Source organism: Elgaria multicarinata, chromosome 10 (assembly GCF_023053635.1).
Source record: "Elgaria multicarinata webbii isolate HBS135686 ecotype San Diego chromosome 10, rElgMul1.1.pri, whole genome shotgun sequence".
Classification (NCBI taxonomy): Eukaryota; Metazoa; Chordata; class Lepidosauria; order Squamata; family Anguidae; genus Elgaria; species Elgaria multicarinata.
The window spans coordinates 54,367,649-54,511,827 of record NC_086180.1 but is presented as its reverse complement, the minus strand read 5'-3'; the positions used below and the strand labels follow the sequence as shown (position 1 = coordinate 54,511,827).

Genomic DNA, 144,179 nt, shown 5'->3' with positions numbered 1-144,179 from the left:
TGAGGGTTAGACTACTGCTGCCAATGTTTCCACTGGCAGGGCATTCTGGTGGTGGGGTGGAAGCAGCTTGGATCCACTGGATCTAACACTCTTTCTTTCCCCTAAGAAGCCACTAAATCAGGGCCCTCAGCTACATCAACCTGGAGCTGGTAACTAATTCCCACACATACACACACACACATACACACACACCTTGGTTTCAATGTTGGAGGGAGAAATTCCAGATGATGATGATGATGATGATGACGACGACAATCCAGTCCTTGCAGCAAACAACATTCCATACCACTGCACTACACTCTAAAATCTGAAATGATATCCGGATTGAATGTTTTCTGTCAGTACCAAATAAAATTATTCCTTCATTGCCTGGCCTATATGCTAGCAGCATATAATCAGACCGTTAAACACACCTCAAAGGCCAAAACACTGCTGGGCATTAACATAGCCAGCCAGTGTAGCATATTGGTGTCCAAAGTATTTGGCCAATTCACTCAATGGCTTCCAGGAATGCACGGGGCAACCAGCTGGTTTGCAAGCTAGCTGTGATTATGTGGAGGCTGGAATCGGATGAAATGGCAGCTCGTCATGTGGCTGGCAGCACAGGCATTGCTGGGCAGCTCAAAGAATCGGGGGCCTGGGCCCATAGGAGAGAAATCTGCATTTCACAGGAGGTACAGCCAGTCAATTAGTTTTTATCCAGATCATCTCAAATTAAATTCTTCCATAAATTTGCACTCTGACCTAGAGCATCCCAAAAGGAAAAAGTTTTTTCTATGCTTAATTGTAAAGCAGGGGAAAATATTGTGGGGGTGGGTTGGGGAGTGTAGCATCTTCTGGCAGGCCTACCCAGTCGAATGTTAAGATGTCTGGCTGTTATTTTAATAATGTATCAGTTTTATATGTTTTTAATCAGTTTTATGTATTTTATAATATTTTTGTATTCAGTGTTGTTCCCTGCCTCAATCCAGAGAGAGGTGGGTAAGAATTATTATTATTATTATTATTATTATTATTATTATTATTATTATTATTAGAGAAATTTAACACTTCCCTTCCCAGTGCAATCCCTCTTGAAAATTGTCCCCTGCATTAAGCTAAGCGGGGGAGCCCTTCCATTTGCACCAGGGCTCAGGGAAATAGATTTGGGGCCAGGGTCCCACAGACCCAGGGCTAGTAACACCCTGTTGCCTGTTGTCATCCATTCCTATGGCCAATCAGCTTTTTAACACAGGATCTCACTTACCATCTATATCTTCTCTCACTCTGAAGCCCTGTTGCATTAATGCCCTTTCAATGTGACCCAGAATATTCATTCATTCACTCACTCACTCGCTCACACACGCACAGAGTCATCTTAATGTCACTCCCACAACTAATCAAAGGCGATCTCTATGAATGGCACGTATTACTCTATGCATTGCTGCATTTGCTTGGTAACATTTCCCAATGGATTTTTTTCATGCGGTTTGCTAGAGGCCATTTTTCATAGTGTAACATTAGTGCTCCTGCTATGCATGGTCAGCAAGAATTTGATACAAGCATTCCTCTACCAGCTCTACTCATATTCTCTTTATTATCAACTGTCCATAGTCAGAGCTTACCTCATTTGTCCTTTTCCTTTTGTTCTGTTTTGAATAGAACAACACTGAATGTGATCCCACTGCAGGGCTCCACTGATGTCCTGGTGGGGAAGGAGCAGCACATGACTGTGAGCACCAGCCACTCCTCACGGATGGCCTTCATTATCGGGCCCATGTGATCTGGATATTTGGGGGGGGGGGGGATGGGGCAGGACACACCAAGACCTCCATCACTGATGCAGGTTACCCAGGCTTTACCTAATTCGTTACAGACCTATAATCATTGTAACTGTTATTTGAATGAATGAAGACACATGACTATTGGCCATTAACCCAGATCTTTTACTACTCTGCCTGGCAAAGGGCCCCAGGTTCTCAAGCCAAAGTGTTCCTTTCAATTGGAGGTGCTGATGACAAGCCTTATAACTGTGAAACATATATGCTACTGAATAATCCCAAAGAATGGCTTTTTCCCAGTGAATTCTGGGGACTGTATTCTGATGAAGGGGTGACATTTTTTAGAGTTTGCTAGCCCCCACCCCCCGGAACAAAAATTCCCAGAAAGAATGATTGACTGTTAAATAGGATGGCCACTTACGCATCACCAAGAGAGGGCATCAGTCTGCATGGCATTTGCAGATGGATTGGTGCAAACTGAGAAACAGCTGGTATTTTTAAATTGGACTGCAATTGAGGGAAGACTTTGGCCAGTTGTCCTGCATGTCTGATTAGTCTGCTGTCCAGGTGCTAACTGTTGATAGGCACCTTCAAAGGCCATGGTCTCCTTCCTTATGTTTTTTTGACCAGATTTGGGCCAGACAGGCCATCCAATAGAGGATGTCTTCAAAATAGAAGACAGTCCTTTGGTAGCCTTGCAAACAGAGGACTCTCCTCTGTAAAGTAGGATATCTGGCCACTCTGGTCTAAGTCTGTATTGTGTATATGCCTATGATGTTTTCCCTACATAGATTATGCTAGGATTCATTGCTGTGCTCCTGGAAGTCCAAGAGACAGAAGAAATCAGATGTGCATTTCACAATCTTCTTCTGGTGAAAATATTGTGATATTTTCTTTCAGATTCCACCTGGAGGCCGTAAATCCTGCCTTCATAACATCAATGAATGACCACAAAAAAACAAAAAAAAAGTTGTAAAGCAAATTGCTTGCTTCTATTACATAGAAGGGAAAGATTTAAAAAAATCTGATTCTTTGCATCTGCAAAACAAGGTCAGTATTGTGAGAACAATCACCCTGTCTCCAAATCTGATTGCTCAGTACAGTACAAGCAATTTTATCAGCAATTTATAGGGGGAAAGTGAGAGCTTATGGCTTGAGTAGTGGAATTCATTATACAATACACAAATTTTTCATGTCTGATTGTATATACAAGATGCATGGTTTGCACTGCAGCTGTATGTGCAGATTGAAAACACCCAGCCAAAACAGATTGCTGAAGATAGATGTCAAAATTTGTTTATCTTTCATCTTCCTTGTTTTCTCACAGATGCCTGCATCTGGCCAAATAGCCTAGGAACACTTAGCAATGGTTCAAAGATGCACGGGAGGTTCTACAATTCATATCCAATGAAATTACTCTTGAAATCCTACTTTTATTGAGTCATACAATTAAGGGTACATTTCCAAGCTTGGGGGGGGGGGGGAGTATTTGTATTTTGTAATGTGAGAATAGCTGTGACAACAGGGCTTTTGATTTTTTTCATCTTGATAAAGCAACTGTGTTTCCATGTCTCTTTACATATGTATGCACCTGTGTGTTCAGAAATGATATATAAATCTCCTCAGATATTGATGACAAACCACTGTGCTTTTGGACTTCATTTGTACAAGGTGACAACACTGGCCTACATTTCAAGATTGTTGTAAGGATTGTAAGGAGCTAATATATGTGACACATTTTGAACAATTATTCTTTGTTAGTCCCTGTAGCAAAGTGAAAGCCATTAGTCAATGAATTACACTATGTTCAGTTCATCTGGAGTAGGGAAAAGGCAAATATTTTGAGGGATCTGGTATAGCCATTTGTGGAGGCAAGTAATTGTTTCATGGTATAAATTTGAAAGCTAAAGGGATTACCTATTAATTTAACGAGTCATGCAATAAAACTGCTTTAGGAATCAACTTGGTTCACACATAATGGCAATTCCAGGGATGTTTAAACAGTGGTTTGCCAAGGCCAAGCAGCAGTGAGAAAATGAGTATGCTGCCTCCCATGTGCTTCTGCTTGCAAGTAACAACCCAGGAAAGCCCCATTCTTCGGTTGTTATCTTGACAGCCAAACCCAGAAACTCAGGATTGTTTAAGGATTAAAAAATCCAGAGTTAACCCAAACAATAAACCATGAGTTGTTAAATGAAAGTGGCAAGCTTTCAGTTAACAACCCATGATTTAAACAACCCATGATTTAAACAACCCATGATTGTCATTACATGCAAACATGTTTAGAGCACTAGTATGTATGCTGCATTTGGAAAAGCACATAGGGGTGGGGGATGATCCAGATATATTTCATCTATTTAATATCAGATAAACATACATGCATCACTAATTCTGTGATTGAAGCAATCACTTTGAATATAGAGCTGCCATGTCATACTGGGGCAAAATGAAACTTTGAAGCAGGATGTATATGGCTTTTGGTACCCAAAACTGATTTCTGAACAAAGGGTTAGGGTACACTAGTAACTTTCCAAGCAAAAAGAGCCAAGTGAAAGGTGGCAACTATGCAGTGGAGGTTGGGGACCCTAATTTCGATGGGGCTATGAATCCATTCTGGGTTTCAGTCAGAATGAGCCAGAATTCTAAAGGAGCTATCCAAGGTGCTGAACCCTGCCCACAAAGCAGGTCCAGCATCTTGGATATCTCCTTTAGAGTTCTGGCTGGTTTTGACCAAAACCCAGAATGGATTCACAACCACCACCCTCTACTGTCAGGGGATAGGACTGGCATGTATCTCATATATCATGTATGAATCCCGGAGGGTGGGTGTGTATGTTTAAATTGCAAACTGGGTAGTATCCAGTGGTGTCATTCCGCAAACTCATATAGCATTTGCAGAGCACCACTGAATCTTTCTGTTGCACAACCAGTTGTGCATGACGCTTACGCAACTCATTGCACAAGGGATTGTGCAAGTGTAATGCACAGCCACTTGTGCAAATGTACATTTAGTATGATTCTCCTCTTGAGAGTAGTTCAGAATCTAACACAATGTAATTTGCACTAACAGAATTTCCCAAAGTTGGATACTACCCAGTGATGCAGATATTGGATGGCTAACCAGATGCCACTGAGAGGTTCACAAGAGAAAGTATGAGGATTATAGTTAGATCCTATTTCTTTCCCCCAAATGTACATTATGGTGATAAAAAAATAAATTGCTGATACAAAAATAGCACGTATAAAGGTACATCTATGATGGGATTCTTATTAATTGTCAATAGTCATGATACACACTATGAAATAAAAGCTATAGATTTCCAGAAATCCACCATACATTAAGGGAGGGGGACCCCTGTGTGAAGCTGCAGTTAGAAGTAGAAAATAATGGCCAATCTTCTTACCTTTGTAATGGAAATTGATGGAAAGTAGTCTTACAGGGGATAATTAGATTGATGTTACCGTTTTCATTTTAAATGGGCTAGACAGTTGGTTTGCAAAAAAAGAGAAAAGATTGTAATTGTATGAAAACTCATGACAAGCTGGCATTGAAAGACACTATTTTAAGCAGGAAAAACTAAAAGGAAGAAATGGAATAGTTTAATAAATTGTAAATTATGTTGTATGTAAAATTTACTCTGAAGTGGGTTTGGTGTTAGTATCTGCCCCTCCCCCTTGCTACAATCTCAGGACAAAATTCTTCCTACCCTTTTGTGAGCTTAACAATAGGCGTTTTAATCCAGAGTTTACGAAGGCAAAAGGAGAGGTTTAAAACGATATTAATCACACAAAGATATCTGGTTTTGTAGCAATAGATTGCATTCAACTGAATTGGATGCAACTAAGGAAAAATCCTGAAGAGTTTATTCTATATATTCTTTAAGAATTCTATGTACTACCACAGCAATGCTTGAGTATCGCACTGTTGAACTAACCACTTTTGGTACCCACTTTTACTTTATTGCATTTTGGATCATAAATTATTTGTACAATAATAAAATGGCACAACTGTTATTCAGTATTAGGAAAGGAGAACATAACTTCCCTGCATTGTTGTTGTCTTCAGAACAATATATTGTTGCAATGTATTCTATCAGTATTCAGGTGTCCTCCATTTTTCATCTGTAAAATGGAGCCAGAGTGTTTGTTTCTTAAGGAAAACTGGGGTTCTGTGGTAGTGGACCAGATTTTCCTCAACAAGAAGTTTTATAGTCTTAAAAGGGGGGTAGACAAATTCCTGGAGGTGAAGGCTATCAATGGCTACTAGTCTTGATGTCTATATGCTACCTCCAGTATCAGAGGTACTATGCTTGTATACATCAGTTGCTGGGGAACATGGGTGGGAGAGTGCTGTTGCACTCATGTCCTGCTTATGGATTTCCCATGGGCATCTGGTTCACCACTGGGTGAACAGAATGCTGGTCTAGATGAAACTTTGGTCTGATGCAGCATGACTCTTCCTATGTTCTTAATCCAATGCCTGGGAGCCTTGTAGTTGAAAGTGGGGGTATATATATTTTAAAAATAAATCATGGTGCAACCCAAACTTGGAGGCTTCTGTGTATTCAATGCCCTACTGAGGGACTGCCAACTGGGCAAGAGGAGGGATTGAGATCATTTTCACCTCTCCATTCTCCATGTTTTGCTTTTTTCTCTAGACAGGCCTCTGAGCCCATCAAGAAAGAGTGCACTGGTGAGAGCAAGACTGGGGCTGGAGAGGCCATAGGATTCTTCATATCCTGGCTTCTCTTCTTCCCCCACCCCCACTGCCACACCCCTTTCTCAAGGTTTCAAAAGCAGCCTTGGAGAGGTCAGCCAATGCAGATCTTTTCACAGAAGCTCTGAGGGAGTAAAGGGAAGTATCAAATATTGGAGACCCCTTTCTGAGATCATAGCAATGTCTTCAGGCTTGGTGGTGGGACTCAGAAAATTCCTGTGGTCCCTAAGAGCTCTCCTAGAACCATAGGATTGCTCTCTAAATCAAGAAATCAGGGCAAACAAGATTCCCTGAAAGACAGCTTCCCTGCAGTTACCCGTTTTCCCCTGTACTGTGCAGCAACAGCTCAATGCTGAGGCCTGACTAGCATTCCATGTCCACTGAATGTGCACTTCTGGAGACTTCCCCAAATCCTCTGTAATGCACAGGTATTTGTAACAGAATTGACTGAATGAGGTTCATAAGTCCCAGTGAATGGCCTTGGCTAAGTATAGGGTGGCCTATATGTCCTACTTTACAGATGATAGTCCTCTGTTTAAAGGCATTCTCTATTTGAAGGGCTGTCCACTCCAAGTTTGGTTTAAAGAGCCAGTGGGATGTAGTGGCTAAAGTGTTGGACTGGGAGTCGGAAGATCCAAGTTCTAGTCCCCACTTGACCATGGAAACTCAGTGGGTGTCTTGGGTCAGTCATAGACTCTCAGCCCAATCTACCTCACAGGGTTGTTAATGTTGTGAGGATAAAATGGAGAGGACGATTATGTATGCTTCCTTATGTTCCGTGGAAGGAAAAGGTGGGATACAAATGTAATAATAATAATAATAATAATAATAATAATAATAATAACAACAACAACAACAACAACAACAACAACAATACCCTAAGAAGGGAAAGCAGCAGGGGCCTTAATGTTGCAAGCGCCTGGACAGCATACTGAGCTGACACATAGGTCACCTGGTCCCAGCCTTCCCCACTGTGGTGAAATGTACTGTTTTTCTGTCTAAATTAGTTGCATTTATGCATGTCTAATTTGACCCTCAGAGAGTTGGTTGAAGGTGATCTTGGGTTATCCTTAGTCCATATCAAAGCTGAAACTCTATGGATGAATGGTGGGGTACAAATATTATCTATTTATCTATCTATGGGGAGGGGGATCTCCTGTCTCTATAGCTTTGGGTTTATTAGTCAATTCCATTAGATTCCTATTCCTCTAATCTATGAAATCACCAACTTCATTCAGTGCAACTATTCCAAACCTCATCTGTATGGTGATGCCTCCCAATATATAATGGGATACATATGAATGTGATATGAGTGTAATATAAGAATGACTGCAACATAATTTCCATTTGGCAAAGCCAAGCTACACACAATTCCTAATGTACTTTACCTTGACTTTAAAATGTGATACCTGTTTCAGACTGTATATTCAGCAGTATGAGATCTTATGGAACTATATGTATGGTGGCAACTATATTTCTGTGCTGTTGGCAGAGTTAATCTAACTCAATATTCAAGATAATTTGTCATACATAGCTACATATTTATATTAATATATTTCAGATGTCTTCAGCCTTTTCAAAACAGTACATATCTTTATTTATTTATTTATTTTATTTAATTTCTATACTGCCCAGTGGGCAGTTCACTAAAATTAAAACTACAAAATACAGCATAAAATACAATATAAAACATAAAAGCTTAAAACTACAGTATAAAAGTACAATGAGAATAAAATCTAGCAGCAATGCAGAGATTTAAAATACAACAGCAAATTTAAAACAATAGACCTAAAAGACTAAGATGCTAAAATGTTAAAATGCCTGGCAATAAAAAGGGTCTTCACCTGGCACCAGAAAGTGTGCAATGTAGGTGCCAGGTGAGCCTCTCTAGGGAGCTTATTCCACAACTGGGGTGCCATAGCAGAAAAAAGCCCTCCTCCTATTAGCAACTCACTTTACTTCCTTTAGCAGGAGGTCCAGGAGAAGGACTTCAGGAGAATGATCTTAAGGTACATATGGGAGGACGTGATCCTTCAGATAACCCAGCCCCAAGCTATTTAGGGCTTTGAATGTTAATACCAGCACTTTGAACCAGGCCCAGAAATGGACTGGCAGCTAGGGCATTGGAAAAATACATCATAATATGATCACATTGACCACATGACATCATTATCACTGCATTTATATCCCACTGTTTTTCCTCCAAGCTTAAATGATCCTGCTCCTATCCTTGTTCTCCTCACAACAACCCTGTGAGGGAGTTTTGGCTGAGAGTCAGTGACTGGCCCAAAGTCACCCAGTGAACATCATGGCTAAGTGGGGACAAGAACCCAGATTTCCTAAGTCCTAGTTCAATACTCTAACCACTACTCCAAACTGGCTCTGATGTACACACACACACACACCAAAGAGGGAGAGCTTTATTTAATGAGCATTGTTCTAGACATTGTGGGGAATCAGATGTTGCATTCTGTATGCAGGCGTGCACCCACTATTGATAAAATATGTGTGACATGGCTCTCACCTTAGTGCCTTTTTGCAAATCTGTGAGGTATAAGCATCATATTATTCCGAAATGAACCCTGCATGTTCTAAAGTGAGAATACCTGACAACTAGAATATGGAAGGAATGTATAATATGGAAGGAATGTATAATTGACAGACTGGGTCCCAGACCTGAACATCTAGGCCATCTTTAGAAACCATCAAGATGTCTGGATACTCACTCTGAAAGAAGAGCAGGGAATTGTCTGACATACATGATTTTCCAATGAGGCCATAGTTTTCGCTATGGGTCAAGCTTGGAAAAGCGTTACACTTGGATCATCTTGTTTTCTCTCTGGCATATTTATTTTAGCTTGTGTCAAAATGTATATTTAAAAAGGAACTCTAAAATCTGCCTACTTCCCCCTGTCCCTTTTAAATTCATTGTGTTTCAGGAGAAATGTAAAAAGGTACCAATGAAACTTTAATTACTTTTAGTGACTTCCAGTATTGTGAGACAAAACAGCCTAGATATATGAGCTAAATAGCCATGCTGCTGGACAGTGTTGTACTTTGAATTCTGTCCACTTGCCTCACTATTTCTGTAATAATTCTAGATATCAGTCTAGGGAACCATTTATATCAACTGTCTTATTCACTGGTGTTGTGCTTCATCCCCAGCTACCTCCAAAGAATAATATATTTGTTTTGCTTGTTGTTGTTGTTGTTTTATTTTGGGTCTGGGTGGGATACTGCTTTCTTTAAACCTGAAGGAGCTGGCCTTCCACCAAAAAAGCATTAACAAACTAGCCTCTGCTAAGCTGACCTCTGCCAGAAAGGATGCCTGGAAAGGAAGCATGGAACCTGAATTGAAGATCATCAGATTGTTAGCAATAGTAATGCCATTTTATTAGCTGCATGCGCACTCTGTAACCGCTTGCTGACACTTGGGTGGAAAAGTATTGGGTCTGTTGATGTGACAGCACCCCTCCCAGGGAGCAGCCCCCAGACCAGTTCAAGCTAGATAAAATTCCTGTTTAACAAACAACAGAGACACGTACTAGATAAAGTTCCTGTTCGACAAACAGCGGAGACACGTACGCAGTTATGCGAGTTGTTTGTGTATGCAGATAAAAGGACTGTGAAGTTTGTGTTGTGTGTGCTCTCTTCCTGGTGCTGAGCTAGAGAGAGTTACCTGATCGGCCGATTGACTGCAGTAATAAAGTTGTGTTGTACCTGACTTGGGACTCTGTGCGTTCTTAGGAGAATGTGGCTGTCTCCTAGGGAAAGTTCCTGGCTTTTTGGCTAACAAGATGAAGCCTAGATGATGGTTGAGCAATTATATGCATCATCACTTGCCTTTGCACTCTGTGAAGGTTTGAGGCCTACAGAGGCAAGATAATAAAGTCAGGCCTTAGAGGCCCAGAGTTTTCTGTTGAGCCCCTGTGTCCCTGAGAGGAATAATTTCATTTCTCCAGTTAAAGTTCATTCCCTGGTTAAGTTTCATTTCTCCTGTTAAGTTTCATTAATTCAAAATGTGAACAGTACTTTCTGTTTTGGGGAAAGAGGGTATAAAAGCGTTAGAGAGCCAATCAAGAACCAGACCAAAGCCAGGAGACAGACCAGAGACAGAGAAAGGCCAGAGCTTATCGAAGAAGCAGAAAGAAGTAGATTAGGGTAAAATAACTTGCATTATTCTTTGTAGCACTCAGCTCTGTTGACTAAATACCTTTAATTGCAATTTGCTAGTTTTAATTATTAGTAAACTGTTGTTACACCTAAAATATCTGGACTGTTTCTCACCCCACATCTACAGCCTAAACACATTACTGGGAAGGGAAGGTAAAAAGAAGAAAGGTGGGACTCTTAAGGAGGCAGAGAGCCTTTAAAGAGTTGCTCAAGGAGTCAGGTCTTAGAAGGAATCCTGACACACTTATGTCTCTTTCTACCACCATTCCTTGCTTGCATAAACACCACTTCAATGTTATGTCCCAAGGCAACCAGCACCAATTGTTCCTGACCTGGAACATCTAGACCTGCTTGAGGTTCAGATGGGACTGGGAGGTATACCAGAGGGCTTAATGCTCTCTGCCAGCATCACCTGTTAATTCAGTGGACTGATTTCAAATTTGCACTTTGCAATCCAATGAGTTGGAGGGTAAAGTGTGACTAGTGCAAAAGATTGATGACTCAAGATTTTAATTGAAACAAAAGCGATTGGTTTATTGATATACAATGCCTGAAAAATATTGCGATCTTCATATAGAAGATAATATTAGAGACTTCTATTGTTGTGAATGATTATGAATAGGCATAATCAAGAAATCATCAAAACAATATAAATGGTTTAAGAATGGCATAGCAATGGTTTCTGAATGTCATTGACAAAGAAATTTATACATGACAAAGTAATTGATCAAAATAATTCTGAGGGTCTAGATTGTTTTGCCCCCCTTCCTGCCCCTCTATTTTTATTTTTTATTTTAGAAAGCATTTCTAAGTTTCCTAGCCAATTTATATAAAGCCATATTTACCCAGACAGAGTATTGGGGCAAAGGATCCAGATGTCTCCAGCCCAGCTGTTCCAGAGAAAAAGTGGATGGAAGAAGAAGTGGCATCAGTGACAGCAGTAACAGCATCAGCAACATCCTCCACATCCCCAAAATATGTACCCCAAACAACTTTATATTGTGCAAATTCAGATTCAGATCAGGCCACCAAATTAATGTCACCAGCCAATGACACCTTGGTGATGGCAGCAGGGTCCTACTTACATGTTCCTGCTCCTGAACATTTGCTCTCTTTCTGAGTGAGCTGATAGTGCTTCCTTTGACAGTTCTGTCCTTGGCCAAAACTACCAACACTTGATTGAGTGTTTCTAGGAGGAAGCTGGATGTTCTACCTAGACCAGGGCAATATGTGGGAAGACCCAGAAGACCCACTTCGCTGGCTTCTTCCCTCATCAGCATCATTCCAGATACCAGGGAGGGCAATCCAGATACGGGAAGTAGCCACTTCAGCAATCCACCTTATGTGACTTTGAGCTTCTGATGTTACCTCAACCACTTGGAAGGAGCCCCAATGCAGCATCCCCCATATTGGTGGGAGGACTTTAGATGGCAATAATAGATTGCAATAAAACATAATCTGGGATATTGAATCTCTGGAATCCTAAAAAGGAAAGCTTTAAAAAGTTAAGCAGAAGCCCTGATATATTTTGCTGGGCTGTATCATTTCATATTGTAGGTAAGGGATTTATCAGCCCCAGTCCAAAATATTTTGCTGTCTGAGGAAAAAGACAAGATGGCTCCCCTCTCCATTCTACATACAGGAGCTGACTGGACTGGCAATTGAACCTTACTTTAGCACAGGCCATGTCTTCCACCACATCTGAGGGCAGCAAGCTGGTACAGGACAGGCTTTGTGGCACATGGCTCTATCCTCAAAGAGAGGGGAATGTTGGAGGAGGCTGCCCTCACCAATATCTGCCACCTGAGGTGGTTGCCTCACTCTACCTAATGGTAGGGTCAGCCCTGGAATGAATTTTCTGAAACTCCTTCACATAAAATATTCCCTGCATACACAAAACTAGCTGGCCAGTGGAAAGGTAATCTAGAACTTTCTCCCTGGCACATTCAGTTTTTATATGTGTGTGGGATATTTTTAATGGCTGGGAGCATGCCAGCCATTAAACATTAAATATTTTCAAAAAAGTATCCCCAACTGGCTAAAGCATGTAAGTGTGCATTCAAAATGCACATTTTAAATTGTACATTTTTCAAAAAAAAAATAAAAATGCATTTTTCAAATGCAATCACAATTTGGGGTATGTAGGAGCATTTTTTTTAAAAAAAAAAAAACACTTCTGTTCACGTTTGAAATTGCAAACAGAGCAAGTTCTGATTATTTGTGAAGTGAAGTGAAATTCCCATACATCCCTTCTTCCTACTCCTATAAGAACTCCATTTCCCAGCCTGATAGTTTATTCCGTATCTATAAAAAAAACCCTTCCATGCAACTGTAATGTGTCAGCCAGGCCACAGCTGTGCAGGCCTCAGTACAGATCTCTTTTGATCCCCTTCAGTCTTTTCCCAGCCTTCCAATCACTATCAATTAGGTCCATCATTTTCTTTCAGAACTGAAAAGGCAATCTGGTGAAGACTGGAAGAACTCCTTTCAACCTCAGGCAAAATGCTGGCAGGCGATGTGCTTCCTTTCAGAAAATATTATGCATGTTATTGAGTCACTGATTGCAAATTTTAAATGGAGTTTTTGCTAAGAAGCTGTCAGCTCTAGGGCTTTCTGGCAAGTGATAAATTGTGCAGTCCTATATTACTCTACATTATATATGGCTCATGTTGCCTTTCTACTAACTTTTGAATATGCAATTTTTAAATATTGAAGCCAATGGAATACTAGGGAATTGGATAGTGGAGGAGTTTTGTTGTTCTTGATTTTAAATTGGCAATCTCTGTTTTGTTTTGTTTTGTGGATTGTATCTACAATTTTAATTGTATTTATCAATTAGCTTTAATTGTGGTTTTTATCTTATATGAGAGCGTTCCACTTTTAAAGGTGGCCTAAAACTAATTGCAGGCAGGCAGGCAGGCAGGCAGGCAGGAAGGAAGGAAGGAAGGAAGGAAGGAATCCACTCTCATAATAAGCACCATTTGCAACACACTCCAGATAACTACTTTTCAGTTTCTGGCCACAGATAGTTTAACTATTATGCTAAGTAAACTACAGAGTAGGGACCAAGCTAGATAGGGATCACTCTTTCAAATAGCTGCCCCTTACAATTTTGTAAACTTCTTTTCACTTTTTTTTTTTAAAAAGTGTGGGCTAAATGCCAAATAATGAAAATGAATGGGGATGTCTGCTACAGTGAAATAGGGCATAGGTCAAAACTAGGATGACCCAAGATCCAAATACAGTCAAGAAGCTCCTCTTGCAGGACAAGGAGGTGCCTGGAAAGGCCACAGAGCCTGAGTTTCATGAGGACTTCATCTTCAAGCCATCCTAAAAAAACAATCACAAGAAAATACTCTTCCATGGATTCCTCCACCAGAGAGTAGATGGAATTCCCCTAGAGGTGCCACCCTCTCTAGGACTGTACCTTTCTTTTGTCATCCTCCTATGCCAATAACTCCTCTCCTGAACCTCCTGGCATTCCACCTTCACCACAACGCGCACCAAGAGATTTACCAGCATTGTCTGAATGTGTGTAATTTAGGTCCTTAGTGGGTGATGTTTTCTAAGGATTTAGGGCTTGGGCCACACAATCCCGTGCAGCGGTGTTCCTGACTAGTACTGAGATCTTGCTTCAGTATTAGTTTGCAATACCTATTTAGTTGCAATCCTTAATCCTGTACCCTACCTCCTTGTGCACTCTCCATGGTCCTTATATTTTGTCTGTAATTAGAACTCTTTGCTTGATCCTCACAGACACATTATGGATAAGATAAGGGTCTTGGTAGGACTCTAGGACAAGATAAATATTTGAAATACCTGAATTTGTCTATTTCCTGGAGTATAGGTCGTCCACTCCAGCCTCCCCTCATTGGGCAGCAGGTGTCTCCTGGCCTTGAACAAGATTTTTGCAAATGCTGAGAATACAAAATCATAAGAAGTGCCCTGCTGAATCAGACCAGGGGTACATCTAGTCCAGCACTCTGTTCACACAGTGGCCAACCAGCCATTGGCCAGCACCCTCCCACCCATGTTCCCCAGCAACTGGTGCACACAGGCTTACTGCCTCGAATACTGGAGATAGTATGCAACCATCAGGCCTAGTAGCCATCGATAGCCTTCATCTCCAGGAATTTATCCAACCCTCTTTTAAAACCATCCAAATTGGTGGCCATCACTACTATTTACTGTGTAATCTGTACAGCACCATGTACATTGATGGTGCTATATAAATAAATAAATAATAATAATAATAATAATAATAATAATAATAATAACAACAACAACTACATCTTCTGGTAGTGAGTTCCATAATTTAACTATACACTGTGTGAAAAAGTACTTCCTTTTATTTGTCCTGGATCTCCCACCAATCAGCTTCATGGGATGACCCCAGGTTCTAGTATTTTGAGAGGGAGAAAAATGTCTCTCTATCCACATTCTCCATACCATGCATAATTATATACACCTCTATCATGTCTCCCCTTAGCCTCCTTTTTTCCAAGCGAAACAATCCCAGTTTATGTAACCTTCCCTCATAGGGGAGATGCTCCAGCCCCTTAATCATTTTAGTTGCTCCTTTCTGCACTTTTTCCAGCTCTATAATATCCTTTTTTAGGTGTGGTGCCCAGAACTGTACACAGTATTCTAAGTGTGGTCGCACACTTAATCAGCTCAAATCTGGACTGATTAAGGCAACCTTTTAAAGGTGAGAATGAAGAATGTTTCAATTATACATCCCCTTGTCAGAAAATGTGTATTTATCCTAATGCATGACATGTGACACCTGTTTTTCACACTCATTGTTGTTTGCAATGGAGCAAACAAAAGTAAATAAAATACCCCTGTTTAAATTAGGCAGGGGAAACTGCAGAGGTGGGCAGAAATAGATACGGAAAGTATTTTGTATCGGGGTAATTGCTTACCCAAAAATATAGCAGAGTGCGAAATAGCAGCAGCGTAGAGTCTGGAAATGGTTTCAGCTTGAATTTAGGAACAAAAAGAAGCACTCACGGTCTTTGGTCAGTAAGAAGCTTTACTGACACTAAATAAATTACTTACAGAATAAATGGTCATATATACAGTCCTTTCACCAACAGTACAGCAATACAACGTAGCAGTATAACATCAGCAGTCTGATAATGTCAGCAGTAAGTTCCAGCAGTAAGTTCCAGCAGTAAGAAGCCATACAACATGGACTTCTTAAATACACTTTTCTCCTTGGCCCAATTAACCAATAGTCTCTTCATCTTGTACATCTCGTACCGCACGTAGGCCAGGGAAGAATCTGCTTCATACTGGACTTCTCCTGGCAGAGACAATCTGGCCAAGGACATCTTTTTAACTCTTTAGAGTCCTTTTCCTTCTGTGGGTAAAAACCTAACCACAACACCCTTTCATTTTTAACTACAGAAAAAATACAATTTACATTTCATTACATTTCACCTGTAAGAAATCAACTTTACATGTTTACAACAATCCCAACATTGTGTACATTTCTCTGTGTGTTACATTTCCCAGAGACTTATTTATATGTAAGCTTTTCTTTTCTTCTTCTTCCAAGCACTGTTGAAAAACTTTGTGCTTTGGGGCGTTGAACTACTTTGCAATCTTCCAACTTGCAAACTTTCAGCAATTTTTAAAAACTTTCTGCTTCTGGCTTTTTAGGTAATTTCCTTTGGAAACTTTTCTACCTCTACACCAAGGTAACACCTAACTTTCCCCAGAGACTTCAGTTTCAACCCTTCCTGCAGCTTTGGGCTGAGTTTTCTTGAATGTGGTCTTGGGAACTCCCTGCCACCAGTAGACGAACCACTAGCTCCACAATCATGTACTCTTTTGCTTGCCCCTTTGCATACAGACACGTGTGTTTGAAAACACCCCCTTTCAGTTTTCGCTGCCTGAAAACACTTTTCTTGCTCTTGTTCAGACAATTTCAACACATCACTGTAACTCTCAGGTTCAGACTTCACACAACAAACACTGAATTCATCTGAATACTTTAAAGGTGGAATTCCTTTGTTTTTTCTTTGTGAACGACGAGGTACACTGGAAATTTCTTCCTCCCTTTCATTTCCCTCCTCCCTTCCACTTTTGGGAGTGGAAACACTCTTCTCAGAGATGTGAGGGCTCTGAGAAGTTAACCCCTGAGTTACTGTTTTCTCCTGGTTGTTCACGGTTTCTAACAGAACTTGGGAACCTTGAATCCTGTCCCAACCTGCCTCCTGAAAAGTAGCAGACCTAGAAACAACCACCTTCCCATGACTTAGGGAAAAACGCCAAGATTTGGATTGCATGCCAGAATAACCCACAAAACGTAATTTCACAGACTTGGTTTCACCTTTAGATCTTTTGGACTTTGGGATATGCACGTATGCCCAAGACCCCCATGTTCTCAAGTGAGACAAATCTGGCTTTGAACCAAAAAGTAAACAGTAAGGCGAACTGCCTGTAACCCTGCTCCAGGTTCTATTACACAAATAGTTTGCGGTTAAAAATGCTTCTCCCCACAAATCTTGCTCAGCGTTTGCATCAGCCATGAGAGAATCTTTCTTCATTTGAAGTACTCCAATTCTTCTCTCAATTGACCCATTTTGAAAAGGAGTTTGGGGATCTATTAACCTGTGTGTGATTCCTGTTTTCCTAAACCACTCACAGAACCTTCCAGAAACAAACTCACCCCCACGGTCCGACTGCACAGAAATAATGGGCTTGTTAAAGAACTTTTCCGCCCAAGTTTTCCAATCCCTAAAAGTTTCAAAAGCTTCTGATTTTCGCTTTAGTAAATAACACCAACTAAAGCGTGTGTAATCATCCAGAATTACAAGCACGTAACTGGATCCCCCTTGTGTAGGCGTGAATGGCCCTACCAAGTCAATAAACACCAGTTCAAAAGGCTTTTGTGACACCCTGTCACTTTTCCTGCAGATGTTCTGCACCCGGGATTTGGTCTGATGACAGATTGAACAATCCAAGAAATTTTTACAGTTTCGCAAGCTTAACCCTGTACACACTTGAGGCATGTGACTTAACACTTTAAAACTTGCATGACCTAAACGCCTGTGCAACTCATGAACACAATTTTTATGGTCTGGCACGTTACCAGTTTGTGCCACCCTTTCTTTACCTGCACCCATGTAAAACAGTCCATTTTTAACATGTCCCAGTGCCACATTTTGTCCATCCTTAATCACTTGGCACTCATCCTTCTGAAACGTAACAACGTATCCTTCAGACGTTAGAGCACTAACAGAAAGGAGACAAAAATCTAAATCTGGAACATACAGAACCTGTTCACACTCCTTTTGCAGACATGGAACGTAGCAACAGCCAATTCCTTCCACCCTCGACGTTCGTCCATCTGCAAGCGTGATTGACTTCACCTTGCTTGGTTCCAACTTCCGAAACGCCTCTGGATTATTAGAAATTGTTCTGGACGACGCAGAATCAATCAGCCAAACCTCTTGGGCCTCGTTACACCTCACTGTGGCTGAAACAAATGCATTCGAGCATTCCTTCTCCTCTCCAGCCTGTGTAACTCTCTTCTTCCTTTTTTTACAGAAGCGTTTGATATGACCCGGCTGTTTGCAAAAATAACACTTTCTTATTGCAACTGCGGTTCTCTCCACACTGTTGTCTTGGAAACACTTATCTTTCTGCATTCTTTCTCCGCTGCCAAGGGCTGACTGCTTAACCCTTTCCTGGCAGTTTTCCTCCTTCCTGGAAAGACGCCGTTTCTCTTCTTGGAGCAAACGACCCGTCAAATAATGAAGAGTGAGTTCATCAGTCTTCATACTTTCCAGACTGGTTGTCAGAACGTCCCAGCTTTGAGGCAACGACCCCAAAATCAGGTAGCACTTATGCTCTTCCGTAAAAACGATTCCGACCTCCTGCAACTGGACAAATAGAGATCTCACCTGTTGGAGATGATTTGCCAAACTTCCAGCCTCCTCCAACTTTAACCGATACAGCTCTCTGGTGAGGCTCAGCCGTGTGCTTGCCGACGCACGCACATAAATCTGTCTCAGCGCATTCCAGCTGTCTCTTGCCGTCTCATCTCTGTTGATATGGACAATTTGCGAGTCCTCCATACTCAAGACAATGTTTGCTTTGGCCCTTTCATTCTGCTCTTCCCACACTTGTGCTTCTTGAGCAGTCTGACCAACCGGCCTCGGGACACTCACGACGTTCCAACATCTGTCCCGCTTCAAAAACATTTCCATCTTGAATGACCACGTTAAGTAATTTCTCTCATTCAGCCGTTCCACCGGAATACTGGATGCCATCTGAACCTGGGCCATCCTCACCGGCTGGGCTGGAGCGCGACTCACACTGGATACAGACCCGTCTGAGCTCGATGAACTGCCTGAGCTAGACTCCGTCTTTCCCTCCAGCGTTCCTTTGCTCTCAAGCTTTCCAGCAACCAAAAATTATGCCTTCCAGATTTTCTCTGGGCGCATAACCTATCGGGGTAATTGCTTACCCAAAAATATAGCAGAGTGCGAAATAGCAGCAGCGTAGAGTCTGGAAATGGTTTCAGCTTGAATTTAGGAACAAAAAGAAGCACTCACGGTCTTTGGTCAGTAAGAAGCTTTACTGACACTAAATAAATTACTTACAGAATAAATGGTCATATATACAGTCCTTTCACCAACAGTACAGCAATACAACGTAGCAGTATAACATCAGCAGTCTGATAATGTCAGCAGTAAGTTCCAGCAGTAAGTTCCAGCAGTAAGAAGCCATACAACATGGACTTCTTAAATACACTTTTCTCCTTGGCCCAATTAACCAATAGTCTCTTCATCTTGTACATCTCGTACCGCACGTAGGCCAGGGAAGAATCTGCTTCATACTGGACTTCTCCTGGCAGAGACAATCTGGCCAAGGACATCTTTTTAACTCTTTAGAGTCCTTTTCCTTCTGTGGGTAAAAACCTAACCACAACATTTTGTGGGGGAAATATTCGAAGACTTATTACAGTGCTTGATATAGTCAATGGAATGCCTGACCATAGTTAATATCTTCAAAGGCCTAGGATTAGGTAGTACAAGGCTTCTTTCAGACATACTATGTTTTCCTATAATAATCCTATGTACAGCCCTAGCCACTAAACTTTATTAGCTCTTTCAGTCATTAATATATGATTACATTCCCATGATTAATTTATTTATTACATTAGTATTCTGTCCAATAGCTGATGCAGTTCACAACAATTACAATCATAAAATACATTGTAGAAAAATTAAAAGTTTAAAACTACTGTATAAAAGAAAAGAAACCTACAAGCAATTCAGAGATTTAAAATGCAGTAACAGAATTAAAACAACAGAACTATGGCATTGTAGGCCTGAATGACGTGACTGGTTCATCAAGCCATCTGCAGATGACCAGTCATGAATGGGGATGCATAAACCTCATGTTTACTCCCTGCATGGGGCTGGCAAAATCAAGTGTTGTCAAATTTCTGATAGGCTGGGAAGCTGTGTTTGACTTTGTGAGTCAGGAAGTTGTTCGATTCCAGCACTGCAGTCATAAATCATCTCTCTGTGGTGAATAACTGGACCACCCAAAAAAGGTGTGCCCATTTCATTTGCTAAGGAAGGAAAGGAACCTCTTGTGCAAGCACTTGAGTCATTGCTGACTCCTAGAGGGATGCCTGCTTTCACTGACGTTTTCTTGGCAGACGTTGTAGCGGGGTGGTTTGCCATTGCCTTCCCCAGTCGCAGTTACCTTTCCCCCAGCTAGCTGGGTTTGCTTACTACTACATATATATTTTTCAGATAATGAGGTTTCAAGTATTTGTTACAGGTAGGAACAACTTTATTTTAAGAACATAAGGAGAGACATACTGGATCAGAACGAAGGTTCATCTAGTCCAGAATTCTGTTCACAGAGGGGCCAACCAGCTGCCTGTGAAAAGCCCACAAGAAGGATTATGAATGCAAAAGCACCCTCCCACTTATGTTCCCCAGCAGCTGGCGTATATAGCCTTACTGCCTCTGATACTGGAGGTAGTGTATAGCCATCAGGACTAGTGGCCATTGATAGCCTTCTCCTCCATGAAATTGTCCAATCCCCTTTTAAAGCTACCCAAGTTGGTGGCCATCACTACAACTTGTGGAGGTGAATTCCATAGTTTAACTATGTGCTGTGTGAAGAAGTACTTCCTTTTATCTTTTTGGAATCTCCTACCAATCAGCCTTATAGAATGACCCCAGATTCTAGATTTGGCCTATCTTAGTCTTAGCCAAGATAAGATTGCAACTCCTGATCTCCTTGTTCAAGGCATTTTCCATTGTGGTTTTCACAGCAGTTGCTGATTGTTATAACTATATAGGTGAATATGTAGTTCACCTATAGCTTAAAAAGTGCTTCATTCATTTATCACCTCATTTACACTTAAACAAGGCATTTTATTATGCCGGCTGTCTGCCCTTTCTTAACCTGTTCTGTAATTGTAATCGTATAAAAAGGTGCCCTCTTTTGTTTTGTGCAGATGTAGTGGCATTCATGTGAATGAATAGCTTCTTAAGACAGCTCTGCATGAAACACTGAGGCAAAGTGGGACAATTAGGGCACTCAGATTACATATCCCTAGTGGAAACTCGTTACTTCAGTTTCATTTAACAGATCTTTGGGTTGATATCGGTGTATAAAATATCTCCCAAAGGATGCTGTTTCGGCTGCCATCGCTTCCAGTGTTTAGGGAGATTTCTCAGTTCAGCCCAAGCCTTTTTAGTTCTTTTTTGGAGCATTTCTCTAGGTGGCTGTATAGTGAGAGCCTTCCAGGTAGAAGAAAGCTTGATTGTTTCATCCTTATTAAGCAGCTGCATTCCCAGCTGGCTTGTTTATTACAAATGAAAATGATGCCTTTAATTTCCAGTTTTTGCATGATGACCAAGGTCGGCACCAAAAGCAGCTTCCGGATGTCACAAAAGACAAACACTGTCGACTGTCTGGACTCTGGATCATAAAAGACCCGGATGCTGTAATATACCATAATGATACATCTCTAATCAGACTATTCAGCACTACCAACGGTTCTCTTAAAAGTGAATCATAACTTGCTCATTGGAATGCAAATGTAGCTCAGCTTTAGTCAAATCAGCTTTACTGGGAAAACATGTCATTATTTTGGAGATGCACATGACAGCCAGCAGTGGGGCATTAAGTTGAGTAGGGGTGGGGAACCTCAGGCCCAAGGCCCAAATCTGCCCCTCCAGGGTCTCCAGATGCCATGCCCCCTTTTCCCCAGCCACTGATCAATGGGTGCTATCCTAGCTTTTGCACAGTTATTGCCCTAATCTAAAAGGTTGAAATGTCTCTCCTAAAGCAGCTTGAAGCTAGAATGTGCTGGTATTTTGAGTCACTCCTTTTGCCTTCATCCCACCCACCACTGGAGTGCAGTCCTCAAGACCTTCTCTAAAACTGAATTTTGCACTTGGGCTGAAAGGGGCTCAACACTCTTGAACTAGAGTTTGAAGGACTATGTTGTCTCTCCATTGCAACCCACCAGAGATGTATCGGGTGGGATCTGAGAAAGACCTTTCTCAGGGTCTGGGCCCAGGCTCTGGAAATGCTTTCCAGGAAGATCCATCTACCACCCTACCTGCTGGTCTCCTGCTGGCAAGCAAACATCTTCATGTAGAGAAAGGCCTAGGGTGTGCTGAACTGATGATGATCTCTGATCATCTGCTTGTTTGTATATTTTGAATGTCATCTCATTGGGATTTTATTGGAATTGTATGTTTTATTCATGTTAGCCACCTTGGGAAACTTAGTGAAGAAAGGTGGGGTATAAATTTAAATTAAAAAATACATAAAACATGAGAGATTTAAGCACATGTATAAGTTTAAGCTAAATCAATGTGGGTTTAAGGCTGCATACTTGCTTGGAATTAAGCCTCATTTATCTCATTGGGAATTACCTCTGAGTGAACACACAGAAGTACAGGCTGAAAGGCTGGAATCTGAAGCACACTTCAAGCAGACTTAACCCCTCTTAAGTGTGGAACTTATTTATTTATTAATAACATTTACATATCACTTAATATAATAAAGCAGTTTATCTAATATTATGCTTGTGCTGAAAAAACATTTTACTTCATGGCTAAAACTTGCTGTTAGTAGTACTTCTAGACATGATAAAAAAAAGCCTGTTTCACAATAATATAAAGCATTTCAGCATTTCCAAGCCCAATTCAAGGTACTCATTTTGACCTATAAAGCCTTACATAGTTCGGGCCTGCAATACCTCACAAGGTACCAATAATAATAATAATAATAATAATAATAATAATAATAATAATGATTTCTTACCCACCTCTCCATTTGGATTGAGCCAGGGAACATCAATAAGTATAAAATACATAAAACTGAATTAAAAACATAGTATACATTTTTAAAATATCCCCAAAACATCCTACACGAACCTATATATACTATGCTCATCATCACCTACGGCTCTCCTCCAGGTGCCTCCTCTGTGGGAGGCTCAGAAGGTGACATCAAGGAAGAAGGCCTTCTCAATGGTGGCCCCCTGATCTCCCTAGTGAGGCCCACCTGGTGCCAACATTGTTAGCATTTCAGCAGCATATAATGAGGTTTTTAATTGGGTACTGGGATGTCTCATTTTTGTTTCTTAAAACTGTGTGTGTGTTGTCTGCTTATGTCTCTTTAAGATGTAAAATTTTTGTAAACTGCCCAGAAAGCATTGGCTATCGAGCAGTATAAAAATGTAATAAATGAAATGAAATTTACATACGGTCCCATTTACCTCTGCTTTGTGGACTTGAGAGCAACTTAAAACCCAAAGCTTGTTTCCACTTATCATCACACGGGGATTGCATTTCACTTGGGAGATCAGTCAACCCACCCCGTTCCCGACGCCTTTTACCAAGGGAGATATGCGTGACTCATTATTTCAAACTCTTTCCGGCAGAGTTGATTTGTACAAAGCTGGAATTTTTTTTTCAGGTGAGATTTTCATTTGTGTGTCTGTTGTGAATGCACGCCACTTTCTTCTCTGAGCCTTTCTTTTGTATTTCAGTCAACATGTGACAGCTTAGTAATCAGAAGATTCTGAAAAGCTGTTTTCTCTTTCACTCTTTTTCTTTCTATATCTGCATCCTTTATGTTTCCACAGTACCATTTTTATATGGTTTTATATGGTTTCAAATACCCTGTTTTTTTTCAAGAACCCCTTTATAATAACGTCTAGCCTTGGCTATCCAATCATTCTACTGCAGATCACTGATCATTTGAGGCAATGAAACATGCATTTATCTCCCACACACTAGGTGTTTTGTAATCTGTTGAGGTCTAATGTTCCTGACCTGAAAAGAAAAGAAATATGTAGAGGTGTACATCTTTCCCTCTTCAACTAAACACTCTTCAAAGATGTGTGGGGATAGAAGCCTCAGTGGTGATGTTTAACATTAAAACAAAAGCACACTGATGGCCATATTACATGTAAAGTGGGAGATCTGGGATTGGAACTCATGTTTAAATGTTAGGCCAGCAATGTGGAGGGGTCAAATTTGAAGAAAGAATATTTAACTCCTGGCCCCATGTAGTTCCCCCCCATTTAAATCCCACCCTCCCCAAGTTTCCCCCATTTAAATCCCACCCTCCCCAAGTTTTTATTAGTACCATGGGAGTAGGTGGTGGAATACAGACAGAGATGCTATATTTTCCTCTTCTGAGCTGGAGGCAGATTTGCCATGGGATGTGGGGTATATCAATTGTACTTTCCCCAACATCTCTGTCAAATTTGGAATAGAAAAAGAAGAACATACATGACAAAAAGAAACAAAGGAATTCATTAATTATAATTCTTTTTAGTCTATAACCGATATGCTTATGGAACATATATAGTAGGACCTCAATATCTAGTGAAAGAATAAAAATAGAATGTGTACAGCATATAAAAGTGGTTTGTGTAAGTCTCTCTCCCTCTCTCTCTCTCTCTCTGTGTGTGTGTATGTGTGTGCTTTAAAGTTTTAAAATCTGCAAATCTAATCACAAATTTGCAATATCACAGCTGCTCCTTTTCAGGTCCTCTCAGCGCAACCAACTTTTCCCTTTCTCTCTCCATTCTATGCCCTTTTCTTTATTAACCCAAGGATTCTCTACCCCTGCAGAAGTAGGCATTACAATAAGGCCAAGATAGGCTGGTCATATGGGCTCCTGTATCTTTAACAGTTGTATAAAAAAGGTAATTTCAGCAGGTGTCATTTGTACGCATGCAGCACCTGGTGAAATTTCCTCTTCATCACAATAGTAAAAGCAGTTACATCCAAATATACTCCTTCCTGCATGACCTTCACTCAACCAGCTCAGCAGCTCCACCACCCTCAGCCACCTGAGGGCCTCCTACTCCATGAAACAGCCTTGTCCTTTCTCCCTTGTTGCCCCGTATACTTGGAACTGCCTCCCAAATTACTTGAATGATACACACAGCCGCTCTCTCTTCTTTCAAATCTGTCTGCAAGAAAAAACAAACAAAAACAACCACAACCCCTTTCTGTGAAGCCTATGGCTCAACCTTCCAGTTCCCCATGCTACTGTAACTAATTTCTTCTTCTTCTTCTTCTTCTTCTTCTTCTTCTTCTTCTTCTTCTTCTTCTTCTTCTTCTCCTTCTCCTTCTCCTTCTCCTTCTCCTTCTCCTTCTCCTTCTCCTATTGGAGGTTAGCTATCATTACACCTATTTTTGTTCTTGTATGGAAGAAGTTGTCCTTGCCTCCATCTGGCTCCTCTGCTCTCTGTTGTTTTTCTGTGTCTGTTTTTAGATTGTAATCCATGTACCCCATCCCCCTTGGGGTAAGGATCTGTCAAAACAGTTCTTTATAAAGCTCATTGCACATGAGGTGGCCAGTAACACATTGTTGGGGATGAAAAGGCCATGCATTTAAAAAAAACAACACCTTATGTTGAAATAATTACTGTAATTTCAACAGAAATGCAATCCATGTCTGTGGAAAATGGCGACCACCATAACTTTTGTGCCTGCTCCCTCTACTGGCCAGGCGCTAACTGTTGATGGGCAACTGCAAGGTCCCTGCCCTCCCTTCTCACGGTTCCTTATACTAGACCTCAAATAGAGGATGACTTCAAATAGGGCAATGTCCTGTGTACCTCTATAAAGTAGAATACTTGGCCACCCAGCCATATGGATGGCACTATATATGCAAATAAACCAACAAACAACGTAACTGTATCTCACGGGTCTGCCAGTTTTCTCTCCTGTTATTGATTTACTCTCCTGCCCCCCACACATCCCTTGTACTGTGCAGCCCTTTTTCTCTGATTCATTTGAAAAGAAGACCATTATCCTTTTTCAGATCCAGAGGCCAGGCAGAAATGACCGTCCCAGCCCCTCCGCTGAATATTAAAATTTTCCACCACACTAAAGTGCTGCGAGCAGAGAAGATCATATGTGGCAATTGGCAGTTCCATATCGTGGGGGATTTCTCATCTCAAGTAGGTGGGGCAGAAGGCCATTGCCCCCTTCAACACAAATATAGAGACCCCTTTGCTTAGATCCAAACTGCACGTTCCATGCAAAATGTCTGTGCAAATGGCGGCCTGTTTTGGAGTGGAAAAGCTGTTTCCAATGCATGGAACTGGGGGTGCAGAAACTGTGTGGGTGTGTTGGTGGGCCTTAACACTTTGCCTATCTCACCCCACCCCCCACTATGCACACACAGACACAAACTGCAAAGTCCAAAATGCAGATCTCATGGCAGCAGGGTGGGACGGGAGGAGCCACTTGAATGGCAATTTGGGGAAATCCCAGCAGAGAATGGATGGGATGTATATCCTGCACTTTTTCCTCTTGCCAAAAACCCAAGGTGGCTTACATGAACCTCCTCCTCTCACTGTTATCATCACAACAAACCTGTGAGTTAGGGTAGGCTGAGAGTTGGTGACTACATCACACTGATAGCCCCTGCCACCTCTCTGTTCTCAATCACACCCATAAGAGGTGGCTTTTATTATCCTACATAGGCTGTCATGCCACAGTGCCACAATCATTTCCATGTAACATGTAGTTTGGACTTTTACTAATCTATAGCCATTTACCAACTTTATAGGCCTAATCTACACCAAGTAGGATATAGCAGTATGGAAGTAGTATATGGCATGTGTCAATGGGCCCCAACAGTTGTCAATGCACTTCCTACCTTTTATATACCGCTTTCATCGTGCAATATCCTGCTTGGTGTAGATTAGGCCATAGTTTGCCGAATCTTACCATATTCAAGTCCATTCTCCCATTTGATCAGCCCATTTTACTAGCAGGTTGCCTTTTAATTGTGAATCTTTCACCTTGCATTTTTGTTTAAGTATTTCCAGCTCTAAACCATATACCAAACTAGTCTCTATATTCTGCTTGCCATGGGTCTGTTTTGTTAGGTGGATTGGTTCCTCTCTTGACAGTTATTCTTGCTCAGATTATTACGAAAATGAAACCCTGAGCTGAAATGCAGGTCGGTGCCATATCTGCGTGCAGCCACACAGAGAGACAGCTTTGTGCCTGCCACTTAATGCTTACACATCCATCACCAGGTTAAGAAATGCTCCCATTACCGTTGTGACACCTCTGACCTTTTCATATGCGTTTTTCATTTATGCACTCATTTCACAGTTCAGCTGCTCTTTTTTAAAAAAAGAAAAGAAAAGAAAAGAAAGTAGGATATGAAAAAAAGCGTTACACCCAAAGAAGCCCATTTCAAATTTGGCCCATTACAGTATGAGCAGTTATCACTTTCTCCTTCCACATTACATCCCCACTCTTTTCTGGCAGACAGCGAGCAAGTCAGTGTTTAGCCACATGGTTAGGTCCCCAAATATAATGACACTTGGAGGTCAAATGCCACCACATTCAACTTACGGCACTTCACAGTTGTGCATTTTTAAGGGTCTCTCTGAATACGCATAGTTGATTGGCTATATTTAAGGCTGTTTCCCACGAAATTTGACAATTTCAACATCCAGTGAAGTCTCACATGTGTGAATGGATTGTTACAGATTTAACACTGCAAGCTGACCTTTTCCATTTTTAAAAAAACTGTATCTGTTTTTCTTAATAGGTTTTTCATTTTAAAAAAAGTGACGTCGTCTCCCCCAACCCAAGTTAGAGAACACTACACCAAAAAAGAAAGCATAGGGCTAGAAATATTGGCAGGTGTATTAGCTTTAAAATACCTAGGGTATTTTGTAGATAGGTGGGGCAGACGACATGCCATGGCTCATCATGGGTTATTTAACTACAACAAGCCACAGAACGTGCATAACAGACCACAGATTATGTGAGGGTTAAATAACCCTCACATAATCTATGCTCACCAGGTTTGCATAACATGACAATCTGTGAGCAAGAGTTCATATTCAAAATGGTGGCCACATGCACTGCAGCTTACTGTGGGTTAAATAAACAATGGGCTGTCCTGTCATGTGAACAGTGCCACTGTTTTTACACTAAATAGCATACACTTAATAAGATCAGCCCAGAATGAGTTGGACTGTAAATCAAATCATCTAACAAAAGGTTCATCATTTACAAAAGAAATGAATAAGCTCCATTTTGCATAAAAACAATCTGGTTTAGCCAGACCTCTGCATAAGCATATGTGATGTGTTTATGTTTTCACAAACGCAATTTCCCATACAATGCAATGCTTTCCAATGGAGACCATTCACACACTCATCTGCCAGTCAGCAGTTGCTCAGTAATTAAATGCAGAAAAATTGAGTGATGTCCATTAGTTGTGTGAACACCACTTCCTTCACCACTTTATTATTATTGATATTTATTAAAAGCATCTTTATCCTGCTCTTCAGCCAAGGTTCTCAGAGCAGCTTACAAAAATTAGAAATAAGACAGTTCCTGCCCGCAGGCTTATAATAAAAAAGACACTACTAAAAAGGAAAGAGGATTCGGAAGAAGAAGAAGAAGAAGAAGAAGAAGAAGAAGAAGAAGAAGAAGAAGAAGAAACAACTCAGGCACTGAGTTCTTTGTTGCAAATTTCAGCAGGTCATGGAGTTGGATGTAAACACAATTGAGAGGTTGTTGCTTCCTCTTCCTCTGATGGCTTCAGCAAGGGTAGCTGGAGGAGGTATCAAGCATCTGTCTACTTGCATGTCAGGAGCTACCAAGGCAGGGGCTGATTGTTGCTTTGGCTCATGACTATCCTGAGGGTTGTCTATACACTCAGTATAACCCTGTGGTGACTGTGCACTGGCACTGTGTTGTTTATATAACACAGCCACCAACTCACAGCACCACAGGCTTTTTCGATGCAACACGCTTTAAAAGTAGCCAACTTACCATGGCTTTTCCCTTTGCTGTGAGGTCATCACCTTCTTTCCACTGTCTGTCAGTGGTGACCTCGCTTCAGGTTCAGGTCGGAAGCATTCCCAGGGTGGACTGAGGCCCAGGATAGCATACAGTAAGCAGAGAAGATAGGACAGAGCTCAGGGGTTGGGCTTTTTCAGCTGGAAAGCCCGCCCTCTCTCCTGTAATGAAGATTTAGCATTCCCACCACACCGCTGCTGTGATGCTCATTCCCTTGATGGGTATCGAGGGAACAAGCATTATCATCAACACATGGCCCTGGCTGGGAATTAACATGGATGGGCAAGAGGTGATCCAATCGTGTCAGCACCTGGCCCCTAATAAGAGGCAGAAGAGCAGTGCACAAAGGAATGGGGGTGGTGGAATAGGTTGCCTTATCTCCAAATGGCTCTTGGGATAGAAGCCAGAGAGAAGAGACCCACTGGTCCCAACCTTGAACAAGAGAGGACTTGCCCATCTGTCCAGCCAAAGGAGAAAGCAGGAGGCCAGCTGGACGTTGCCCTTCTATGGATCATCTCTTTGCTCTGAATTGACTCAAGAAAACCCTAGCTTGGACTCTGAGCCTTACCTAATGATGAAAGAAGATCTTACCCTGAGGCACATCTGTGTGCCCAGACTTTGGCTAGATATGATAGTTGTATTCTATCGTGTTCATGTGTTTGAGCAATATGGTTTTTGCACTTCTAAAAATAATACTCCAAAACAAACTCCACTGAGCTGTGTTGGGCCAGATCTAGACCAAGCAGAATATAACACTTGGAAAACGTTTTGAAAACTGTATATGGAGTGTGTCCTGGGCCCCAACAGTTGTCACTACTGTTATAACCCATTTTAAATCAGTAGTGTAGATCATGCCTTGATCTGGAAATGAGTATTTTAAACATTGTAGAATTTTCATTGCAAACACAATGTCGTTTTTAATGGACCCAGTTCACACATTCATATGTAAGTTGTACGGTCCTCATTAGTCATCTAGTATACTTGCAAGTATGAATCACACAATGACTGCTTTCTTATTTCACCAGACAAGAAAGCTTTCATGATTTCCATCATCTTAATTTATGCACAATACAGTGCTTGTCTTTAGGGCCAGGTGTAACAAAGAAGATACATTGTCTGCTTACTCATCCATCAAGCAATTATTCTGATATCTCAAATAAACCATGTTTCCTTTCATTTTTCCCCCCTATACCTTCGTTGTTTATAATACAATTCTTCATGCAATTTCAGTTGTTGTCCAGTGACATCATGACTCTCCTTTCTTTTTGATTTTACTAAATTTATCTGGCCTTTCCCTGAGACCTGTTATGAAATGACACTACGAGGACATTTTTTCCACTAGTCATATTTCATTTCCATTGTTAGTTATATCTTTGGCCAACAAGGCTTAGTTTTTGGTCATTCCTATCTTCCCACACAAGGTTTGTTTTGTTTTGTTTTTAAAAGAAAAATCTATCTACCTCATTCATACCATTATTGCCACTTTGAAAACAATGTGGATTGCTTTGCACACGAAAAAGGAGTAGTAATCATAATTCAGTAAATGAAATAATATGGTTGTTATCATGTTATCCACTCAGTCTAATTATTAGGGATGTGCTCCGCTTCTAATCGAACTGGCGAATTAGAAGCGGAGCGGGGTGCTTCGCCTCCCCTTAAAGCGGAGGCGAAGAGGATTGTGGGGCCGCGAAGCGTTGCGAAGAGGATCAAGGTGAAGGCGGCTCCTTCGCCTCGATCCGGAGCTCCGCAAGAAAGGTAAGTGGGGTTTACCAGGCCCTGCCGCTGTCGCCCATGCGGCGACAGCGGCAGGGCCTGGTAACCCCCTCTCCTCTCCCTTACCTGCGTCCGTCCGCGGTTCCTCGGCTTCTTCAATTGAGCCCGCGGCTCAACCAGGAAGTCTAGGCCGCACTTGCGGCCCAGACTTCCTGGTTGAGCCATGGGCTCAATTGAAGAAGCTGAGGGACCGCGGACGGATGCAGGTAAGGCCCCCTCCCCCTTGGTCCCTTACCGGGTTCTGCAGGTAAGGGAAAGGAGGGAGGGGGGCCTTACCTGGCGCCACTCCCCTCCACTGCGGAGCTCCGATTCGGAGCCGGAGCTCCGTGGCAAAGAGGAGTGGACTATGGGCGGAGCGGCGTGGAGCGGGCCTGATCCGAAATTTTTGGATTGGCCCGTGGGGCGGATCAGGGGGTCCGTGCACATCCCTACTAATTATTAAATACTTATTCCCTGTGCCTAAAGTGTAAATTATGGCTACAGTCTCATTCTATTTTTCTGTCTTAAATCTGACCTAATCTATATCCTTTATTGTTTAATAGCTCAATTTGTAAATCTTCCAGCAAGTTTTAAATTGTAACCATAATCCCTTACTTTTCTTTTTATAACATTCCTCTCTGACTGCTTCTTACTTCTATCCATTTTTATGTAGACATTTTAACAGCCTTCTGTTATAGAGCATAGATTTTTGGATATTAATGTCTATAAATTCCATATTAATCCATAATATGGCCCATTTTCACTTTAAGATTGCATTTCCCTTTAATGTCTTCTTCACTGGCTCTTTTACATTTTCATTATTTTTATGTATATATTTATGGAGATGCCTCTCCATAAAAACTTGGGGATCCTTGAAAAGTCTCACTATACCAATGCATAGGTAAACTGCCCTGTTTATCATGAAACGAGTTAGCTTTCTAAAAATGAAGTGATCTCATAGAGCAGAAAAATGCTGAGCTGCTCATTGATTGATGTAGATTCTAAAAATACATTTCCCCCCACTAAATATGTCAAACCTTGAAGGGCTGACAAGAATCAAAGTAGTTATTCAACACACACACACACACACACCATGTTGCTGGGTGAATGTCAATATTTCTGGCATATTTTTGGTCCTCATTAATTTCTTATGAAACTTAGTCACATCATTATAGAGGTTAATGACAAATGCCATTTGAAATTTCAAAAACAAACAAACACCTCTAATAATCTGCATTTCTTCTAAACCAAAGTGTATTAGAATTTTCTGGGGTCCATCTTCTAGGTAATATAGTGGTATCCTTTGCTTATCTGTCAGTCATTGGACCTGTGCAGGTCTGGAGTACTATGACTGTGACAGCTGGCCCTGCCCACTTCCATGTGCCCTGATCATAGTATCTGCATGTACTTCTATGCACATAGGCTCTTCCATTCAGCCATTTTTCTGATCATTTGGCTGAAGAGCCTATTTGCCTATGACTGCATGTGTGGAAGGAGCTAGCGGAAGAACTCTCAGAACCTTTGTCTATTATCTTTGCAAAATCATGGAAGATGGGTGAGGTGCCGGACGACTGGAGGAGGGCTAACGTTGTCCCTATCTTCAAAAAGGGCAAAAAGGAGGAACCTGGGAACTACAGACCAGTCAGTCTGACATCCATCCCTGGGAAAATTCTGGAGCAGATTATAAAGAAGTCAATCTGTAAACACCTTGAAATCAATGCAGTGATTACTAGAAGCCAACATGGATTTCTCAGGAACAAATCCTGTCAGACTAATTTGATCTCATTTTTTGATAGGATAACCTCCCTTGTGGACTGTGGGAATGCTGTGGACATCATATATCTTGACTTCAGCAAAGCTTTTGACAAAGTACCACATGACATTCTGATTAAAAAACTAGCTAAAAGTGGGCTAGATGGAACAACTATTAGGTGGATCCACAGTTGGCTATAGAATCGGACTCAAAGAGGACTTATCAATGGAACCTTCTCAAACTGGGGAGAGGCAACGAGTGGGGTGCTGCAGGGCTCAGTCCTGGGCCCAGTGCTCTTCAACATTTTTATTAATGATTTGGACAAGGAGGTGCAGGGAACGCTGATCAAATTTGCAGATGACACAAAATTGGGAGGGATAGCTAATAGGGGTGTGCACAGACCCCCCGCTCTGCTTCACTTCCAGATCTGCAATTTTCAGATCGGGCTGCTTCGCCCCGCCCCCGCTCCGCCCATGTCCACTCCGCTCGGAGCTCCGGATCCAGATCGGAGCTCCGTTTTCCCCCCCCATAGGGTTGCATTGAAAGCTAAAAAAGTAAACAACTTTTTTTCTGTTCAAGTTAGAAACCTCACGTTTGGCACCATGACACCTCATGGGGGTATACACATGCACGCCAAGTTTCAAGGGAATCCCATCATCCCCTGATTTTTGGGGAATTTATGAAAATCGGGCACCCCATTCACACCCCTTTCCATAGCTCCGTCAATTTGCACGCTAAAAATCTCAAGCTCGCCACCATGAGAGCTTATCCAGGGACACACATGCACGCCCAGACTCAAGGCAGTCCCATCATCCCCTGATTTTTGGCGCGGCTCTAACCTCTAACGCACCACCCATAACCCTAATTCACACCCCTTTCGATAGCTCTGTCAATTTGCATGTTAGAAACCTCAAACTCACCACCATGATAGCTTATCCACGTGTCCACATGGACGCCAAGTTTCAAGGCAATCCCATCATCCCCTGATTTTTGGGGAATTTTTGAAAATCGGGCACCCCATTCAGACCCCTTGGGATAGCTCCGTCAATTTGCATGTTAGAAACCTCAAACTTGGCACCATGATAGCTTATCCATGTGTCCACATGGATGCCCAGACTCAAGGCCATCCCATCATCCCCTGATTTTTGGCGCGGCTTAACTCACCCCAAATTGTCGCATTCTACAACTATGTCAATTTGCACATTAGAAACCTCAAACTCGGCACCATGATAGCTTATCCACGTATCCACATGGACACCAAGTTTCAAGGCAATCCCATCATCCCCTGATTTTTGGGGAATTTATGAAAATCGGGCACCCCATTCACACCCCTTTCCATAGCTCTGTCATTTTGCATGTTAGAAACCTCAAACTTGGCACCTTGAAAGCTAATCCATGTGTCTAATCCTACTGTATGTAGGGAAATGGGACAAGAAGTGTGTGTATGCTTTGCCCAAACAGGATTTGAAATGCTCAATCAGTGGCTGTTGCACTTCACAAACAGTGCACTGCACACACAGCATGCTCACACAATCACACAGTCACACACAGAGTCCAAGTAACAGAGAGAAGAAATAGAGAATATTTTTTTTTTGGTATTTTTTTGTATTTTTTGGTATATAGAAGGAAGGAAGATGAAACACAGTCAGGCTTTAAGAGAGGGGAGGGGGGGGACAACCAACCAACCAAACAAACACACACTCCAAAGTTTAAAAATAAAGTTTATATTAAATCAAAGTAAGGGAAAAACACAGAGCAAACTAAGCTAAAAGTCAGAAAGAAGCAAACAAACACACACACACATGCCAAGCTAAATCCTAATCTATCTCCAAAGTCCAAACACAGCAGCAGCACCTATAACTAACTCCTCTCTCCACGAACGCCAACCCACAAAGAGACACAAAGCAGAAAGCTCTGAGGGTGCCTCTGCCTTAGTCCCCCCCCTCCAACGCTGGGATTGGAGGATGCTTCATGAGGTGATCAATTCTCATCAGGATTGGGAGTTGAATGTGCCTGTCATCGCTTCAAAACAAAAAAACAAAAACAAAACCCAAACCGCCGTTTTACCGCGCTGTCCCTGTTTGTTGACCCGATTTTTAAAAAATTCTAGCACGCGAACCAAAGGACACAGAAAGTTGAGAGTAGTCTCAAAATGACCCTCACCCAGTTATCCCCGATTCTTTTCTGCAATGCAATCCTATGGGCGAAAACCGCCGTTTGATCCACGCTGTCACTGTTTGTTGACCCGATTTTTAAAAATATATAGCACGTGACCCGCACGACGCAGAGAGGTGAGAGTAGTCTCAAAATGACCCCCATCCACGACTGTCTAAGCACAAGAATTTTCAGAACGATAGCTTCAAAAACAACCCAGTTATCTATGGACGAAATGTTTCAAGATGGCGATCGGAGCGCTCCGCGGAAAGAGAAGCGCTCCGAAAATGGTCGCTTCTCTTCGCCTTGCTTCTAGGGGTCCGCGGTCCGCTTCTACTCCGCCTCTGGGCAAGGCGGAGCAGGAGAATTCGCTCCTGCTTCTGCGCTTCTAATAGGAGCGGAGCACATGCGTAATAGCTAATACCCTGGAAGACAGAAACAAACTCCAAAGTGATCTTGATAGGCTGGAGTGCTGGGCTGAAAACAACAGAATGAAATTTAATAGGGATAAATGCCAAGTTCTACATTTAGGGAATAGAAACCAAAGGCACAGTTACAAGATGGGGGACACTTGGCTCAGCAATACTACAAATGAGAAAGATCTTGGAATTGTTGTAGATCACAAGCTGAATATGAGCCAACAGTGCGATATGGCTGCAAGAAAGGCCAATGCTATTTGGGGCTGCATTAATAGAAGTATAGCTTCCAAATCACGTGAGGTACTGGTTCCTCTCTATTCGGCCCTGGTTAGGCCTCATCTAGAGTATTGCGTCCAGTTCTGGGCTCCACAATTCAAGAAGGACGCAGACAAGCTGGAGCGTGTTCAGAAGAGGGCAACCAGGATGATCAGGGGTCTAGAAACAAAGCCCTATGAAGAGAGACTGAAAGAACTGGGCATGTTTAGCCTGGAGAAGAGAAGATTGAGGGGAGACATGATAGCACTCTTCAAATACTTAAAAGGTTGTCACACAGAGGAGGGCCAGGATCTCTTCTCGATCCTCCCAGAGTGCAGGACACGGAATAACGGGCTCAAGTTAAAGGAAGCCAGATTCTGGCTGGACATCAGGAAAAACTTCCTGACTGTTAGAGCAGTGCGACGGTGGAATCAGCTACCTAGGGAGGTTGTGGGCTCTCCCACACTAGAGGCATTCAAGAGGCAGCTGGACAAGCATCTGTCAGGATGCTTTAGGGTGTATTCCTGCATTGAGCAGGGGGTTGGACTCGATGGCCTTGTAGGCCCCTTCCAACTCTGCTATTCTATGGTTCTATGAATCTAAGTCAGTGAGGGCTGACCTTAGTGGTGGGCAAGCAGAGCTGAGGTGGGCACCAAACAGAGCTGAAGGGGTGTCAATATCACACTGCATGAGGCCCCATGAACCTTCTGGATAGCCATGCAAAGATAAGTGTGGGGTGAGGGGCACCAAAAGCATTCCTCGCCTAGGGCACGATTTATCCTAAGTCTGTACCTTAACTCAGTCATACAGAGGAAGTGGGGCCTGCTGCTGTAGTCACAATCCATCCACATCCTGTGCACTTTGGGCCATAGTTTGCAGCTTTTATTTTCTATGGGAGTACAGAAAGGGGAACCAAACAGAGAAATTTATGGTGGTGGATCCCCACCGCCCGGCAACATACAGGATTAATGGAAGTTACTTATTGCAGGTCAGACTATTTGTCCATCTTATCCAATATAGTCTATTGACTCCAACTTTCCCCAACCTGGTGCCCTCCCAATGTTTTGGACTTCAGCTCCCATCCACTGCAGCCAGCATAGACAATGGTTAAGAATCCTGGGAGTTGTAGTCCAAAACATCAGGAGGGTACCAGGTTGGGGAAGACTGACTTACTATGACTGGCAGGATCTCTCCAGGATCTCAGGCACTGGTCTCTCCTAGCATCTGCTCCCTCATCCTTTGAAATGGAAATGCCAGGGGTTGATCCTTCAATCCAAGCTTGTGTTCTACCACAGTCTTATGTCCTTCAGTTATGAACCTGACAGGCAAACTTCCTCTTCCTATTTCTACATTGTTTGCATGTAGAAAGTCATGGCGGATAATTACCTCCCATACCAGAGTCAGTATGCCTCTAAATACCAGTTCTTGGGATCCTGAGCGGGGAGGATGCTGTTGTACTTATGACCTACTTGGGAGCTTCCCACAGGCAGCTGGTTGGCCACTGTGTGAACACAATGCTGGACTAAATGGACCCTTGGTCTGATCCAGCATGGATCTTTTTATATTCTTCAGGTTCCAGTTTTAATCCTTGAATCATTCTGAATGTCATGTGCCCATAGGACTCTAGGTGAGCAGAATGTAGGTCTGGGTCTACTAATATATACTGTGGGCTTGCAGTAGATCAGCAAGGATGTCTAACTCCCAATTTTTTAACACTGGCAACATTATTACTCCCCTTGTTCCTTTCCCAAATTATACTATTGAAATGAAAAAGGTTGGGGGAACCAGGAGTGGATATTTGTGTGGGCTCAAAGTTCTTTAATTCTAAGTGCATTGTGTTTTGCATCAGCTCTTGTTGGTGGATCTCAGAATTCTGGAGGAGGAGGAGGAGGAGGAGGAGGAGGAGGAGGAGGAGGAGGAGGAGGAGGAGAAGGAGAAGGAGAAGAAGAAGAAGAAGAAGAAGAAGAAGAAGAAGAAGAAGAAGAAGAAGAAGAAGAAATCTGTCTGCCCCGCTATGTATTATTTTTTCTATTTCATATTTTCTAATACCACAATTTCCTCCTTGGTAATCATGTAGTTGATAATTCATCTTTATTTACATTATTATGAGGAGGACACCACTGAATATTACATTTACATATGTTAGCTTATTAGAATGCTCTATGGAGCTTGCACCTTTAACCTTACTCATGTATTTCGACGCTATCATTAATTTATCCTCATGATGCATTTGGGAGACTGCTGCTTTTAAATGAAGCACCTTGCAAGGTGAAGATGTACTAGTTTTACATTTTGATTACGTTGCTTCACTGCAGTATAGTCATGGGGAGAAAAGTCATTGCTTACTATCCCTTTTCACATGTAAATGTACTTGGGCAAAGTCTATTTTTTTATATATTCCTATTTTCTACAAACAGTGTGTGTGTGTGTGTGTGTGTGCGCGCGCGCATGCACACACGTACATGCACACTTACTCATCCACCCACTCCACATAATTCTACAGGACAATTTTACATATCATTTTTAATAACAGTATGAATGGGATCTTTCTGACACTAGCACTTAAGCTTTCACCATGAAGGAGTGTGTCGTAGCGGCCCTCCCTTTTATACTTCAGCTGCTCATCCCTGTGTGAACCAAGATGCAGTCAAGTGCAAGTGAACAGGTGAGATAAATAAAAGAAGGGTTCTCCCAAATCCATCCTGCTAGGGGAAAAGGGAAGTTGAACAACCTTTTTTCTGTTCCGTACATATTTTATAAGTGGGCAAAGCTAATTTTGCTGGCACCACAGCCTCTGATACGAACTAGCTGATATATACACACACTTCTGTATCCAATCTTAGAGTAGACCCATTAAAATGAATGGGGCTTATGTTTGATTAACATTGGATAGAAACCACTGTACCCAACTTCTAGGGTTGTTTGAAGGCGATATTCACAGACTACATACAATTGATGTCAGAGAATGCTTTTTTGCCTAGCATCTTAAACAGAAATAGTTTACTTCAGCAGTCAAGTTCTTCGTGTTGCACAGAAGTGAACAAAAATAATTTATGCACCATTGCATTAGAAGTGTGGGCAGTACAGAAGAGAACTACTTTACTGATGGAATAAAATACTGTTGTTTGAGAGCATGGTTGGAATGCAATGTACTAAGCAAAATATTTAATTATCACCCCAAAGTCACTGATACCTTCGGAAAATATTAGATTGGACTCACATATTAGAATGTAAGCCTATGCGGCAGGGTTTTGCTATTTTATTGTTTTACTCTGCACAGCACCATGTACACTGATGGTGCTATATAAATAAATAAATAAATAATCTGGCAGCTTTTCTTCATCATCTATTGACACACACACAGTCTCTGTATTGAAATCATTTTCATGTTGTTTTAATTCATATTCTTCACTGTAAACTATAAATGTACTCAAATATATTTGGACCTATAAATATTACTAGTCTGGGATCGCTGGCTTGCACTGTCCCTATTATGATGCTTTTTTCCCTTCTAGCAGCTGTCCCTCCATTCTGCCTCTGGCAAGGAACTCCAGGCCTCATAGTTCTTGAGATAACATGTCACAGAGGTTGATCAACTTTCTCTATCTCTCAAACCATACTTTTAGTTTAACTGCACAAGCAGCATGCTCTCTCTGCTCTGGAGAAGAAACTCTAGCGAAAAAGCCCAAAACTCACTGCTCAAAATGTTGCTGGTTCAGCTCCAACACTGATTCCCCTTGGCTACAGCAAAACTCATTAGATCTGGACAATAGGCACATTGATGCATGGAAATAAGTTTCAATAAATATCTTCAAGCATGATCTACCATTTAGGATCCATTTTGTCCATAACAATGGGGCTGCAGCCCTGGATCTCCAGGTCCCAATAGAGTGTACCCTCTCCCATCCCACATTCTTCAGCCCTACATCCAGTTAAGGCATATAGATGGCAGGGAGTCCAGAAGAAATCTTTGTAGAAGAAAGATTCTACACATCACATAGGCCTAAATCTTCAACGACTTAAAAAAAAAAAAAGAAATTAAGAGGTTGCTGATGACAATTTGCAAAAGACACTTAAAAACAACCAAGTTTACCCCAGCCATCTGTTATGTGAAAAAATCAAGATAAATTAGAAATTACTATTCTAAAAGCACTTGGTAGGTTCTGTATTTTAATTTTGAACACCAGGCTGGCCGTATTTTTCAAAGGAGCTATAAAAATTGAAAAACACACTGTAATGCTATATATCCCTAAGAATTGAGATATCACCATGGAATTTGAAATGCACATTTACAATACAATTTTCTGTTTGAAGTTCCATCACCTGCTTGACCTTGCTCCACACCCTTTGTTCAGGGAAGGGGAAAGCAAAAGGTGCCCCAATGTGAAGTTTGCCTTGATGAGATATCAGAATGAAAGTTGCTGTGCAAGTTCATTCCAAGTTTGAATACCATGTTGAATACCTTGAGCACTGAGATAAAACTTGGCATTCATATTTATGATATAATTACAGCATAATTAAACAAAATCTCTACCGTAAGATTTTTTAAGTGGGGATAAAATAAATGCAAACTGCACTGTAAACAAGATCTCCTTCTCGAAGGCAACTATTGGAATGAAAGTTGTTGGGCCCATTCCGGACACCATGCTCCATAACAAGTTCAAAGACCAATTCAACCCTGCAACCATTTTCTATGAAATTATTTATTGTAAAGTGAAACTACTCAAACACTGTGATTTATTACTAATGTCATGTTAAGGAAAAGTTCAGCAAGGGAATATTCTTATTCTGCCATTGGACTACTATGAGATAAATTATGTGTACTTAACCAGGAATGGCAGGGAGGTGATGAAAGAGGAGGTGAATTCCCTTGCCTTGGGTGAATCTGGTTCAGGGTATATGGCACCATAGTAAAAAATAATAATGTTTCACACTCACGAACATTTTATTAGATTTAGCCTATGCCTTATTACACAAATTGCAGTTAGTTACATCAAAATCCTACAACATTTCTTGTTGTAATTTTTACACAAGTTACTGTACTTCTTGAAAGCAGTGTGTTCCTCTTAAGGCTATGGACCGGTATATAAATGTAATAAACAAATAAGTCACTTCTCATGCACCCACTGATCCTGGTTCTTCCGTTTATATATTGATTAATTCAGCTCAAGAAGGCAGCCTGGTTCAGACTCCTAGGTTGGTTCCCTGGAATGGGAAAAATAATAATGTTCCACTCCCCCCACCCCTAATGGAGCTTGGAGGATCTGATTTCGGTAGGGCTGTGAATCCATTCTGGCTTTCAATCAGAACCAGAGCTAGAACTCTCCAGGGTGCTGAACCTATGTTGGGGCTGGGGTTCAACACCTTGGATCATTCCTTTAGAGTTCTGCCTGGTTCTGCCTGGAACCAGAATGGATTCACAGCCCCACCGAAATCGGAGCCACCAGCCTCCACTGGTCGCCCCACTTGCGGAAGAAACACGTAGCAGCCGGCTTCCCATCCCAGTACTGAGCAGGTCCCACCCCACCCTCTGCCCTCCTTTCCTTTAAAGATGTCAGCTGTTCACAACGTGCCAACGGCTTCTCTTCCTTTTGCTGGCTGGGCTTGACGTCAGCGCGGGTTCCCCGAGTTGCTGCCGTTGCTTGTGGTTGGCGGGTTGGGTTGGCTGGGCTGAGGCAGAGCGAGGCTGTTGCCGCACGCACCAGCCGCCGCCTTTTCCTCATGGGCTGCTGCTGCTGCTGCCGCTGCCCGGTCCGGAAGGTGCAGTTTCTGACACGCCGCTGCGCCACGCAGCCCAACGGGTAGTGCGGTTAGCAAACGGCAGAGGGCCGAGGAACGGGACTCGCGTCCTGCTCCGGAAGCATCGTGTGGTTGAAACGCAACCTTCGGGAGAAGACTTGGGAAAGGAGCCTGGATGGAGCTGAGGCGCTATGGGGAAAGGAGTATGGGTCAAAGAGGTCTCCTAATGGGGGCGGGGGGGGGGTGCAAGAGGGAGTTCCCCGCTATAAGTGCGCATTGAGACGGAGCCTATCTTGAGGAGACAGCCCCGTTCTCGAAAAGAGTCGTCCGGCGCAAAGCGAGAGAGAAAGAAGAAGAAGAAGACGAAGAAAGAAAGAAACCTGTGGGGCGGAAAAGGCGGGAGAAGTGGAGGGGCGCTCCAGAAACCAGGCTCTTGGGAAGAACTGTGTGAGGCGCAGAGCGCGCGCGCGAGGAGCTTCTGTGTGGGCTCCGGGTGAGGCGCAGTGACTATTAGTCCTTGGACATGGTGCACTGAGAAGAAAACCGCCAAGCCGCTCAAGTCGGGGGCGCCGAGGAGAGCGCCTATTCGGCAAGGGGGCCCGAAAGCGAGCGGGTGGCTCTGGCAAACCAGCCCGCCACCAGCTGCCGCCGGAGTCCGAAGGCACTTGAGGAGCGCTGCGCGAGGCGGCGGCGGCGGCGGCAACAGCTGCTGCTGTCCCGTCCCGTTTGTGCGCCGCGCTGAGGCAAAGTGGCCTGGGGGCGCCGTCGGCAGCTGCCGCAGCAGCCATGGCCTTGAAGGACGGCGGCGGCGGCGGCGGCGGCGGCGGCAGCACGGCCACTATCCTGCCCATTAGCGACATGGTCTCTTCCTGCGCTTCGCCGGCTGTGGCGGCGGCGGGAGGCTGCGCTTTCCCCGAGGTGGTGGAGCTGAACGTGGGCGGGCAGGTGTACGTGACCAAGCACTCGACGCTGCTGAGTGTGCCGGACAGCACCTTGGCGCACATGTTCTCGCCCCGCCGGAGCGCCCCGCGGGAGCTGCCCAGGGACAGCCGGGCGCGCTTTTTCATCGACCGCGACGGCTTCCTCTTCAGGTACGTGCTGGATTACCTGCGAGACAAGCAGCTGGCCCTGCCCGAGCACTTCCCGGAGAAGGAGCGCCTGCTGCGCGAGGCCGAGTACTTCCAGCTCTCCGAGCTGGTCAAGCTGCTCTCGCCCAAGGTCGCCAAGCAGAGCTCGCTCAACGACGAGGGCTGCCAGAGCGACCTGGAGGACGGCAACTCGCCGGGCAGCGGCGAGCTTCTCCTGCCCCACCAGCGCGCCGGCGAGAAGCGCGCCGGCTTCATCACCGTCGGCTACCGGGGCTCCTACACAACGGTGCGGGATAACCAAACCGACGCCAAGTTCCGCCGCGTGGCCCGCATCATGGTGTGCGGCCGGATCGCCCTGGCCAAGGAGATCTTCGGCGAGACGCTCAACGAGAGCCGCGACCCGGACCGGCCTCCCGAGAAATACACGTCTCGCTTCTACCTGAAGTTCACTTACCTGGAGCAGGCCTTCGACCGCCTCTCCGAAGCCGGCTTTCACATGGCGGCTTGCAACTCCACCGGCACCGCAGCCTTCATTAACCAGTACAGGGAGGACAAGATCTGGAGCAGCTACACGGAGTATATCTTCTACAGTAAGTCCCCCAGCTCTACTGCTCCGCTTTCCTAGCTTTCCCGGGAAGGGTACGGGCCAGGGCTCGCGGTAATTTGAACTCTTTTCCAGCAACGACTTGAAAATAATTCAGAAGAAAGTATCTCTAAATATATGCAACTTCCCGAGGTGTGTGTGTGTGTGTGTGTGTGTGTGTGTGCTGTTAGTCTGTTGCAGCAAAAGCAACGGAGAGACTTGTGCTGCCTTAAAGACTGACTGACCAGTGGTGGCTGGTGGCTCCAATTTCGGTGGGGCTGTGAATCCATTCTGGGACCTGCCAGACCTCTAAAGGAGCTATCCAAGGTCCTGAACCTAATTTGGGTTTATGGTTCAGCACCTTGGATGGTTCCTTTAGAGATCTGCCCGGTTCAGCACCTTGAATAGTTCCTTTAGAGGTTTGATTGGTTCAGCACCTTGGATAGTTCCATTAGCGTTCTGGTGTATTGTGGATACAGTTTATGAAAGCTTAAACATATGCAACATGCCTTTCCTTCACTACTAAGCTTCCATCTGGAATTACTACAAAGGCTTCTTCTAGATAAAGGATATAAGATGGTAAGAGCCTTGCTACCCTCCATCTAGTCCAGTATTTTGTTTCATACCATGACCACCCAGATGCCTCTGTGAATCCTGTAAATCAGAGTGTGACACCTAGGCAAGTTTGACCCCAGCAGTATGTAATTTAGTAGCAGTAACTGTAGTAGTAGTCTGTGAGGTAGATTATAATTAAAAGTGGTGGCTAGCCCAAGTTCACCCAGTGTGCTTCATGGCTAGCAACAATTTGAACCTTGGTCTCTGGAGTTATAGAGCTAGGTAACTCTTCTTTATGTTACTTCTTCAAAAATTTACTTAGAGCACAATACTATGCATGTTTAGACAGAAGAAAAGCCCTACAATTCCCAGCACTTCTGTCTTAACATGTATAACATTGTGCCTGTAGTCGCTTTTAGAATTCTGCATTAATGGGTCCAGGGCTGCAGGCACTTCTGTGTATAAATGACTCACTGTAAATGGATATGTATCTCTTAAAATCCATTTATGCTCTTGCACACTGCAGAGGAAGAGAAATTTGGCAATCTTCCAATAAGTTATAATTTACCTACCTATTGCCACTATGCCAAATATGCCAATTGACTCCTTTTAAAATGTAACTGTGTGGGGCAAAAAAAGAAGAGTCATCCATTTCTAATGTGTAGTCTCTTCAATGTTCAAACAAAACACAACTCTTGCCAAACATTCAACATTGTTTTTAAACAAATTCCTAGGAAACACATTCTAGGAAAATGCATGAGATTTATTTAGAATTTATATTTTTTGGGATCTGGATGATGAGATACTTGTGGGAGAGGAATTTTGACTTTTTCTGGGATTATTTTCTTCCCAGTTCAATTTTCCTCCTTCTCATATGCTAGTCTCGTAGGGCTGATTCACACATGTGTGTTCATCACTTGTCCTCTCACCAGTCTTCATGACTAATTTTGTGAACCAAAGTTGTGAACTTCCATTGAAATGTATTGTTTGATTTGTCATTCAGTGATATGACAGTTCTGTCTGTGGTCATGTAAGCCATTACTTGGTCAAGGAGTGTGTGAATATGCATATGTGAACTGGCACTCAACTTGTGTATCTTGTGTACCAAGAACTTTCTTGACTTGGTGCAGGTGTTATTGTTTGTTGTTTTGTTTCTGCACCAAGAACTTGAATCAAGAGAAATAAGTAGGAACTTACTGTGATGGCATAAAGGCCCTAACCACTATTTTGATTTCCTTAGTGTGTGATTGTGAAACTGGAGAACAGATGCTGATACTGATGTCTTTAATATTTTTCTGTGTGAAAAATTTGGGGCTTTCTCCCCATCAAAACCATTGGAAGCACTAGCAACCACTGCTCCTGCTTGTAACTCTCCTGTTTAAGGTGTAGAGAGTGATGCTGTTTGATTTTGGGGGTTTCACAGGTTTTGTTGAATTGAAGGTTTGCACAAGATTAAAGCAGGCAAAGCTACAAGGAAAGCTTTTAAATATTTTATCACTATATTTTCTTCCATTCCCATTAACTACAAAGTAAACAGATTCCATCTGGATACATTTCAGTGGAGACAGAACAACAAGAAGAGTCTCAGTTTCCCAATGACTATTGAAAAGAACTATTTAAAAAAAAAGAAGGGTGAAAGGCTTCATAGTAGGTGACGTTCCCTAAATAACTTTATTTTAAGTTAAGTGTACATAAATGTACAGATTTCACATCATGCATAAATGGAAAAAAAATAAAATGTAGATGTGTTGCTAGACAGCATCCTTAAATCTCACAAAGTACATGCTGTGTTGGATAATAAGTAAAAAAGTGATTTGGACTAACAAAAACACAGCTGGGTTCAAAATGGGAACATCATCAGTTGTTTTCCCCAAGATTCAGAATGCATTAAAACTTTTTAAAATGTGTTTGGAAAGGTTTGAGTTAAACCCATTATGAGAGAGTAATGTTATTTTTTACTCCCAACCTTCCCCGATCTTCCATTAACCTTCCCCTTTGGAGTTGCTGTCCGCAAGTAACTAACCAAAATACAGGGGTGTGTATGTGTATATGTGCTGGTACTTCTACAATTGGAGGGAAGGGATGGTGGAGAAAATTGGAGCACTTTAGTACAATAGTTATTTGACTGGGATGTGGCTGCAATTTCCTGATTTAAAAATCCAACTTAATGTAAAGGAAAATATAATGGAAAATTTATGGATTTTCACAAACTGACATGTTCAGCAGCAATTGAATACAACTTGTGCACCTGTCGGACTCATGGACTCTTGAAACTGCTTACCAGTGGCTATAGCCATTACCACATGCAGAGTAAATCTTTTATATGCCACTGCACTTTTATGGTGATATTGAAAAGACTTTGTGTTGGGTATTGTGGTCACTGAGAGCCAAAACAGGCATCACTTTAAATGTGCGTCTAGCAGCTATCTATTATTATTATTATTATTATTATTATTATTATCATCATCATCATCATCATCATCATCATCACTCTACAGTAGGTGCATGGGGCCTGATCTGGATCTTAACTTCCCTGTCCCCCCACACTAGGACCCCAATCCTGATGGGGCTGCACCTACTCTAGAGTAAAAATTGGGGGGGAAAGACATTAAAGTAATGTCTGTTTTGCCCTGAGACATACAGTAACTTAAGCCTTAAGCCTGGGTGGGCATGTGAATTAACTCTGAGGGCCAAACTAGATGTGAAGTTGATTGCTTGAATGTGATTAACATACAACAAAAGATGGGATTAACTTTTTATTTTGTAAATAGTAGCCTTGGTGAAGGGCTGCAGGAAGTCAGGGATTTTAATCCTTTTCTCCTGTGTTCCTGATGAAAACACACACACACACACCCAGCTGCTGTTGGCAATGGTAGGGAAGCCTCCATTGGCTTGAGCACCCATACTGCTGCTTGAAGCAGGGGCAAACTTTTTTTGACGAAACAAAAAAGGGATGCGCAAATAACCCTCTGCTACTTTGACCGTAAAGGTAATCTCACCCCAAACATTTTAAAATGGTTCTCAAATATTATTTCAGTTTTCAGGGGCTGTTTTTGCCCAGCACTCACCCCACAATACCAGTGAGAATAGTTGGGCTGAAAATGTGAGCCTCACATGAGAAACTTGCTATGCTTTGACTGAATAGGTGATGTTTGCTGTAGCAAACTTTGCTGCAGCAAGATAACCACAATCTTTCTAAAAACAGAAGTACAAGAAACTTGTTTGTTCGTTTGTTTTATTTCCCAGGGGACAATTTTGTCTATTTTAAGCCGGTCAGTATCCAAAACATACCCATGTGTTACTTTTTAAGGCAGGGATTTTGAATTTCTTTCAGTCCAAGCCACATTGTAGTGGTGGGTGTGGCTGAAAACAAAAGTGGGTCTTACCAGTATATATTAATTTATACCTCTTACTGCCAGTAACAAAGGCTGAGTGACAGCTTCCAAGAGCGGCCTATTCCCTATCAAAACACTCTTAAGTTCTCAGAGAACCAGCAGCTTCAAGAACGCAACAGGGAGTAAGCAAGCTAGATCCCATGGGAACTACTTACAGAGATAAGATTGCAGAGACATCTGACATTCTCAAACTATTCCTAATAAATCTACCTACTAGTACAAGGCCAGCCTTGTACCTATACCTGACACTCTCCCAGCATGGTGAAAGGGACTCAGCTGGCTCTGGAAGGAGAGGCTGCTCCAAGTACTGGCTGAGTAAGGCACCTCCTTCACATGCCTCCCATCAGGGATGCCTCTCATGGCTGCTCCTCCCAGCTCTGGCTGAGTCCAAGACTTTGTGCAGTACAGGTGAGGCCAGCATAAGCCATGGGAACCACAATGATAGAACAGGGTTCCCCAGAAATCTAGATTAGTGTGACAGGCCTGTGAGAGGAGCTTAGTAGATGGAAACAAGCCATTAAATGTTACTGGCTAACCATTCTGTTCAAGAATTATATAGTTTTATGTTGAAATTGTAGTTGTGTGTCTAGGCTATAGTACAAAACATCTTTTCCTGATGATTAAAAAAAAATCTTTTAGAGCGATTGAAGTCATTAAAACTTTAACAATATTTTACATAGTTTTAAGAGATATTTGGTTGTGGTACCATATATATGTTTTCAATAAAACATTTGGCCGTCCATTTGAGTTTTTAAAAATCTGGGGATAGTGTCATCTATATTCCATTGCAGAGGGGTGTGTGTCCATATATCTGATTTAATCTCTTGGGGTGGTTCTAAATTTTGTCCACAGACCTTTGTCGATATAGCAGGAGGGCCTAAAATGCATGATATTGATTTCCAATACAATGAGAAACTAATTAAAAATATACTCTATTTTCAGATAAGGGTAATTTGACTTTTGGTCCAAAATCTATTCACCACTTTCTTTTGTGTTTCTCCACTAAACGAATATTTTTTGTGAACCGCCCAGGGAGCTTCAGCTATTGGGGTAGAGGGGTATAAAAATGCAATAAATAAATAAATAAATACAGATGTATAAGCTCCTTGCACCAGGGACTTGGCCAGTTTACTTACATTATTCTGTGACGTACAAATATATTAATCATAGAGAGGAGGACTCCTTTGAAAGAATAGAATAATGTAAATATATTAATATTTCTTTGTACCTTGGTAGTTTCACTAAGAATTTACACTGTGTTGCAGCCATTAATAATTTTGGCAGTAGTCCATTATTTCCTTTTATGCTCATAGTTGTGTGCATTTTAGATTTCTTCCCTTTACTTACAAAAACCAGCTTCCATTCTCTGTGAAGTTAGTTTGTATCCTCAGGAATGGTCTTATTTATGATCCTCCCAAGGGCTGCAAAATTCATTAGTCACCAAACCAGTAGAAATCTTTGACAGCATGACAGTGAATTATTGAAGTTTTGCTTAATTCCAGCTTCCTTCTAGAAGACTGAGAATATTTTGTCACTCTGTTTTAAGATGTAATGATATATTCAGGTTGAAACAAATGGTCTGCTAAGCAAACATATAAATATGCACCATGTACACTGTTTACCAAGTAATCTGGTTCATATGAATTCATAAGGAAGATGAATTATTATGAAGAATTGAATTGATCAGTCTGGTCAGTAAAGAAAATTTTGATAAAGCAAACCAAAAAAGGATTCCATACATCATGTAAAATCATTTTGCTTTTATTCCACAAAGAACTAACCTGACAAAAGTTTCTATTTAATATGATCCTAGTCCTTGTAGAAATTATGTATAAATATTACTATAAAAAGAAAAAAAATGCCAATGAGCCAGCTAAAATTAAGCACCTTTAGGCCCCCTTGATTTCAAATGTTGATCAATCATAATGAAATCAATGTAATTGGTTAGATTCTGTCCAATATTTATTTATTTATTTATTTATTACATTTTTATACCGCCCAATAGCCGAAGCTCTCTGGGCGGTTCACAAAAATTAAAACCACAGTAAAACACCCAACAGTTTAAAACACAATTACGAAATACAGTATAAAAAGCGCAACCAGGATAAAACCACACAGCAAAGTTGATATAGGATTAAAATACAGAGTTAAAACAGTAAAATTTAAATTTAAGTTAAAATTAAGTGTTAAAATACTGAGTGAATAAAAAGGTCTTCAGCTGGCGACGAAAGCAGTACAGTGTAGGCGCCAAGCGGACCTCTCTGGGGAGCTCGTTCCACAACCGGGGTGCCACAGCGGAGAAAGCCCTCCTCCTAGTAGCCACCTGCCTCACTTCCTTTGGCAGGGGCTCACGGAGAAGGGCCCCTGTAGATGATCTTAAGGTCCGGGTAGGTACATATGGGAGGAGGCGTTCCTTCAGATAACCTGGCCCCAAACCGTTTAGGGCTTTAAATGTCAATACCAGCACTTTGAATTGGGCCCGGACCTGGACTGGCAGCCAATGAAGTTGTAAAAGGACTGGTGTAATGTGATCTCGCCGGCCAGTCCCTGTTAATAACCTTGCTGCCCTGTTTTGCACCAGTTGAAGTTTCCGGACCGTTTTCAAAGGCAGCCCCACGTATAACGCATTGCAGTAATCCAAACGAGAGGTTATCAGAGCATGGATAACTGTAGCTAAGCTATCTCTGTCCAGATAAGGGCGCAGATATTGTCAAGATATTAATCTTGACAATATATTAGCTACCAGCTCATATTATTTGGTATGAACTGAGCCTGATGGATAACATGAAAACAAGACTGGTCCAGGTTTCTGTGGCTTTGCAGGAAACCATCATTGACATTTTTAAATTTGCCTGGAAACTGTAGCCACTAATGTGGAAGCCGTATTTCTTTCATCTTAACTGTATGGTTGGGTGTGATTGCTTTGATGGGAAAAGACACTCTGCTCATGTTCAGATGCACTCTACTTCAATTTCACATGTTCCAGAGCTGAGCCCTTGCTCAAATTAAGTTCTGAAGGGGGCTTTAAAAAAGATACAGATTACTAATGAGTTAATGTTAAGTACTAGAGATACCACTTAGTTAAATTAAATTAAAATTATTTTCATTTAAAGTTAAAATTCAAATATGTCTTCTTTTTTGCTTCTAGACTACAACATACATTTGAAGCACATTTTCTTTTTTTCTGAAAATAGCTAACGTTCTGCATATTAAAAATGCAAATGGCCATTTAAGCCCTAAGGGGCAAAAAAAATGCTTCAAATCATCAGTTGTTCCTATATTTCACAGCCATTTTAGAAGAAAATCCCTATCATATATTTGGCAAACTCATACCTATTTGTAAGGAAAAGACATTCTGATTTTCAAGAGTTACTGAATTTTTAGTGCAAGCTTATAAGAACAGACCATATGTAAATTATCTATATATGAACTATTATTGCAAACATGGTGCAAATTGAAATAACCACTAATTCTCTAAATTAACATCAGGTGATTTCTCCTTCTTTACAAAGAGGTGCACATACCACCAGATCAGCATTTTACAGAATTGTAAAAAGGGAAAGAGATCTTATGATTTTCAAGAGACCATAGGCATTTTATTTTGTTCCATGCTTATAAAAACTGCTCATACACCATAGATCAGGAAGGTTAGTGGTGATGCTGATTTCTTTATCTGGCAAAGTTTTCATCTCTTTGGAAGGGTGGAGATAATGCATTGACTGAAACTTTTGATCAGCAAAGGAGTGTGTAGTTGTGTGAGCTTGCCTCTTTATCTTGGCTGCTTCCTCAAGGAAGGAACAAACTAAACAGGCTGAGTGTGCGGCAACAGCTCTGTGAGGTGCCTGTACTCTTTCCTGGCCAGTGTTATAAGTATAATTCATGTTGGAGTGAAAAGGATGTCAGAACTACCCTTCTTCGTGCCGCTTACCCCTCTTACAAACAACCTCCCTGACCACACTGTGTGAGAGGAGAGCTGATGTGATGGTGTAAATCATCTAGAGCCCTCCTACATAGTTTGAAATTGATGGCCCTGGAGGTAGGAACCTGCTGCAGATCTTCTTCTAATATCTGCCTGAGATCTAGGGAGCTGTGAGCATTCAGGAGGGGTTTATGAGGGAGATGTGCATGCACGCACGCATGCGCACACACACACACACACACACACCACATCCTAGGCTATGGTTTATCAGTTGCCAATGAAAAACAGACTGGCAATGAATACAAGCATGGGGTGAGTAAGCAGCAACATCTGATTACTGCATTTAAAAATGCCACAGTCCCTTTCTGCTCTTTCCTCTTCTACTACCAGCCTACACTTCCACCCTGTACCTTTGCAAGTGGACAGTGACAAGGAAGAGGAGATATGGTAGCTGTCTCTGTGGGCCACGGAACCAAAGGCAAGCAGTGACTGTTGCTCTTTATGCCAGGACTGTGCTATTCCTCTTCCTCCTGCTGCCCTGTCTCTCTGAGAGGCAAAAGGGAATAGCAGTCTGTCCATCCGTCTGTCCTTCCTTCCTTCCAAGATGCTATAGAGACTGCAGGTGGGACAACAATGATGCAGTTCAAAATGGTGGTGTCTAAGAACATAAGAAGTGCCCTGATGCTGGATCAGACCAAGGGTCCATCTAGTCCAGCACTCTGTTCACACAGTGGCCAGCCAGCCATCAGCCAGGGACCAACAAGCAAGACATGGTGCAACAGCACCCTCCCACCCATGTTCCCCAGCAACTGGTGCACATAGGCTTACTGCCTGTCTAGTCAGTGCAACCATCAATAAAAGTCTATTTCCTCTGATCTGTGTAAAGGTTTCAATTCTAAGTACACATGCTCTGGTATAAGACCCACTTAACTGTGGGACTTGCTTTGAAGTAAACATGCATCTAATTACACCGCACATCTTTTGATTTTTGTGACATACTCTTAACATAAAGTTCTGCCACCTATTCTATATCCTTTACCTAGCCTGCAGGCTTTCAAGATGAAACAACAACAACATCTGGACCTAAGTCATGTAGAATTCTTTTTTTTTTTTTAGTATTGCACTTAATTAAATACACTACTGCCATAAAAGAAGCTAGAGGACTAGAAGATGGTTTTAGCATCATGGTAATGAGCTTTCTAGAATGTTCTGAATAGATCGAATACAATTATTGATGCTGCTGTATAACGACTTCTGAATTTATGCAGTGATAGTTCCTTTATTAGAATGAGAGGTCTTTGCTCAAGAAGAAGCAGATAGAAGCTGCATAATAAACATCATCATACATAGTAATGAAGTTTCATCGTTGGAAAGTCAGCAGCTGATAGTATACTCTAGCACCTTAGAGGATGTTTTGTTCCTTGCATCATGGGGAATACGTTGATAAAAAGCTGCATTGACTTGGTTAGTATGATGGAGATATTTGAAATGTGAAGGCAGTATTGCAACTTGGAGCAGCTGGCAAATGGAGACAGAATTTCCACATGACAGAGGATATATCTGTGTGTGAACACTGATTATGAGTTGGCAAGGCAAGTCCAGAAGTATTTCGATACTTTGTCAAACTTTTCAGAGCTTGATTATTAAAAATTAGTGTCAAATGAGATTGAAGAAGGGAAGGAGTAGTTAGCATTGCACCACACATCCCCCCCTCGACCCTAATCCCGCCACTTCAGGATACTTCCTATAAACTGTTAGGGGTGTGAACAGTTCCTTTTCTCTTTCATCTTCCATTTCCCTTTTCTTCCCCAATGACACCCTAATATTCCATGGCTCATCTGGTTGTAGCCCAGTGGTAGGATGAGGGCTTTGCATGCACAAGGTGCCAGGTTTATTCCCTAGTATTTCCATGTATGGAGGGAAAAGTCATCTGTCTGAAATCCTAGACAGTCACTGGCAGTCATTGTAGACAACATTGAGTTAGATGAACCATGGTCTGATTTGATATAAGGCAGCTTCCTACATCCCTTTGATTTCAATATTCCATAGGTCCTATAAACTCATAGATCCTTGTCAGAGGCCATTTTTAGTTGTTGTTTTTAAAAACTCTTTTAATTTGCAAACTTACATACCTAGGAATGTAAAACTGTAAACTACTACTTTGTTTTTGGAGGTCCCACTTGACCAGCCAAGTTCGGTATTAGAGGGAATGATAATTGGATTTTGGACTGTATGAAATATTATACAAATGCAAACAAGCTTAATTTTTTTAGCTCTTCATTTTCAGTTTTAATTTTATGAAAACTTGTTCACGTAGTGAGAACTCATCTCTCCATAAACACAAATGTTTTAGTGAATTCAATCATTCTAATTGATTTTAATTTATTTGATTGAATTTAGCCTTCATTTTGTAACACTTGAGAAATGTATACAGTAGCTATAATTGGAATCACATCTAGAGATTGAGGTTTATAGGCTGCATCTAGTGAAAAAAAGATTGTAAATAAAAAATATTCCATGGTAGGTATGCAAGTATGTAGGGATAACCACTGATTTGGACATTGCTTAATAATCAACAACATCCTTTATAAAAATTATCATATTTTATTTATTTATTTTATTTTATTTATTACATTTTTATACCGCCCAATAGCCGGAGCTCTCTGGGCGGTTCACAAAAATCATAGCAGCTTAAACAATATAGTAAAAACTAATATGATCATAAAATACAGATTAAAAACAACTTTCAAAACTGAAACAGCAAAGGAAAAATACCATAAGAATCAACATCAGAGATAACAAATAAGAACATGCTCGTCTCCACTCTTCCATTCCAACCACCAACATTTTACTTCCTTTATCATAATTTGTTATTAGGTAAATCCTGCCTATTAAATTTTGTTCCTAAAGCAATCCTCGCTATGGTTTTTCTGATAGCAAACTAAGGGACAATCCATATACTGCATCCCTTAAGGTACTGCATCCCTTAAGCCCTTCGATTTCAATATAGCTTGATTTTTGAAACCTCACCCATATTAAACATTCAGAGCATGAGGGGAAATCACATTTCCTTACCATTGCTTCTCCACCCCCACATTTCTCCCTCATTACTTCCTCTTCTGCCCTGAGGGGAAAGAGGAAGTAAACAAAGACCACAAGACCCATTCAGGGGCCATTTTAAACGTGCTGCTTTTCCTGCACACAGCAGAAGATCGCGGCACATTCCATTTAAAAAATGAAGTCGGATTAAAAGGGGCCTGATTTGTGACAGAAAAACAAGCAGAAGGAGTGGGAGTTGTGCAGGAGGCACGCGGGAGGCAGATGTCATCGTCTAAATTTATTTATTTATTTATTTATTTAAGTATTTTTATGCCGCCATTCAGCCAAAAAAGGCTCTCATGGCGGCTTACAAAAGTATTTCTTCACAGTCCCTGCCCACAGGCTTACAATCTAAAAGACAAATGACACACACACACATCCATAAGTGGGCAGTAGCGAGCATGCGATACAACGTTCATCTGATGAACCTCCCTGTGAACCTAGAAAACTAGTGCATCAGGGAGAGGGCCAAGCTAGAAATTTTCTAAACTGTGTTTTTACATTGACAAGAATTTTCAACATGCCATCTCTCATCTGCAGTCAAATTAGAGAGCACTGTGATGACTGTACCATGTTAGAATTCTGAATATATAAATTGGCTTTTCACTCCAATTCTGTCGAAGAGGTGGATGCATATATTTTCTTCCAGTCTAGGAGAAGACAAGGTCATACCAAATTGAAAAAAATATTCAACTACATTAGGGTGACCATATGACCAGATTTGTCCGGATTCTTGATGGCAAATCCAGGAGGGGGAGGGGAAATCCAGAATTTTTTCCCCCATAAAGCAGCTCTAATGGGAATTAACAAAAATGCTTATAACTCCATCGTTTTTTAAGATAAAGACATGAAACTTGGAACAATGGTAGCTTTTAGGAAGGGCTTTAGTCACACCAAATTTGAAAAAGATCCGTTCATCCATTGATTTTTTAGGAATTTTTTTAAAATTGAGGTTTTAAAATTATTATTTTTAAACTGTCATTTAGCAAACCGTGTTAACAACAACAACAGCTTGCAATGAGTGAAGATACAGTCAGAAAAGATATTTGAGGGAAGGGGAGAATGTAACACACAGAGTATAGCAAAAGCTTCAAAGTACAGCAAAACTTATAAAAGTAGGAGTGAGTGAAGTTAATTTCAGATACATTGAATCTCTCACTTGTTCTTTATTTCAGTGATTTTAACATTAAGATGTTATGTAGAACAGATTTGTCTTAAATGTGTGCTGTAAAATCAGACATGTGACCAAGGCTATGTTCGGGTGGGCACGCCCCCTTGGTGTTGGACACGCCCCCTTGGGGGCTGACCATGTTGTCCTCCTTTTTGGTTTCCAAAATATGGTCACCCTAAACTACATCAATGTCATTCATAGTTGTGTGAAGTAATTCATATAAACCATTATCTTAATTATGAAATATCACTTAGGAAAAATAAAATTCCATCCAAAGGTGGCTTTGGTAAGGGCATATTGGTGAGAACTCATTTTCTGGCTAGAGTATTAGACTATGACTTGGGAGCCCTGCTTAGCTGCCCAGCTCACTGGGTGGCCATAGGTCAATCATTTCCCCTCAATCTAACTTACTTCACAGTAGGAGTGTGCACGGACCCCCCGCTCCGCTTCTCTTCCAGATCCGCGATTTGCGGATCAGGCCGCTTTGCTCCACCCCCACTCCGCCCATTTACGCTCCGCTCCACTGCGGAGCTCCGGATCCGGATCGGAGCTCCGTTTCCCCCCCCATAGGCTTGCATTAAGCTAAAAAAGTATACAACGTTTTTTCTGTGAAAGTTAGAAACCTCAAGTTTGGCACCATGACACCTCATGGAGGTATACACACGCACGCCAAGACTCAAGGCAATCCCATCATCCCCTGATTTTTGGGGAATTTATGAAAATCCAACACCCCATTTGCAGACGTGGACTGTTCACTGACATTTGGACAGATAAAAAAAAGGGAAGTGAGCACACTCACAGATGCCATCTAGACCCACAATCATGCCAAGGTACAAGGCAATCCCATCATCCCCTGTTTTTTGGCGGAGCTTAAACCTGCAGACATCTCAATGGGGCCATTTCAAAGGAAATCCCAACATGCCATGAATTGGGGAGTAGAAATAAACCTATGAATCTTCTTCCACACTTGAAAAATGGATTTGGAACTTCCAAAAGTCTAATTGAGCACAGGAAGGACTTCTCCCCTGAGTCAAAGCCAGACACACACAACCTTCCTGCAAGGTGGGCAGGGTAGGAGGGAGGGAAGGCAGGCAGGCAGCAGACATTTCTGGGGGCATAAGGAATTGAGCCAAGGATAAGCCAGTAATGCATATAAAATGGAATAAATAAATAAATAAATAAATAAATAAATAAACGAAGGAGGGGTGGAATTAAAAGTAGCAGTGTTGCTGAATAAACAAAAAGAAGAACTTTTTTTAAAAGGCTATATCTGTCTTTTACCAGCAATAGGGGGACGTGCCCAGGGGTGGGGGGAGCATCGGCCAATTTAACTGGTCCTGTCTAAGAACCAGTCTTTTAAGAAGCAACGCTGTCAGTTCAACTCATGAAAGCCATTGCTCCACCACAAGAGCTCTAAGGAGTAAAGCTCTCACTTCAACTCATGATAGGCATTGCTCCACCGGGTTACTCTCTTTGGAGGGCTCTGATGGCCCTCCAAGTACAGGAGAGAGTGAGGGCATGTCCACATGGCATGCCCTAGGGGAGCTCATCCCCTTGCACCACATCTTTTCAGTTGTTCCCCAAAGTTAGGGTGGGTAGCAGTGCTCTCTTCTTATTGGCTTAGTATATGATTTCAGGTTGTGTTTGTGCATTTGGTGGGGCTAGTGTTTTAAAAAACACTGGGAAAAGTCCGTTCAGACTAAGAAAGAGAAGTTCCCAGAATCCCAAGTTACCCGTTTTGCCTATCCCCTCCTCCTACTTTGGGATCATGTGATCATGACCGGGAGTTGACTCTGCCCCTCAGCCCTTCAGAAAAGGTATTTTTCCCGCTGTTTTTTTAAAAAATTCTAACACACGAACCGCACCACGCAGAGAGCTGAGAGTAGGCTCAAAATGACCCCCATCCACGACTCTCTAAGCACAAGAATTTTCAGAAAGATAGCTTCAAAAACAACACAGTTATCCCCCTTTCTTTTCCGCAATGCAATCCTATGGGCGAAATGTTTCAAGATGGCGATCGGAGCGGACCGCAGAAACCGGAGCGCTCCGAAAATGGGAGCTTCTCTTTGCCTTGCTTCTAGGGGTCCACGGTCCACTTCTACTCCGCCTCTGGGCAAGGTGGAGCAGGCCAATTCGCTCCTGCTTCTACGCTTCTAATCGGAGCGGAGCACATGCCTACTTCACAGGATTGTTGTGGAGTATTTGTGTGCTGTCTGACCTTCTTGGAGAAAGTTTGGGGTAACAATATAAGGTAATAATAAATAAACTGATATATGTAAAATGTATTGGTAGGGAAGAAAAGATCAGAAGCAGCGGTCAAGCTGTCACTCAGCTAATTTGTCTGCTGTTACTGATCTTCTCATTGAGGAACATCAGGATTTCCCAGAACTGTTTGAAACCCACTGTTTTAAGACAGCAGAAGTGGAAGGGTTGAGTTAGCATCTGTTTGCCTAAGATTGCAAAACAAACAATTACAAAGGTTGGACCAGACATTGTGAGTTATTGATTCTAGTTGTCTCTTGCATTCTTCTTAAGCATGGGACTTTAAGAAGAGTTTCTTATCATAAACCTTTGTGATTATGTATTTAAAATAAACTATATGTTACTGAAAGCAGGATTTCTGAACAGCAACTGCTTTCGTAAAGAAACCTTCCCAAATGAGGCTTTGTGTGAAATTCTCCGAAAACTGCAGTAGCATGATTCATTCTGATGATTAAAAAGCAATTATATTCTATTGTTTCATCTGTGGTCAGTTATCTAAATGAGACATATCCTTAGATAACTGGAGGATGAAACAGAATCTGCCTAAAACTTCTCTTGTGTAGCTCATAACTCTGTCTCTGCTCCCTTACATTTCAATAGGGACTTGCATGGATAGTTTTGGAATGTGCCTGGAAGAGTAAGAAACACAATTAATAGAAGTGGTAAAGCTGCCATGTTGCTACTTTCCAGCCCAGATTGCTCTTTTTAGTCTTTTCTTTTTAAAATAAATAAATAAAAACAAAGGCAGTTTTACACAATGGTCTGCACTAGATGGCAGTATGCCAGTATGTGAGCACTAGGATGGTTTAATAATCTCCTTTCTCAGGAGTAGGGATAAGTAATCTCATTATTTCCCATTGCATACAGGGAATTAAAGAACTGCAGTTTGGACTTCATTATATTGAAACCAAATAACCCGGAAATAAGCTGAAAAAGATATTTCTTGACACCCCCCAGTGCGTTTTGTTTATCGACTAGTCAGATTTCCATTGGAGAATGTAACTCATTTAAGGTAGCACTAGGTCCAAAGCAGGGTTGAGGTACCGTGAATAGTTTCATAGAATCCTTGGTCCCTATTGTCCTGCAACAATTAATGGGCATTAGAGTGATGCATTTCTGATATTTTGCCTTCTCAGCCAATATAAGAATCTTGCTGGATCAGAACAAGTTTCCATCTAGTAGAGATGGATGAATCCATTAATTTTTGATATCTTTCTGATTTAAGTTTATTTCACCCTGAATGTTGAGATTAAATAAAAGATGTTTGCATAAAAATTCATATGCTTTTTTGTGCACATTTCTCCTAATACATGCATTTGATATGCCGTTTTGCCTAATATACATATTTTAAAGCAATTCTCAGACTATAGTGCATTTTCACTGATATACACATTTTTTGTACACTTTCCCCTAATATACACATTTTGTATGCATTTTTTTTTAATTTGGAGAGCTCCGTTGCAAAATTATATAAGTCTGAATTCCAAAGGATAACTAAGTTTCAGTTCGTGTACTGGTTTGAAATTAGATTTTCAAAATTGGTTTAAAATTCACATTAAAGTGCAAACTGAATGAATTTCTCCCCCAGTCCCTACCATCTAGAGTTGCATTGTTTTCCAACAGTGGCCAATCAGATTCTTCTAGGAAGCCCAGAATCAGGACATGAAGATGTCAACCTTCTCCTTGAGCTCTCTTAATATTATGAATCTCTGTTTAGCAAAGCATCCATAGTGTGCAGCTCATACATGCTGCTCCTTGCTTGGCCCCCTACCTGTTCCTTCTTTACTCCCTCACCTTGCCAGCACTTCCCTGGTTTCCCAACCCTCATTCTCTTTATGTACCTGTCTTATCAGCATGGATTACCTTTTGGATTTATCTCAGCTTGCCACTCTGACCTATCGTTAGCTTTTCTCTTGGTCAGATGCCTCAGAATGACCATCTTGCTGAAAAATCCCAACTTTCTCTCCAGTAGGTGGCAGGCAGAATGTATAAATTTGCTCCCCTCTTTTAAGAAGTAATAAAGTCAGTGGCAGAGGTGGTTTACTATGTTGGTGGTATTGCATCTAAACCAGCTTATCTTTACTGAAAGGATTTGGAAGAACATCATGTGCTTTACTTTAAGATTAACAAAAAGTCTTAAATCCTCTCTGCTCTGGAAGTTATTATTCATTAGATGCAGTTCTGAATCTTGAAGGCTACTTACCATAGTGTGTGTAAAAGTATAAACTTAGAATTGATTCAAATATTATAGCCACCACATGGAGGCCAACAGAAATACTTTAGAGTGTGTGTGTGTGTGTGTGTGTGTGTGTGTAAGAGAGAGAGAGAGAGAGAGAGAGAGAGAGAGAGAGAGAGAGAGAGAGAGAGAGAGAGAGAGAGAGAGAGAGAGGTATGTAAGCTGCTCACAAAGTGGATTAACTTGATCATGTGGAGAGTCTCTGCAGAAATGGCTGCCAAAAATGTGTAGTGCTGATGTTTGGACTCTCCATGAGATTATCCTGATTCATATAGTTAACAGCCTGTAAACTATTTCCTGAAGTTCCCATGTAGTTGTTCTAATGGTTGAATCAGCTCTTAGAACTTACTGAAAGGGGGAAACACCAGGAAACTGTTCTCTTGCCACGTTACTGAAGGAGAACAGCTTGAAGGGACTTCCTGAGACACAACCAAGTTTTTATATTCTACTTTACTTGCAAATAGGGGTTTAATTCTTAAATGTTAAGGCTAAAGTAGCCTTCCTAAAAATGAAAATCTGCCTAGGAAGGCTTCTGCGAGGAACAGAAGAATAGTGTGTGTGGTGGTGGTGGGGCTTTTAAAATGTTTACTTCCTATTATCTTCCTTATCACACTCATACACACACATACAGAGGCCAAGCTGCTTTCTCCCCATAGGAGAGAAGATACAGAGTCCTCGTATCCCACACACACCCTTAGCCACAGGCAGCAAAGCAGTTGGGTTATTGCGATTTTTATTTGGAAAATGGCAGAAAGGGAAAGGCCAAGTGTGGTGCTTCAGTTTGAGGGATTAAACAGAAAGGAGGAACAGCTGAGCCTGGCAGTGTTTGGGGAGTGGCCCTTCACAGGAACAGGCAGACCCCAGCTGAAGTCCCATGCAACTGACAGCAATTCCCAATCACCACACTCCCCATAAAAGGTTTGTCAAATCTCAGAAGCAACTATTGTTCTTGGTACCTTGTCTTTGTCACTTGCATAACAGCTCCTTGATCTTGCCTGGACTTATCCTGACCTTGGATAATGTTTTGATGCCTTCTTGATTCCTGTATTGTTGACCTGGCTTTGGACAGATACTTTGGCTTTCGACTACTGACTATTCGTTGACTTTTCCCTCCTGCTTATTGAGTGTAGCACTGGTGATTTATGACACCAAGCAGCCCTCCCAGCCACTTCTGTTCTGTTCCTGATTGCACCCTTCCCAGGTGACTTTTCAGTTAAAAACAATGGCAACATTATGGAAGGCATGGAATTTGGTCTCACATTTATTTTGAACCTTGGATAACTTAACCATTTGTGTTGGCAAAGGACATTACATAGTTCTGGAATGAATCCCTGCTGTCTTGGCAATTAGTGCCCAGGTTTCTCAGATGGCATTTTAAATCCAGTCTCTGCCATAAACTGGAAAATATCCCATATGATCAGTCTTGGCACATACCAGACGCCATCAGTTTAAATTTGAAGGGTTTCTCAGTCTCTGATAAATGTCTCCAGTATGTTTTTTTGCTTGTTCTTGTCTTCTAGTCTGTGGCCTTAGCTAGACCTACCTCTTAGTCAGTGGCGGAAGGGTGAAGACCTCACATTGGTTTTATCAAGAGATTTCCCCCTCTGTTTACACGAGGCGTGCGATGACCTCAGATGGAGAGGCATTGCACCCGCCATTTTTTTTTACATTTAAAGGGCCGCCGCACACGAACGCTCATTCACAAAAGGTAAGTTATTTTTTTAAAAATAATTACTACCCCCGCTCCCCCATCCCAGCCCCAATGGGTGCAGTGCTCCTGAGGAGCGCTGCACCTTATGTGTGGGTCCCGACTCATTGCGAGGAATCTCGTGGAGCCGTGACAAACTGCAGCACCCAGCCACATTTCCGCAGTCTCGGGCTCCGCTCGAGACTGTGGAAAGACCAGGCCTAAAGGGGAGGGCAAGATCCCGAGGCAAGGGAGGGATCAACCCTCCCTGATCCTGGGATCCCCTGTGTGCACAGGGACGATCCCAGGGACCATCGCGGGATTTCGCCCCATCTAGCTATGGCCTGTGTTCCTTTTTAACTCCCTAATTATAAAAGGTTATATTATTCTATAAAGCCCTAAACGACATGAGACCAGGATATCTAGCAGACCGCCTTCCCTTATATACATGTATACCACATTTATAGTCTTCAAAGGAGGACTTGCTGGTCATTCCAAAATGAACAGAATGTTGCTACAAAGAACCTCAAAGGCAGGCCTTCTCTGTAGCAGCACTCATTATCTGGAAAACACTTCCATACTCTGGCCATCCCGCTTTAGAATACTCAGCAGCCTCCAACTTCAGAGGCTGCCAACTGTCAACATAGGATTGTGCCCTAAAACAAAGAACTCCATCACACCTATTTCCCCCTGGTTTGCCTCCACATTTTTTACATCTGTTTCATAAACGCAGCAAGCGCTCCTCCCTTTCATGATTGTCGCTATACATGTAACTCTCTTTTCACTTGTTTGCTCTCCCTCTACTATTGTACCCATCCCACCCCACCCATTGCTTCTTGTCATTGATAGATATTGTGCTCAAATGGCAACCTTCCCCCTTGCTCATTGGAGCTCCTATGGAAATTAATCAAAATGCTTACAGCTCCCTCATTTTTAAAGATAAAAAGATGAAACTTGGGACTGTGAGAGCTCTTAAGTAGGGCCTTATGCATGCCAAGTTTGCATCAAGGTTGGTTCATCCTTTGATTTTTTTAGGAATTTTTAATTCCCCCTTCAAGTCATTATTTCCCATTAATGCGCACACACCTCTCCGATTGTGCATAGGGGTGGTTTAAAGCAGAATCGGAAGTGTGTGTATATTCAATAGAGCTCGTTTATTGCCTATTATTATTATTATTATTTATTTATATAGCACCATCAGTGTACATGGTGCTAGGCTTGATTCCTTACTCATGAGTAAATCCTAGTGATTTCAACTGCATTTACATACAACTTATAGTAAAATCTGATGCACGCTTACCTTTGAGTAAACCCCATTGAACAGAGAGAGACTTACTTCTGAGTAAACAGAAATCACACCTCAGAAGTAAGCATAAGTTTGCAGAGCACTTCTTTCCAGTTTGCTGTTTTAGACTTTTAAAAAGAGCTTCTGAGTGACCACATTATTAAGTCAGTTCTATACCTGTTTACTTAGAAGTAAGTAAATGGGGTTTATTCAAAGGTAAGCATGCATTGGATTTTAGTATGTCTTGGATGTAAATGTTGTTGAAATCAATGGGATTTACTCTTGAATAGGGAATCAAGCCTGGGCAATAAACAAGCTCCATTGAACACACACACACACTTCTCCGATTCTGCCTTAAATCACCCCTGCACAGAATTGGAGAGGGGTGTGTGTGTGTTAATGGGAAAGAATGACTTGACGGGGGGATTAAAAATTCCTAAAAAAATCAAGAGATGAACTGATATGACTCAAACTTGGCATGCCTAAAGCTCTACGTAAGAGCTCTCACGGTCCCAACTTTCATCTCTTTATCTTTAAAAATGAGGGAGCTGCTCGCAAAGAGGGTGGGGTTGGAGCAGCAAAATTATGTTAGACCAGCTCATCACAAACCCGTTCATTCGACACGTGCGTGGAGGAGGAGAACAGTCCTGCACTCCTCTTTTGTCAGCAAGCTCTCCCTTCAAAGCACACTCCCCGAACAAAGGCAATAGCACGATGACAGCACTACACGGGCTAAAGGGTACTTTAATTCCATTTGAGGGAAATAATCCAGACTTTCCCTGCTCTAGGAAAGCACAAAAAATGGAGGGAAGAGGTGGGGTGTCTGCAGAACAGGCATGATGTTATCCGAGTGCCGTGCTGCAAAACTGCAAACCAGGCATGATGAGAGTGAAAGAAAGCAAAACCAGCAAAAGGACAGCAGCAGTAAAAACAGCAGTTAAATCCGTCATAAGACACACATATCCCAAGCAGTAAGGAAACATGGAGTAGCACAGATCATATTCAATCACCACCAAAGGCCAACTTTTAAAAAACATTTTTCTTATCATACTGCAAAAATAAATAATAAGCCATGCAGACTTCCCTTTGAAAAGCAATCTAGGAAGTTGGAAGTGCTACATTTGAGAAAATCCCATCTTGCATGTCAGTATGCTGTGAACAAGCAGCAAGAATTCAGATATTGAATGGTGAGTGTAGGGCTTTGAATTGAGTCTAGAAATCAACAGGTAACCAATCCAGATCAAACAGCATTGCAGTTATTATATGCACTGCCTAAGAACATTTGCTGAAATGTCGTCGATCTTACCCTATTTATATATCCTTACTCCTAAAATTGAGGATACAGCATGGCCTAAATATTTGGCTAAAATCTATTTCATAAATGTACATTTATTTTATAAAATGTTTCTAAACCACTTTCAGAAGAAATGAACATGCATTTTATTTATTCAGAAAACAGGAATCTATTGTGACAACACACAATTTAAATGTTCACCACAAAAATAATATAAGTTGATACATGCTTTATTTTGTCCTTTAATTTGCTGTTCAGTCTTTCTAATTATACTCTACATTCTATTTGTCCTTGTGTTTCTTGCAATCAGTAATGTCCATTTATAAAGAATAGTGAATTTCAAACTAAATGGAGCGACATTTTCAGTACCTGCTGTGAGTTTTCAGAGCACTGGATACCAACTGTGCTTATTAATATTGCATTGTTTATTAGGAAAGTAACTTGGTGATTTTTTTTCTCAGCTAAAGGCCAAGGTTATATCCCACTGAGATAGTAATGGCAAATTTCCTTATATAAAAGTATTGGACTAATTATTTTTTAACTATAGGAAGAAATCCATATGGCTGCATGTAGTACCGATAAGTGCCTTCAAACTGTAAATCATCAAATATTGCACTAACATACTTTTCTTAGAGCATTTCATTATTCCTGAATTTTAGCACTGACAACAGCTATGAGAGCAAAATAATGAATTAAAAATAAAGGCTCCTCAGAATATATGCATAAGTAAATATTGTAATTATTAAACATTGTGTGCCTTGCCCTTATAAGTGTACGGTAAATTGTACATAGGCATATTAATTTGATCAAATTTGTTCATGATCCATTTGGAAATGGGAGTACAAAGAAGTTGTATTGAGGGCAAAAATCATGACTAGGCATGATTTTATTAGATTAGTACCATTCAGTGAATGAGTTAATTTTCCATGTTTTGCCCCCATTTCAGCATGTAATTCTTAATCTTTTCTCCTCAAAAATACATTAATGGCATAATCCTATGCATATTTAGATGGAGAAAAAGTCCTACAACTCCCAGCAGTCCCATGCATGGCTGGCTGGGGAATGCTGGTAATTGTAAGATTCCCCCCCCACACACACACATCTATACATGCATAAGAATACAGCCTAACAAAACTATAAATTGTTGATACATATTGGCCCTGTTCAGATGTATCTTGGGAAGGGTGGTTAGGCTAACCATGGTGCGGGGTGGGTGGGATAGCACTAACCTTGTTGAGTGCTCCTGCCACACGTGCACCTTCTTGAGGATGTGATTTAATAACCCACTCAGTAATCCAATGTGAGCAACTGACAAGGTAATATTGTCTAAGGGAGCAATTCTATGCATATTTACCTAGAAAAAAGTCCTACAACTCCTAATATTGCTGAGCTAGTCCATGCATAGGATTGTACTCTAAGAGTAGGAAAATTCAGTCCTCACCTTTATCTAGTAATATAATTCTTCTAATTTGAGTTTTTCCCCCTGTCCATAATGAAAAAAATTAAACAAATTGCTGTCCTCTTTAAAAGCAAGGTACTTCCATTTGAATAGTTAACATCTAAAAATCAAAAATAAGGATAAAGACATGTTTATAATTGCCTTCCTGAAAAAGTTTCATGATACTATAAAAATATTAAGCATTGACAGCAACACAATAAGTTATCTGCATTATTAGTAAAGTTTCATAAATAACTGAAAAATATATAGAAGAAAATGGTGTCCTGTTTCAAGTTTAGATGATCTTGAGCTACGTCAAGTGACCCTTGGGCTGCTGCTTTCTATCTCCCCTCACTTCTGTATGAGAGGAGGAGAGTCAAAGTTTCAGCTTTTACTTTTGACTAAATCAGAGTCCTCCACTAAATGCAGATCAAACTATGGTAGTTTATCCTGTTTGGTTAACTCCCAGTTCCCCAAGTTTGTATGCAATGCCAGCTCCAGGTTTTTGAAGTCCCTTGGGCAAAGCACTCTCAATGGGATCCCTCCCTCAGTGAGTCTTACCTTCTCACTAGCATTGTCACCAGCTGCTATTACTCTCATCTTTCTCATCATTCTACTGCTTGTTTGCTTGACAGGCAGAGAACAAGTAGGCAGTAGTATCTGCTGCCCCACCTTCTCACCACTGCTGTTGTCTGCATCAGACTGAGAAGCAGGTGAACACCCTGATTGCAAAGGTAAAGAGGAGGAGCAACACTGGGGGGTGCTGCTGCTGCTGCTGGGTGTATGAGCCATTGCCAGGTGCCCCACCATGCCTACCTTTGAAGTCAGTCCTGTTTATATGTAAGGAGAAGCTCATTTTTATCTGCAGTGAAAGAGAAAGCTTTCACATTCCTTCTATTTTGAGCAAAAGCAGAGGTGGTGAATGTATGAGGCTGTAGCTTGCCACAGTTCATTCATGATCATCTGAAACGTTGTCTGAATTGGGCCATTATTTTAAAATACATGCAGTGAATCCAATCCAGGAAGAAAGCACAACTGCAGCATTTAGCCGATCATCATTAAAGTTTCAAAAGTTCTTTATCCCCTCGAGGTTCAGAAAATGCTGTGACTGAGTCCCACAGTTTGATCCCAGTGGGAGGCAGATTGAATAATCAATTTCAGCAATTCCGTATTATTCAAGGGAAAACCTTTTCCCAATACACTTCAGCATTCATTGATGGAAGCTTCTTGTCTGTGTTTTCATATTTCTTGTTTCTATTATATAAAGCACTCCCCCTACCTATATTGTGGCTTATGGTGAACCAGGAATGATCCTCCACATCACATCACCAGGAGATACCTATCTCCTGACAATGCTTCTGAGGCTTTTCCATCTCCCCAGTGTGTAGGGGAGTCTTCCCCAAACTGGTGCCTGCCATTTGTTCTGGACTACAATTCCCATCATTCCCATTTAGCATGGCATTACCACACTGACTGGTGATGATGGGGATTCTAGTCCATCACGTTTAAAAGGGTGGGAAAGGCTATTGAAGGGACTACTGCTAAGTTCCATGGTGTCTGTCGCAACCACTCCAATGGGGGATGATGAGTGCAATGTACGCACATGCATTCTTACATATTGTAAACTGGGGAAATTCTTGACTGACCAAGGCAAAATACTTGGGGAAATGTTCTTTAGGCCACTTTACATAAAGGTATTTGGAGTGGAGGAAACCTCAAAACTGCTCTCTTTCGCTCTCTCGCTCTCTCTGTGTATAATCTTCATTTGTAGTTTTTACTTGTGCTTTTTTCATCTTGCTTATTTAAAACATGTGTATACCTTGTTTTTCCCCTTTAGCTTAAACCAAGAGATTTACAGTTGATCCATTAAAAATAATAAAACTGATCTTTGATATAATGACCACTTTAATAAATATTAACTAGTTTTGTTGGAAGGCCATTCTAAGAAGTAAGCAAAGGGTTTGGGAGTCATCCCTTTTAAGTACCCTGCTGGCAAGTTCTATTACAACACAAATGTCACTTTCTTCACACATTTTGACAACTGGGAGGAAGGGTATGCAACATCCCACATAGGACTGGATTTGGCTCAGGGAAATCTGGTTGCTGATCCCTACCATAAAGAACATAAAAAAGATAAGAAGGTCAATGTAAATAGTTTAACTTGGGTAAAGAAAAAGAAAAGTAAAAAGCATTAGTAACGATATATGCTCAAACACACAAACTTAATACAAGGTTTTCAGAAACATAAGAGACAAAAAAGACATGGACTCAGTGTTTCAAAGTAGGCTTGTCGAATTCTTTTTTTAAATGCTGTGAAATTTAGCTATGTTATATTCATGGCAGAAAAATGGGGAAATATTGTCTTCAGAATTTATTAACAAGATTTATATCCTAGTTTCATGACAACTTTAACAATCAAGATTAAAATAAAATTCACAATCCATCATAAAACAAAGAGAGAGAGAATCTAAAAATTGAAGGTTTCCCTCAGATTATAGCTTATGCTTATTACTGCATGCCAAGATAAGGCTTCGAGCTAAACTTCAAGCATACAGTCGTGTGAAAAAGAAAGTACACCCTCTTGGAATTGTATGATTTTACATATCAGGACATAATAACAATCATCTGTTCCTTAGCAGGTCTAAAAATTAGGTAAATACAACCTCAGATGGACAACAACACATGACATATTACACCGTGTCATGATTTATTTAACAGAAATAAAGCCAAAATGGAGAAGCCATGTGTGAAAAAGTAAGTACACCTTATGATTCAATAGCTTGTAGAACCACCTTTAGCAGCAATAACTTGAAGTAATTGTTTTCTGTATGACTTTATCAGTCTCTCACATCATTGTGGAGGAATTTTGGCCCACTCTTCTTTACAACGTTGCTTCAGTTCATTGAGGTTTGAGGGCATTTGTTTATGCACAGCTCTCTTAAGGTCCCGCCACAGCATTTCAATCGGGTTGAGGTCTGGACTTTGACTGGGCCATTGCAACACCTTGATTCTTTTCTTTTTCAGCCATTCTGTTGTAGATTTGCTGGTGTGTTTGGGATCATTGTCCTGTTGCATGACCCAATTTCGGCCAAGCTTTAGCTGTCGGACAGATGGCCTCACATTTGACTCTAGAATACTTTGGTATACAGAGGAGTTCATGGTCGACTCAATGACTGCAAGGTTCCCAGGTCCTGTGGCTTCAAAACAAGCCCAAATCATCATCCCTCCACCGCCATGCTTGACAGTTGGTATGAGGTGTTTGTGCTGATATGCTGTGTTTGGTCTTCGCCAAACATGGCGCTGTGCATTATGGCCAAACTTCTCCACTTTGGTCTCGTCTGTCCAAAGGACATCGTCCCAAAAGTCTTGTGGTTTGTTCAGATGCAATTTTGCAAACCTAAACTGTGCTGCCACATTCTTTTTAGAGAGAAGAGGCTTTCTCCTGGCAACCCTTCCAACCAAACCATACTTGTTCAGTCTTTTTCTAATTGTACTGTCATGAACTTTAACATTTTACATGCTCACTGAGGCCTGTAGAGTCTGAGATGTAACTCTTGGGTTTTTTGCAATTTCTCTGAGCATTGCACGGTCTGACCTTGGGGTGATTTTGCTGGGACGTCCTCTCCTGGGAAGAATGGCAACAGTCTTGAATGTTTTCCACTTTTGAATCATCTTTCTCACTGTAGAATGATGGACTTTAAATTGTTTGGAAATGGCCTTATAACTCTTCCCAGATTGATGGGCAGCAGCAATTGCTTCTCTAAGATCATTGCTGATGTCTTTCCTCCTTGGCATTGTGTTACCACACATCTGGATGCTCCAGACCAGCAAACTGAAAAAACTTTGGCTTTTATAGAGGTGGTCATACTTGCTGATGATCAATTAATCACAGGCATTTGATTAGCAGCACCTGTCTGCTACTTAGCATCTTAATTCCTATGGAAGCAGTAAGGGTGTACTTACTTTTTCACACATGGCTTCTCCATTTTGGCTTTATTTCTGTTAAATAAATCATGACACGGTGTAATATGTCATGTGTTGTTGTTCATCTGAGGTTGTATTTACCTAATTTTTAGACCTGCTAAGGAACAGATGATTGTTATTATGTCCTGATATGTAAAATCATACAATTCCAAGAGGGTGTACTTTCTTTTTCACACGACTGTATATATATATTGAGAGAGAGAGAGAGAGAAGGTTAATTAAGCTACACTAGATGAATTCTCTATTTAAGCTTGGCGTTTCCTCTTATTTCTGAATTTGCTTGAAGATGCAACGAAGAAACAAAAACTAAAATGGAGTTTTGATAGAAGCTGTTAGCCTGCATATGTCTCCAGAATTAGGACAGCTGCTGTGTGTTAGTAACAAAAAGTCACTTTTTCTACTATCTCGGAAATTTTGCTTGCCTTGGAGCTTTTGGAGCAAAGTGAATTTAAATTATAACTGTAAAGTAATTCTGCAGAAAATTGATAAGGTAGCATATTTCAGAACGTCATGCAGAGTAACTTCAGTTTGCAGCGTGGAAGGAGAAGCATGAGATTTGGATTTCACACATTTTTACAAGATACGTTCCTCAGCTAACTATTAATGGGTACAATAAAATGATGCTGGCACTCAAGTTGAAAGTTTTGAGCAGTTCTGAATTGATCCTCCTCCTTGTATCATAACCTTGCGATGTTGTCAAAGTGGCAATTATGTCCAGGAAATAGAAGCATACTTCCTTTCTTGGCTCAGGAAAATAATATGGCAAAAAACTTTTTCAGATATATACCTATTTCTTTTAGACCAAACTAATCTTCAGCAGCTCACAACTATGCCTCAACACATTAGGCTTCCTAGAAAGAACGTTATAGAAGTAGGGCTTTGCGTAGTAATGATGCAACTCACCCTTTTAGACCTGTCTTTCCATTTAAAGTGACAAGAACTTAAATATCTAAAAGACAATGCAAAAGGCAATGCAAAACTATCTGCCTTCTATGTCCTATGGATGCATCCTAATAGGTCCATCATCACCCTCAATATTGGAATATCCAAAGCTACAATTATTCTCTTTAAGGATGTTAACCAGTACTGGGGGAGGCAGGGTTTTGGCAAATACAGATTTTTGCTGGGCAGCAAGATATGTGTTGATTTGAGGGACAGAGTTTGCAATACTAGTCTTGAAACATAGGCTGAGTTCTGACGACATGCTAATCAACTGGGTTGGGTGGGTAATAGGAACAGAATGAGAAATAACCATTGACTAGCATGTTATCCTAACTCAGCCACATTTTCTTCTCTGTAGTGGCACCCACCATCTTGAAAACCCTCCCTGGTGTGGTTCTGGAGGGGGGAAATGTAACGTCCTTTAAACGCATCCTGAAAACACATCTTTTCTCACAGGCTTTCCCTGAGCTGTAACTGCTGCTGGGTTTACATGGTATTTTAAGTTTTTAAAGCTTTATGTTACATTTTGATTTGATGTATTTTATGGTTTTAATTTTGAACTGACCAGAGAGCCTTGGCTACTGGGCAATATAAAAATGTAATAAATAAATATATTCCTGTAGAGAATGGCTGACCCTTATGGGGAAAAGTAAAGTACTGCATTTGTTCTCCCTGCTCCTGCCACCATTTCAAGTTTTCCCCTTTCAAGTTCCCTTTCTCTCACCCACTCATTTTTACCATCATGAACTTATTACTATTATGAAAGACATTTTGCTAGTTGTAGTACTACCTATTCTACAGCGCTGTTATCGAAACAAGTGAGTAAAACCTTATTTAACATTCAAAGTATAGATTAACATATTTATTATAAAATTTAAATATTATATTATAAATGTTTTAAAAATTACACCCATACAACTTTCCCGTCTCATCTGACTTTAGCCTTTAATTCTTGCATAATAATGCCACTGGTTGATTAGTATCAGGTTGTAAATAAGCATTTGAGATTGATGATTAATAATCCCTTACTCTAAATGGTCTTGCTGTTATGTGTACTTCTTAACCATTACCAGGATATTTTTGGGAAAATATAGAAAATGTTCATTTTTAAAAATAAAAATGATGGTTTTATATATATACCTTTAATATGATATATATACTAGAGAGCTATAATTTTAAAATACTTTAGGATTATTAAAATTGTATACACTATTTTTCTTTTAGATTCACAGAAGAATCATATATTTTCTTCTAATGCACATTTCCATTATAGTTACAGTCAATTTATTATACTCACATTCATTATTTTTAAGGCATATTTATTTATTTTGTTGTTAATGTCTTAAATTGCATAATCCTTGTATGCAGCATAGTGGGAGACTTTCAAAAAAAGAAGGCAGTAGTTGAATGATCTAATATATACAGAGTGCCCAAAGCACACAGCTACAAGATATACATTCAAGGATGGACAGTGATAATTAACCTTTTTTATTCACAGATATGATGGTTATAACAGATGCATCCACCTGCATGGCAAAATGACACGATCATCAATGGCAAACTGCTGGTTGCCTAACAAAACTGTACATGAAAAATACTCCTGATACAATCATATCCACATTTTTATAATAAATAATTTCTAATGCATGATGTACATAAATCGAAACCACAGTCACAGTTTATAGTACAATACAGTGTTTGTGATGACATCAGTATAGTAACCTTGTAAACTTTGTTTATAATATGAGGTTATGTTTATTGTTTTCTTGTTCTTATCAGCATTGTAAACTTTATTAACAGGCCCCCGGTTTGTTTGTCCTGCACCCCGTTTTTAGAGATGTTTATATGGGGAAAAAAGTGCATCTTAGAATCGAAGAAATACGGTATATCCCAACTCATCCATGAGACTTTGGGACAGACTCTCAGCCTTCTGAGTTGTTCTGAAGGTGGTGGGAGAGGGGAATGAGATCATCTCTGAGCTCGTTGGAGAAGAAATGGATTACAAATATAACAAGTAAAATTATGAAATGACTTTGGCTCATTTACTCTGTACAAGATTCTTCTTTAGCCGTCACAACTGCTCACTGGGCAGTGTTTGATTTTCAAAATGCACACAGGGAAGTTGCAATCTACAGATGCAGGCCGTTTCTACACCTGCCTTTTCCCCCAGGATCATCCCTGTGCATCCAAATGACATACAGGGGATCCAGGGAGCAGGTAGGGACAATCCCTCCATTTTCCTGGGATAATCCTTAGGTGTAGAAAGGGTCGCAGAATATTTACTAGTTGAATCACTCTAGAATTGGGTGATCTTGCAGATGAAGGGTATTAAGATTTCTGCTGTCATAGTTAGATCTTAGCTGTAGATGTTTCTGTTTCTGATTGATGATTTTTAATTTTTGAATGCCTTTAATGTGGTTGGAAATAACCTTGACCCTCCTGGTGCAGAAATTCAAATAAAAATAATTTGTTTTCATAAAAACAAGCATGGCACTAAAATGTTCCAAAACTCAAGACAGACCTGCTGCATCCAGTTTCCCTATACAAAATAGCTTCACATGTGATCAGTTTGCTACACCAGCCTAAGCTGTATTTATATGAAGATGAAACTGTGGGGCAGGGGGATCCCACAAATAAAAGACAGATAGAATGAAAGAAACCAGGATAAAATAGGAAATCAACTGTTAAGAATCAATTATTTATAGCTTTCTTTCCTGCAGCTTAAAACCTTCTGGTTGAAAAACTCTGACAGTTTGAGGTAGCTGATAAGACATCAAAGGAAGAGAAATATTAATATCCAACAGCTTTATAGATCTTGAAAATATAATATTGATATTCAGCACCTTATTGTATGCATGGGGGAAGTGAGTGTATATGACTTGTATAAAGCACATATTTGAGCTGTAGTGACTGTCTGGAATGAACTTTGTTCATTTAAAAAAAATACATTATTTGTGGGTTAATGAGTATACAAAATTAATTTTCCTAATGGGAAGTTTGAGTCAGTGTCTGTTGGTAGGAGAGTTGTTTCTTTGTCCAGTTGCTCTGCCTCCTGTGTGCTGTGGAGGTGTGCCAGAAATTTCAAGAGCAGCACTAATGTTGCTCTGCCGATTCCAAGGTGGCTGATAGTGCCTTGGAGATTTCAGTTCATTGCAGCATTTGCCAAAGCTGTGGATGTTGCCTCGAACTGTGGAAGGCAGTGAATCAGCATGCTATTAACAGGTACCTGACAGTGTGTCCACCTGCCTTCCCCTAGACATGAGCCAAGTTCCTGTTTTAAATTGCTCCCACTGTTTCCAGTCTGCTTCTGCACAAGACAAATAATATGTGTAAAAGCAGCAGCAGCATAATTTAAACACATAAGTACATAAGAAAAGCCATGCTGGATTACACCAAAGGCCTGTGTAATTCAGTATTCTGTTCCCACAGTGGTCAACTAGATGCCAATGGGAAGCCCACATGCACAACTGTTTCTGGTATTTCAGAGTATAGTAAATTTTGTATGGTTGGGAATATGTATCATATTGACTGAAAGTGTAGAAAGGAAACTTCCAGGTGTCACAGTTCTGCCCCTCTAGGAGAGAGCTTCATGCTTCCAGTAGTCAGATAACACAAAGTTTTTGGCTAACTAGGTAATATAAAACATTCTGGGAAGTAAATGTACCAATGACTTATTTGCACATAACACTAAAACATGAGCTATTTAACCCATGGTTAACCTGTGAGGCCTTGTCTAGGGTGCCCAAATGGAAAGGAGATCAGGACTCCTGTATCTTTAACAGTTGTATAGAAAAGGGAATTTCAGCAGTTTCATTTGTATTTATGCAGCACCTGGTGAAATTCCCTCTTCATCACTACAGTTAAAGCTGCAAGAGCCCTGCCCTCTTTTGCATCTGGTCATGAAGGCCACAAGCGAAAAACTGCACTTGTCCTTATCAAAAAAACACTGAATGACTGCAACAGAGTTAAGGAAAACAACATAAATTCAACTAGCAGTTACAACTTGATTGCTATGTTGACAAATATGTGTACAAATATATTTATTACATTAAAAGAAATAAAAACAAATCACAAGGAGGCCAAACGCATTTTGACAATTTTGTCTTCCTCAGTGGCCTACATAAACACAATGAAAAGATAAAGAAAAAAAATACAAATAGTGACACAATATCTGCATAACTTTCGTTACCTTATCATAGCTATTTTGACCAAATTAAAATGCTGTGCCCAAATATACTAAATGATGTAGTGATAATGAGACAGAGGCCAGCTGTGAGTATGGCTCAAAGTTAAGAAATGAGATATCAAAACATCTGTGAGAACTTACAATTTAAACCACTGGATATCAAATCAAACATACATCATTTTACTGACCACAATGGCATAAATGAAAGCTTGAGTAAAATGAAAGCTTGACAGATAAAAATACAACGAAAGTTTACAAAATTGCAGGAGTCCAATTTATTTCATCATTTAGTCCATAGGGGGATATTCAGGATATTAATTTATTTATATTATGCCTTTTTCCCAATACTGAGATTCAATGCAGCTTTGCAAATTAAGACATGTACAGTTAAAACAGATAGAGATGAAAAATTTAAAAAATTAAACATGCTACAATATTAAAAAATTAAAAAAACATTTAAAATATTATTTTTAAAAAACAACAACAACCCACCAATATATAAACAACGCATAAACAGAGGTCCAGACTACCCCACAAAGGCCAGCCAGAATAGAAAAGTTTTAGCCTTCCTCCGGAAACACACCAGGGAGGGAGTCAGTCTAGCTTCCCTGGGAAGGGAGTTCCAGAGCCCCGGGGCAGCCACCGAGAAGGCCCTCTCCCGTGTTCCCACCAGGCATGCCTGTGATGGTGGTGAGACTGAAAGAAGTGTCTTCCCTGAAGATGGATGGGCAGGCTCATAAGGGTAAATCCAAAATAATTCTCTCCTCTTTAATTTCTCCCCTCCTTGGGGAGCTACTTTTTCTAGGATCCAAAATTTCAAGTCACTGTCCTTATGGCCATTTTCCACAAAGTGTTTTAGTAGTGGAGCTTGCATTCTGTTGTTTCTTATGCAACTTTTATGTTCACAAATCCTTGTCTTGATCTTTCTGGTAGTCATACTGACATACAAAAGGTTGCAAGGACATTTTATTACATAGATCACCCCTTTTGTACTACAGTGTTGTTGTTGTTTTTTTAAAAAAAGCCTTTTAGAAGCCTTTTAAATATATTTCCTCTGAACTCTATAATTAACAAAACCTTTCAGTTTCACACAATTATTACAGACACTACATTGATTGCATGGGTAGATACCTTTAGTTGCATAAGCAAGGCCACTATCTGTAGTTGGTTGCTGTTGTTGTATGGTGCTGTGAACCAGGGGCAAATCCACACACAGTCTTCGGGGCGCCTGGAGTGCGGCTGCAGTGCGACCCGAAATCGATGCTGTAGACAGTACCTTAACCGTTCCAAGAAGAGGCAGACGAGGAGGAGGCCCCGCATCACCCCTCGCGGGGACGGGGTGAAGAGTTGCCGGGCCCGGCGGCTTCACCGGGGAATCGGCTGCGTCCTTGGCGCCACCCACCTGCCCGCCGGCCTCCTGTTGCAGGCGAAAGAGCCACCTGGGCCCAGCCGCGTCAGAGAGCTCAGCGGAAGAAGAGAGCTCACCCCAACAATTGTCAGTGCACTTCAGTACTGCTATAAAGCAGTAGTGTGGCTCCTGCCTTTTATATACCACTTTTGTAGTGCTATACTCTGCTTGGTGTAGATTAGGCCTTAGGTTATGTGCCCGCTTATAAGTAAATAGTGGCCTTTTAGTGCATCTAGGTATGTCTTCCAACAGATACCAATGCTTCAAAATGGCCTGTTGGAGCAATCCAGTATGTCTATCAAAAGTAAGTGGAGTAAAGGAACGGTTTCCATTTCCCTTTTTACCTTAGACTTTAAGAATGTTTTTCTATCTATTTTTTTAGCCCTGTACATTGCTTGTTCTAAGATCTTCCTGGGATTCTTTTTCATATGCCTTGGATGGAAAATGTCATAGGCTAAGAAGGAGTTAGCGTCAGTTGATTTCCTGGACACTGTGACATCCAGAAAGTGTATTGCATGTTTATCATAAGTCATATCAAATTTTTAGAGTCAGGTCTTTTTTAAACAATGATATTACAAAAAACCCCAAAACACCCGGTTATCATGATTGACAATATGCATCTGTTCAAACAAATCCATATAGAGATTGGCCAATTCAGGGGCAAATTTACAACCCATAGCTGTGCCTGAAGTTGTAACTGCTGGTGCCATTTATGTTGTTTTCCTTAATGCTGGTCATGAAGGCACATGGTCAGCACCTTGCCAGGGCCAGTAAGGTAGTAAGTTGGCTCATCTGCCCCCATAATTTCCTCGCTGCCTTCCTCTGTTGGTCCAGGGCTTCACTCATTTACATCTTCCAAAAATACTGCTTTTGTTTATTATTTAAACTATTTATATATCACTTGATATAAATTTGCTAAGCAGTTTACATAAAGAATAGATAAAATGCAATATTAAAGACAACATAAAAACAATAATTAATACACTAAAACGTGTGGTTTGGGATTGGGCCTGAAGTACAGCAGCTAGTAATCTCTGTGAATCAGCAAGGGCAGAAATCCAAGTTTCCAAGAGTTCTGCTAGGCCTGAGGGATCTAGAGGCTTCATACTTTAGATCCATCAAGTGCAATGTTCAATGTTGCAAAGGCCTCTTCCCATCAACAATATACTAAGTTTCAGCCTCACCTCAATCCATGAGGTTCCTGGATGAAGAAGCCTCAGAATCCCTGACAAATGGGACAAGTGAGGCTGGAATCCAGAACCCAACTCAGAGGCACTGGTAGCAAAGAGCAAGGCTATTTCTCAGTTTAGAGGGGAACTGTGTAGATTGCTGTTGCTCCCATCCTTTAGTTTTACGCTCTCTGCAGGAAGCAATGGCAATGAAATTAGAATCATAGAATAGTAGAGATGGAAGGGGCCTATAAGGCCATTACCCGGGATGCTTACAGCAGCAGAACTGGAGTAATCTGATGAATAGATTTGTTCAGTGTATTTTGGTACATGCACTGTAGATATCTTGGTCATAGAAGGCATGAAATGAATGTGCTCCACCTAAAAAAAATAATCACCATACTGGAAGGCTACCATAGTACACCTTCAGTACTAAAAGTTCAGCAATTGTAATTTCAAAGCATATGAAAAATTCATACCTTTTTTTCTGGTAGAAGTGTTTGATAATTTAACCTTAGATGTCAGTGAGAAACTTCCATTTGACTCATCAGGTGTTACATATACCTAAAATTCCTCAGTTTCAGCAGTATTATATAAATAATTTATGATGACACAAGCACAGGTGCAGAATGTGAATTTTAAATCCACAACAGTGCATTTAATTTGAACATCATGTCTAATTTAAGTCCTTTCCCTGCTGCATATTGTACTAGCTTGCCTCAATACTGAAAAGTGAAAAAAATGATAAATGAGGCAAGGGTAACATATAATTTCACATGACTTCACATTTTGCATGATAATTCTTCTAATTTTAATGCATAAAACATTTTCAAAGTTTTATACTATTGTATAGCATAAAACATTTTAAAGTAACTTGTAATTAACACGGGTAAGTTTCAGGCAAATCAGAATGTAACTCTCTCCCCCCCTTTTTTTTTTGAACAGTTTATACGATGGAAATGATAATTCTATATACACAGTGGCCTGGTTCAGGCAACATGCTAAACCATGCTGCTTAACCCCCTTAACCATTTTGTGGTTAAGCAGCATGGTTTAGCGTGTTGCCTGAACCAGGCCAATGTTTTTTTGGGGGGGGGGGTGTTTCTCCCATTTTCACGATGTATTTTCTGTTTTGTTTGTTGATATTCACAAAAAAGTTAAAATTTTATTTTAAAAAATGTACTTGGAGAAGAACTTCACCTGGTGATCTTAGGTCACAAACTGGCTATATGGAGACATGGTCCTGAAGAAACAACTTGAGAATTTATTGAAAATATGGTTCCCAACACTTAGGATTGCCGAAGATTCATCCACTGAAATGAGACTGTGATGATGTAGCTATCTATGAGCTGGGTAAGAACAAGTCACCAGGAAGTCTTGTCTCCTAGTTAAAACATCCCACCCACGCCGTCCCTGCTCATCTCATCTTAAAACCTCAGCATGAAGTAGGGGCAGATCACAAGACAGACCCGTACAGCAACTATTGTAGCAAGGTGCAGGCTCAACATGGCCTCCTGTTACAACCACTGCTTCCTACTGCTACTCTCTCATGTTCATAAGGTTCTATGAGGTGCATATAAAAATTACTGCTATGTCAGACAAAGATGACAATGCCATAAATGTTGCATAGATTTCAAAGTAGCTGTGGCAATAGATCAATGAACAGAGATGTAAGTAGACTGGATGAAGGAAAGCAGGGAGTAAACCAAAGGCTCATCTATACCAAGCAAGATATTCCACTATGAAAGCGGCATATAAAAGGCAGGAGCCACACTACTGCTTTATAGCGGTATTGAAGTGGTGCACTCACAACTGTTGGGGCCTACGACACATACCGCTTTCATGCCACTTTCATCATGTTATATCTTGCTTTGTGTAGAGGTGTGATGGGCCCCAACAGTTGTCAGTGCACTTCGGTACCACTATAAAGTAGTAGTGTGGCTCCTGCCTTTAACATATTAGTTTCATATTCTGCTTGGTAGATGAGCCCCAAGTCTTGGGAGCCAGGGTGGTAGAGTGGCTTAAGTGTAAGGATAGTTCTTGTTCAGCTATGAAGCTCACTGGCAGTCTTGGGGAAATTATTCTCTCAGCCTAACCAAATTTAAGAGGTTATGGTGAGAACAGATACCATTCTGAGCTCCTTGTGGGGAAAGAATGGTACAAATGCAGCAAAATAATTGGAACCTGTTGTTCAGATGTAAACCCCAAATTAAGTCTTTTTAGAGGCAGTGTGGTGGAGTGGTTAAAGCGTCAGACTAGAAATGTGGGACCCAGGTTCAAATCCCCACATGGCCATGAAGCTCATTAGGTGATCATGAGCCAATCACTATCTCTCACTATTTCTCTCATGAGGTGGTTGTTAGAAACTGGTGGGAAGATCCAATACACTGTCATGAACTCCATGGAGGAAGGGTGACATGAAAATGCAATAAATTCATAAATACATTTCTTGAAGTTGTGGTAATATCCCTAGTCTCCACCACACCCGTGTCCAAAACTAGTTGACTACAAGAAATAGTCAATTTTGGCTAAAAAAAACAGGCAGCAAATCACAGGTAGCATAATAAGTGAGTACTGAGCTTTCTGTGCAACATCAAGTTATATTCTATGTCTAGGAATTGAACGGGATGTCACTTGAACATGTGTTGGAAGTAGGAATTTAGCCAGAATCAAATATGTATCTGCATGTAACTTTGAACTAGTCCTGAATTATATTCCCTCTATTGATGTCTGCACTAGGGGTGTTCAAAGTGGGTCTTCTCCACCTAGAAATTTGAGCCAGAGCTCCATAGAGGTGATTCTCTGCCCCAATTTCCAGAGCAGATCCCTCTCTCCACTCTGCCAGATAGTTCGATGAAAAACCACATTTTTGGGTAACCAGTACATTCTCGTCATTAACAGAAAGGCTCACAGTGTTTAAAGATAAACACATGAAAATTGGCACCGTGACAGCTTTTAAAGAGGGCTTTAGGGATGCCAACTGCGGAGCAGATCCCTGCATGCTGTTATTTATAGGGAATTTTTAAAGTCCAAACTCAAATGTCCTCTCAGGCACCTCTCATGCCTTAATCTGTATGGTGAGGGAGAGGAAACAAAGCAGCAGGAAGTGCTTAGCGCAATAGTAATTAAGTAAATATATATACATTAATAAAATGCCACAACAGCAACACACAGCGTGCCCATCCTCAGAGAGGACAGGAGGCTTGCAGGACAAGGCACCCATCCCCCACTGTTGGTTGGGCATTGAAGCGAGTCAAGGCAAGGCAACAACAGCTTTCCCGTTCCTCCTAGCTACATGCAACCAAATCTCTCTCTCTTTCTCTAAATCTCACCTTGCAAACAAATGCCCCCTAATCTCACTAATTGGCATCCCCTCCCCCAAACACTGTGATTGGAGGACAACAGAACATGGAGGGAGAGCGCTGTGGCAATTCCTAATATTCACAGATGTCAATATCAATTATCAAAACTACCCCACCCCATCACCCAATGTTCCTTAGTGGTAGGTTTTCAATTAGACACACCATACGTACAAAGTGGTAGGATAATTTCGGAGATGTTAGTAGCGCCGATTGGGCACATCTCCACTCTGATATTGTTTGATGGGTTTAGAAGTGGCCAATCTCCACTCTGGAAGATCAAATGCTCCATGGATGTTCGCAGTTACCAGATAATTCCGGGGCAAAGAGCCCACCCCTAGTCTAATCATTATGTTTTTTTTAGTATTTTGCTTCCTACATTCCTTATAGATTAGTTTGGTATCCATGTTCTCTTCTCATGTGTGTGCTGTACTGTGCACATTTTTTCCTAGGCTTCAAGAAAGAAGAGGAAAAAGAGAGCCTGTTTAAGCTATACACTTCTATGCCCTGGCTAACTTAACTAGCAATTCACTACTTTGTGGCTGTCTGTAGTAGCTAGCAAAGTTGTAAATACTTCAGGGACACTAATTTCATCTGTGTGGCACCACCTTCTTCAGGTAGCTTTTTGATATCCAACCATGATGTCTAATACAGCTGGACAGACAGACAAAGTAGAAATAAGAGCATTTTAGCATCACAATCATCATTGTTTACACAACTCAATTGTGTAGGCTTTTCTCTAAACTATTTTGATTATAATGGTAGCCATATTTTTAAAATAGGTATTTCTGTGATAACATTATTCTATATTCAAAACAGCTGACTACTGTATACTTTTTTCTGACTCCTTAAATTTGTACTCATTTATATTTATCTGAAGAACTGCCATAACACATTTTGTTTTATCTGTTTATTTTAAATTCATTCCTGTTCAGAGGGTGAGTACAAGGCGCATAAATATAGATGGAAGCATGTCTTACTGGATATCTGTGTAGAGGAATGATTTTTTTGGGGGGGGGGATTGAGTCTCTTGTGTAATAAGTGAGGTCAAGTAATAAAGGGAGGCAAATCATGCTATAATACAAAAAATAAAAGAGCCCAGCTCTCCAAATGTCCTGCTGCCAGGCCCCAATGCTGGAGCTTGCACTAGCGCCACACCCTTCATTTGTATTTGGAGTTGCACCAGGGGTTGGAGTTGGTTTAGGAGCCTCCTGCTAATCCCTAACCTATTCAATGGGGCTGAGTGTGAATTAGACCCAAGATTCTTTTGTGTATGATGATCAGTGAAATCAGTAGAAATCTTCCAAGTTCCTGTATCATGTCCTGTGATCAAGTACTGTCACTTTTTTATTGTTGAAGGAATGTCAACAATACAGCATTAAAAGTTATTTTTTAAAAAGGTTTTAAAAACAGAACTAATTGATTCTAAGTTCTTTAAAGGAATTGTTTCTCACAACAACCCTAGGGGCTCATCTACACCAAGCAGGATATTCCACTATGAAAGTGGTATGAAAGTGGTATATAAAAGGCAGGAGCCACACTACTGCTTTATAGCGGTATTAAAGTGCACTGTAGGATCTACACTACTTCTTTATAGTAGTACTGAAGTATACTGGCAACTGTTGGGGCCCATGACACATGAACACCAGCATTTAAAAATTAAATACTGAAATGAAAAGGAGATCCCAGTGGCTTCCTGCTTGCATGTGCCATCTTCAGGCTGATGTCATCTGTAAAGCAACTAAATATTACAATACTCTTTTCACATTTACACCTATGCCAGAGTAGCAAAGACTGATGATAAACTGAGAATGAAGAAGCTGAATAAATGTCTGTCTTGAATAGAATGCTAAGTAGAGTATTCTATGAGTAAATAATTCATGCCTTAGGAAGTGTGGCTCAGTAGCTTAGGTTTGTGAGCCTACATTTGTGAGCTCAAATATCCTCTCCCACTGACTGAGAGGGAAGAAAGCCTTTATCTTGAAAATTGTTAAGGGAGCTAGAGTTTAAAACCACAACACATGCTTTGCATGTAGAACTCTCAAGTTCACTCCCTGACACTTCCAGTTAAAATAGGGTGACTATATGAAAAGGAGGACAGGGCTCCTGTGTCTTTAACAGTTGTATTGAAAAGGAAATTTCAGCAGGCATCATTTGTGTATATGGGGAACCGCGTGAAATTTCCTCTTCATCACAACAGTTAAAGCTGCAGGTGCCCTGCCCTCTTTTAAATCTGGTCGATCTAGTATAGCTTCTCCTCCCTATATACAAATGACACCTGCTGAAATTCCCTTTTCTATGCAACTGTTAAAGATACAGGAGCCCTGTCCTCCTTTTCATATTGTCACCCTAGTTAAAAGACTTGTGCCTGCGATCTTGGAGAACCACTGCCCATCAGAGTAATGTAGATATACAGAGCTAGATTGACCATGGACCTAGCTTGGAGTAAATTAGCTTTGTGTGTCATGGTTACATGTGCTTTTTTGGTCATGAGCAGAAAATGTGGCGCTTTTTTACTTCAGCTCCCAGAAGCCTCTGCTAGCATGGTCAGTGGTCATGAATATTGGCAGTTGAAGTTCAAAACATTTGCCGATCTACTTTCTGATAACCCCTGAATGTTTGCACATCACCATAAAACACCCTGAAAATAAGCTATGGTGGGTAGTTTGTTTGTGCACCAAGCCTTGTTGCTCTTGACAGACATCACATGCTCCGCAACTTTATTTATTTATTTATTTATTTATTTATTATTAAATTTATATACCGCCCCATAGCGGAAGCTCTCTGGGCAGTTGTTTATCCCACCCAGTAGCTTGTTTATCCCACCCATTCCCAACATGTATCTCATGGGTCTTCGCAGCACAGTCTGAGCAGGCTACTCCACTGCTCTGCTAATGAGCACATATGTGCTCATTAGCAGAGCAGAGGTTTTTTTGTAGATTTTTTTGTCACCTTCAGGGAGATTTGCACAACTTTAATGGGGTGTGTGTGTTATTCACCCTCAGGGAGATTCACACATATTTAATATTCTTTCTTTTCTTTTATTACTTTCAGGGAGATTTGTGTAAATTTAACTTTATTTTTCTTTTTTTAAACTTTTGGGGAGATTTGTGCAAACCGCTTAAGCGCAATAACAGTTCCAGTTATTGCTTTATGCAAATCTCCCTAAAAGTATAATAATAATAATAATAATAATAATAATAATAATAATAATAATAATAATATAATGTTACTTTTCTGCAAATCTCTCCAAAGATGGGAAAATGTTAAATATGTGTGAGGGAATTTTAAATTAGCACAAATGTTCCCGAAGGTGAAAAAAAAAATGGTGCTGCTGTCTAGGAGCCGACAAAGTGAAAGAGTAAATTGACTAGTATCATTTCAAGATGTAATAGAGTGAAACAGAGTGAAAACAGCATCCGGCTCAACAGACCCATTTACAGTAAAGGTCAGCTATGGGATGGATCGTAGATCACCCTTTAAACCACTTGAGGGAGAGTTGGGGAGGAATGGAAGAGGGGACCCCGGAGGGGTAAGTTTCACATGTCAAACCCTTGCAATTAGGTAGCTAAGTGTGCAATCTGATCCCCTTTCCCCAATTTGACAGCTATCAGTATGTGAAAATTAGCCGCTGGCAGGGTGGGGAAGTGGTTCCAGATTGGCCCATTATCACAACTATCCTCAAGTTCTAAAGTGTGGAACTTGCCATTGTGGGTCCCTTTCCTTTCCACCCCTCCCTAGGTCTCTACCCAATCATTTTAAGGCTGATCTAGGGTCCATCCCATTTTTGTAGCTCACATTTGCAGTAAAAGGGGAAATCTGAAAATGGTGTGAACCCTACTTTACCCTTAAAATGACTTGGAGAAGATTCAGGGAGGGGTGGAATGGAAGGGAGACCCCAAAAGGTAAATCCCACACTTGAAAAACATAAGGATAACTTTGCCTTATCTGGTGACCACCACCACCCCGCCTGACTTGTTAGCTGTCAAACGCTCTCAGACTAGGGAATATGCAGCCCCATCTTGTCAATTACCTTATATGGTTCTTAGCAAACTTTGTTCTCATTGACAGCTGAAACATACAAGGCAAGGTTTGACAACAGCTATTGCACACCTCCCCAAATGTGAAAAAACAACCCCCAAAAATTCTTTTTTAAAACAATTACGAAGACATTTGCACACATCTTGGGGCCATTTTTAAAATCATTTTAGGCCTGTTTTGCACAAAAGTCAGTTGTTGGTTTTTTTAAAGGGTTCCAAATGAGTGACAGCCCTTCCAAAGTGCTGCTTGGGCACTAGTGGAGGGGCTGCCACTGTAGCACAGCACAGTTGCTTAAATGCTTTAATTTGTTTTTAGCTGCGTACATTTTTTGTTTTATATTGTTTGTATGATTTTACCTGTATGCTGCCCTGAGATCCTTGTGATATAGGGCGATACAAATGTAATAATAATGATGATAATAATGATAATAATACCTGGGGTTTCTGCCACTCTTGCTGAATGGCTCACTCGCTGATGCCTGCAACCCATGATATGTTCATAATGCTGGTTTGAATGACATGCCAACTCATCGTGTGTGCAACAACCCCTAAAACAAGCCATGGGTTGTTAGGGTGGCTTGGTGCCCTCATACAAGCCTTCCTGTGGAAATCAATCTAGGATTGCATGACAGGACAACCCCATGGCTTTTCACCCACAATGGGTTTGTTGTGTCATGCAAACCCAGTCATTATGTTTTAATTTACATAGGGTGACCATATGAAAAGGAGGACAAGGCTCCTGTATCTTTAACAGTTGCACAGTAAAGGGAATTTCAGCAGGTGTCATTTGTATATATGGAGAACCTGGTGAAATTCCCTCTTCATCACAACAGTTCAAGCTGCAGGAGCTATACTAGAGTGACCAGATTTAAAAGAGGGCAGGGCACCTGCAGTTGTGGGTGAGGGAGGACGCATGAAAGAAGACACAGACACCAGAGCATTGGGTATAACTAGGGCCTCTTTATTGAATAATTCTGTTAATCCAACCCTCCCCGGATCTGAGTGTGACAGTGCGGGAATCTCACATCTACTCAGGCCTACTGCCTGCCAAAGGGCGAGCCACTCTCCAGGCAAGAAGCCGTTTCACCGGCTCCCTGCCTGTACGACACTCTGAGAGTGTGGAGAGACCATCCCACTGCACCCCCCGCCCACTGCCATAAGGGACAGTGGGTAGATGCAGTCAGTATGGTCTCCAACTGCACGCCATAGCCTGACTCGCAAGCCGCACAACCCCGAGGAGCAGGTCCTCTGGCTATGCAGCTCACCGCCCAGGGTGCCAGTGGGCTCACCGTCCCTGTCCTGGGTTTAGATTCCCGCACCTTCCTGCTCACAAATTAACCTACTTATAACCCAGATCGCCCTAACGCTCCTAGTATGAAGTAGGCGAAAACCACATTGTGGGAAAAATTCCTACTTAACCCTCCTTCCAAAAGGAGCAGCTGGCTAATCCCAAACTAGGAACGGGCGGGAGGGAGGGAGCCAAAAAACCGAAAGAGGCCGAGCCTCGGGCGGTGCGGCTTTTATAGCCGCGGCCCCGCCCCCAGCACACGAGGCTCGCACACTGAGCCATGTGAGCTCTTGCTCCTTTCCAGCCCCTCCCAACCCACAACCGTTGCTTTCCCGCCCAAACTTTCAGGTTGGGCGGGAAGCATATTTGTGGGTGAGGGAGGACGCATGAAAGAAGACACAGACACCAGAGCATTGGGTATAACTAGGGCCTCTTTATTGAATAATTCTGTTAATCCAACCCTCCCCGGATCTGAGTGTGACAGTGCGGGAATCTCACATCTACTCAGGCCTACTGCCTGCCAAAGGGCGAGCCACTCTCCAGGCAAGAAGCCGTTTCACCGGCTCCCTGCCTGTACGACACTCTGAGAGTGTGGAGAGACCATCCCACTGCACCCCCCGCCCACTGCCATAAGGGACAGTGGGTAGATGCAGTCAGTATGGTCTCCAACTGCACGCCATAGCCTGACTCGCAAGCCGCACAACCCCGAGGAGCAGGTCCTCTGGCTATGCAGCTCACCGCCCAGGGTGCCAGTGGGCTCACCGTCCCTGTCCTGGGTTTAGATTCCCGCACCTTCCTGCCACAAAAGGGGACCAAGCCTCAGCTTAGGTCCTCTTTCCCCCACCGACCAGGGAAAAAATCCCGCAGTCCCACACTCAAATCCTGCAGGAAAATATCATTTCCTGCATCGGGAAGGTGGACCCCATCTGCCCTATAAAGCTCTGTTCTGTCCGGTGCAATATCGGGGTGCAGGATGTCTCATCCCCACTTTCCCCACAAAACATTCTAATTTCACTGTTCACCTTGTGAACCGCCCTATTTAAACCTTTGGTATTATGTCCCTCACGCCAATGGCGCCGAGGCAACATGCAAGACCAGACGATCCACGACAGTGGCCATCGTCTCCAAGTCTATTTGAAATCCTCTTCAGCCTGTATAATAATCAGGGCCTTTCCTTTTAGAAGGCCTAAATCATTGCCTCCCAGGTGAATCACCAACACCTGTGGATGGCCAAACTTAACCTCAAACTGTGATAGTATGAAATAGACCTCCCCATCTCAAACCTCGCCGTCCAACCCAGTGAACGGCGGCTGCCAGTCCAAGCCTCAGCAAAGAACCCATGCCTGTCTGAGACGCTCTGCGACTGGCCCAGAACACCATACTGTGTTCACATTAGAATCAGGGGAGGTTCCAATCTTGAGTGAATCGCCAACACCTGTGGAGGGCCAAACTTAAACTCAAACTGTGATAGAGTGTGAAATAGACCTCTCCATCTCAAACCTCGCCGTCCAACCCAGTGAACGGCGGCTGCCAGTCCAAGCCTCAGCAAAGAACCCATGTCTGTCTGAGACGCTCTGTGACTGGCCCAGAACACCACACTGTGTTCACATTAGAATCAGGGGAGGTTCCCATCTTGACTCAAAATCTGGTGGAAATGAAAAACTATTAATTCCACATCCAATTAGTAACGCACATAGGTCTTGAAGGCTCTAGAACGCCATCTACCTATGGCCCGAATCTTTGTTTCAGGCATCCCAGGCCACTACCGCTGTAGATGCCGCTCCAATTTGGGAGGAGTGTGTTCCAAATTGGCAATTATCTAGTCCCATAGCCAGTAACGCCTTCTTGGCTACAGACCAAAACTGGAACTTGGTCACTGGGGACTTGTCCACATGTCGGAATGGTAGCCCTGCCGAGTCTTCTAGTAAACAAGGCTCTCATTGCTGCTACTGGGCAAATTTCAGAACATCTAGCAGACGCTATTATACTAGTGCCTCTAGCTCTCTGATCTGTCTTAGATTGCCTAAGGGCAATCCTAATCTTGTCCCCAAGAATTGAATGTCCTTAATTTGAAAGCTTTGTTAGACACGTCTTTCATAGAGAATGCCAGTACCTCGCTAACTCGGAACACACCAAAAAACATTATCAAGGCACTGGCATGAAATAAATCTTGCTCATAAGGTGATGAACATATTGCTATCTACTGTTGACGTAGTCCCAACCGTATATCCGGGGTAATTGGCTTGTGTTTGTCGGAAGGGGCTGGAGCAATTCTAGCCCCAGCCCTCCAGCATACGCTTGATTCTAATGTCCAAGGTGTGTGCCGTCGAACCCCATAGTCTTAGCCTCAAATGACAAACCTGCTAATTTCCCTTTCAAAGTCCTGATGGCTACGCCTCTACTGTGCGAAGCCACGCGGAACTGCATTATGTGGTCCATGGGAATATGCCATTGAGCTGCTAAATCTGAGGAGATCAGAAATGCGTGGAATTCCCTACCTGCGTGCTCTTATAACGCTCAGGTACCTGTGACCCAGACCTATTCATGGCTTCAAATGCTTTGTCCCTCCAAGATCCCACAAGTGTTTGGGCATGGGATCTGGAAACTATCTATCTTCAGGGGCCAATTCCTGGAACCTGGAAATCTGGTTGCGCGACAAGGCATCAGCGATTCCATTATCCAGCCCGGGAACATGCCTTGCATAAAATATGATATTAAACTGGAGGCAAAGGAGCATCAAGCTCTGACTAGTCTCATTACTCGCTTGTTTTGGAAGATAGAATTGACAACCTGCACTGTGGCTTGGTAAACACACAAAAAGTGTATGGATGAATTGGAAAGGAGGTCAGCCCACTGCCAGACTGCTATGACAATAGGAAAAAATTCCAGCAAGGTCAAGTCATGGCAGATGCCTTCCTCTCTCCAACCTATTAGCCATTGTTGAGCACACCAGCGTTCCTTAAGGATCACCCCAAAGCCATATGACCCCGACGCATCTGAGTGCACCTATAACTGAACTTCTAAAAGAAAGTTAGCACTCGAAAAGGAATGCCATTGAATTGGTTCAAAAAAGAAGCCTATACCTCCAGGTCAGCTCTCATTTCGGCCAATACCCGTATGCGATGAAGGGGTCACTTGACCCCTTTCATCGCATCGTATAATCGCCTGGACGATGCCTTACAAGGTGCTATCACTCTGTAGGCAAAATTCATGTAGCCTACCAGCTCCTGAAGTTGCCTCATAGTGATCTTATGGGCCTTGGATATGGTTTCTAAGAGGTCTTTGAGAGATTTTAGCTTATCTCTGGGCAGATTGCAAGACTGCTTACTGAATTCCAGCAAATCAATCGATATTCTCTCGGGGATTTCTTGGCACAATGCCCAGGTGAGAAAGCCTCGAACGAGGCAGGGGAGGTTGCACAAACGGGTCTAAAACCCTACCTGCAATCACTTCCTTTAGAATTCCACCCCCCTGAACCAGATCTTCCATTGCATTAATGGAAGCCTGATTCTTGGAAAAAACTGGGATCGGAGGACCCTGAAAAGAAATTCTAAGGCCAAACCTAGACCTCTCGAAAAGAAATGACGCGACATCCTGATGTATATAATCGCGTAAAGCTAAGGATAATTCCTGGATCTTAATTGGGCTGGGGCCCTTTATAACAGGGCTGGATACATTGGGCTTGTTACCAGGGCAGAATTCTCTTCCACCCTTGGAGTCTTTGATCTTGGGACATCCAGAGTATGGGTGATCCCCACCACAAATAGAGCATTCGTGCTTAAACTTGCACTGTGTCCGCGCACACATGCCCTTGGAGCTAAACTCCCAGCACAATAATCGGGGTTGAACCGATTGCTCGTCATGCCCTTTATGCTGAAAGGGCCCATCCGGGCATGATAGAATATGCCCGCTATCAGCTTTCGCCAGAGATTGGTTTAGCTGGGGTCATAAATTATAGCCATAAATCTGGCTCTTTCACGTCCCATTTAACTTCTGGGTTAAACTGGGCCTTCAATCTGAAAAGCCTCATCATACCCAAGCCATGCTGGGCCTACATATTCAGTATAACATCTAAATTATATCTAAATATTTAATTAACACTGTTGCCTTTTCGGGGTGCTTCAATAAAGCCACTCTTATGAATATTATATATCCGGCCAACCAGTTGGCCCAGGTTCTCTCAACCTTTCTCTTCTTACTGCGCTCCTGATTTCTTTCATTGTTATTATCCTTGTCTTTCTGTTCTTCCTCTCTAAATAAGAGAGAGACAGATCAACAAACTCGCCTTTCTTAATCTTCCTTTGGTGGCATGTAATAAATGACATCTGATAGGCGTAGAAATTGCTCTATAAGGGGTATTACACCCTTTAACAGAGGAATGAGGATCACACTTTGGCTCCTCTTTATTGGTTTCCCATTCAGTTTGTATAGTTTGCGACGCTCTAATAGGCACAGGAGCAGTGCATTCAATAATAGGAGCTGCAGATGTCTGGGTCTCAGAAACTGCTTGCCTGGTAGAAGAGAGTCTGGGTTGCCAAACAGATATACATGCTTCTGGGGTTACCTGTAAAGGGGTTTCTATTTCCTGTGTATCTCCTAGCTCACTAGGACTAGAAAAGGCCAGAATGGGCTCATGGCCCACATAGGCGTTCCCCCAAGTGCAACTGGTGAAGGTGTATGACCTGCTGTGGTGCACTGATACTCACTACGTGAGGAACTTGCAGATGATGCCAACGTGGACATAGCCACCGCTGCAGGTTCTGTAACTTGGGAAGCCTCAGAAGCTTGCACTGAAGTTGACTCGTCTTGTGTGACGTCTGCTGCTTGCACTACAGAAGATTGTTCTGAAAAAGTAACTACAGATAAATCACTAGCTCTTTACTCTTCTGCTTATTAATCCCTGTATTTCGTATCCCTTGCTTTCAGTTGTTGTTTGAGGGCTGCATTGTCTCGCTCCAAAACAGCAATGCGTTGTAAAACCAAGGACCAAGAATGTAAGCCTATGCGGCAGGGTCTTGAAACCAACCGTTCTACTCTGTACAGCACCATGTACATTGATGGTGCTAAATAAATAAATAAATAAATAATAATAATAATAGAAGATTCTTCATCGTCAGATGAAGAGGAGAACCAAAAGCGAAACTAAACTTTTCAAAATTATCACTTAAACCAATGCTAGCTGGTGCCAACCTTAGCTTCAGCAAACTGGCTGGCTCAAAGGCTTTTGAGACCCAGCCCAATACTGCAGGGCAAACACAATTAAAATTAAAATTAAAAATAAAATTTATTAATTAAATTCAATTACAATTAAACTGGAATTTAAATCAATTAGCTAATAATAACCAGATTAGATTAATAAATAAAAATAAAATTGCCAACTGCAAGTAAGTAAATAAAATAAAATAAAATAGAATAGAATCAAGTAAAATTCACAATTCAGCTACACCTAAAATAATTCTGGGCAATAAAACTTGCAGTTTGGGAGAAACAAACCAAGAATTAGGCCAGAAAAATTGAAACTAAACAAAACGCTGAGGAAATCAACTAAAATACGATTGGGAACCAAAAGTGAAACTAAACTTTTCAAATTATCCCTTTAAACCAATGTTAGCCGGAGCCCACTTTAGCTTCAGCAAACTGGCTGGCACAAGGCTTTTGAGACCAAGCCCAATACTGCAGGCAAACACACTAAAGATCAATAATATGGGCCCTGAGGGCCACACACAAAGCAGAAGGGTAGAACAGGGACAATAGAATGAACGGGAATATGAAGAATAAACTATGAAGGTGAGGAGGGGGCTGGCTAAGAATGGGGCTGGAACTGGGAAGAGATGGGCTCTAGAAAAGGGGGCGATTTCCCCCCCCCCCTAAGTATTCCCCACTGCAGGTGTATTATAAAGGTCTGCCCACTCCCAAAGTGACCGGGGCCAGGCAAAAGCCTACCCGAAGGCAGCCCCCCCAACAACCCCCAGGCTCTTTCAAGCGTCCACCCTATTCCCTCCAAACCAGCTGAAATAGAAGAAAGAGGCCGACGACGACGCTCGCCGAGGCTGCCACGTAGCTGCGAGAGACTCGGCCGCCGTAGTCAAGCCTCTGGGCTGCCGAATCTGCTGCCGATTCTTGCTGCTGCTGCTGCAGAGACTGGTCTCTTTGTCCGTGCTGACAGCCAAAAAACCGAAAGAGGCCGAGCCTCGGGCGGTGCGGCTTTTATAGCCGCGGCCCCGCCCCCAGCACACGAGGCTCGCACACTGAGCCATGTGAGCTCTTGCTCCTTTCCAGCCCCTCCCAACCCACAACCGTTGCTTTCCCGCCCAAACTTTCAGGTTGGGCGGGAAGCATATCTTTAACTATTGTGATGAAGAGGAAATTTCACCAGGTTCCCCATATATACAAATGACACGGGCTGAAATGTCCTTTCCAATACAACTGTTAAAGATACAGGAGCCCTGTCCTCCTTTTCATATGGTCACCCTAATTTACATATCATTAACAAACCATGCTGGGGGCTGTTGAACATAAAGATAGGAGTGAACTTATAAGGCTGAGTATGGCAAATGAAAAATGAAAGTGGACAATTAGCTGCAGCCTGAAACTGTGATCTAGCCTGTTGTTTGTTTGGAAGCTCAAATGATGGGATGAGCTCCCTAAGGAGGTTCGTTTGGCACCTACATTCTATGCCTTTAGACGCCAGGTGAAGACCTTTTTATTCTCCCAGCATTTTAACAGTCTATAAATAAATTTTAACTTGGTGTTTTAAATTTGTAATTTTGCATTGCTGCTGTTTTTATCTGGTTGAGCTTTTATATTGTATTTTATATTATGGTTTTATACTGTTGTTTTATACTTTGAATGGTTTTAATTTTTGTGAACCACCCAGAGAGCTCTGGCTATTTTATTACATAAAAATGTAATAAATAAATAAATAAATAAATAGATGTATTCTTAACTGTGGTTAGCACAAACCATGGCATGAAATGGCATGATGTTTAAATTGAACCTTTTGTTTTGTTTTGGTTTTGCAGGTTTTAAAGTTGTTCGCTAGGGCAAGGCTATGTATGCATTTCCAAATCCAATAATTGAATTATTGGTTTAAAATAAACTTAGAACATTTTGACAGGGAATGTCATCTTTTTGGGAAACTGGACCTATATGCTGAAGGAGAAACATGTTCTGCGGCATTGCATGGTGACTCAAAAACGCAATGGCCTGCCACTTCCATAAAGTGCTCACACATTGAGAATCTTGTGGGCATCTTGATGCTGCTGCCAATAATCAATGCCTGAGATGGCAGTTTGCTTTCCCACTGAATTTAAATGCCGCTTTATCTAAATGTTAACTGCTGCAAAATTTGAAATATTCTGTTATTGGTTTTTGGTTAGATGTTGCTTCCAAAAGTTAACTTTAATGGCGATATATTCTTCTGATAAGTCCTGAAGAATGTGAATTTTTCAAGAATGCTTACCCAACTTTTACTTCATTATAAAGTAACTGTACAAATACCCTAGAGAATTAAGCTTTAAAATTCTGTTTACTATTTTGTGTTGTAATAGTTTCAACATGTAGGAGAACTCCTCTTCCTTTATGACTAGAAATCTTTACCCTTTATTACTCGTGTTCTAAATCTGTGAAGAAGGAATCATGAGTACTTTAACTTTTAGTCAAAATATAGTTATTATTTTAAGTACAGCCGCTGCAATTTTGTCTGCTTTTTTGTAATCTTGATTATTGTCTCTCAACCATATTTGTTCTCTTTTTAAAAGCTTGTTTAATCTGGCATTATTTATTATTCATTTATGAACAGCAGCGTAGAATGCATTGATTAAATTACTCTTTCTGCCAACTGTTTTCACTATTTTCACCTTTATTGACCTACAGGAAGTTAATTGTATGAAATATCATATTTTCTTGAATAGTCATAACCTTTGCCAGTTCCGATTTCTTATGCTTAAAACCTGCTATCCTTTATATCTTGCATTGTTTTACATGGTATGTAATCTATTGAATTTTTCATGGTGGATCCCCTCTTCTTTCACTTTCCCCATGAATTAATTCAGAATATTGTTTCAAAAGTGCTTAGTGTTGTGTAGCCTAAAGCAAATTGGTAAATGCAATTCAGATCAGCCAGATATTCAATGATGTTGGCTTCCGAATCATATTATGAGTCAAATGAAATGGAGAATCTGATAAAGTCATACCTCCTGTTCAACCAAATAATTTGTGACTGCTATAAAACCATATTAACAATGATAGTAAATAGATATGTTTATTTATTTATTATTTATATTTATATATTACCCTTTCTCCCAAAAAGCCACCAAGTTGGTGCATGATAAATCTAAAATAAAGCAATAAAACCATGGACAAACAACAATAATAAAATCATTAAAACACTAATAAACTGAAAATAATGTAAAAGGAAATTTGATTTAACACCTTTACTAAAAGCAAAAAGAGTAGTGGGAGAACATCTGCAATTCTGGAGGAAGTTCATTCCACAATTTAAAAGCAACCCAAGAGAAAGCCTTTACCCAACAAATGGGCCTCTGTGGGAAGTGGTGTCCTCAGGAAGGCGTCTCCTACAGATCTTAATAACCAGACAGGTTCATAATGGGATAGGTTATCTCCAGAACAATGAATTCAAACAGTGGGGATGGGGAAATCAACCAAACAGAAAATGGAACTGAAGCGTTAAGGGATAAGCAATCCAAAGAATCATGTAGGAGCAGAGAGGCAAATCTACCACTGAATCTGATGCCCTGCCAATTTGCACCAGCCATGGAGGAAGCAGGCAAGACCTATTTCTTTGTTTCTATGCCACCTCCAAAGATCTAAAGCCACCAACACACCACCCACAAGATGCCATGTTTCATTGCCCATTGCCAGTCACTACCTGCGGGAGCACTGCCAGCAGTAGTTTCCTGTCTCCAAAACTTTCTGCAGTAAAATGGGACATCTAGGATGGATGGAGTCTTCTCCCACCACTAGAGCTCCCCTCAACTGGTGGAGGGGCACAACCACTCTATCCTAACCACTCTATCCTAACCACCCATAGCAAGCTAAACTCCAGGGTTTAAGGTTGTACACTAACTTAGTCTGGATCCAACCCTTTGTTTTTTCTGTAAGTTGTTCATGTCTCTTTCATCAACCCTTTTCTATAGTAGTTTAATCTCCTAGCCTAGATGTTGCAAGAAATGTTAATTTTAAAAGTGATAATGCTATGAGTTACTTAATTCAGAGTGTACTGTATTTTTGTTCCATATGCTGTTCACCTGGCAGGCAGTTTAATTATTTTTAAAAGGGGCAACTTTCTCCCCAACTACATAACTATCAGTAGAAGCCCCTGACTTACATCTGGCCTTGTTATTATTGATTTTTTTTAATTATTCACTGTAAACAAAGAAAAAATAATAAAGTACTCCCTGTTGTAGAAGAGATCCATAATATCAGTATTCACACAGTAGTTAGAGCACTGGGTTTGGATGTGTTAAACACAGGATTTGAAACTTCTTGGCCATGACCAGGTTACTACCTTTCACCCTGATTTACCTCACAGGATTGTACTAAGGATACAAGAAAGGATGGATGTAAATGTAATAATAATTCTATTCCTTTGCTGCTATATTTCCAACTCATATCTCTAGCTTTATGTATTTATACTATTTATGACCCCCATAACAGAAGTTCTCTGCATAGCTTACAAGATGGAAAACAAGAACAAGTTAAAATATTCACCATTACAATAAAATACAATAAAACACAGCAAATAAAAACACAAGATAGAGTCAAAAAGACCACTTTAAGAACAGAGAGTAGAGAAACCCAACAATACATTAAAAACACAAAGGAAATAAATAAAACTTTACATAGCTAAACTATACTCAATAACAACATAAATTAACAGGACTAGGGATTTTTTTTAACCTAGTGTTGGAAAAACATTAAAGACAGCACAAGTCAGAACTCTCTGGAGAGGTATTCCATAGATGGGAGGAGGACACTGCTGAAAAGGCCTTTTCAATGACTTTCATGTAGTTGTATTGAAAGGGGAATTTCAGCAGGTGTCATTTGGATGCATGCAGCACCACTGGTGAATTCCCCTCTTCCTCACAACAGTTAATGTTGCAGGAGCCCTGCCCTCTTTGTATCTGGTCAAGAGGGCAGGGCTCCTGAAGCTTTAACTGTTGTGATGAAGAAGGAATTTTACCAGATGCTAGATGCATACAAATGACACCTACTGAAATTTTCCTTTCAATACAAGTGTTAAAGATACAGGAGCACTGTCCTCCTTTTCATGTGGTCACCCTAATGTGGGAGAGGTGATCCTTCAGGTAATGTGGTCCCAAGTGATGAAGGGATTTAAATGTCATAAACAGCAGTTTCAATTAGGCTCAGAAATGGACCACAGGTGGTGGAATTTTTATTGTTTTAAAAACTAGCAGATAGCTCATATTTAAGAGGATGTGGCAATCATTCATCAGTACTTATGAGGTTTAAAGAACACCACCAAGGCAGAATCCTGTTGGAGACCGCATTTTCATTTCGTTTCAAGGATTAAGAGATTCCATTGCAGGCCATCTGTTTCTTGTCTCACTGATTTTCATTGTACATATCAAGACTTGTGTTTCCCCCTGTAATTAGGCTTCTATAACCAATTTTGTTTCCCGTACATAAAGAAAGAGTCTGTCTAGAAATAATTTTGCTTTTTCAAGGGCAATTCATACATTTTCCTTTGTAAAATGTAGAGGGACTTTAACGTCAGGCTGTTGGGCTTTTATATGTCAGCTGTTTCTACAATCAAGATGACTTTTTTCTTGATCTGCTATGCTAAAAATACTCTGCTGACATGCCAACAGAAACAGTAGCTAATTTCAGATTTGGGAAACTTTTGTGATTAGGTTTACTGATTTCATGGGGAATATGTTTAGACTGGAGAAAAAGTTCCCTAGCCTCTCAGAATTTAGTAAATACATGAGCACTTAAAGCTGAATGTCTGGGAATTTTCTCAAATACTTGGACCCAAACCCTGTGCTTTCAAGTGAAATGTATTTGCAAGATTTATAGGTGAAAAAAGTAGCCAGTGTTAAATTCTCCAGTCTCCTACAAGGAGGTGAGGAAAGGTAATTTGTTGCACCATTTTTTCTGCTTTTAAGTTTGAAGTGCTAATTGGAAAAATATTATGCTTTTAATGACACTTTCTCACATTAATTTGTCAGTATCCCTGTGTCTTTTGCTCTGTCTAGTTAGTGCATTCATATTTAATCCCTTTGAATTATTGTTATCCATTTGGGAATGAATGGCCACCTGCTTAGAAGATTTTTCAGTTTGTGGAAAGGCTTTTCTGCCACCACCCACCTATACCTTCCTATAGTTCAGGGTGTTGAACTTTGGGCTTTTGGGTCAAATGGGGCACCTGTTTCCAAATCTGTCCCTCCATGGCTCTGCTAATGACCATGTCTCCTTTCCCTTTCTCTGGACTGATTCCCTATCCCTGATCGCAGATCAGTTGTCAGTTTTCAAGCTTTTGTGTGTTTTTCCCTCTTCCTAAGGGTGGAAATTCCTCCCCTGAGGCTTAGTTATTGGCAGTAAGAGCTTTAAACCAAAATAGGCTGGTATTTCTGGTCCCAGGCCTTTTGACTTTGACTCCACCCCTTTGCATTCAGCCCTGCCCACCATTGGAATGTGGCCCCTGTTAGCTTCCCTGAAATTGAATTTGTCCCTCAAGTTGAAAGAGGTTTGACACCTCTACTTTAGTTAGTCAGAGAAAGGTTATTCATATTAAGCCGCAATCTTATAAACACTCACCTGGTAATAAGTCCCAATGAACTCAGTGGCCATGCTCAGACAACATGCTAAACCATGATGGTTAATCATTTTGAGTTAAACATTATGGCTTAGCATGGTGGGTGAACTATGACTATGGGCCTTCCTAGACGAGGGTTTAGCCCGGTGCGAGGCACGGGCTCCCTGCTGTGCATGCAGACGACGCACAGGGGATCCTGGGGTCAGGCCAGGCTAAACCCTCCCGGGATAACTGGATCTGCTTGTGGCCCAGTTTTTCCGCAGCCCCGGGCTGAGCACGGGGCTGCGGAAGGTCTAGCTAGTTCTGTGGCTTTTCCTGGCTGCTCGCTTACACGCGAGAAGCTGCACACTGGGGGTTGGGGGGGAGATCACGGATGGGGGGGCGGAGGGGGCATCAGACATGGCGAGCAAGTGGGAGGGCGAGCGGACGGACGGACGAGCGAGGGGGTGAGCAGGGGGGCGAGTGGACAGACGGGCGAGCGAGGTGGTGAACGAGGGGGGCGAGTGAGCAGGCGAGCGGGGGTGAGCGAGTGGACAGGCGAGCAGACAGGGAAGCGGGGGGGCATCAGACATTGTGGGGGGGAAATCGGGGGCAGGGGGAGCGGGGAACCCTTTTTTTAAAAAAAAAAAGACTTACCTTATCGTTGGTGCGCTCCTGCGCACATGGCCCCGTTAAGTTTTTTTAAAAAATGGCCGACGCGATGGGGCTTTCCCTTACCCCGTCGCGTCTCACATGTAGAAAGGGGCAACGGCCCGCGCTAGCTGCAGCGCAGCCTCGCTCCTTCTCACCGGATTAACAGGTAGGTCTAGCAAGGCCCTTAGTGCATTGTGTGAACCATTCCTAACCATGGTGCCTATATTATAATGTTTTAAACACAATTGCTTACCACTTGCTGCAAAAGGATTAGCAGCCTAACCATGGCTTACTGTCTGAACAGGCCCAGTGGGTCTTCTGAGAATTGACAAGTATAGAATTGCACTGCACAGCTTTGCTTTAGAATAGCAGGGCTCAAGCCTGAAATATTTATTTATTTTAGTTTTATTTATTCTGAAATGTATGTCCTGCCCTTCTAATGTATATGAATTACTCAGGGTAGGTTACAATGATTACAATAACAATGATTACAATGATGTTCTTATGGGATTATCTTAATGATAATTTTAATATGTTGTATTTAAAGCTAAAAGCTATGCCAAGGACATGAAAATACCTCTGCGGGCAGGGGCCATAGCTCAGTGGTAGATCACATTTTTTGCATATAGAAGGTCCCAGGTTCAATCCCTGGCAGGTCCAGGTAGAGCTCCATCCTGAAACCCTGAAGAGCTGCTGCCAATCAATGTTGGCAATACTAGGTTTGACTCATTATAAGGCTACTTCTTATGTTCCTAAGAAGTCTTCTCTTACAAAGGTAACTAGGTTTTCCAATGGTATATTTGCTAGTACTTTTTCTTGATGTAGCTACTTACCTAAACAGATTTCCGTCTCTGTCATAGGCCTTTGCTAGACCTAAAGATTATCCCAGGCAAATGGAGGGGTCGTCCCTGCCTGCTCCTGGGATCCCCTGTGTGTCATTTGGATGCACAGGATGATCCCGGGACAATCCTGGGATATAGGCCTTGTCTAGCTATGGCTATAAAGTCATGAAAATGACCACATGGTTAAAAAGTGGAATTATTTCCACAATCCTTACTAAGCATCTCCATTTCTTTCAGAGATCTTAATATGCAACACTGAAGGGTCTAATAAAGATTTCCTTGTGTACTAAAAGCTGATGTGGTTTGGCTTTAACTTGCCTGTTCCCATACTGGGGTCAGTCATAAGTCACAGTACATTGGTGACTTCTTAGGTCTCCATATGTTGTCAGACTTTTTTCTGCATTGATTTAGCTCTCAACAACCCCAAGAACAGGGAACTGAAAAATCCCATTTTACTCCTATTTATTGTTGTACACGGATGTGATTCTTATCCCTGGTCTTGATGCAGTCCACCACCTCCTAAATCCCACACAGCCTCTTTAAAATGCTTTTAGTGCCTCTTCCTAGCAGGAGAGAGTGAGAGCAGTTTTGAATTACTTCTGACTTCCATTGTAAAGTTCAATTTGTTCTCAAGAAGATATTGTGGACACAGGAGGGTTTAGGAAAGTAATATTATACCGTTCTTGCCACTTTCCAGTGTTGGAAAGAAGTGGTACCAAAGAGGTTAGATGGAATGTGTGATCATGAGTGGGTATGCAGCAACCAAAGCTCTTTTAAGTGACTTGGTTGTATAAATAAATGCATTCATGAGCTTAAAACCTAACATTACATTGAATTGAAATGGAGTATGAATACGGCTGCAAACTTAAATCAGTATATTAAACAAGGAAAGCTTTAATTGACTGATCAGTAAAGGCTGATCAATTTTCATCAGTGAGTCTACAAGGTAAGGGTACATTTACTTATTTCGGGAGGCTATTTTGGTTCTTGTGTATTATTGTAATTGAGTATGAAGAAAGAAAATATTATACATGGCTTTTCCTTCTAACAGTGATTGGTAGCTTTTGTTTGTTATATTATGCATTAATTAATGTATATACCATCTCTGTAACCTTTACTGAGTACATTAGGATTGTCACTCTACTTTTCTAGATGTTGCACTAAATGTGTGGTTGCTGTTGATTCTTAAGTATAGATTTGTCTCTTGGTTTCATCTTTGCATAGGCTAAGGAGAGAGATGTATTTCTTTGAGAGAGTTGAAAGTGGCGCTACCCCTTCTGCTAGTGTCTGTTTTTCAGGGTTTTGTAATGTCTGAAAAACCTGTGTGACTAGAATTGACAATGGAACAAAGGAAATGAGCAGTTATTCCACACACAGCAATGCTGCTGCCTTGTTACCTGCAGCTCTTTTAAAAAATACTTTTTCCCTCCAGCCATAGTATTTTTTAAAAAAAAAATCACATATTTATTAGTTGAAATATTCACAGATTGATGGAGTTCAAAATTTACTGTAAGAATGGTAGATACTAAATACCAAGCAGAAATTCTCCAGCACCATCTTTTGGAAACAACCATCCAAGTAGGAGTAGAACCACTGCAAAGCATTGCCTCCAAGCCCCAGCTTTCGCAGCCTGTCCAAAAAGAATATCATAGTCACTGATATTGAAAACTGCTGTAGGTCTAAGTGAATGAACAAGATCTTATTTCCCCTGTCTTTCCCTCAATAGAAGTGACCAAGTCAGCTTCAGTTCCAAAACCAGGCATGAATCCAAATTGAAATGGATCTAGAAAATCAGTTTCATCCAAGAGAGCCCGGAGTCACGCAGCAACGTCTTACTTGTGCACCTTGCTTAGGAGGAGAATGTTAGCTATGAGCCTATAGTAATTACACTTCTTTGGGCCCAGTTTAGTTTTTCCAACAGTGGCTGAAGCTGGTATCCTTCCTGTCCTCCTCAGGAAAGCACCAACAACTTCCTGGACTAAAATGAGCATTACCTCATTATTAGATGTGATAAATATGATGGTCAAGGCTCAAGATGGACCTGAAAAACACTCACCTTGTTCACATCGTCATGCCTCAGCAACTGTCTTCCATACCAATTAGACCACATGGTGCTCCACTGACAGGACTATTATTTTAAATTTCTATTTATTTAAAATATTTCTTGACTGACTTTCAGGGCAGAAGCCCTCCCAAGGCAACATACAATAATAAAATATGAAATAAAAATCAATGCAGTCTTAAAAAGCAATAAAACACAGCAAAAACAAAAGCTACAACAACAGCAAACATATTGGGAGAAGGCCAAAGTAACATAATATGGTTTCAGGGTCTTCTTTAAAACTGTTTTAACTGTGGAGTCCAGATCATAGTGGATGTGAGCAATTTCTCCCTCACTATCAAGGTTCCACCAAATTTCTTCCTAGGACAGATTGAAAAAGCTATGATCTACTCAGAAAAACACTACTGGATGGCACTGAGAGGATTTAATCTGTTGTGGCAAAGGTTTAGCATTTTGGGGTGCTACTGAGGTCTGTGCTGCAGGGTTCCACTATCAACTAGGGGTTTACCAAGGTTTGGGCAAGACAGGTTATTCAGGAATGGAGGAATGAGAACAGGGCAGTACCATGGACAGTTCCAAGTGGGGCTGGGATGAGAAGACAAACAACCTCCAATAAGCAGCAGATCAAGGGATCATCTACACCAAGCAGAATATTCCACTGTGAAAGTGGTATGAAAGCAAAATATAAAAGACAGGAGCCACACTACTGCTTTATAGTGGTATTGAAGTGTACTGACAACTGTTGGGGCCCAATGACACATACCATATACCTCTTTAATACCACTTTCATAGTATTATATCCTGCTTGGTGTAGATGTGTCATGGGCCCCAACAGTTGTTAGTGCACTTCAGTACCACTATAAAGCAGTACTGTAGATCCTGCAGTGCACTTAAATACTGCTACAAAGCAGTAGTGTGGCTCTTGCCTTTTATATACCGCTTTCATAGTGGAATATCCTGCTTGCTGTAGTTGAGCCCCAAGAATGAGCCTTAAGTGGCATTTGGCTTCCTTTAGGTTCGTTGGCTCCCAACTGACTGAGGCCTTTTCTCTTAAATAAGTCTTGACTGTTTTAGGGGGTGGCTTTTGCATGATAGTATCTTCATGGCTGGAGTCCTTAGAATCAGAAGACAGCAATGTAACCCAGAATGAACCTCATCAAAGCTGACCAGAAAAGTCCTGCCTTACAACCAGTTTCATTGACTTTTCAAGGAATAGTGCTTCATTTATGTGCTCCCAGCTGTTTGGTTTTAATTCCAGGTTTAGAGGGAAATCATAGAATAATATCCCTAGTCCATATCAACTCATTTCCCACTTTTGAGTTCAATTTCTCCTCAAAAAGCAAATTAATATTAATTTCTAGTAGAAATGAGACAGTATTAATACTACAAAACACATCTAAAAACTTCATGCACATTATCACTGAATTCTGGGAACAGATAGTTTATAAACTGAAATAAATAAATAAATAAATAAATAAATATAATGTACAGCTAGTATTAAATATCACTATTCTATCAAGTGAAAATACTTATTGTACTATATCTCTCCTGAATGTGTTATTCACTTATTCCTCCTTTGTTTTGGTAAACCAGGATATGATTGTTTCACAGCAGCCAGAAGATTTCAATTGTAATTTGTCTTTTTCTAGAGTTATTGCTTGCAAGGAGGGAGGGAAAAAGAGAGCCTAATTAAATCTAATGGACTTCTAGTACACATTTATTGGAATATTGACATTTTATCACCAATTAGACTGTGTTCCTCATCTCATTATCCTGTTAGCTTCGCTTTTTTAATCTCTTTACCTTATTGGATGAGGAAGGGTTTCTTCTTCTGCATTTTAAACTGTATTGTGTGTTTGTGTATGTGAGAGAGGGGGGAGAGGAAGGGAAAGAGACAGAGAGAACGTGAATAAGGATAAGAAATGTTAGAATCAGATGTTGGGCATATGGGGCATTTAAGATATAGGTCCAGGAAATGATAAACACTCTTTATTTTAAGTACCTTATGCAGTAAGAGAACTCCTATGTAATGCAAGAGATGGTATCTCCCTTTTGTCAGGAAATTTGCTTTACCTGCATGAATCCCTACTCTACAACAGGGAAATTTTGTTTGTATTATGTCAATAACATGTTTTGGTCAACCTCAATACATGTCAATTAAGGTTCAGGCTACACAAACACCTGAATTTATGGGGAAATGTGCCTGGTGCCTGAGATAGAAGGTGAAATATCGTATTACTAAATGCTTCTCCATATAGAAAACTAGATATAGCTGAGAAGGATTTGAGCCTACCTGTCTCCCTGATATGCTGTATTTCTGGGTTGGATTTGTTGGTTGGCTGGTTGCATATCTGAATGGGGGGAACATGCAGAACACACCATATGTTTAAGAAAATTAGTATGATATGAGGTTCAAATGGAGTTACCACTATGCAGTTTATGGGTGCATCAGGAAGGGAAGGGGGACTATGAGATAGGAGTTCCCTCCTATCTCATAGTTGCTAAGATATAGCTGGAGCATTCATAAACCAAGTCTACACTCAAAGCAGTCTTTCAGTAAAGCACTGCATGCAAAGAACCTGTGCATGGCATAGGTTTATGGCTTATGGATGCTTCTGCTATATCATAGCAGCTATGAGATAGGAGGGAATGCCAAGTCCCCCTTCCTTTCCTGATGCATCCATAAACTTTGACACAGATAAGCTAAACAAGAGTTAATGTTTGGTATGAGTGCCTGGCTCCCGGCTCCTTGTGGATACTCGTGAGGAGCCAGGACAAACCGCGATGCCCAGCCACACATTCCGCAATCTCGGGATCAGCCCAGGACCACAGAAAAACCAGGCTAGAAGGGTAGCACAAAATCCCTGGGAAATGGAGGGATCATTCCTCCCTGCCCCTGGGATACCCTGTGCATCATCTGGATGCACAGGCAGGGATCAACCCTCCCTGGCCCCGGGATATAGCCTACCCCTTCAAGCCCGCTTTTTCTCGCTGTCTCGGGCCTGAGACTGCGAGCATGTGGCCCATTTTTTTGGCTTCTCCTGGCTCTGTGCAATTACTCGCTGGGAGGTGCACACGGGGTGCAGCACTCCTCATGAGCACTGTGTCCATCAGGGCTAGGGTGGGGGAAGCGTGGAATCCCATTTTTTTTTAATAAAAAAAAACCCTTACCTTGGTGCACGAGCATTCGTGTGCTTCGTTCCTTTTTTTAAAAAAATGGCGGGCACGATGGCTCTCTTCCAGAGGTCGCCGCACCTGACGTGTAACGAGGGTGGGATCTTGCGTTATTCACAACACGATATCACCCCTCCTCCATCCTGGAATATGCGGTAGGTCTAGCAAACGCCTAAGAAAGAAACCGTTTGAACTGGCTTAGCAGATAATCTATGAGCACGGCATAAGATAAAAACAGAGAAATCTTGTATCCAGAACACAACCCTTTCTATGAGTCTCCAGAAAGCTGCAGAAAACAGGATGTCTATGTTAGCACCAGGCCACAGTTTACCAGTTCTCTCGAGCCTGTCTATATTAATTACAAAACAATGTTTTCAACTTCAATGGCTATTTTTTCCTAAGGAAAATTTGTAGTGCAGAAGCCACAAGTAAGAAATGGGTTCTCATCCCTCCTGCCTCTCTGCTGTAAATCAGCCCTTCTTGAGGTTTCTTTTCCTTAAGTAAAACAGCCACTGGAAAATTGTTTTACACATGTTTGCATGCTATGTATAGGTAGGTTTGGAACCTCAGTCCAATTTAAATAAGCATAACTTCGGGCTGGCACCCCCATATGGTGCCAGTGTGCTCATGAGCACACCTGGGTCCCTGCCCTTCCTGATTTTATGTATGGCTGGCATGCTGCAAAGTGAAGTGCCGGCCCCCATCACTACCTTTATTTTCAAGAATGGCTTGAGTTCCATAGATCCATTGAGGGATTCTTATAAAATAAAAACTTTGGATGTCTGCAGCCCAATGCTTTGTTTTGGATGCACAGGGACTATCCAGGAATTAGGGATGTGCTCCGCTTCTAATCGGACCAGCGAATTAGAAGCGGAGTGGGGTGCTTCGCCTCCCCTTAAGGCGGAGGCGAAGAGGATTGGGGGGCCGGCGGAGCGTGGCGAAGAGGATCGAGGTGAAGGCGGATCCTTCGCCTCGATCCAGAGCTCCACCAGAAAGGTAAGTGGGGTTTACCGGGCCCTGCCGCTGTCGCTGTCGCCCATGCGGCGACATCGGCAGGGCCCGGTAAACCCCCGCCCTCCTCTCCCTTACCTGCCTCCGTCCGCGGTCCATCGGCTTCTTCAATTGAGCCCGCGGTTCAACCAGGAAGTCTGGGCCGCACGGAGGCAGGTAAGGCCCCCCTCCTCCTTGGTCTCTTACCGGACTCTGCCGCCGTCGCCACACAGGGCCCAATAAACCCCCCCGCCCTCCTCTCCCAGCCTTACCTGGCACCACTCCCCTCCACTGTGGAGCTCTGATTCAGAGCCGGAGCTCCATGGCGAAGAGGAGCAGAGTATGGGCGGAGCAGCCCGCGGGGTGGAGCGGGGGGTCCGTGAACATCCCTACCAGGAATGATCTCGGGGGGAAAAGGCAGGTGTAGAAATAGATCTATAGAAGTAGATGGGAGGCTTGGTACAGAAAGCATACCACTAGCAGGAGTGGTAACTTGTTCTTGTGGAGTGATTCCCTTTGCGATGTCAGAGTCATTTTCGTTTACTATTTCTTCACGGGTGGTGGGGTGTTTCTGTATGTTTTTTCCTGGAATCCTTATGGGCTAATCTACACCTACAGCCCTTTCATGACAGAGGAGAGATAATTGCAAGGTTTCCCACTTCTGGAATCGTCGCTCAAGGGGCACACAGGAGGGAGGTTTTCCCCAAGTTAAGGACAGCCATTGCAGGAGGATGTGTGCCCCCTGACGGCGGTTCTGAATGGGTATTGGGAGAAGTGGGCAGGACTGGACAGATGGGTACAGGGCACAGAATATATTTTTAATAACTCCTCCGAGATGTGCACCAGCACAGACACACAGCAAGGCAGGGGGAGGATAGGTACTGTGTTGAAGATGTGCTCCTGCACATCGATATGTTTGTGTAAAAAAGAAAAGAAAAATACTTGCCAATGAACCACAATGATGCCCATGCACACTCCCCTGCCAGCAGATTAGCTGTTCGCTGTGCCAGGAGCTCACGCCGAGCAACAACAGCTTCACACCAGCAATGGAATTCAGGATTGTAGTAAGAGAGCCAGAAAAGCCACTACACATCCAGTCAGTGATATCCTGGGAAAACTGAGCGTTTATCCCGAGATCACTGCGGGAGCAGGTGAACGTCATGTGGCTCGGTAGGGATTACTGTGATATTATTCTGAAATAAACACACATGGCCTATGTTTCATTGCAACACAAATAAAGCTTGATTATTTTAAAATCAGAATCAGGTGATTTTCTTTTCTTAGTGGCATTTCTTTACAACTTCAGCCTGTTTTAGGATTTTTAGTTATCATTCAGTTAAGCTTTGAAAAAATGTCTCAGAATGGACATCCTAATGAGAAGAAGGAATGTTTTACTGAATGAACGTTTGTTAATTCCAAATGGATGCTTATAAATATGCAGCTGAGCAGTGCTGCTGTGGTGTCATGCCAGTCTCTCCATGGCAATGTTCCCAGGTAATTATATCTTTCTGCAGGCTCAACCTCCATTGTGTCTGTCCAAGCTGGGAGGGAAAAATAAGGCAAAGTAAATTAGATCCAAAACTGTAGTAAAGGCAGTTACAGCCTGTTTCTTTTGGTCAAATTTGCTTGGGATGATTAGAATAGTAGCAATAACCATACAATCTATTTTAATTAGCAAAAGGATTAAATGTGGCCATTTCGAAATTATTTAGAGAGAGTGGGGAGAGGGGGAGATACACTTTTAGTAGCTTATCGGGGATCTTCATATAACTGTTCTCCTAGAACCCTTTTTAAGGATTGAATTTCAAACACTCTCCCTCTTTTTCCTTACTACTTTCTTTCAGTCTTCTGCTATAAATATTATCTCAGTGACTTGTCATGCCTAATTAAGTATCTCACAGTTCTGGGAATTTTTCAGTTTTTAAGATAAAGCAACATCCACAAAACTCTATTTTAGAAAAATAAATTACACAACTGTATTTTTGGATGCCAAGTCAAAGTCTTCCAAAATAAAGCAACTTCTTCCCCTAGCAGTCCTCATCAAATCTGGGCATGTGTTCAGCAAACATGCACAATATAAAAAATTCTCCATGTGGAGCTTAGTGTGTTCACCTGAACATGCCAATCCTAAACATCTGTGTCTGTGGACAAGTATATGTGTGTTTGCTGGGCTATGTCTTGGGAAAGCGGATGCAATCAGTACCACATCCCTAATTAGGGTCCACTTCTGGGTTTTATTCTGGAAGCAAATTGAAGAGGCACTTGCTTCAAAACTGTGATATTGGAAGAGACATGAAAAGGAATATTGGCCATATCCTCTGGAACTAGTCCACTGGGCTTGATCATGCCATTTCAAATGGGAAGTCCAAGCCCTCTTCTGATCTCTCTCCAATGGGTCTGTTCTTGAATATACACCCCAGCTTGCCATGAATGAGCAGCTGCTAGGAAAGTGCAATGGGACTTTGGAGATATGCAAGGAGATGGCTGGCTGCCATGTAGTAAATACTTCTGAACATGATGACCTGGGGTGTGATCATTCATCATGAGGAGACACTTTTCAGCAACAGCACCACCACAGGGACCATAACTTGTGCTCCAACCCTTGGACTGGGCTTTTTCCTGGGGGTGAGGATGAGTGGGAAGGTAAACAGTAACTAAAAAGAAGCTAGAGCTATTTCACCACAGTAGATTTCCTTGAATTGCACTAGTGTATATTCTCTATGAAGGTTGTGTGAATAGGTTGAGAAGGAATTCAGGAGGAGCAAAGAGGTGCTTTACATTAAAAACAACAGACTATTATTGACAGGGATTTTCAGAATTGTTGCTGCACAAAACATCTGGTTAATCAATCCCTTGCCACAACCTCTCCATGATAACTGAACATATGTCTTCATTTTGAGCCCAAAGTACAGCGTTCTAACAAACTATGAAGATAGAGCAAGTAGGGAGTAAACAACTCAAATAACTCAGAACCACTTTTATATTTTTGCTAACTTGATTGCTCCTTGAACCTTAGAAAAACTGTGTTTCCCTTGTAACCCATTCTCTATTAACCACTTCATAGCACATGCACTCTCTTCTCTTTGTGCATCACTGCTAGTCCCCTTCTCTCTGCATGTGTACACAACCACCACAGGGTTTTACTCTTATCTCTCCAGGCCAAGCTGCACAGGACACCAAACATCTATGATCAGATCTCCTGACATTCTATTTTTATAGCCTTTAAAATAGTCACTGACGAATCCGATCTGGAGTGGGGCCACCGTGCTGAGGCGTTATGGTGTGTGTGTGAAAGAGAGTGTTAAGTTTTCCTTTTCCTTTTATTTTTTTATAAAGGCAGCACTGAACAGCTCCAAGTGAAGTTAGTGAAATTTGTAACAGTTATGGGCTTGCAAAGAAGACAAATGTTTAAGATTAACAACAAATTTAATATAAATACATTCAAAAAGGGCTAGGCCAAATACGCTCAGTTTCTTGGAATGATGGTGAGTATAGGAAACTGGTAGACATGGAAGTTTAGAATCTTCTCTCTCTCTCCCCTATTTTCTCTGAGCCATTTTCATTTGAATTTCCCTGGCACAACAGTATTGAATTACTCTGGTGTCCATCTATGAAACCGTTGCCTGCCAATGAGGTCTGTTCAAAGCTTTGGTGCTGAGGTTGGAGTAAGGGTTACAATGCTGAGGGGTTGGAAATCTTTGTCAGCCAAAGGGATAAATTAATTCTGGGCAAGCACACTGGCGCCCACATACCATCAGTGGGTTACTCAGCAAGAATGATTTACCAGTATTTTAACAGGGCAGATTAAAAAAGAGCTGATCTTTTGAGAGAACAGGGGGAAAATCACTCTCAAATTGGATCAACTGCAGTTTGACATTCAATTATGTCACAAACCACCTGCAAGAGAGCATAAGAAAACACTGGCATGTCTTACAACATATCCTCAGTTGTCAGGACCGGTCTTTAGTTTCTTTTAGGAGAACCAGAAATGTTAGAGATATGCTAGTCAAGAATAATTTCAATGAGCGTAAGGAATGCCCACCTAATATTTTAGGAGGTGCAACAACGCCTATGGGCCATCACCCATGTGGACATTGTAGTTATTGCAAATATGCATCTAGAACCACCGCATTCAAAAACCCATCCAATGGGGTAACATTTACCTTAAAGCACTTTTCAGCTTGCAGCCTTGTTTATGTTATTTATGCCATTCAATGTAAGTGTCCAAAAATGCACCCCAAGCCTGGTTCTGTTGTACATCAGCCTTTGTACCTCATCCATATAGACAAGTAAAATATTGAGAAATCCTATCAAAAGAGTTTTGCAGGACAAACTAACTCAATTCTTTTTTTTAAACCAGGAAGTAACCATGGCCCCGAGAAGTTTCGGAGCATTGCATTAGATAAATGGATTATCCCTTTAGAGGCATGGGGTCCTATTCTTAATGATAAATTGTTTCATTCATTTCAAGGCACTACATAACCATTCACAGGCCATTGAGCTCAGTGCTATTAAAGGGTAATTTCTCTTATGGGAATTGCACTCACCACAACAGAATTCTGTACAGCAAAACCCTTTTATCATCCCAAAGTAGGTAAAGGAATTTAAAATAAAAAGCCTCTTCCAGTTTCAATCAGAATCACCCAACTGCCACTCATTTTGAAATGCCCATGAGCCCAAGAATATAATCATATGTCTGAAAACTTAAGCATCTATACAAACAGCCAAATCTAATTATGGAAGTCATATGTTTTCCACTCAAGCAATTGAGATACCACCACCAGTGTTCATGCCAACAGAGAACAGTAATTATTATGGGAAACAGCTTTTTGCCAATTTAACGTTAGCTGTAATAAAACTTAATGAAATAAATCAAGACACAAATTCTGCCTTTGCTAGTCTGGACAGTCTCATTGCTGTGTTTGATACTCTCCATTTCCTTTCATTTCTGTACTCGAATCTATTAAGAAGCTAATTATGTTTACTATTACAACATTTGATTTGTAAGCTACATTATAGTTGGGGTTATTCTGAGGTTTCTGTTACAGCCCCCAATTATTATATACAAACCTATTTCAGTCTTCTGTGGGAGACTCTTGTGTCTTTAGGCAATGCTGGAAATGTTTGAAAGATTTAGCTAAAGCCCATTGTTTAGAAAAGCCAGGCCTTCCATGTAGAACCTATGTGAGGAGGGATCCTGATAGCTGGAAAGCTGATCAGCGGAGCTGATAGGAGATAACAGCTTCTCTCTACTAGGGAGATAGGCAGGCCAGATCAGGAAGCCCCCATGGGCTCAACCTATGGGTCAGAGGTTCCCATGCCTGCTTTATAGCTTGTTTAACAGAAGAGGTGAAAATGGGATTATTAACCTTAAGCATGATGTATAGATTAAGGTTGATATCCTGAACCATGTGTACATGGTGCAAAGCAGGTCCCACAGACCTCTAGTGAAACCCTTTCCTCACTAGCAGCTGATTGCTGTCCCCAATATGACTGTGTGATCCAACACAGCCAGGCTGTGACAACAGGACAACATCCCCAAGGGGGTGGGGATAAATCCCTTTTATTATCAGCTGCTGCCACCACTTCAAAAAAATTTCAACTTTGAAGTCAGTGGTACTTTAGAGCTATAGGGATTCTTGTGCATAGGGAAACAATGTTCCTGCCCTCTGGTCCCTTCTAGCCAGACTCCAATCTATTATTCCAATTCACCTGGGTTTAAGTGGGAATACAGGCAGATAGCTAGGCAAAAGTGGGTGAGTCCAGATCCTGTAGCTAGGCAAGCAGATATATTACAAGAAACATTTTATTTAAATCTGTATAAGAAAGTGACTGCATAAAATGAAAGAAAACATATACTCACTAAAAATATACTCACTAATAGGATAAATAAATATATCCTATTAATAAATTAGGATACTCAGTATGCGAAAGAATATGGGTCATCCCTGGCAATCCGTGGCTACATTCAAGGGAGAAACAAAAGCACTGAGCAAACATACTCTTTGATCTCACAAGGTTCAAGAGAGGGGTTGGGAGAGAAAAAGGAGGCCCAGCCAATGAGGAGGGGTGTGTGAACTTCCCTTGGGATACCTGAGGAACATCAGGTAGGAAGAAGATTCTTCCATTACTACTGCTGGCAACCAAGAGGTGCAAATGGGAGCAATTTCTTCATGATTTCCTGCCAGCCTTGATTAACCAAGAGAGAGACCCTGTTTATATAACTGGCAAGGCTTGGTATATAACTGGGAAGACATGACTGCTTTTTTTTTCTTTCTTTTTTTTGCTGTTAGAGAAGTCTTTGAGCATAAGAATTCTTGACTTCTTTTAAGTGCATTGTATTCTTTTAAGTGGACTGCTCCACTTTTTGTGGGAATTCACTATAGTTTAGATGTTGATGATGATGATTGTTGATGATGATGATAATGAACATTGCTGCAGCTCCTTTATTTGCTTCATTCATTGCCTACTAATACTTTCTCCCCCTCCTTTTATTAGGACCTCCACAGAGAACAGCGTCCCCTAAACACGAACCTGAAGAAACAAAGCATGAAAAAGTTACAGACAAAGGAAGTGAGAGTGGAACTTCCTGCAATGAGCTGTCCACCTCTAGTTGTGATAGCCACTCTGAAGCCAGCACCCCCCAAGAAAATGCTGCTAGTACTCAACAGTCTACAGGGCACCAGCCAAATACTCTAACATTGGATCGACCATCTAAGAAGGCGCCAGTGCAGTGGATGCCACCACCAGACAAACGCAGAAACAGTGAACTTTTTCAGACTCTTATTAGCAAGTCCAGAGAAACAAATCTCTCCAAAAGGAAGGTGTGTGAGAAGCTAAGTGTTGAAGAAGAGATGAAAAAATGTATTCAGGATTTTAAAAAAATCCATATTCCAGATTATTTTCCTGAACGGAAACGCCCATGGCAGTCTGAACTGTTACAAAAATATGGGCTATAGTTTTTCGAAATTTCATGACATGTCAGTGGTGCATTAGATGTTTATTATGTTGCCAGTTTCTACTGACGTACTTCTTTCTGGTCTACTCGTCGGATTCCTGCTGCTTATTTCTTTCTGTGAATTGGATGTTGGATAGGACATGGGTTGACCTTTTTTCTTTTTTTAAAGGAAATAATAAAATGAGACTAAAGCATTATGGATTCTTTTATAATAGTTAAAATTTGCATGATCGAGACATTTTGGTTTTCAAACCCCCCATTTGTGAAACAAATATATCGTCGGATCATTCATCATTTTATGTCCACGATAATAGCAGTGACACAAAATTCTACTGGATGAAGAAGAATGGGACTTATGATAACAGAATTAAATGGGAACACTTTAAAAAACATTAACGCAATAAAGCAAATGTCTATTTTGCATGAGCACAATAGTGACAAGTAGATCACACGAGAAGAAGAGGTTTGTCTGCTGCTTGGATAAATATTTTGTTCAATACCAAGACTATAAATGTAAAATGTCTTTGGAATTGAACTTTGTGAGGATTTGTGTGTGACTGTGTGTTTGTTTTGTAAGGATGGTGTAAATATGCCTTATACTGTTTTATGATTGCACCAACATTCATCTATCAATGTTTGCTAGGACTATTTCTGTAAAATGCAAAACTATCAGCAGATTGTGAAAACTGGTTTGATGGTCTGAAAATTTTCTGTTTTCATGTTAGTCAACAAGTTGAAAAAATAAAAATAAAAAGACCTTAATGTATTTGTTAAAAGGGGGCCTACTGTTAGATTTCCTTGATTTATTACTCTTCCGTTATTATTAGTCTCTGTCTGCATCTTCAAGTAGGTTTTAAGGAGAGTTTCTGCAGTGTTCTCATTATACTTCTACTCTGCTACCAAATTGAAAACAACGTGTTTCAGCAGAAAATGAATAATGCTTGGGGTATGTGAGTTTTAATTAAAATGTTCAATTCAGATTCAGTATGATGGAAAAGAACAGTGTTATTGATTACTGCTCAGTATAGTAGCGATAAAATCTCAACTAAGAGTGCACAGAGTATTTTAGTTGACAAAGAAAATAATACTTCTGACAATTGATGAGAAATTACTGCTAAAATACTAAATTTAAGACATCATTAACAAGACACACCATAAAAAAACTGTTTCCCAGTATGTAAAAACTAATATTTACTCAGAATGACACAAAATAATATTATAAAAACAGGCATGTTTTGGGATGAATGATGAATTTGTAGAGGCCTGTGAAATTCTGCTGTATATTATGTTTATATATCAACAATTTACCTTCTTAATTCTGTTGTTTCATGCTTTTCTTTACAAGAGTACCAGCATCTTTGTTAATTTAGCCAAGTAGGTAACTTTTGGAAGGGATCTTTGGTGCCACAGATCTAGAATAACCTTCAAGCTTTCATATTTTTTTACGCATTTCATTCACTAAATGTTTTATTCTAAAACATATTCTCTCCATTTTGGTTGGTTCACAAAGCAATAATGTGTGAACTGGTCAATTGCTTTTACTGGATTGGATCCAGACTTAATCATACTTAAGGGGCAATCCTATGCATGTTTAGACAGAAGAAAGGCTTACAACTCCCAGTATGTCCCCAGCCAGCATGCTGGGAATTGTACGCCTTTTTTCTATCTAAACATGCATAGGATTGCACCCTTAGAGTACACACCCTGACATCAATAGGACTTCAGCTGATGTCAATGGGTGTATTCTAAGTAAGACTAAGGCCATAGCTAGACGGGGCAATATCCCGGGGCGATCCCTGGGATCATCCCTGTGCATCCACATGATGCACAGGGGATCCCAGGAGCAGGGAGAGATGATCCCTCCCTTGCCCCAGGATCTCGCCCTAGCCTTTGAGCCCACTTCTTCCACGGCCTCGGGCTGATCCCGAGACCGCAGAATGTGTGTGCGGGCGTCGCAGTTTGTCCTGGCTCCTTGCGGTTACTCTCGAGGAGCTGGGACCCGCACATGGGGCTCAGAGCTCCTTAGGAGCTCTGCGCCCATTGGGGTGGGGTGGGGTGAGTAGGGGGGGAAATTAAAATGCAAAAAACTTTTGCGCACAAGCATTCGTGCGCTCTTCTTTAACCAAAAATAACCCCACAAAATGGTGGGCGTGATGTCCTCTCCCTCAAAGGTTGTCACGTGCCACGTGTAAACAGAGGGGGAGATCTCGCTATAAAAATATTGTGAGATCATCACCCCTCTGTTGCGCTAGACCCAGTAGGTCTAGCTGAGGCCTGAGTCTGGATCCAACCGATTGTTTATGAAATTTCTATCTCACCTTTCGATATAAAATTGATGACAGAGGAAACTTTGTGTAGATCTAGCTCATTATTCATGAAGATGGATGTGACTAAATTATTAGTATGTGTAGGGAAGCAGGCACAAAATATTGAACTTGTGTCTTTGCAGTGTAAGAATAAACAAATGTTAACCTGATGAGTACAACTGGTGGAACAGTTTCAATGACCTGTACCAGTTGGATTACCTGGCCATTCTCTCATTATAAAGACATGTGCCTTCTGCTATTTTTGCCCCACTAAGTGGTGCCCCATTAAGCCTCTTTAAGACAGAAGTTTTTGCTGGCTTTGGGCAAACTGAAACAATCTCCAAGGTGATCGCTGTGCAGAGTGAAGCTAGTCCAAAGAACTAACAGTGACTGGAGCTGTCAAGCTGAGACTGACACAAAGAATGGTCATGATTAGGGCTGTGCATGGACCCCCCGATCCGCTTCTCTACCAGATTCGCAACTTCTGGATTGGGTCCGCTCTGCTCCGATCTGCCTATGGTCCACTCCGCTTCGCTGCGGAGCTCCGGATCCGAATTGGAGTTCCACTTTTCCCCCCATAGACTTGCATTGAAATCCAAAAACACCTACAACATTTTTCTGTTAACAAGCAAATCCAAGCATCTCCTGATTTGGGGGGAATTTTTGAAAATCTGATGCCCCATTTTCAGAAATGGGATTTACTCTGACATTTTTATAGATAAAAACATGGAAGCAGGCACCCTCACAGATGCCATCTATATCCACATTCATGGCAAGTTTCAAGCAAATCCCATCATCCCCTGATTTTTGGCGGGTTTTTTCCCTTTTAACTCACCCCAATTCAAGTCCCATGCTAGACTCCATCAATTTTCACATTAGAAACCTCAAATTAGGCACCATGACAGCTGATCCATGTATACACATGCATACCAAGGCTCAAGCAAATCTAAGCATCCCCTGATTTTGGAGGGATTTTTGAAAATCCGACACCCCAGTATCTCAGGGATTTTTAAAGCTGCAAACTAGGCATGTGCTCCGCTCCGATTAGAAGCGTAGAAGCAGGAGCGAATTGGCCTGCTCCGCCTTGCCCAGAGGCGGAGTAGAAGCGGACCGTGGACCCCTAGAAGCAAGGCGAAGAGAAGCGCCCATTTTCAGAGCGCTCCTCTTTCCGCGGTCCGGTCCGATCGCCATCTTGAAACATTTCGCCCATAGGATTGCATTGCAGAAATGCATATGGCCATTTCAAAGGAAATCCCAACATGCCATGAATTGGGGAGTAGATAAACCTAAATATGAATCTTCTTCCACACTTGAAATTTTTTTTTAGAACTTCAAAAAGTCTAAGTGAGCTCAGGAAGGACTTATCCCCTGAGTCAAAGCAACACACACACAAACCATCCCTGCAAGGCGGGCACAGAGGAGGACAGGCAGCACTGGGAGCAAGCATGCAGGAGGCTTGTGGAGTTGAACCACAAAGCCCATCATGTAGTACAGCTCCCAGGCACCAGGCGGGCAGAGAGGCAGGCAGAGATATGCCATAGATCTATTGGGAAGTCAGTCACAGCAGATACCCCAAAACAACAGCACACAGGCGGATGCGGGAAGGCAGGCGTGGAGCAGACATTTCTGGGGTCACAACGAAGTGAGCCAAGGATTGTTTCAAAGCCAGTAATGCAAACCATCCCTGTGAGGTGGGAACAGCATCCCATAACTAGGAGGCTAGGAGGATAAGAGTAAAGCTTTGTGATCCTTGCTTCAGAGTTGATTGACTGCATTGTGATCACAGCCATTATTAACAAAAAATTAATAACATTAATAATAGCAGTACTAATTAATATTAATAGCAATAATAATTATAACAACACCCACAACAATAAGGAGTTGAATCACAATGAAAGCCTGCCTGACTTCACTGAAGAGGAAAAGCCAGGAGAGCTTGGGCTTTGGGGTATATAAAATGTAATAAATAAATAAATAAACAAAGAAGGGGTGGAATTAAAAGCAGCAGTATTGCTGAATAAACAACAACAAGAATTTTTTTAATGTCTGTCTTTTACCAGTAAGAGGAAAGTGGACGTGCCCAGGGGGAGGGTGAACTGTGCCAATTTGACTGGCCCTAAGTACCAGTCTTTAAGAAGGTACCTGTCACTTCAACTCATGACAGGCATAGCTTCTCCACTGGTTAATCTTTGGAGGGTTCTGATGACCCTCCAAGGACAGGAGTGTGTGCACTGGGCACATCCACATCCCCTAGGGGACCTCATCCCCTTGCACCACAACTATTCAGTTGTTCACCAAGGTTAGGGTGGGTAGCAGTGCTGTGTTTCCTGTTATTTATTTGCTTAGTATATGATTTCAGGTTGTGTTTGTGCATTTGGTGGGGCTACTGTTTAAAAAAACACTGGGAAAAGTGCATTCAGAGACTAAGAAAGAAAAGTTTCCCAGTATCCCAAGTTACTAAGTATCGCATTTTGCTTATCCCCCCTCCAACTTTGGGATTGGAGGATGCTTCATCAGGTGGTCATGATTGGGAGTTGAATCGGCCTCTCAGCACTTCAAAAAGGTACCTCTCCCGCTTTTTTTACCCTATTTTTAAAAAAATTATAGCAAGCAAACCGCAGCGTTCAAAGTGCTGAAAATAGGCTCAAAATGACCCCACCCAAGACTCTCTAAGCACAGTGAGTTTCAAATAGATAGCTTGAAAAACAAAAAAGTTATCCACTAATCTTTTCCGCAGTGCAATCCTATGGGCGAAAATATCCAAAATGGCGGGCGGAGCGCTCCGCGAAAGGAGGAGTGATCCGCTTATGGTTGCTTCTCTTCACCATGCTTCTCCAGCCCCCCGATTCGCTTCTCCTCCACCTGTAGCGGAGGCAGATTACCCCGATCCGCTTCTGTTTCTCCGATCCGAGGAGAGGCGGATCACAGCCCTAGTCATGATTCCAAATGTCCATGATGGTAAGTTACTTTTTCCCCTGGAGATACTGCTCTTCCCATCTGTTTGACAGTTCAGCTGCTGTTTTGGGACAGTAGCATCTCAAATTGTCCTAAGACAAAAAGAAAAAAGAAAAAAGGGGAGCGTGCAGTATAAGAACTGGTCCTAGGATAAAGCACATAATTAATTAATTTTCTTTGCTCTCAATATTAGTAACTCCCCCCACCTGCAAAAAGGTTCTCAATGTGACTTACAATACAACTTTATATTTAGAACATTTTTAAAATATGATATAAAGCTATAAAATGCAAGTAAAATAGCAAATACTAACACAGTCAGCAGAACATTGATCATTTAATAGCCAGGAACACGTATAAATGAATACTTTCACTTGGCAGTAGAAAGAAAACTGACAAATGATTTGTCAGATCTCCCTGGGCACAGAATTCTAGAGGATGGATGGAAACAGTCCTAGTCAGTGTCCAAATCAATCTAGCATCTGAGAAAGGAAGAATGCAGAGCAGATCCTTTCCTGAATAGTGTGAGAAAAGATGTACAGGAAGTGTCATTCCTTAGGCAAGGATCCCAGCCTTTAAAGGTATTAACCAGTGCCTTGAACTGGGCCCAGAAGCTAATCAGCAGCCAATATGTCCTTTGTATGTTCTATGGGAGCATTCAAAGCATTTTGTGAAATGTAGAGGCATTCACCATTTCTGCCACCACCCAGATGAAAACATGATCCTGAACCATATATATCATAGAAATGCATGTTTGCTTTATTACACCCCTCTTCAATCAGCTGATGAGGGAATTTGGTCCCAAAAGCAGATGAAAAGTCTGCCTCTGTACCAAATTGTATTGTAACCCATCAGTTGGTGAAGAGCCAAGCTCAGGTCCTCTGAAGTGGCAATGCCTGATCTGCTAATCCTCTCTGCTTTCCAGCAGTCTCTATTGCTTTGAGCCTTTTGCTCCTAAATCATTTACTAACACACTTCTGGGATATTTATGGAAGTCTCTGGCATCAATCATTATCAAGGAGGAATTTTAAACAACGAGCCAGCAGACTCCTTTCAAATGCCACATGTGTCTCTTTCAGCTGCTTTTCCTGTTTTGATAAAATTACTGTGTGATTTTTGTTCATTTCTGCCGGGGATGCTGCCAAACCGTCAGACATCACTTACAGGCAACAGTCTGCATTTGAAGATGAAACCTGCCCCATGAGCGGTTGATGAGGTTTTAAACCCCTTTTCCACTGGATCATTTGATTCACATTAAAATGCTCACCCACAAATGCTGTTTGGTGGGTGAGAGCACTTCCTTTGTTGCTTGTGATGAAGAAACGTGCCTGGTACCAAGTCCCTCAAAAGGTCAGAAGCAATGCATGAAGCTTACTAAGTTCACAATCAGAAAATCATCTATATGATTAAGGATTAATTTTAAAATGTGCATCTTTCCATATTCCCATGCAAGGCAAGTGCATATTCTGTGAACATTATTGTCCCATTACTGGATCATAATGTGTTACTGTCACTTTGTACCAGCTGAAATTACCGTTGTAACAGCTACTGGCTTCCAGTAGCTTAGCCCATTGCAAGACTGCACAAGGAAGGTATAGTTTATGTGAGGCGGCATTAAAATTGCCTCATAGCTGGCATAAAACATCAAGCTGTGCTTAAACAATCGAGCATACTCAGAATGCAAAATCTCTGCACTGCCCACAACTTATGCTTTCCTTCCTGATGGCCAGTAAGCACTCTAAGTAACCGCCTCAGAACAAATACAGTATCAACTATGAAAATAAATATCTTATATGTCTGACAAGCATCTTTGCATGTCTTGCTTTTACCAGGGGCCAGCTGCAGCTTTTTGGAGGCCCTTTTGGCCTAGGAGAGCTCCATAACTCTCTCAGTGTGGGGAGTGCATGAAATGAGAGAATGTCTTGGAATCCCCTGCACCATCACATGGAAGGCTGGGTAGCATCCTTTTACATAGGACTTGGCAAGGTCATAGTAGCCATGGGCCAATCTGTCACTTTTGCTTTTCTCCACATTCACATTTTTAGGGCTCATCTACACCAAGCAGGATATTCCACTATGAAAGTGGTATGAAACGGTATATGAAAGGCAGGAGCCACACTACTGCTTTATAGTGATATTGAAGTACACTGCAGGATCTACACTACTGCTTTATAGTGGTACTGAAGTGCACTGACAACTGATGGGGCCCATTGACACATCTACACCAAGCAGGATATAACACTATGAAAGCGTTATGAAAGCAGTATATGGTATGCATCATGGGCTCCAACAGTTGTCAGTGCACTTCAATACCACTATAAAGCAGCAGTGTGGCTCCTGCATTTTATATACCACTTTCATATCACTTTCATAGTGGAATATCTGCTTGGTGTAGGAGCCCTTAGACTCCCTCAAGTTCTTTCCTAAATATGAAGAACTTTGTGAATGTTGCTAAATTCTTATCAAAACTAAACACAACTGAAATCCTCACCTGTAAGAGCCAAATTCAATAGTTACAGCTATTCCCAGCATGTCTGCCATGCAGATGTTAAAGATGAGCCTGGCAGGAAAAAGAGGTGGCAACCCAATTAAGCACTAACATAGTTAAATACACAATGATTCAGACCCAGACTTTAAGAGCGAAGCATTCAAAACCCTCTCCTAGGATGGACGGATTGGACAGTTTCAGTTTCTCTCATAAGCAAATTGTTTTGATCTCAAGTTCCTTTTGTCCCAAATATGGAGAATTTTGTGAATTCTATGAAATTCTTCAGAAAATAAGACTGAATTCGAACAAAATTCTCCCCTCTCCCCATGTGATAGGCCACCTATGGGTCCACTTGATGCAAGCTGGCTGGACCCTATACAGAGTAGGGGTGTGCACGGACCCCCCGCTCCGCTTCTTTTCCAGATCTGCGATTTGCGGATCGTTCCGCTTCGCTCCATCCCCGCTCCGCCTATGTCCGCTCCGCTCCACTGCGGAGCTCCGGATCTGGATCGGAGCTCCGTTTCCCCCCCCCCCCCCATAGGCTTGCATTAAGCTAAAAAAGTATACAACTTTTTTCTGTTAAAGTTAGAAACCTCAAGTTTGGCACCATGACACCTCATGGAGGTATACACATGCACGCCAAGACTCAAGGCAATCCCATCATCCCCTGATTTTTGGGGAATTTATGAAAATCGGGCACCCCATTCACACCCCTTTCGATAGCTCCGTCAATTTGCATGTTAGAAACCTCAAACTCACCACCATGACAGCTTATCCAGGGATACACAAGCACACCCAGACTCAAGGCAGTCCCATCATCCCCTGACTTTTGGGGAATTTATGAAAATCGGGCACCACATTAACACCCCTTTCGATAGCTCCGTCAATTTGCACGTTAGAAACCTCAAACTCGCCACCATGACAGCTTAACCAGGTATACACTTGCACGCCCAGACTCAAGGCAGTCCCATCATCCCCTGATTTTTGGGGAATTTATGAAAATCCAACACCCCATTCACACCCCTTTCGATAGCTCCGTCAATTTGAACGTTAGAAACCTCAAACTTGCCACCATGACAGCTTATCCAGGTATACACATGCATGCCCAGACTCAAGGCAGTCCCATCATCCCCTGATTTTTGGGAATTTATGAAAATCGGGCACCCCATTCACACCCCTTTTGATAGCTCTGTCAATTTGCACATTAGAAACCTCAAACTCACCACCATGACAGCTTATCCAGGGATACACATGCACGCCAAGACTCAAGGCAGTCCCATCATCCCCTGATTTTTGGGGAATTTATGAAAATCGGGCACCCCATTCACACCCCTTTCGATAGCTCCGTCAATGTGCACATTAAAAACCTCAAACTCACCACCATGATAGCTTATCCAGGGATACACATGCATGCCCAGACTCAAGGCAGTCCCATCATCCCCTGATTTTTGGGGAATTTATGAATTTGGGCACCTCATTTGCAGACGTGGACTGTTCTCTGACATTTGGACAGATAAAAAAAGGGAAGTGGGCACACTCACAGATGCCATCTAGACCCACAATCATGCCAAGGTACAAGGCAATCCCATCATCCCCTGATTTTTGGCGGAGCTTAAACCTGCAGACAGCTCAATGGGGTCATTTCAAAGGAAATCCCAACATGCCATGAATTGTGGAGTAGAGATAAACCTATGAATCTTCTTCCACACTTGAAAAATGGATTTGGAACTTCCAAAAGTCTAATTGAGCATAGGAAGGACTTCTCCCCTGATTCAAAGCCAGACACACACAACATCCCTGCGAGGCGGGCAGGGGAGGAGGGAGGGAAGGCAGGCAGGCAGCAGACATTTCTGGGGGCATAAGGAAATGAGCCAAGGATAAGCCAGTAATGCATATAAAATGGAATAAATAAATAAATAAATAAACAAAGGAGGGGTGGAATTAAAAGCAGCAGTGTTGCTGAATAAACAACAAGAAGAACTTTTTTTAAAAGACTATATCTGTCTTTTACCAGTAATAAGGGGGTGGTGGTGGACGTGCCCAGATGGGGAATCATCGGCCAATTTAACTGGTCCTGTCTAGGAACCAGTCTTTTAAGAAGTAAAGCTCTCAGTTCAACTCATGATAGGCATTTCTCCACTGGGTTACTCTCTTTGGAGGGCTCTGATGGCCCTCCAAGTACAGGAGAGAGTGAGGGCACGTCCACATGCCCTAGGGGAGCTCAACCCCTTGCACCACATCTTTTCAGTTGTTCCCCAAAGTTAGGGTGGGTAGCAGTGCTGTGTTTCTACCTCTTATTATTGGCTTAGTATATGATTTCAGGTTGTGTTTGTGCATTTGGTGGGGCTACTGTTTTAAAAAACACTGGGAAAAGTCCGTTCAGACTAAGAAAGAGAAGTTCCCAGAATCCCAAGTTACCCGTTTTGCCTATCCCCTCCTCCAACTTTGACTCTGCCCCTCAGCAATTGGAAAGGTAATCTTTTTCCCGCCTTTACCCTACTTTTAAAAAAATTCTAGCAAGCGAACCGCACCACACAGAGAGCTGAGAGTAGGCTCAAAATGACCCCCAGCCATGACTCTCTAAGCACAAGAAGTTTCAGAAAGATAGCTTCAAAAACAACACAGTTATCCCCTTTTCTTTTCCACAATGCAATCCTATGGGCGAAATGTTTCAAAATGGCGATCGGATTGGTCCGCGGAAAGAGAAGCGCTCTGAAAATGGGCGCTTCTCTTCGCCTTACTTCTAGTGGTCCCCGGTCCGCTTCTACTCCGCCTCTGGGCAAGGCGGAGCAGGCCAATTCGCTTCTGCTTCTACGCTTCTAATCGGAGCGGAGCACATCCCTAATACAAAGTGAGAACTGCTTGCCGGTGGTCCTTTAATGGATCAGAGTAACTGCCCAGTCTTGCTAAACATGGACACCACCCTTCGTTCATTCACCATCTCTTGTGTTTCAGCTCTGCACATAATTTCTGTACTGATTATTGATTTAGTTACAAGGCTAATATGGCACTCTTTATCCAATAAAATTCCTGAGCAGCATACAATAAAAAAGAAAGGGAAAAAAGAATCAAAATCCAGAATTAAAATCTTTAAAATCAAAGTATGCCCCCCCCCCAAAAAAAAGCCATGGCTGGTCAGTCAGGGAAGATGTCTTTAAATAAGCATTTCTTCAACAGACGTGTTGGCTCGCCTGACAGCAACAGGCAGGGTGTACCAGAGAGAGAGAGACAGAGAGACAGAGAGACAGAGAGAGAGACAGAGACAGAGAGACAGAAAGACAGAGAGAGAAATACACTGAAGGCTCTACTACAAGTGTACTCCAAACAGTCTGCAGGTCCATGTAGTTAAACTTGTTTGTCATTATTATTATAGAAGTAATGGCAAGAGTTATTCCCTCATAGATCCCCCCATAGGATTTCCCCTACAGCGTGTTTAGCATATCATGCAAGCAAAGGTGCATTGTTTGTGTATGATAAACATTGAATAGCCACATGAACAGAAGCCTGGTGTGGGAGCAACCACAGAAGAGGTGTAGGATCACACCTGACCACACTAAAACTTTTCCATGTTATATAACCAGGACTAAGATATCCTCTTTAACTTTCATAACTCTCATCAGGATTAGCTTAGGTCATGACTGTAGAACTGTAATTTCTGTATAACCTAATTAATTGCCCTCATGGAATTAATTCTCACAGGTTGAAAACATGACTTGGGATTGTGCCGGTAGCCCTGCCAACACACACATCCACCATATTCACTGCTTTCTGCCTGTTCAATGGCTGTGTTAAAGGAGGCATAAATGCACACCACTGCATGCATATAAGGTTCCTCCACCTGAAGGGAAATTCTGGCCCAATTAAGATTACCTCTTTCCATGTGCCCAGAATATGTGGCCAGTGGTAAGTCTGGCACTGGAATTTAGTAGTCCCTTGACACAGTGACACCAATGCCGCCACCCCCACCCCCAACTGGGTCTGTTCGAGCCACTAGCTCCATGCAGACAGCCCACTGGTATTGCACTTTCCACTGAGTAAGCCTATCTGGGGAAGGGGTGTGACTCATGGCTGCATCACTGCAACAGCCATCACCCGCTCCACCAGGGAGCCCAAGGCACTTGTTGCTAACAGCGACACTAGGGAGGTGGCAACGGGGACTCCAGCAATGTAGGCATTGGCTCCAGGAAGCCCTTCCAGGGTACATGCACCTGAGGATGCAAGATGCTTCCACTGGGCTTGGTCATCAGGAGTGGACTTGTTGCCACAAGGTGTCTTTATTCAAATTCATTCATTCATTCATTCTTGAAGATCTTTGCCAGCTCAGGAGCGAAGCGAAGTCCTTTGCCGTATCTGAGATGATGATGATGATTATGATGTTGATTTATTACATTTATATACTGCCCCATGGCCAAAGCTCTCTGGATGGTTTACAAAATCAAAAATAGTTTCTCGATTGCAAACAAGTTTGGTTGCCTGGTTTGGTTGCCAAAAATGTCTTTCTCACTGCTTAAAAACAGAAATGCATCTAACACTTTTTGTGGCTTTGCACAGCAGAGAAAGATCCACAGTGTTGGGCCAGCTGTCTTTCAGCGAAGCTTGTCCACTGTTACTGATCTTCTCACTGAGACCTTAGCTAGACCTAAAGTTTATCCCAGGATCGTCCCAGGGTCGTCCCTGCCTGCTCCTGGGATATCCTGTGTGTCATTTACATGAACAGGGATGATCCCAGGATAAACCTTAGGTCTAGCTAAGGCCTGAGATTCTCCTGATAAGCTTTTGAGGAACTGTAGCATTCCCTGGGACACTGTTTGAAAATGGCCACATTAAAATCATACTGCATTTGTACACATAATTAGAGGTAGAAAAACCACAGTGAAGTTATTGGAACTTTACTTGTATTTATTTCAGGGGTTTTCTTAGTCCTTTTCTGCCTGCAGGGGCTTGAGGCAGTCTGCTGCAATACAGCAACAAATGTTTATGTTTTGACACCATTAGTTTCTTCAGAAGTGTTGGAGGTGGTTGTCACAACTAAACCCAAACCAATATCTGGCATTGCCCATATAAGGAATTAGCTTGCAAAGAGAAGGAGGTTGGATGATGCATTCAAATTCCATTAATGTAGTGATAAGATCATCATAAGTAAACATTCTGCTTCAGAGCTACTGCCAAGCAAAACATTTGCCGGTTCATTAACAGGTACTTCTTGCTAAAGCAGCATGTTATAAAAATAATACTAATGCTACTAGCAGTGTCCATACATGATGAAAATTGCAAAAAGACTCAGCCATCATTAATTGCATTTGTCATGTGAAAATACCACATGGGTCTACTTTAAAATTCAACCACATCAGTGCTGAAAGTTCATTAAACTGGTTTGCCTATTACACATGCAAAAGCTTGCCGTGAGGAAGGAGTATGATTGGTTCAGGTTCAGCAGTAGCGTATTCTGCACAAGCTCCAGTGTAAGGAATGATGTGGAGTTGTCCTTTCTGCAATTTCCATTCTTTTCCATTGTTGGGAAACATGTTCCCATTCCATGAGGAGGAAGTGCCATGGTGGCTCAGTGTTGCACATATGAAGACATCTTCAGTCCCTCCAACTTCTAGAAGGATTCTAAACTGGGGGCAGGAAAAGGTTATTTTCCTGCCTGGAGAACCACAACCAGTTTGAAGCAGCAGTATTGATTGAATAAGTTGAAAAGCATTGGGCCCTGTGGAACCAACCTGTTTATAACCCTCCATTGGGAGAATTCACCATTTATTCCTACTCTCTATTTTCTATTCTGTTACCAGTTTCTGTGCCATTCTCCAGTCCTCTGCTGTAGAAAGTGATCTTAGGGACATCTTATATACTTTAGTTAGAAGAATAGCAATTTCATATTTGAGTTCTAGGATGTTTACCATCTGTGTCCACTGATTTATTTTCATCAATGAGGTTGGGAATTTCATCTTTTATCACCACTATTTGCCTCAGTTCCTCAAAGTCTCTTAATGAAAACATCAGTTTGGACACAGGTAATTATTAATGATATAATTCTTAGCGATTTGCTCCTAAAAAGGCTTTTTTGTATCTCTTATTGTCTGCTTGCATCAGCTTTCGGCAACCTTGTGTTCCCTTTTATTTTCCTCACTTGGGCAAGACTTCCATTTTGTGAAGGAAGCTTTCTTTTCTCTAATAGCTTCCTTGAACCTGATCATTAACCATGCTGGTAACCTCTTGAACTTGGTGCTACCTTTCCTAACCTGCGATATACTGTACATTCTAGCTGAGCTTCTATTATTGTGGTTTTGAGTACCCTCCAAGCATTTTGAAGGGATTTAACCCTCTTCACATGCTTACAAACCCTCTGCAGGCCTTAGTGCTAAATACATGAAGGTCTTTAGAGGCACCAACACACCTGGGGAAGCCAAGGGCGGGGCGTGCATCCTCACTCTCACCACCCTTTTACTTCTCACATGTGTGAAGTGAACAGCTGCACAGAAATACAGTCTGCCTATCTTCTGGTTTCTTTAGCGCCACCCACCGCCCCGCCCTTTCCCTCTCTGTCTTTCCATTTTGCATTGTCAGCCATTTCACTTTCTGATGCCTTAGATTTTGAAAAGTCAATTGTGTGAAAAATATTTTAATTTGTATGTTTGAATTTGACATCCTGGGACCAGCATTAAGTTCTCTGCAGAAGAACTTTGCAGAAAATTGTAGCAATTAATGCTTCAGTACATATTCGTAACTGGAAACTATATTCTTAGGACACTTATTAGAACATAAGAGGAGCCATGCTAGATCAGACCAAGGTAGAGTGATCATATGGAAAGAAGGACAGGACTCCTGTATCTTTTAACAGTTGTATAGAAAAGGGAATTTCAGCAGGTGTCATTTGTATGCATAAAGCACCTGGTGAAATTCTATCTTCATCACAACAGTTAAAGCTGCAGGAGCCATGCCCTGTTTTTCTAGCACTACTAGTTTAGGTCTTTCTAAATAGTTAATGTAACAGTACAGTGAACAGTAAAACTTCTGAATTCATAACCCTTCCAAGGCGATCAGGATAGTCCACATGGGCTCTCCCGTTTTTATCTTCAGAACAACCCTGTGAGGTAGCTTATTCTGAGAAAAACTTCAGCAAGTGACCTTCATGGCTGAGTAATGATGTAAAGCCAGTGGCCCACAATGGCCGTAAGCTGCTCATTATTTTTGTGGAGCCTTCTTCAAAGTATTTATAATTTGGGGGGGGGGGGGAGTTTAACAAAAAAATAAAGTTAAAAGTTCCTGCTCATCACTTTGTAAATCCTTTTAAAGTTTGCACAAGGCTGGAAATCATTTCAAACTTATCCTTTGCATCATGAGAAGAAAGAATTTGGATCTATTTCATCATCAGAGAGACGTATATCACATTCCAGTTTGATTGCAGTACCCTTACAAGGAAAGAAGAATAAGAACTTTGAGGCCATCTACGAAGGTTGCTATTTGTAGGAGAATTAAGGTGTTCATAGCCCAAAGCTGAGTCAAAGGCACGTCAGACTCTTCCATGGCTACAAACTTGCTTTCATTTCATTAACAATTGTACAGTTGAAGCTCTTTGATGTTCAGGGTGACTATTAAAAGGAAGCGTACGCAGCAATGACTTTTCCCTATTAAAAAGTATTTCTGCAGGGTGTTGGTTTTTTAATTTTATTTTATGAAACTGTTTTCAACAACATTTTCTTTTTCTTTGACACATGCAATTATTTTAGCATGGGAAACTATCTCAGCCTTCACATTTTGTATCACGTTAGGCAACAAAGAACTGTATGAAAGTGACCATTTCCTTTTTCTCTGTCAAGTAATTAATTATTTTTTGCATTCCAATAACAATATCAATGAGGGATTGCACAGCAAGTGCTGTGTTTCAATAATCAGAACGCAAAATGGAAATGACACAAACACAAGCAACACACAAACCTTTTATTATTGTAAAAGACCAAATGATTTGTTTTTCAAAAGCTTCAATCTAGGTTATATTTATATTCATATTATATTTCAGATGAGATATGCAACTCATTTGCATTATATATAATCCAGATTTGAAGTATGTTCCAGATAAATATGAGATCTGTTGCCTCCTTCTTTTCAATGGATGTTTGAAGTTATATTGTAATTAAAACACTTGGGATGAATCTGATTATTGTTTCACTCCAATTTGGAAGATTTTATAGATCCTCTAAAAGACTGTGATAGCTTTCTTTCATTCCTATCTGAGTTACAATACCTGGGTTCACACAATATGTTAACCCACACTCAGTGGTTAGGTGTGGATTGTTGTGGAACCATGGGCTGTTTGTTGAACCGTGGGTTAGCATGTTATCTAAACTCAGGGCATTTTCCACAGGGTGGCTTGTTAACTATGCAGTGTCACTTGTTCACCAACCTGAACAACCTAACAACAAACTGTGGGTTCTCAAGGTGGCTTGTTCAAGAAAAATAGAAAACAAGAAGCCACCAGGGTGAAGGCAGATGTGCCGTTTAACGTGAAATCCTATGCATATTAAGACAGAAACATGTCCTGCAGCTCTCAGCATGCCCCAGCCAGCAGAACTCACCCCCACCCCATATATGTTTACATTCTTGTAACTTGAAATAACAACTTGTGCACCTGTTGAAGTGGGCTGCCTTCCATAAAAGCTTTTGTCAGAATAAATTGATTAGCCTTTAAGGTGCCGCCAGACCCTTTTTTGTTTTTGCTGCAACATACTCACATAGCTACCATTCTGAAAATAATGTTTGTGATGTTCTGGGATTCAGCTCAGCTAGAAAAGGATTCTAGACTCCAATTAAGCCTGAACTAATCTCCAAGGCCCAGGGCATTAAATTAACCCTTTGCTGCTCTGCTTGGCCAGGCCTGGCATTGTGCTGTTATTTGCATCAAAATAGGGCAACAATTTAACGCCAACGCAAAACAAACAGACAACAAAACAATCCTACCCAGCCTTCCCCACGATATTCTCAGCTCACTAAATCCTTCCCTGCAGAAAGAAGATAAATAAGAGAGTTGGAGAAAACAAAAAGTATTCCAGGCAGAGGGCTCAGAAAGCTTAAATTCTATCTTGGCTGTGTTCAACAGTCCTTGTTGCAATCAATTCACACAACACCCCAGGGCATAACCTCTAGTGAGACAAACATGCTGTAAATAAGGAACAGGAAACAGATGAACTTTTCCCACTCCCAAACCTATGCAAAGGCCACATATTAAAGAGGTCACCAATATAGACCGATAAGAGTATAGAATCCAAATTGATACTTTACTACCACTGCTACTTGTAATACCACTAATAATAATACTTCGCATTTGCATAGTGCGTTCAAAACATTATATACCGCCTTGTTGTGATTCTTACAATAACCCTGTAAGGTAGGGCAGTTTTTTCTATATATAGATGGTGGAGGAGAGGCCTAAAGCTGAGTGATTGTGGCTTGCCTGAGGCCATCTCATGCAGCCTCACCCAACCTGGTGCCCTCCAAGTGTTTTGGACTAGAACTCCCAGCAGCCCCAGTGATCATGGCCAGTGGTTACGACTGCCAACAGTTGTCATCTGAAACATCTGGAGGGCACCAGATTGAGGAAGGCCGATCTAATGGGTTCTTGGCAGAGGTGAGAGACGTCCAGATTTATAGCCCGTTCTCTCACCCACAGTGCTATACCAGCAAATATACATGACTTTGACAGCTTGCTTGTTTCCTTATTTCTCAAGATTATGTTCTGCCTGTCACCCCCTTCCCATTTTATCCTCACAACCACCCTGCGAGGCAGGTTAAGCTGAGAGCTGGTGACTGGCAGCAAGTCGCCCAGTGAGCTTCATAGCTGAAGGGGGATTCGAACACTGCCCTCTCCTGTCCCAGCCTGACACTCTAACCTCTTGGATGATGAGAAGTAAAATCCATTAGAGTTGTAAAGCCTATTATACAGATAAAATTATTGTTTTGACTATTTGAGCTGTAAAGCTAACTCTGAATATACTAATTGTAAAGCTAACTGTGTATATACTAATTGTGTGATTATATTTTGATTTATAATAGCATTATTAGCCTTACAAATGATTATATTAGCCCTGTAACCCACCCCTCATTGCATTCTACCAATATGCAGGAACGGTTGCCTATCCCATCCCCTTGAGTTTTCTTAGGGTTAGTGTGACTATATGAAAAGAAGGACAGAGCTCCTGTATCTTTGACAGTTGTACAGAAAGGGGAATTTCATCAGGTGTCATTTACATGCATGCAGCACCTGGGGAAATTCCCTGTCCATCACAACAGTTAAAGCTGCAGGAGCCCTGCCCTCTTTTCTATCTGGTCACTGTCCAAAAGAGAACAGGGCTCCTGCAGCTTTAACTGTTGTGATGAAGAAGGAATTTCACCAGGTGCTGCATGCATACAAATGACACCTGCTGAAATTTCTTTTTCTATGCAACTGTTAAAGATACAGGAGCCCTGTCCTCCTTTCCACATGGTCACCGTACTTTAAAGGGATCCTAAGAAATGTTTTAGAGCAATCGATTCAACAGATGTTAAGACGTTTCTAAAATGTCTAAAATGTCATTATAGTAATTATTCCATATTTCTTGACTTTTGGATTCTTTCAGTGTACCTGTTTTATTTCCCCACTGTGCTGAATAAATTATTGAACTGCACTTTTACTGTGTAATTGAAGGCTTTCCATTGCCTTCTGCTATTACTGCTTTTACTGTACATTTAGAGAAGTTCAATTTTCAATTTCTTTCTGGACAGTGATTGTTCCCTGGGATATATTTGGGGGCTTTTTTTCCTAGTGCAGGAAAAGTCTTTTCAGAAGTAGAGGTCATTATAGATAAGAACACTCCTTCTTCTTTCTTGAAGGTTAGTTGCTTGTATTGCATCAGCTACTGCCGTACAATGGTCAGGATCCAGAGAACTTTGCAGCGAGTCCCTCACATCCAAGCGTCTTTGAGTTTTTTGTTTTTGAACGACAGTACCACACCACTCCCAAGACACACACACACTCCAAACAGCAAACTACCTTTGAACTGGAAGGTTGTTTCAGAGGCAATTTGAGATGTGGCAGGCTGGCCTAACTATTCAAAGAAATCAAGTCAAAAACTCCACCGTGCATGCCTAAAGTAGCTGTTTGGATCCTGACCATGTGAGGCCATCTTGGCATGTGAGCCACCTTTCAGTCCAAAGCACCCGTAAACTCCATTTGTTCCAAACAGTTGTGCAACCTGACTCTATGCACCTCTATGTTCTGTTACGTTTATCCCTGAGTAAGAGCTCAAAATGTTAAAACAAAAGTTTTATCCACCTTTTCTGGGACACACACTAGATATTTCTCAGTTTCCTTTAAGAAAATAATCTACTTGGGGGGGGGGTATCTTTAAATATACCAGAGTAACAGGATCATTACATTGTCTGTGGCTCATTTACTATATTATCTCATTTTGGTCCCAGTCTTCATTGAATGTAATGGATATTGATCAGTTGTTTTAACAGTGGAATAATAGATTCAATTTAATGATGGTGTAATATCTTTATAATGGCTGGACTGTGAACAGAATGTGGTCATTATTCCACAGGCAGTACAAACCAGTATGGGGGCTACATCTGTATTTGCTGGAGGATTCAGTTATTGTAGCAAGTTTGGTTTAGAAACAAGAAAGTTCTATAATACACAAATGGGAAAGGGCCATAGATTAAGTAGTATATGCTCCAGGTTGGATGTTGGCATCTCAAGTTAAAATGAAAATGAACTAGTGATGGGTAAGAATGCTGACTGCTGGAGGGAGAGGGAGAAAAAAGAGAGAGGGAGAATAGAATGGAGTTGTTGGATCTGTCAACAGAGGCATCCTACACTGCAACACTTTATGCTTCTTTTATGTTTGCTGAGAAACAGTTAGTTGTTGCCTTCATAGTCTGCTGCATGAGCTTCCAAGACATTGTTGAAAGCAAGATGCTGCACTAAATGGTCATTAGGCCTGATGCATCAGGGCTTGCATTATGCCCTTAGTATATGGATAAGGTTGCTGAGTGAATTGAACCAATAATAAACTGTAAGGAATTGAATTTACCCATTCTTACTGCCTGCAAAATCCACTAGTGTACTAGGTCAATTAATATGATGAACTAACGCACTCTTCCTTTCTCCCTTCACCAGTAATTTAATTTTCTTTCATTATACAAACCGGTAACCAAATCCTTTTAGTAGTATTTCTACTTCGTATCAAAGAATGTTAGCATTTCATTGAATTTCATCCTTTCTTTCTAGTGGTGGGAGCTATGCTTTTCTTTCATAAGATTTTATCTTTTTTAAAAAAAAAATCTATAGATCAATTTAAGGCACAATCCTATGCATGTTTAGACATCAAAAAGCCCCACAACTCCCAGCATGCCACCAGCCAGCCATGTTGGGCCTGCATAACTTGTCATGCATCAAGCCAAAGGACAACCATTTGGCACCAATGGCGCTTTCCCCCTTAGTGTTCCAGCTAAGTGTTCCCCCTAAGTGTACAGCTATGTGGAGTGGCAGGTGGGGGGAGGTAATTTTGGATCTAATCCTGTGGCAGAGGGAAGACATAAGCCTCCCCCCTTGCAAATTTCTCCCCTATAAGGACTCCTACCCCATCCTACACAAGCCTGCGATTAGGTACGGAAAAACCTTATGCATAGCTGCATGCTACTTAACAAGTGAACATCTAGCTTGGGCATGAGTGATATGAGAGTCCTACATGTTACCATTCTGTTGAAAGATACAAAGATAAGTATGGTAATACCTTTTTCATTATCTTTTTTAAAGTACAAGTTAATAATACAGTGATAATACTGTGATACAAAACAAAGAAAAGACCAGGATAACAGAAGTCATCATGTATCAAATATGTCAGGTACTCTAATAGCGAAAACACAGTGTTGATGATAAAGCAAGCAAAGAAAGAGGAGCAAATTGCTCAAGGCATAGAAACAGCCAACATGGTTGACTTTAAATACATCAGGAGTGTTGAGATGACAGCTGGAAAGATTACTGAAGGAGACAGGAGAGAAACTAAACGAATTGTTTGCATGGACTGTCACAGCAGAAGATGTTGGAGACAGACCCACATCTGAACCCCTGCCTTTTGAGGAGGTTTGAGAAGCTAATCATTTTGAGATAAACATTATGGCTTAGCATGTCATGTGAACCATGACTTAGGCCGTAGCTAGACCTAAGATTTATCCCAGGATCATCCTGGGTTCATCCCTGCCTGAGCGCTGGATGCCCTGTGTGGCACTTAGTTGAATAGGTTTGACCCCAGGACAATCCTGGGATAAACCTTAGGTCTAGCTATGGCCTTAGTGTGTCATGTGAACCATTCCTAACTATGCTGGATGTCCTGTTTCTTAAAACTTCCTGCTTTATGAGGAGACAATAAAGAGGTCTGCCATGTAATCTACAAAGCTTTAATCCAGGCAATAAACATCTCTTCCCACCTGAAGAAAGTCTAACTTCTAGCTTCAGTGCTCATCTTATTGTAATGCCCTGCAGACTCAGAAATTTTGTCCTGAATTTTCATCTCGTCTGGAAATTTTCAGATGTCATGTTTTCTCTGCTCCTCCCTTCAATGAATGGTTGAAAATAAACAGATAGAAAAATTCAGTACATTTTTTTTTTAAAAAAAATGGTTTGGCACTGCGTTCATTTCTATGGCCGTTGGCTTTCCCATTATAGAAGATGAAATACTGCATGACTTCCCATTCTATGAATGTATACACACACACACACATGTACACACACACCGTTTTGAATTATTTTTTAAAAAAATCACACTGGGACTTGGATTGGAATAGCCATAAGTAAAAATATTAATTTAGCCATAAGTAAAAAATATTAATTTTGGAAAGATATTCATATTGTTGGCATGGTATAGTTTTGGAGTTTTCAGCACGTGGCTAAGGTGGCCACGTACACATTAATCAAAAAAATTAACCAAAAAAGAGGAACTATATCCACAAAAGAGGATAAAAGAGGATAGAGATTTACATAACATTTGCAATGTTTATGTATCAACCCTAATTTATATGTAGGGATGGAAATTTTGAAATAATGACTAAAATTTAAATAGAAATATATTATAGTGTAGTAGTCAGAGCATTGAAATGGGACTATGTTTTGTGTTTTCAAGCTCAGCCCCCACTTCTGCTTTTTACTTAGGTTTTTGCACAAATTACTTTTCACCAGTTTGCCTTTTGCAAAATCACTGTCTAATGATAGGCCATGTCCATCATGAAAGCCAATTTATGAATGAGCAAGCCCCTCGTGGAAGCCATTTCATGACAGCACCCATGACACTCCAAAATTCCAAATGTGCCCACCAGCCCAAAAAGGTTGGGGATCTCTTGATAGTGATACCTCTTATAGATTCTACTAAAAATCTAGAGAACACACACTTTTGTGCTACACAGACTCCTCACCAAGCAGTCAATCAAGTTAATATTTTATTCCTTATTTATTTAAAGCATTTTAGCTGCTATTCAGCCAAAACTTCCACAGTGGCTTACAAAATCAAACAATAAAAACATAAAATAAAACACAATTTAAAAATGAGAAAACAATAAAATAACATCAAGAAGAAGAAGAAGAAGAAGAAGAAGAAGAAGAAGAAGAAGAAGAAGAAGAAGAAGAAGAAGAAGAAGAAGAAGCACCTAGAGATTAAAATGTGTAAAAGGCCTGGGAAAATAAAAAGATTTTCACTGGGTGCCATAAAGAAAAAAACAGGGTATCGGGTGACTCTCCCTGGGGAGGGAATTCCCAAAGCAGCTGCCACGACAGGAAAGAATATGTCTCTGATCCCCATCCAAATACTTCAGGAAAAAGGAGGGGGAAAGGGGGAAAGTCTCTATTGTTACCAATAGAGTGTTTTTTCTTTTTCTTTTTTAAACCCTACATGTTTGTGGGGATTTGGGTGGGGGATTATGTGTAATTTGACCATAAAACTAAGAAATACGTGATGACCATAAGGCCAGCTAATGCAGAGGTGTTATTTGTTTTTGTTTTACTTACTATTGGGAATCAGAAACCTTTGGTAAATTACTCAAAGATCAACTTGTAGATGCTGATCTACCTTCTGTTCTCCCCTGTCTTAGAAAGCGTAAGAGCTCTATTAACAGCCTTGCTCCAGCTTCTCTCTATTCAGGTGAGGTCATCACGAACAGGACTTCCGCAAACGTTGCCCTGGAGTGATGGAATTATTTCTCTCAAGAGGTCCACCCCAGCACTTCTCATGTTTAATGCCTTTAAATGGGCAGTGGTGCTTCCTGGCAGACAGCTACTAGCTCTACAAATTGAAAGGCTTCCTGCCACTCTGCCGTCTTTTCTTCCTTCACAGACGTTGTTCTGGCTGGTAAGAAAATATATGCAAGTAATGGTGGGGAAATGCAGGGCATGCCTACACCAGCCCTATATCCTGGGGTCAAATGATGAACAGGGGATTCCAGGGGCAACCCGGAATGAACAGGGATTTCCCCCAGGATATCTGGGACCATGGGGCCATCCCGAGGAGTGTGGGCCATGTGGGCATTGCTCCTGGGGTGTCTCTTCCTCCCCGGGAGTAGCAGGGCTCTTAAATGGGCACGGAGATGAGAGGGGGGAGTCCATGCCCATCGGGGTGGGTTGGTGGGGAGCGGGTTCAGGTTTTGTTTGTTTTTAACTTACTTTTCCAGTGGAGCACTATTGCGCTCATTCTCCTGTTGCAGAAAAAAAAATGGAGGCCGCAATGTCCTGGTTCCTTCCAGGATGTCGCACGGCCGTCAAGATGCTGGGGAAGGATTGCAGAAGCAGGTAAGTCCATGATCCTCCCCATCCCTCCCTCTACATCCTATGGTGTAGACGTGCCCAAAGGAGGGCTACAAAGGGAAGATGATGTCACCTGGATGATGTGATGTAAAATTCCATGAATGAAGCTGTGCAACTGCACAACAAAAGCCTCATCCAGAAACACCCCGGGTCTTCCCATTGTGCTGCATTGTATAATCTTTTATCTTAATTACTTTGTGGGTGATTTTAGTACATCAGTTTGCTTTAGCTGAATCAAGCTGTAAAGCCCTCACAAACAAGTGGCCAAAGGCAGGGCAAAACGCTTTAAATAAATCATTCAAAGGCAGGGGAGATGAGGCCAGCAGGTGGGCTAGAGGAAAGAGGGAAAGATCTGGACCGAGCCCAGGAGCTTCCTAGCTGCTAGACTATGCCTGTTTCACAGGCAGAGACACAGGCTTCGCCTGAAAGCATATAGAAACTAGTCAAAGCAAAGAAGAAGCAGGCTGCCCGTGGGAAGTGGTGCCACATGGGGAGGAGGCACAATGGCTCCTTTCTCACTCGGCTACCTCGAGCAGCCTTTCATGACAGACATGCTGAGGCACAAACCAGGAGGTGCCAGATTTGAGTCCTGGTTGATCCTGACAGTCAACCCCATCCTGAGCACCTATTTTAGGGGTGTCAAACTTTAGGCACATGGGTCAAATCCAGCCCACCTGCGGTCCCAATCCAACCCTCTAGGCTTAGCCAGATAGTTGTGGCTTTTCCTCTGGCACCGCCACTTTCCCCCTGACTGCTGATCATTTAGTGGCTTCCTGGCTTTTGCACAGCTTGCTCTCTCTGTCTCTGTCTCTCTCTCTCTCTCTCACACACACACACACACATATTCTAACAGGTTGAAATTAGGGCTGTGCACAACCCACCCACCCTGATTCGACTTGGGGGCCAATCCAGAGCTTCCAAATGGCCGTTTTCGGCCGCTGTGGTTTATTATAGTAAATCTACAGCAAGTCAGAGTGGCTCTCATAGAAGACGGGCGACTCGCTGGCACATGTGGAGGCTTCAGTGACGTCCCGCAAGTGGGTGGGAGGGGAGGCATTGGGCTGAATCAGCCTGAAATATTTTGTCTGCTTCGGGCCAAGGCACTCCAACCCGGTCCGAAACTAGATTCAGGCTGAGGGAGGCCAAATCAGCCTGCTTCCACTTGGATTTGGGGTTTGGGATCAAGGCAAAGCACACCCCTAGTTGAAATGCCTCTCCTAAGGCTTAGTGACTAGCAGTAAGTATTGGGAGTAAACATTTGAGGGAGACTAGCAGGAAAAGTTTTAAGCTAAAATATGCAGGTATTTTGATTCCCACCACTTTCGCCTTTGGCTATGCCCACCAGTAGAATGAGCACCCCACAACCGAGAGGTTCGAGATCCCCGACTTATTTGATAGAATCACAACTGCAAATGTTGACCTATTAATGAGTTTTGCCCCATTCATACAGATGTTGTTCCCAATCATTCCAAATATCTGCAGACTGCCAGGGAGTTGAATATAATAAGGAAATCCATTACACGTGTGGGGGCTTAGATCAATGAGTCAAACTCAATCAGCAGTCCAACCCAGTTACCTTTTATTTATTTATTTTCTGGGGAGCGTGGAGGCAGAGAAATATATCCACCATTTTCATGAACACTGCACAATTCCTGATTGTTCTCCTTTACGTCCTGAGCATTAACATTGAAGCATGCATGCAGTTATGTCAATAGCTGATGGATTTGGTCAGGGCACCCGAGAGGATTCTCTGCTAGGAGCATTAGTGCTGGAAAGAGATATGGAGCATCCATCTCCACGGGGAGTGCTGTCATTGATTTGTATGAGCTATTTCAGATTTGGCAGCCCTTGCAATGTGGTGAGCTAGATGGACATACATTAGGCTACCGTCTATGTAGCCTCCTACTACAACTGTGTTTATCACCCTTGGAATGGGGTTATCTGAGGATTGACAGCAAGGAGCAAAGGCTAATATATGTAATAGAAATGGATGCTGTGATCAAAATATGTGTTACTTTAGGGCGGCTGGATACGTGTTTTATTTCCTGGGGTTGTAATCCAGAAACGAACAGTGGGGTATGTCACTGCTTATGTTTCTTCTTAATGACTGAAAATGTATTCTGCTCAAGTGAATGTGGATTCTGCAGGAGTAGCGCTCGGTGGGTTGTGCCAAGTAGTAAAAGCATCTCCGTCTATTATTGGTCGTAAAAGCATCTCTGCCTGTAACTGGATCGACAGCTTCTTGGGGACAACAGATTCTGAAAAGAGCCATGGTAGCCAATAAAGAAAGTGTTCTAAATGCCCATCAGTACGGAAGTGACATTACCCACTGATGGCCCTAAAGCAAACAACCCGATACGTGAGGGGGAGCATTTTCGCATCAGTTGCTATCAAGTGGCACTTTAATTAGGTTATCTAGAATGAGCTGGTTTTCTTCCAGCAAACAGAAGCAAAAGCTCTGGCAACTGCAAGTCAAGTATAATTGCATTGTCAGGTTAGTAGGTTTCCTTCTCGTGAAGACCCTGAAAGTGACATCTGTGCATCTCAAAGCCTGTTTTGAAGATTCCCATATGCTCTTGAGTCCTGCTGACAAGAGCAGACTTGATTCTTAATGGCTGGTGTCAGTAAAGGCAGATGTCAGCCCCCCAGTTAATTGCAGGCTTAATTGTACCTCTGTCTCCCACATAAAGGAATAGTTGTCATTTATTCCTATGGCGGAAGTAAAGTGCTGTACTAGTGTGAGCTGGTGGCTCCAATTTCAGTGGGGCTGTGAATCCACTCTGGGTTTCAGTCAGAACCAGCCAGAGCTCTAAAGGAGCTATCCAAGGTGCTGAACCCTGTCCCCAAAATAGGCTCAGTGCAATGGATAGCTCCTTTTGGGAGATTGTAGGCCCTTTCTCCCTGAGGCTTTTATTGTGCACTCGTCATTTCCTACTCACAGTTGCTTATCGGTTCTTTCAATGATGACATGACCCTCCCCTTTCACTTCTGTGTCTAACCAGCAATTTCCACAAATTCTTTTAGAGCAGGGAAAATGCAACATTTAATTGAAAAAGAGAAAGAAAACACTACTTACTTTGGTGCATTTGCACTATTCCGCAATACCAGATGCCACCTAGTAGGGATGTGCTCCGCTCCGATTAGAACCGGAGAATCAGAAGCGAATTGGCCTGCTCCGCCTTGCCCAGAGGCGGAGTAGAAGCAGACCGTGGACCCCTAGAAGCAAGGCGAAGAGAAGCGTCCATTTTCGGACCGATCCGATCCCCATTTTGAAACATTTCACCCATAGGATTGCATTGCGGAAAAGAAAAGGGGATAACTGTGTTGTTTTTGAAGCTATCTTTCTGAAACTTCTTGTGCTTAGAGAGTCATGGCTGGGGGTCATTTTGAGCCTACTCTCAGCTCTCTGCATGGTGCGGTTCGCTTGCTAGAATTTTTTTAAAAGTAGGGTAAAGGCGGGAAAAAGATTACCTTTTCAATTGCTGAGGGGCAGAGTCAACTCCCGGTCATGATCACATGATCCCAAAGTTGGAGGAGGGGATAGGCAAAACGGGTAACTTGGGATTCTGGGAACTTCTCTTTCTTAGTCTGAACGGACTTTTCCCAGTGTTTTTTAAAACAGTAGCCCCACCAAATGCACAAACGCAACCTGAAATCTTACACTAAGCCAATAATAAGAGATAGAAAAAACACAGCACTGCTACCCACCCTAACTTTGGGGAACAACTGAATAGATGTGGTGCAAGGGGATGAGCTCCCCTAGGGCATGTGGACATGCCCTCACTCTCCTGTACTTGGAGGGCCATCAGAGCCCTCCAAAGAGTAACCCAGTGGAGCAATGCCTATCATGAGTTGAAGTGAGCGTTTGCTTCTTAAAAGACTGGTACCTAGACAGGACCAGTCAAATTGGCTGATGCTTCCCCCTTTGGGCACGTCCACTCCACCCCCTATTACTGGTAAAAGACAGATATAGCCTTTTTTAAAAAGTTCTTCTTGTTGTTTATTCAGCAACACTGCTGCTTTTAATTCTACCCCTCCTTTGTTTATTTATTTATTTATTTATTCCATTTTATATGTATTACTTGCTTATCCTTGGCTCACTTCCTTATGCCCCCAGAAATGTCTGCTGCCTGCCTGCCTTCCCTCCCTCCTCCCCTGCCCACCTCGCAGGGATGGTTTGTGTCTGGCTTTGACTCAGGGGAGAAGTCCTTCCTGCGCTCAATTAGACTTTTGGAAGTTCCAAATCCATTTTTAAAGTGTGGAAGAAGATTCATATTTAGGTTGATCTCTACTCCCCAATTGATGGCATCTTGGGATTTCCTTTGAAATGGCCCCATTGAGCTGTCTGCAGGTTTAAGTTCCGCCAAAAATCAGGGGATGATGGGATTGCCTTGTACCTTGGCATGATTGTGGGTCTAGATGGCATCTGTGAGTGTGCCCACTTCCCTTTTTTTTATCTGTCCAAATGTCAGAGAACAGTCCACGTCTGCAAATGGGGTGCCTGATTTTCATAAATTCCCCCAAAATCAGGGGATGACGGGACTGCCTTGAGTCTTGGCGTGCATGTGTATCCCTGGATAAGCTATCATGGTGGCAAGTTTGAGGTTTTTAACGTGCAAATTGACGGAGCTATCGAAAGGGGTGTGAATGGGGTGCCCGATATTCATAAATTCCCCAAAAATTAGGGGATGATGGGACTGCCTTGAGTCTTGGCGTGCATGTGTATCCCTGGATAAGCTATCATGGTGGCAAGTTTGAGGTTTCTAACGTGCAAATTGACGGAGCTATCGAAAGGGGTGTGAATGGGGTGCCCGATTTTCATAAATTCCCCAAAAATCAGGGGATGATGGGATTGCCTTGAGTCTTGGCGTGCGTGTGTATACCTCCATGAGGTGTCATGGTGCCAAACTTGAGGTTTCTAACTTTAACAGAAAAAAAGTTGTATACTTTTTTAGCTTAATGCAAGCCTATGGGGGGGAAACGGAGCTCCGATCCGGATCCGGAGCTCCGCAGCGGAGCAGAGCGGACATAAGCGGCGCGGAGGCGGAGCGAAGCGGCCCGATCCGCAAATCGTGGATCTGGAAGAGAAGCGGAGTGGGGGGTCCGTGCACACCCCTACCACCTAGGAGTTATCTAGTGGAGAAGCAGGAAAGGAAACACTCCTCGTGTAATTCCCAGATCTTAATTCTGCAATACATCTGGAAGCAGATAGAGCAGATTAGCGTCTGATTAACAGCCTCATGTAGAAAAGCTGGTATTCTCTTGGCCATTTTCCCTCCCAAAATGCAGAAAGCAAAGACAGTTACTTTTACTCTTCTTGCTCCTTCTGTCCTTCCTTCTCAGCCTCCTGCAGACTTTTCCTCAGTCATGGAACGGTAAAAGATAAATGAATGAAAATGGATCCGAAAACATGAACTGCATTCCTGGATTGACCAAAGGCCCATCTAAGTCCAGCATTTTGTTTCCCACATTGGGGAGATGGATGTCTCTAGGATCTGCACAAGCAGGGCACTTGTTCAGAGAAGTACTATCTCAGAACATAGGAGTCACATTTAGTTATTATGGTTAACAACTATTAGTAGACCAATCCATCACAAATTTGCCTGGTAAAAGCATAGGTAGATTCTCTAACAGTGCAACCCTATGCAAGTCTACTAAGATGTAGGTCCCACTGAATTCAATGGCTCTTACTCCCAAGTAACCCTGTGTAGGATTGCAGCCAAAGAGTTGTTCTGTGTTATTGTTGTTTTTGAATATCTAAGTTAATGTAATCACAACGTTTTAAGCAAAGAAACCCAATATATGAGGATTTGTAAAAATCTGCAGACCTTTGCTCCATAAAGCTTGTGTTTGCAATGATGTTGTGAAACTGCCTAAAGTTAAGACACCCTAAAGGCTTACATTTAAAATTAGTTTGTACTTTTATTGACATAGTGTTGATTTGTGGTGTATGTGATTCAAAGGTGATCTAGATATTTGGCAGGTATAATCTGGTTTTAATCAGTGGGTTTTTTTTTAGTTGGCAAGTTTAGTCCAAGCAAAATCCAAGCAAAATAAGAAAGAGTCTTTTGTGGAACCTTAAAGACTAACAGATTTATTGCACCATAAGCTTTCAGAGACCAGCATTTTTGCTATCTCTGGAAGTTTATCCAAGCAAGGTGTCCAGATTCTAAAACAAATGCAAAACCTTCCTCTGCAACCTTACTTCAGAGCCACACACTAGAGTTAAACTGTGTTATGCACCTTCTTTCCTTATTGTGTCAGGAGCCTGAACAAAAGGGAAGTTTGTGACTCTGATTTTGGTGGGACTATGATTCCATTCTGGGTTTTAGTCAGAACCAGCCAAACCTCTAAAGGAGCTATTTATTTATTTATTTATTTATTTATTTATTTATTTTATTACATTTCTATACCGCCCAATAGCCAGAGCTCTCTGGGCGGTTCACAAAAATTAAAACCATTCAAAGTATAAAACAACAGTATAAAACCATAATATAAAATACAATATAAAAGCTCAACCAGATAAAAACAGCAGCAATGCAAAATGTACTTATAGATTGTTAAAATGCTGGGAGAATAAAAAGGTCTTCACCTGGCGTCTAAAAGCATATAATGTAGGTGCCAAGCGAACCTCCTTAGGGATCCAAGGTGCTGAACCATATCACTGCAATGGATTCAACACCTTAGACAACTCCTTTAGAGATGAAAACCCAGAATGGAAGCACGGCCCCACTGAAATCAGAGCCACCTGCTTCCACTAAATTGAATGGAGTCCATAAACCAGGGGTGTTGAACCTCTTAAAGTCAGAGGGCCGAATGCAATTTTGGAGAAGCTCTGAGGGCTGCATTCCAGTGGTGGATGGGGTTGAAGGCAAAATGGGGCAGGAACAAAGGGAAAAGGGTGGGCCCAAAATCCAGCATTTGTTATCTTTAAGCTCTTACTGCCAGTAATTAAGCCTTGGGAGAGGCATTTCAACCTTTCAGAGACATATCATGCAATAATAAAAATTATCAATGGGGTGTAATGAAGAGATGTTTGGTGGAGTTCTTAATCCCAAGTGAGATCAATCTAGAAGATCTCTGGAATGCCACCATCATTTTCGGTCCTTGTTTCAGATCTCAGGTGATTTACTTTTGCTAAACAGGAGTGAAACGCATGATGGTAAAATATCCTCACTGGAGTTCTGAAGACCCACAATGAAAGGAAATATGTCACCATTAACAATAGTTAATTCATCTTCCTCAGTAAAACAAGATTGAATTATTTTGATTTTGCAGTAGTTTCTTTTCTTGTCATTGCTTGCCATCCAGGCAGCAAATTGTATTCTGAGGGCTTAAACCATGCTAGTTTTCACCCTGGTGTAAAACTAGTGTTCCAAACTCTTTGACGGAGGAAAACAAATAGTTGTTGCAGCAAATCAAGACAAACTTAATCTGGTGTGTTGCATAGAAGTGCATGTTAGGGACTCCCACAATAGCTGTTTGCTACAGGCAATGTTTTATCGTCTTAATTATATCACCACTGGAATAAAAATCAGTGGCTGTGTATCTAAATTCATTTGTGCATATTATGGGTTCCCCCCACCCACCCGCCACAGCCCCAAGGAGTAATATGGTAAATAACTATATCTGAAACCTAAAACACTATGATTGATGTTCTGCAGGGGGATTTCGTTGTAAAATTGACTTCCAAAAAGCAGTCCGATACCTTGTTAAAAGGCTGTGATCAGATAGGGTTATAATGCCATTAAACCGAGAGCTGCAAATATTTTCCTCCTTTCGACTTATTTAAGGGGGTTGAGAAGCTGGTTAATGCGAACTTAAATGAGCTGCAAATGACTGTAGGAATGCTACTTGTGTAATTCAGCCACTGTCCTCATTAGTGAAACTGAGCAGGGGGGAAAATAATTGGGAGAGAAGAAAATAACCTCTGGCAGTGTATTTAGATGCCGCAACCATTCATTGAGAGCACACACCACTAAAACGCCCCACTAACATGAATGGGAGCCGCACAAGAGCCACATAGTGGAGCAGAGAGGGCTCTAGGCCCTACCAGGGATGGTGGACTAGGAGGCCCCACCCTTGCCCAAGGAATTGACCCCCCCCCTTGCATTGAGAAGGGAGCGCATGGCTCAAGAGTCATTTCAAGGGGGCAGTGCAAACACCCATGCACCATCATCCCATCCCATCCATCCATCCATCCAACCCTTCCTCTCTCCTTGCTGTAGCCCTGAAGATCAGAAAGGAAAGGGTTACATAGTGGTGGCAATGGCGATGGGGACAGGGAAGAAGGTTTCCCACTACACGTATTTTCCTCTTCTCCCCCCATCGGTAGAGCTTGGAGCCCCTCCCCCAACCCTTCCTTCCTCCCTGCCACCATCAAGCCCAGCCCAGAGAGTCTGCTGCATTTCCATTCTCACGCGTGGAGGCCCTCTGGTCTGGGGCAGATGGCTGGAGGGAGAGAGGGAGAGCTGGCAACAGCAATAGTGGAGGGAGAGGGAAGGCCTCTACAGCTCCATGGCTAGGGGAAGGGGGAGGGAAATTCAAATCAAACACCACTTGTTGGGTTTGAGTCAGGCCAGCTCACAGGGAGGATAGCTGGAGTTCAGAGGCCCAAGATAATGAAAGCTCGGTGAACTCCCCCTCGCCTGGCAGATGGTTTCCTCTGACATT

At 41.8% G+C, this 144,179-nt stretch overlaps 1 protein-coding gene across 1 annotated transcript; it reads left to right on the top strand.

Annotated features, from left to right (window-relative positions):
* Positions 1-41,870: 41,870 nt before the first annotated feature.
* KCTD8 (potassium channel tetramerization domain containing 8) lies at positions 41,871-112,108 on the top strand. The gene is made up of 2 exons (XM_063135223.1): positions 41,871-42,762; positions 111,472-112,108. The coding sequence occupies exons 1-2, from the start codon at positions 41,871-41,873 to the stop codon at positions 111,930-111,932; spliced, it is 1,353 nt and encodes a 450-aa protein (XP_062991293.1). The 3' UTR covers positions 111,933-112,108.
* The last annotated feature ends 32,071 nt before the right edge of the window (positions 112,109-144,179 follow it).

Excerpts from the sequence above, each read along its gene's own strand:
- KCTD8 (XM_063135223.1), top strand. The coding sequence starts at position 41,871 with ATGGCCTTGAAGGACGGCGGCGGCGGCGGCGGCGGCGGCGGCAGCACG. Across the intron at positions 42,763-111,471 it reads CACGGAGTATATCTTCTACA|GACCTCCACAGAGAACAGCG; the intron begins GTAAGTCCCCCA and ends TCCTTTTATTAG.